This window comes from Rosa rugosa, chromosome 1 (genome assembly GCF_958449725.1).
Source record: "Rosa rugosa chromosome 1, drRosRugo1.1, whole genome shotgun sequence".
Taxonomy (NCBI): Eukaryota; Viridiplantae; Streptophyta; class Magnoliopsida; order Rosales; family Rosaceae; genus Rosa; species Rosa rugosa.
In genome coordinates, this window is record NC_084820.1 from 64,275,442 (window position 1) to 64,406,442 (window position 131,001).

General features: G+C 38.4%; 8 protein-coding genes, 2 long non-coding RNA genes and 1 pseudogene across 16 annotated transcripts; 8 read left to right on the forward strand and 3 right to left on the reverse strand.

Moving 5' to 3' along the window:
* Positions 1 to 13,351: 13,351 nt before the first annotated feature.
* Positions 13,352 to 16,265, forward strand: LOC133726107 (G-type lectin S-receptor-like serine/threonine-protein kinase At2g19130). The gene has a single exon (XM_062153584.1). The coding sequence runs from the start codon at positions 13,579 to 13,581 to the stop codon at positions 16,105 to 16,107; it is 2,529 nt and encodes an 842-aa protein (XP_062009568.1). The 5' UTR covers positions 13,352 to 13,578; the 3' UTR covers positions 16,108 to 16,265.
* A 996-nt stretch (positions 16,266 to 17,261) lies between these two features.
* LOC133726108 (uncharacterized) lies at positions 17,262 to 22,007 on the forward strand. The gene is made up of 5 exons (XM_062153585.1): positions 17,262 to 17,419; positions 17,695 to 20,213; positions 20,710 to 20,811; positions 20,896 to 21,061; positions 21,491 to 22,007. The coding sequence occupies exons 2-5, from the start codon at positions 17,737 to 17,739 to the stop codon at positions 21,707 to 21,709; spliced, it is 2,964 nt and encodes a 987-aa protein (XP_062009569.1). The 5' UTR covers positions 17,262 to 17,419; positions 17,695 to 17,736; the 3' UTR covers positions 21,710 to 22,007.
* A 955-nt stretch (positions 22,008 to 22,962) lies between these two features.
* On the reverse strand, positions 22,963 to 24,305 carry LOC133744605 (uncharacterized). The gene is made up of 2 exons (XM_062172688.1): positions 23,744 to 24,305; positions 22,963 to 23,655 (listed from the first exon to the last, which is right to left on the reverse strand). Exons 1-2 carry the CDS (start codon positions 24,077 to 24,079, stop codon positions 23,122 to 23,124), a joined length of 870 nt encoding a protein of 289 aa, XP_062028672.1. The 5' UTR covers positions 24,080 to 24,305; the 3' UTR covers positions 22,963 to 23,121.
* An 18,830-nt stretch (positions 24,306 to 43,135) lies between these two features.
* LOC133744611 (transcription factor MYB15-like) lies at positions 43,136 to 44,033 on the forward strand (annotated as a pseudogene).
* Positions 44,034 to 54,982: 10,949 nt separating this feature from the next.
* On the forward strand, positions 54,983 to 57,878 carry LOC133744617 (uncharacterized). Its single transcript, XR_009863426.1, has 3 exons — positions 54,983 to 55,918; positions 56,595 to 56,670; positions 57,596 to 57,878. It is a non-coding gene; the product is annotated as an uncharacterized LOC133744617 (long non-coding RNA).
* A 1,064-nt stretch (positions 57,879 to 58,942) lies between these two features.
* On the forward strand, positions 58,943 to 68,261 carry LOC133726109 (origin of replication complex subunit 5-like). Of its 6 annotated transcripts, none has more exons than XM_062153586.1 (9): positions 58,943 to 59,093; positions 60,115 to 60,227; positions 62,257 to 62,413; positions 64,050 to 64,175; positions 64,529 to 65,373; positions 65,459 to 65,875; positions 66,353 to 66,668; positions 66,779 to 66,903; positions 67,936 to 68,261. In XM_062153586.1, the coding sequence occupies exons 2-8, from the start codon at positions 60,133 to 60,135 to the stop codon at positions 66,827 to 66,829; spliced, it is 2,007 nt and encodes a 668-aa protein (XP_062009570.1). In that variant the 5' UTR covers positions 58,943 to 59,093; positions 60,115 to 60,132; the 3' UTR covers positions 66,830 to 66,903; positions 67,936 to 68,261. The 6 variants fall into 6 exon arrangements, with proteins under 6 accessions (XP_062009570.1, XP_062009573.1, XP_062009572.1 ...); XM_062153589.1 differs by lacking the exon at positions 67,936 to 68,261 and adding an exon at positions 67,066 to 67,868; XM_062153588.1 differs by lacking the exon at positions 58,943 to 59,093 and adding an exon at positions 59,130 to 59,163.
* Positions 68,262 to 92,736: 24,475 nt separating this feature from the next.
* On the forward strand, positions 92,737 to 93,840 carry LOC133726111 (transcription factor MYB14-like). Its single transcript, XM_062153593.1, has 2 exons — positions 92,737 to 92,997; positions 93,123 to 93,840. The coding sequence occupies exons 1-2, from the start codon at positions 92,865 to 92,867 to the stop codon at positions 93,809 to 93,811; spliced, it is 822 nt and encodes a 273-aa protein (XP_062009577.1). The 5' UTR covers positions 92,737 to 92,864; the 3' UTR covers positions 93,812 to 93,840.
* Positions 93,841 to 97,836: 3,996 nt separating this feature from the next.
* On the forward strand, positions 97,837 to 99,228 carry LOC133744628 (transcription factor WER-like). Its single transcript, XM_062172703.1, has 3 exons — positions 97,837 to 98,083; positions 98,174 to 98,303; positions 98,483 to 99,228. Exons 1-3 carry the CDS (start codon positions 97,951 to 97,953, stop codon positions 99,087 to 99,089), a joined length of 870 nt encoding a protein of 289 aa, XP_062028687.1. The 5' UTR covers positions 97,837 to 97,950; the 3' UTR covers positions 99,090 to 99,228.
* A 7,945-nt stretch (positions 99,229 to 107,173) lies between these two features.
* LOC133744635 (uncharacterized) lies at positions 107,174 to 107,795 on the forward strand. Its single transcript, XM_062172711.1, has one exon. The coding sequence runs from the start codon at positions 107,383 to 107,385 to the stop codon at positions 107,704 to 107,706; it is 324 nt and encodes a 107-aa protein (XP_062028695.1). The 5' UTR covers positions 107,174 to 107,382; the 3' UTR covers positions 107,707 to 107,795.
* Positions 107,796 to 108,571: 776 nt separating this feature from the next.
* LOC133744644 (uncharacterized) lies at positions 108,572 to 109,150 on the reverse strand. 2 transcript variants are annotated; one of them, XR_009863429.1, is made up of 3 exons: positions 109,026 to 109,150; positions 108,768 to 108,931; positions 108,572 to 108,677 (listed from the first exon to the last, which is right to left on the reverse strand). It is a non-coding gene; the product is annotated as an uncharacterized LOC133744644 (long non-coding RNA). The 2 variants fall into 2 exon arrangements; XR_009863428.1 differs by having other exon boundaries at positions 108,768 to 109,084.
* A 14,094-nt stretch (positions 109,151 to 123,244) lies between these two features.
* LOC133744649 (putative cyclin-D6-1) lies at positions 123,245 to 125,443 on the reverse strand. Its single transcript, XM_062172721.1, has 6 exons — positions 125,114 to 125,443; positions 124,944 to 125,024; positions 124,686 to 124,781; positions 124,395 to 124,596; positions 124,156 to 124,286; positions 123,245 to 124,063 (listed from the first exon to the last, which is right to left on the reverse strand). Exons 1-6 carry the CDS (start codon positions 125,288 to 125,290, stop codon positions 123,782 to 123,784), a joined length of 969 nt encoding a protein of 322 aa, XP_062028705.1. The 5' UTR covers positions 125,291 to 125,443; the 3' UTR covers positions 123,245 to 123,781.
* Between the last annotated feature and the right edge of the window lie 5,558 nt (positions 125,444 to 131,001).

Consider the following 131,001-nt stretch of genomic DNA (forward strand, 5'->3'; position numbering starts at 1 on the left):
TTTGTTTCTTGAAGCATCTTGACATACACAATCTCACATTGCTCACTAAGAAAACTTGGAAAGGGTAAGGCTAGTGTTTAAGCTAGAAGGTAAGACATTTGTGGTGCAAAAAAATGAACGGCTAACAAAAGGCACAAATGGGCAATCTAAGGATATTCATCTCTTTAGGACAAGAGCTTGTTTGGCCATGGTGGAATTCCTATTGTCTCAATCATTTCCGCGATGTATTCATGCTTGACAAAAGTTTTGAGAGATATAAAGCAAGTTCTAGAGATACAATTCACAAAAGATTGATCACACATGAAGAATAAAGTGCTAAGAGCTATTAGATGCACTTTCGTTAGGCTCAAAACTCACATTTGTGGTGCAAATAGTTCTCACAAATCTCATCATGCCAACCATATCTCAATGCATCAACTTGACAATCAAAGGTACCAATGGAGTTAAACATAAGTCTCATAACCTTTATTTGAAAAATTGAGTTCACAAGACATAGACATGCTTTCTAGCCCTTTGCAAATCAAGTTCAAGTTTCATCATAGGAGTTGGAAGGAACTAAACACAAACAAAACACACAAAAACTAGAAACAACTAAAAGCTAAAAACAAATTATTATTATTATTTTTTTTTAACAATTTGAATTTATTGAATTTAAACTAGACCTTCCCCCCACACTTGAACTTAACATTGTCCGCAATGTTAAAAAGTGTTTTCTTGAAAGCTTTGCAATGAAAGAGTCAAGCATGGTAAGAAGGAGCATGCGAACTATCACAAAAACAAAGAAGTGACCGGAATTTAAACACAATGAAGTACATAAAGCAAGAAAAAGGTTTAGGAATGCTCCCCCTTGTAGACCATGAAGTTCATTCAATTCACCAACAATCACCAACATGCAAGGCTTTAAGCCCTTGCCTTCCAAGCTAAACTTTAATGGTGTCATTTCTTCAAGAATGGTTCCAAGGGTTTTCCTCCTCCTTCACTTGCATTATGAGCTTGGCTACCTCCAAGTAGGGCTTTGCTTTAAGGACATCTTGCCGGTCCGTTGATTCTTCATTCACTCAAGGGGGCTTCTTGAGACAACCATCTCCCTTGTTTACCTTCTTTGAACTTCCAAGGCAAGCTCCCATGTCAACAAGTGCTCCCTTGAGCAATCCTCCAATTTGTTTCTTCTTCTTGATGGGGGTGAGGAGTGACTCAAAGCCTTGTGAATATGGTAAGACCGGAAGAGGTGCCCAAACTTCTTTCTTATTTTTCCCATCTCCCCTTACTCTTGCCTCTCCATAGTAACCCAAAAAGTAGCATTCATTCATGTCATCCAGAATTTGAAGGGGAGGAAAGATTTGGAACTTGATTTTGTCTCCAAGTACCTTCATACTCATGGTGCCTTTCTTCACATTAATCTTGACACCGGCAGTGGCCATGAAAGCTCTTCCAAAGATAATAGGAAGCTCATTGTCAACCATGGGGGCTTCCTCCATGTCTAGGACTATAAAATCCACCGGTATCACAAACCTTGCAACATTGACAAGCACATTCTCCAAGATTCCTCTAGGATACCTCACGCTTCTATCCGCCAATTGGAGAGTGATTGAAGTTGGTTTCAAAGCTCCTTCAAGACCAAGCTTCTTTAAAGCTGAATAGGGCATTAAATTGATACTTGCCCCAAGATCCATCAAGCAATTGTCAAAAGTAGTTTCTCCAATCTTGCTTGGAATAGTGAAGCTTCCCGGATCTTTGAGCTTTGGTGGAAGCTTTCTTTGAATGATAGCACTCACTTCTTCACAAAGATACTTGCTCATGTTCTTTGAACTTTTTCTTCTTCATGCACATATCCTTCAAGAACTTAGCATAAGATGGGATTGTCTTCACGGCTTCAAGGAGTGGAATGTTTATATGAACCTTCTTGAACAAATCAATCATCTCCCTCAATTGGCTCTCTTTCTTGAGTTTTTTCTCTTGTTGCCATATAGCTTGAGGGTAAGGGAGAGACACTTCTTCTTCTTGCACAATCTTCAAAGGAGGGTTGAAGGTGATACCTCTTTTGAATGGCCTTTCAATTAGAGTAGAATGAGAGGCTTCATTATCATAAGTTCCAACCTTGGCATTGAAATTGTCCTTCAAGGCTTCTTCTTGCTTCTCATCGGCATAAGCATTCTTCTTATCATTCAAAGCTTCTTCTTCACCATCATTGAACCCTAAGATGACTTCTCCATGTGACAACTCTCTTGCTTTCCCCTTTGATCTTCTTTCAAAACCGGGTGGCTCCCTTGGAGTTACATCTTCCTCATTGGTAGGCATGTACACATTGTTCTCCACTTGCCTTCCACTTCTTAAAGTGGTAATAGCTTTGGCTTCATGCCTTGGGTTATTCTCCACTTGGCTTGGAAACACACCTTGCTTCCTTTGACTCAACTCACTAGCTAGTTGCCCCATTTGTACCTCAAGCTTGCTCACACTTTGTTGAATGACATTGATCTTCTCATCTTGCTTTGCTTGATTATTCACAAAGGCCATCATCATTTCTTCAAGGGTAGGTGTCTTTCTTGCTTCTTGAATTGGCACTTGGGGTTGTTGTAGAGGTAGAGGTTGTTGAGGTGGTGCTTGATAAGGTGGTCTAGGGGCATGATAAGAATTGTTTGCTCCGTGATTGTTGAAGTGTGAGCTACTTGCACCTTGATATCCACCTCCTTGCCTTTGGTAACCTTGACCTTGTTCACGGTTTTGATTCCCACCCCAACCAAAATTAGGGTGATTCCTCCACCCGGGATTATAAGTGTTGCTATAAGGATCATTCTTTGGCTTTGTTTGGTAGCCAAGAAGATTGCATTGATCTATCAATTCCGGATACATGTCGCTTTGTGAACACTCCGTTGTGCTATGATACACACTTTCGCAAATCAAGCAAGCTTGTTCCATGGCTTTGACTCCCAAACTAGGCTCCCGAATTTGGCTTGGTGATGCCATTTGATTGAGGGGTCTTCCTTGTGCTTGTAGAATCATGTCAAGCTTCTTTTGCATATCTCCTTCTATCCGCTTCAACTCTTGTTGCATTTGAACACTTGAAATGTCAACATTATACATGCCTCTTCTTTGCTCTTGCTCCCTCATAGGTACTTGTGCACTCTTCATCATCATTGGCTTTCTATCCAAGGCACTATCATAGAGTTGAGAAGATTCACTCATTTCATCTAGGATCTTCACCGCTTCATCTTTGGTCTTGTTCATGAAACATCCCCCACAAGCATTGTCAACTCTCCTCCTTGTATCTTGTGAAAGCCCAGTGTAGAAGGCACTTAGAACCGCTACCTTAGAGAGGCCATGATTGGGAACACCACCTTCTATATCCTTGAATCTCTCCCATGTCTCATAGAATGACTCATTTGGTAGCTCTCGGAAGTTCATCAACTCATTCCTCAATGAATTAGACTTGTGAGGAGGGAAATAGAATTTGAGGAATACCCTTTGCATGTCTTCCCAAGTGTGGATACAACTTGGGGGTAACTTGTACAACCATTTCTTGGCTTTGTCCTTCAATGAAAAGGGATTGGATTTTACACCAATCCCCGGCAACGGCGCCAAAAACTTGTTAGCATTGAAGCCACCCTCAAGTGCAAGAGGTACAAGTTATAGAATAGGGGATTAAGTAAGGATGTCGAACCCACGAGGATTGGTAAATCCTTTCCTAGCTAGGGAAAACCTAAGGAAAAACTAGAAGAATATGCAAATGTACAATCACAAACAAAGGCTCACAAGTGAACCAAAGTTCATGGTGAGTATGTGCAAGATGGTGTGTAGAGATTTGATTTTGATTTTGAGATTGGTTTCTATTCAAATTGAAACAATGAAAGCAAGTAATATAAACTAAGCTAAACTAAACAAGTTGTTATCAAATGGATGGGAGTTAGGGCATCGGGTTTCACCTTTTGCCTCCCTTGCAAGCACTAAAGCAATTGAATATGAATGATGCAAAGTTAATTGTCCAACTACCCTCTTAGCATCCGGATAGGACTACTAAGGCTTAAACTCCTTTCATTTTATTAACTCTAACCGGATAAGTCTAGAGCTAACTACCTAGAGACAAATTCAATTACCGGATAGGTCTCAATCCTTTGCCCCTAAATGCATAAAGCTTAGAGTTTAGATAACCAAGCAAGCAAACCAATCCTATCTCTAGGTGGTTTTAGCTCACTACCCTCACATGCACACATGGTGTGCTTTCATGCTCCCTTTTTGCCTAAAGGTAATCAATCTCTAGGAAAAACTTCATGTCATGGCAAACACATAACTCAAATTGATTAGGTCTAAGTAATGCATTCAACTATTGACTTAGCATGTGAGAATGACAACATGAATTTGCATCAATTTGTAAACAAAAGCATCAATACAAGCAAGTTTGGCTAGGGCTTTCAACCCTAGCCCCAACTAGTTCACTACTCACACATAGCTAGATACACAAGCTTCAACATTCTATTAAACATCAAATAAATAAAGAGATAGAGAGTAAAGGGTGACTATTGATGATGCCGGAAGAGGTGGTGGAGATGGGTCTCCAAGAACATGATGTGGTGGTAGTCACCTCCTTCTCCTTGCTCCAAGCTCTTGATATTGGTAAGAATTGTGAAATTTGGAATCTCTAAGGTGAGTTGTGGTGTTGGGTGGTGGAGGAAATGGAGGTTGTAGTGGTGGGAAATGGAGGTTTTAGAGGTGGAGATGGTGGTTTTAGTGGTGGAAATGGTGGTGTCTTCTCTCTTGAGAAAATGGATATTGGATAGGATGAATATGATTGAATGGAGTCAAGAATGCTGAAGAATTGGTCTCTTGCCTCTCTTTGATCAGCTATGTGTGTCCTCTATGGTCCCAAAGTGTGCAAGAGATGCTCTTACACCATTGTCCCCCAAATGGTCCCAAATTGGCAAGGTGACAAAAGGACAAGGTGAAGGGAGATATTTGAATTTCAAGTGATGGGAGATTCTCATCACCATGGTCCTCCTTTGCTGGAGAAAAGACCCTCCATGAGTGGCGGCTCGCCGGAAAAGTCGGCGGAAAAGTTTGCCGGAAAAATCGCCGGAAAAGTCGATTTGCAATTTTCTTCCAATCTCCGTGTCTTCTTCTCCTAGCTTCAAATCTCCGCATTTCAAGCCTCAAATAGTCATTTTATTCTCGATGCAAGGTTTCCTACAAATAAAAGGAAATGGATTAAAAAGGTCAAAATAGCATGGAAGACAAATCAATTTTCATAATTATGGGGCACAATTGCATAAGTTATTTGTGACTCAACAAGCGGCAGAATCCTCAGAGTGGCTTTCCACACTTTCATGCTCCGAGGAGTTGTCATCGGAGATCGTTATTAGATTGGTAGGACCTTGCAGATGCTCTGTAGATGTGGGAGACGGAAGAGGCGCCACGGGGTTAGTTGATGCTTGAACTAGCGAGAGAGTTGGCTTTTCTGCAGCAGCTGAGGATCTAGCCTCGCTCAGGCGAGAGGGATCAGTGGTCCTCTGACGGACCTGTCAAAAGATACATAATGAAGATCGTGCCCAGATTCTAAAATATAAATAAAATAAAATAGGGCCAGAGCTTACCAGCCGCATTGACAGAGGCTCGTCATCCTCAAAGTCCTCTTCAGCAATTTGGGAGCGACCGCGTTTGCAAGTATGAGCAGCAATTACCTGCACAGAAGAGGAATCACAACTCAGAAAATAGAAGGGGTATGGAAAGCCAAATGTGCAAAGTCAGAATTAGTCTGGGGCAGTTTACCTCAACAAGGCTCACATCGTCATCATCAGAGGACTCCCCTTCAAGAGGCTCCTCGGCTACTGCCTTCTGTTTCCCGGCCTGAGTAGAGGCTGCCCTGCTCCGGTTGGTACGCTAGAAATAAAACAAATGTACTTAGCAATAAGGATTGATACTCAAGCCAAGGAAAAGAAATGGTGAGGGAAGTTGGAAACTTACTGATGCCCATTGTTCACGAATCTGTATTCCCGGTTGTGCTTGCCGCGAGGGCCTTTGTGGCTGCGGGGGCGAAACAGGTTAATGTTGCGGAGGAGCAGGAACAGGAGGCGGAGCCTCGCCAACATAATATTGTTCAAGGATGTCGCTGTCCACGGCAAAAGGATGTTCCAAGTCGCGGAAAAGGATGGCGAAAAGGTCACAGTTATTCATGCCCCAACAGTTCACTGACACTTCTTTCCACCAATCAGCATAGTCATCATCGACATTCTTAAGGGGGTATAGCGCTCTGACCCAAGGGGGAATCACTATCAAAGTAAACTGACTCTGAAAGGGGGCAGACTCAGGCGGAGCTAATCTCCGCCAAGAGGTGTAGTAATTGGCAGAATCAACCAGAGGCCGGCCAGGGTACCAACTGGGCCAACCCAAATTGACGAGCAAAGTGATTGGGTGCATAAAGTTCGTAACTTAGTTCATCCGTGGCCAATTGAATGTCGGAGCAAGAAATAGTGCGGCGAAACATCATCATAGCCTCTTCACGATGACCCGGGCGAGGAAGAAACCCATTTGCCAATATCGCGGGGAATCTTCTATTTACCACCAACTTCACATCCGGCATCTCATCCAGAAGATACAAAAACAAGAAACACTCGGAAAATGCCGGAGATTCATACCTTCCCTCGCGGCAGAGCCACCGGCCCAACAGAACGTCATTTGGAGGCACTGCTGGCACGTTTGGTCGGCGAAAATGTGGGAAATAAGTCTGGAGCCAGAAATCCAGAATCCAGAAGGGGCCTGAGGATTGGACTTCGAATGGATGCATAGCGACTTGATAAAGGGCTCGATAAAGCGAACCCAGAACCGGTTGACCAAGGCCAACGACTGTGCCATTATAAAGAGCAGTGGCCAAAGAGGACCAAGTGCCAGTTGGTTTACCAGCAGAAGTACAAAAAATAAACTTACAGAGCCACCACTCGAGGAAGGCAATTCCCCCGGTTTCGTCATGATGTCCGCGGTAATAATTTCGCCAAGACGGGTAAGATCTGCTATGAATACTACGACCAGTCTGAGTCATCTGCAGCGGGAATTTCTCGTCATCAAATTTGCCTTGAACATACGGTGCCGCATGGATGGGTAGGCTCGTGATAGCGAGAATATCCAATAAGGAAATACTCATCTGCCCAAAGCGGAAATCAAAAGTGTTGCTGGCGGTGTTCCAGAAGCAAAAGGCCGCGGCGAGAGGAGCGCGATTAAGGCCGCCGGGAATTTGAAGACATAAGTCAATAGCATCCGCAATGCCTACTGCGCGCCAGCGGGCCAAATCTCAGGCACGAACCTCATTGTACCAGGCTACATCAGGAGGTTGGATTGAGAGCCAGAAACCAATTTTGACTCTATGATGTTTCTGGCCCCAACCTCCAAGATCGGCAGGAGACCGCCGAAGAGCCACTATGGGACGGCGGATGGGAAACCCATAATAGGCCATAGCATCATCTGGCAAACGATCGCGAGGTGTGGGACCCAGACTCGCTTGACTATCACCGCCACCAAAGCCCATCAGTCGACTTCTCTCCTCTCCGGTCTGACTTCTACATCGAACACTCATGTTAGTCCGCCAGGTGAATGCGGCTTTCTCAGTGATTTCATCTGCCTGATCGATAACGAATGGTTTCTTGGATGCCATTTCTAGGTTGTGAGGAACACTTCTCCATTACACCTTGATTTATAGCTCAGATCTTTTTGAGATTAATTTATTAGCTGGGCCAGTGAGTGGCCCTAGTTGATAATTAATGAATCATTATTCCATCTTGAGAATTGCATTTAAGGCGACAGTGAAGATATTCCACCTTTTCCTACCACCGCAGGGCCAGCTTAGTGGCTTGATGTTTTTTAAATAAAACATGATTAAAACCGATGCGGTTTTAGATGCTAAAGCTGCAGCAAATATGGTGGTTTCACTTGGTCACACGTCATGATGTCGATAACCAGGATCCAATCATCCTCTTCGGCATAAGACTCGCGAATGATTAAATGACAGCAAACAGTTTGCTATTCTGCATCTTATTTCGCCAAGTACTATAGGCCTTGATCTAGCCAGGAAAGCGGCTCCAACACCTACATTTGAGAAAATCAACAGAGAGCCAGCGAACAAGGCAGATACTTGTTGCTATACACATGGCGAAACTACCACCAAGGAAGAGAAGGATCCTCATTCACGATCAAAAGCAGTCTCCTTCGCATGGGGGGCACGCTAAAGTTCTGATCTCCTACAACCTGCCCAAGTTTCGCCAGATCCATGGGGGGCAATAAAGTTGGCAAAGGAAGCGTCAGTTCATGAGAAAGGCAATTCAGTAGTGGCATTCAAGCTTTATGGCCTATTTAGAGGCCTATATGGAAACAGTCAAGCCAATACAAGTGGCTTTGGAGCAACAACATTATAAGAGTAGTGTTGATTCGAGACCCCTTCAGTCAAGACGAAGACCTTTGACTTCGAGGTCTGGGGGGCAATGTTTGGACCCAAAATGAGCATTTTGGCCTGACAAGACACGTCTTGGAGAAATTGAGCCAATGTCAGTGGCTCAAGCTATATATTGTCGACAAGTTCGAAATATATATTTAGAGGCTAAAGCAAGCCTACTATGGAAGCATGGAAGCATGAAAAGTCAACTTTAGCACATTTTCCTACTTCGGCTAGGAGAAACCGAGCTAAACAAGGAAGGAGGGGCGGCAGACTAACCAAAAGAAATTGAAATGAGCTAAAACTTTCTAAATTAAATCTAGAAATCCCAAGGATCATTTCTTATGAAGAGTGACAGAGCTAGTTTTGAGTGGAAGACCTTCAAACAATCAGTCCAATTTTCTACAGAAGCAAAACTGGAAAACTGGACCTGTAAGAGGTCCAGCAGCATTTCCAGCCCAACCGCATGGAATAAAGCTCTGAAAATTTGTTAGGATGATCTACACTCATAGTGGAAGATTTTTTATGAAGAAGTCGAAGGCTCATTCTGAAGTCTTGTTGGAGAAATAATTGAAGGAATAAAGGGGCAGAAACTGACCTAAAACCAGCTCAATATTCACATGTTTATGTTTCCTACCCACATGAAGAAAGCTAGATGCTTTTCTTTTTTTCCTTGGATATATTTTTCTACTACAATCTCTTTAATAGATCATCATCACTTTCATGTTTCTGCACCTTCATGCTTTGCTTTCATTTCATCATTTCTCTATCTTTTCCATATTTTACAAATCACTTTCATACTCCACTTTCATTATTTTTTTTCCACTCATCATTTCACTCTTCTTTTTCTTCCCTATATAAACACCTTCTCCTCTCATTCTAAGATACACATTCACAACATCAAAACATCTCTAAGATGATCTAAGTTCTCTCTAGAGCAACCTCTCTAAGAGCAACTCCTCTCCTTCTCTTTCTCTTACCGGTGATCACACTCCTAGTCCTAGTCTTCTCAGAAGCCGACTTTCAGTTCCACCAAACCCTCTGCCAACGTACTTCGGTCCTAGTCTCCTCGGGAGCCGACGGTAGTGCCGCAACCACAACGGTTACAGAACCAGCCAAGCAAGGGTAACGCCCTAGCAACCCAGCCAAGCTAAAGTCACGCTTTAGCAAGTTCTCCTCACTTCCCAGTGGTTCTCGCTCTGCTCGATCTACAACATCGAGTATCGATTGTAATTTTCAAGAAGCTCAGCAAAAGTCCTCGCCACGAGGCACAAAGAATCCCGCGACGAGGTTGGTGTTTGGCTCCAATTTTGCTGCAGCTGGTCAACAGTCTCTTTTCTTGCGCGGGCGTGCCAGCACCGTTAGGGTGCGGTCGTCGGGGATGTCCCTTGACCTGACTTCTTTCAAGCGATTGTAGACGAGGAGAGCACCAACCTCGTCGTGGGATTCTTTGTGCCTCGTGGTGAGGACTTTGCTGAAGTTTCTTCTTGTTCACAAGTCGATACTCAATATTGCAGATTGAGCAGAGCGAAATCACCGGGAAGTATTGAGATCTTGCTAAAGCGTGACTTTAGTGGTTCTCGCTCTGCTCGATCTACAACATCGAGTATCGATTGTGATTTTCAAGAAGCTCAGCAAAAGTCCTCGCCACGAGGCACAAAGAATCCCGCGACGAGGTTGGTGCTCTCCTCGTCTACAATCGCTCGACAGAAGTCAGGTCAAGGGACACCCCCGACGACCGCACCCGACGGTGCTGGCACGCCCGCGCAAGAAAAGAGACTGTTGACCAGCTGCAACAAAATTGGAGCCAAACAGTAGTAAGAGAACTACTGTGATACATAGAAACAGACCACCTATATTCGAACTAACCGCTCACTTATTTAAAAGCGAGCCTATAAACTATGGAGAATAGCAAGACATAGTAAATAGGCCCTTACCACAATTACCTATATCTTTTCCTTGCCCTTAGAACTAGGGCTAAGAGGATTGTACACACCAATTTTCGAACCAGGCCCAATCCCAAACCCAAATCCCAGTTTCTTGATTGATGAGCCCTAGCCCATTGTGAGGCTTCGTCGGCATAGCCAAATTCGCCGGCGTTGTGCCATTGCACTTCCCGAGCGGGATCAAGTTTTCCAAGCCAACAAAGAAAAAAAAGAGGCCAAAGAATCCAGCCTGACCCTGCAGTAGTCTCCATCAACCTCCGCCACGGATCCCCTTATGGTGCGCAAATCGAAGAAACCATTTACGCAGGCAAGTCAAACCCACCCACTGCTCAATGAGTGATCGATGGCCTGTGAGGGTGGAACGCCAGGAGCCCAAAAAAGCATTCTAATTTACTATGGGCACCCCGAAAAGAGTTACCCATGCTCTTAGCCAGGATGCCGGATCGACAACTACCTGCATCTCAACCATCTTTATCGCTGCACCAGGTTCAACGCCACCGCCACCATGGATCGCCTTCATGCCATCATAACTACTGCTATTAAGAGCCGGCCTAATCACCGTAATTCCCTTCCAAATTGCAGGAAACATATCCAACCCGGGTATAATCCAATTCTGACTCAGGACGCCGCCAAAGATCAGCAGCGACCAGGCAAATTGATGGTGGCCACCATCCCGAGGTAGACCAGATGCTCCACCATGTCCAGTACCAACAGTAGTAGATCGAGGCTGTTGGGATTGAAGTGGAAAAGAAATTGATGATGAGGATTGGATAATGGGGACGACCGGATGCACGCGTCTTGATATGTCAACAGGGCCGGAGCTGCTGTGATCGATGCCGCAACAAGGTTGCAGCGTTAGGGTAAGCGCAATGAGGAGCGCCGTTAGAGAGAGAATAGGGTTTTCCATCCTCTTATAAACTCTCGGCTGCTTTACGATGCATGTGTTGAATCTATGCTTATTGACTTATAGATAGTTAGAATTGTATCATTACGCGAGCATTTCTAGTTAAAGATGAAGTCGATCTACTGAATCCGAAAACACGCCAAATAATAGTCAAACACCAGAAATTGTATCACTGTTTGTACCTATTTTTGGAAAATCGGACCATAAATATTTGGCCGGATGAGGAAATAATGGTATTTTTATTGATGGTATCTCAATAAAATTTAATTTTATGAGATTTTGTTAGGTACTAAATATTGGAGAAGAAATTGGAAGGAAAAGAGATAATGGTGATAATTATTTCTTAGAATAATTAATCCGAGATTTTATTGAATTTAAAGGCATTGAAGACAATATTGCATATTTAAAAAGAAGTCGAGCATAATGGAGCCCCAAGAAGGAAGTAATAATAGTGTGATTAAAAGCAATATTGAGCATATCTTGATTTTGGTCATTAACACTGATATATATCATTTAATTTAATTGTTCTTTCTTCATAAATCTTATGTTTGTAATTGTATAAATATGACTCTCCTAGCTCTTTGTAAAAGGTCCCCGACCAACACAACTTAATTTCAATACATCAAATTTTCTACAATATAGTCATCAAAAAAAAAAATTCTCTACAATATCTTTTCATTCTTGCTCTAGCCTAGTTAAATTTTTATTGCTTTCTTTACATTATGCACTATATCTTTCCTGCAATTTACTTTTCAGTCTCTTTAAATTTTCTGTAATTTAAATTCTCGCATTTAGATTATTGCTCTTTTACTTTCCGCATGCACTTTATTTCTCTCAAACTTATGTCAAAAAAAATTAAAAAAACAAAGTTGGTGGAAAATGCCGAAAGTCTTTGCAACAAAGGCAAGAGAACCCAGTGACCGAAACAGTTCCTTCCTCGGCCCACAGTCACTATAAAGAAGTCAGATCAAGCACAAATCATATCAAAATCTTGCTTGACCAATCACCTACGAGTTGGCACACCTGCGCATAAGGACAATTGAACCATAAGTCCCTCGGCCTCTAATTTAGGCTGAGACAATTTTGAGGCAAACAATCACTACGCAAACATGACCAACTACAGATGAAGTCTACTAAATCTGAAAACATCCCAAATTTTGGTCAAACCACCAAGAACTTTAAAGCATTTAGAAGCCTTATGAAATATAAAAACAAAAACAAACTGGGTCCTAAAAGTAAGAAAAAAAAATCCAAAATAACTTAAATGAAGTAATTCTTTTTTCTTTTTTTTTTAAATATGAAGTAATTCCTTTAATAATATTGAGTTTTGTATATAAAAAAAAAATCTGTATCATTATTTAACTTAACTAGTACAGTGGTACACACTCATCACACTACAAAACCAAGAACCGGAGCCTCCTAAACTTCAGAACCCCCAAAACCCCAGAAAACCCACCAAACCGAAAAAACCCCAAGGCACACAATTCTTGGTTCTTCAAGCTCTCCCCCACTGCGCACGCTTTGCAATCTTGCTCAGGTACCTCTCTGCAATTATTTACCTCACGTTTTTGCAATGCAATCGATAATGGTTTCAATATTCATTATAAACACCAAATGAAGGGCTCAGATTGCTTCCGTGTGATTCCATTGATGATTATTGGTGAACCGCCATCTTCAAGTTGCAAAGACCTCTTCATTAGGATTGTGAAAGATTCTGGTCCAGAAGAAAGGGATACCAATTACCTAATCCTGTCATTCAACAACAAAAATCAGCATGAAAAAGCCAAAAATCCAAGAAAGTGTATAGCCTATCCGATACGGCGGAATTCTAAGGAAAAATCTGGTTGTGGGTCCAATTTCCAGATTTTTGCTCATATGTTAGATTCATATTTACCCTTTTACCATATAATAGGATTTGACTTGGTCATTTGCGGCGACAAAGCTTCTAGTGCTTCAAAATTATTCACATACCACATTGCTGTGTGTTCCAATAATGTTCGTTGGTTCATATTCCATGGTTGACCCCATGCAATCAGAAAAATTTACTTGCATAAAGAATGAAGCTTGGTGTTTTTTTGTTGCATGAAAAGAGTGGAGGTTTATAGTGGGATTTGAGAAAACAGGAAAAGATCATCTTTGACTTTTAGCCGTAGAGGACTTGGGACCTGTACAGCTGCCAAGTCGTCCACTCTTGCAAATGACCAAAACGTGGGGTAGAAATTTTCTAGTCCTGTCTCTCTTCATTCATTGACTCATTAAATTTGAGTTCTGGGACCAAATACCAGTATATCTACCTTGTCTGCAAATATTTCTCTGCAGCCATGGAGTCCAAAACAAACCCAAAATTCTTGCTTTCCTTGCTTTTCTTAAGCCTATGCCTCGAGTCCCATATCTGCTATGGAGCTGACACCATCACAGCAAACCAGTCTCTCTCTGGTGACAGAACCATTGTTTCAGCTGGTGAGAAATTTGAACTGGGTTTCTTCAAGGCAGGTAATACTTCAAACTACTACATAGGCATGTGGTACTACAAGAAATTAGTGTCTTTGCAAACCATAGTCTGGGTGGCCAATAGGGAGAATCCAGTCTCTGATAGATTTTCTTCAGAGTTGAGAATTTCAGATGGTAATCTGGTGCTGTTTAATGAGTCCAAAACCCATATTTGGTCCACAAATGTCAGTTCAAGTTCAGTTTCTTCTATACATGTAGTTCTTTCAGATAATGGAAACCTTGTGCTAAGAGCTGGGTCTGATTCATCTTTGCCTTTATGGCAAAGTTTTGATTATCCAGCTCATACTTGGCTACCAGGAGCTAGAATTGGGTTCAACACTGTTACAAACCAAACCCAAGTCCTGACTTCATGGAAGAATTCTGATGATCCTGCACCGGGTCTTTTCTCTCTTGAGCTTGACCCGAATGGAAGCGATGCATATTTCATACTGTGGAATAGGTCTATTCGGTATTGGACTAGTGGAGCTTGGGATCCAAACAATCGTATTTTCAGTTTGGTTCCTGAGATGAGGCTTAACTATATCTACAACTTCAGCTATGTTAAAAACAAAAATGAGAGCTACTTCACCTATTCTGTTTATGATCCTAGCACCACATCTCGATTCATAATGGATGTATCGGGTCAGATTAAGCAAGTGTCCTGGTTGAAAACTGGGGGGTGGAACTTGTTTTGGTCTCAACCAAGGAAACAATGTGAGGTTTATGCTTATTGTGGGGCATTTGGCAGTTGCAATGAGATTTCTCGGCCATTCTGTAATTGTTTGAATGGTTTTGAGCCGAAATCGAAGGTGGACTGGGATTTGCAGGATTATTCTGGTGGCTGCAAAAGACGGACTACGCTGAATTGTGGGAATGGTACCAATGGTACTACTGATAATGGAAAGAAACTGAAGAAAGACCGTTTTCGAGAACTGACTAGCATGTCATTGCCTGTGGGTGGTCAATCTGTGGAGTTTGGGAGTACTTCTTCGCAATGTGAATCTTTTTGCTTCAATAATTGCAGTTGCACTGCTTATGCATATGTCAACAATAATTGTTCAATTTGGTCTGGAGAGCTCTTGAGTCTGCAACAACTCACAGCAGATGACGGTAATGGAAAAACTTTGAACCTCAGACTTGCAGCTTCCGAGTTTAAGGATCCGAAAAGTAAAAAGGGATTGATTATCGGTGTTACAGTAGGCTCAGCTGTTGGGATAGCAGTTCTTTTAGGCCTTATTGTGGTTGCGGTGTTGAGAAACAGAAATAGAGTGATTGGAAAATCAGTGGAGGGTTCATTGGTGGCATTTGAGTATAGAGATCTTCAAGAAGTAACAAAGAACTTCTCGGAGAAATTGGGGGGAGGAGGTTTTGGTTCTGTCTTCAAGGGCACAATGCCTGATTCATCAGTCATAGCAGTGAAGAAGCTCGAAAGTGTTAGCCAAGGAGAGAAGCAATTCAGAACAGAAGTCAGCACAATTGGGACAATCCAACATGTCAATCTCGTTCGGCTTCGTGGGTTCTGCTCTGAAGGTGCCAAGAGGTTGTTGGTCTATGATTACATGCCTAATGGATCTCTGGATGCTCACCTTTTCAATCAGCCAAGCGATGTTTTGGAGTGGAATACAAGATACCAAATTGCTCTGGGGACAGCAAGAGGGTTGGCTTATCTTCATGAGAAATGTAGAGATTGTATCATACATTGCGACATAAAGCCAGAAAACATTCTCCTAGATACTGAACTTTGTCCCAAAGTTGCTGACTTTGGCCTGGCAAAGCTTGTTGGAAGAGAGTTCAGCCGAGTCCTGACCACAATGAGAGGCACACGAGGCTATCTTGCACCAGAGTGGATTTCAGGAGTGGCAGTCACAGCAAAAGCTGATGTTTTCAGCTACGGAATGATGCTCTTTGAAATTGTATCAGGAAGACGAAACTCTGAGCCATCTGAAGACGGCAAAGTTAGATTCTTCCCAACTTGGGCTGCTGGCGTGGTCACGAGTAACGAAGAAGGCGATGTGCTGAGCCTATTGGACCCGAAATTAGGGAGAAATGGTGATGCGGAAGAGATCATGAGGGTTCTTAGAGTTGCTTGCTGGTGTGTCCAAGATGATGAGGCTCATAGACCATCAATGGGTCAAGTGGTGCAGATTCTCGAGGGGGTTTTGGATGTGAACATGCCCTGGATTCCAAGATCACTCCAACTCTTTGGAGATAGCCAGCACATAGTTTTCTTCACAGAGTCATCTTCAAGCCAGAGCTCACATGCACCGAGCAATAACATATCAACAGCTTCATCTCAGACCAAGAGCGCTGCATCTTCAACTGTCTCCAAGAGATCTGAAGATCATCAAACGAGCACATAATGGCCTTTTCCTCTTGGTCATTTGGTTTGATCCGCAAGTAATTGTCGGATATATGTAATTGTATTATTGTTTAGTTATTAGTATGATATTTCAACCAAAAATAAAGTTATTGTATGATATTGTAGTTTTATTTTTACTTATTATTATTATTATTATTATTTTTTTTTTTTTTTTTTTTTAAGAATATGATATTGTAGTATTCTTTTGAGCGTTTAACATGATATTGTATTATTGCTTGGCTCTAAATCAAAGTTTCCAATATAGTTGTGGTGTCCATGTCTGTCTGATTTAGTATACGACTATATACCATTTTATAAATTATACTAGCATTTTTCCACACATGCTCTGCATGTGCAAGTTATTCATTTTTTTTTTTTCAGAAAATAAAAAAGAAAAAGTTGGTTATTGCAGAGAAAAGAAAATGGAAGAGAGAAAAGTGGGTTGTGGATATTTTTTTTTCAAATTTTTTTAATAAAAATACATTTTGTAAATGTCTTAATTATCCTTGTGATTTAATTAATTCTCAAAGTTTATTAATCTTCTAGGGTCAATTTTGTCAAAATTTTAGATTTTGGCTAACAAAGTCTCTTCTCTTAATAATAGTATAGATATATCCAGGTTTTTATTTTATTTCAATTAAAAGATTGGTTTATTATTATTACTATTTATTTATTTCTAAGTCTACACTCTTTTTGACTTTGTTTGTGCATTTAAAACTCTGGATTGCTCTACAATGCATAAATATTATTACACTATTGAAATTATGCTTGTTGACTTATAGATAGTTAGTAATTGTATCATTATGCGAGCATGACTAGTTAGAGATGAAGTCTATTGAATTCCCGAAAACATGTCAAATAATGATCAAACCACAAGATATTGTATCACTACACAAACATGACCAGTTAGAAATGAAGTCTATTGAATCCAAGCACATCCCAAATGATGGTCAAACCACCAAGAACCTAAAGGCATTTGGAAGCCTTTTTTTTTTTTTTTCTGAGAATGCATTTAGAAAAAATAAAGTGGGTCCTAAAAGGAAAAAAAAAATCAAAAATAACTTTAATGAAGTAATTCTTCAATAATATTGAGTTTTGTATAAATTAAAATCTCTATAATTACTTGACTTAATTAGAAAGTTAGAGCAAAACGTTCAACCACGTGGCAAACACACATCGCCTCATGAACACTAGTACAGTGCTACACGCTCATCACACTATAAAACCAAGAAGCGGAGCCCTCTGAACCCCCAGAAACCCAAAACCCCAAGGCACTTAATTCTTGGTTCTTCAAGCTCTGCAATCTTGCTCAGGTACCTCTCTGCCATTATTTACTTCATGTTTTTGCAATGCACTCGATAATGGTTTCATTTCACTCCTCTTAGCTTCAGTTCTTGATGCATTTCTGCCTTTGTATGAACTTTACCCTAAGATAGATTTGGGTTTTTCTTGAAATTAAGAGAGACTTTCTAGTTGGGTATGCTAGGGTTTCTTTAGACGAGATTGAATTGCTTGTATGCTAGGTTCTTGAGCTGGTTTCTTGAGAATTACATGAACCCACATTGTTCTTTTCTTTTGTTTTCTCTAGGTGTTTGGGTAGATTTGTGTGAAGGATACGAAGGAACAGAAAATGAGCCAAAGAACTGGGAATTCTGAACCCAATTTTTTGTCTTTAACCGCTAAGTTTTGTGATGGAAATATGAACACTAAGTGGGTAGAAAAGTTATCTCAGAACAGTGCTAGTGTAGCCTCTCCATCTGTGTCATATGGGTACTGGAATTCTGAACCCAATCCTTTATCTTTAAGCACTGGTTTTTGTGATGGAGATTTTGCTGAGAGAAGCAAGAAGTGGGTGGGAAAGTCATCTAAGAGCAGTGCTAGTGTAGCCTCTCCACCTGCATCACATGAGCATCGGAATTCTGAACCCGATCCTCTGTCTTTGAGCTCCGGCGTACCTGTTGGAAGTATTGCTGAGAAAAAGAAGAAGGTGATGATGATGAAGAAGAAGAGGGTTGGAAAGTCATCTCAGAGCAGTGGTGGTGTTGTAGCCTCTCCATCTGTATCACATGGGAATGAGGTTTCCGAAGATTCAACGGTTCACATTTCCAAGAAACTTTCGTCTCCTGATCGTACCCAGAACAGCTTATCAGTTGGAATGCAGAGTTCTGATTACTGTTCAAAGATAAGCAAACAAGGGTCTGATGAATTAAGCAGTACTAGTGTTGTTGAGGATGTTGTAGTTCAGTGTAACAAACAGGTTGAACTTGAAGATTCCAAGAATCGAAGCCACACAGGTTGCACTTACAATGGAAAAGAAAATAGGCATTTTGGTTGGAACAGGAGGCAGTACAATGCCAGGGAAGGACATGTGAATTGGGGGAAGAAACCAAGTTACAGAAATGGTGTGAAAGATGTTAACCCGGCAGAGAATCGTTTTGCGGCTGAGCGTAGCTCATTAGCTAATGATGGTATCTTACCTTCTCCATTGATTTCATCTGGATACAACAATGGAAAAGAAAATAGGCATAATGGTTGGAACAGGAAGCAGTACAATGCTAGGGAAGGACATGTGAATTGGGGGAAGAAACCAAGTTACAGAAATGGTGTGAAAGATGTCAACCTGGCAGAGAATCGCTTTTGGTCTGAGCGGAATTCATTAGCCAATGATGCCATCTCACCTACTCCATCGAATTCCTCTGGACACAAAAATGCTGCTTATAGATATAGAAAAAGGGATGCCCCTCCAAGACTATTGAATGAGTCATCACAGGGGGCTGCTTCTCCACAGAGGTTGAATGGGACACTTTTTGTTTCAGTAAAAAGTCAAACGGAAGGCTTGGAAAGTGACTCTGAAAAATTAGTAGGAAGATCACCTAATTCAATTAAGCCTGTGAATTGCAATATGAAAAAAGGACCCCGCAATTATGAAGCAGTCTTCTCTGAGTTGCACAGTAAGTGTAAACAATTGTCAATGGGTTGTTTTGATATGCACGATTACAAGAGAGATGCTGCAGGAACAAATGGCAAGCAGATTGCAAGTCATGGTGATCGACACTATTTAACCTCACCTTCCATGTATTCTAAAATGTCTACTCAGGGAGTGATGAATGGTATTCAACAACACAAATTCAGGAAGATACCAAGCATGGAACATGAGTTTGGTAAGTTGGTACATGTATCCTTGGACGGTATACCATGCTTTCATACTGATCACAAACTTGAGAAAGATACTGCTGGAGCAGATATTATGGAGCGGACAGCTGTTGGTACAAAAGAGTTCAGGCCAGTGGACAGAATTTCATCTGCCAGTATCTCCAATGAGTTCAATCTCTTACCAGATTTAAGCAGGGAGTTAAATAATAGCCATCTGGCGGGAAACACAATATCCTGCAATCAACTGATTTCTTATGATGATCCAAAGGTTTATCAGTCTGCTGCTGAAATAGGTCAAAAAATAGAAAGAAAAGGTTATGATGCAAAGAATAGAGGACCAAAGGACCCTGACCAATTTCTAATTGGTTCAAATATGGGAATGAAAGCTCTAAATGCTGCTTACCAAATGCAATTAGCATCTGAAACTGTTCAGCTCGCAATGGGTTCTCCACTTGCAGAGTTTGAAACATTCATCCACTGCGCTGTTCCTGTTATTCCTTCTTCGTCTGTACATAAAGAATATTCTGTTTCCTTGGGTACTCAGCCATCTCACAGTTTACTATCCAAGCACCAGATACCAAATGTATCACTTCACAGTGTTTGGAACTGGTATGAGATACCAGGGAATTACGGGTTGGATGTCAAGGTAGTTTGTCCTAAAACCCTCACTGGCCTTCCAAATGATTCAATGTCATTCCAAGCCTATTTTGTTCCCTCCCTTTCTGCTATTCAATTGTTTGGACCACACATCCCTGGTTGCAAAAGATCATTTTCCAATTCTTCAGAAGCAGTACATCTCAACCATATTCGGGTTGGTTCATTTGATGTTGCCCTACATGATGGAAGTTGCGTTCAAAGTCTGGATTGTTCACCTGTCTTCTCCTCTGATGCTGAGCTCATATTTGAGTTTTTTGAGGTTGAGCTGCCACACCACCGGAGGCCTTTTTACAACAAGTATGTCCTTGCAACTCTTTATGATAAGATATGTTGCTTATTTTAGTTATGTCACACAAAATAAGGTCATAGATAGAGGGAGATTTATACAGCAATGTACTAAGATTGATTGTTTCGGAAAAGAAAAGGAAAAAAGAAGTTCGCTATTGTCACATCTAAATAGATATTTAAGTGGGATTCACTGTACCTTAAATAAAATAAAACAACCGTGCAGTAGGTTGATGCATATATGAAATAATAAAGAACAGGGAAAAATAAAAAATTATGTTTCTTAGGCAGTGAAAATTGACATGATAGATTATAATTGGCTCTAGATCAGAAGCTTGACAATGAAGTTTGAACAAAAGAACTCCAAATGGTTTTAACTTGGCTTTGTGTCCTGATTTAGTTTCATATTTTGTACTTCTAAATTTTCTCCGCTTCTTTAAGTTGCTTGAACTATTGTTTTACCTACAATGGCGCTTTTAAGATATATCTGATGTCTAATTGAATGCAGAATTCTGGAGCTAATTGGTGCTGGAACTTCTAATCCTCAAGTATTTGGTGACCCATCAAAGCTCACTAGTCTGAATTTGCCTGATTTACATCCTGCATCTTGGTGAGAATCAATTTTACTTCTCATATTTCTGGTTTGAAAACTAATTTTATTATAGTTTCAGAAAGTTCATCTATGTGCTTTCAGGTTTTCGGTGGCTTGGTATCCTATATATCAAATTCCAGAAGGGCACCTACGCGCATCATTCTTGACTTACCATTCACTTGGACATTTTGTTCAGAGACCTGGTTCAACTGTTGCTCCAGGTTGCATTTTCTTCCCTGTGTTAGGCTTGCAAAGCTACAATTCTCAGGTAAGACATTGGTATTCTCTATAATTTTTTAACATTGTGTATAACTATGCTTTGTTACAGTTTGGAAGTTACTGGCATCTCTATATATGTATGGCTATCTGGACAAGGATATCAATAGCTTTGGCGTATTAGTGAATATTTCAATGCTTATGATCAGATAGGAGCAAGGTTTTACAATGAGGCTAGCTTATTAGTTACAATGTACATAACTAATCATACGTAGATATAAATAGTGTTTGGGGACTTCTGGCTTAGCCCCCAAGTATGTTATATTTCAGAGCTTCTGTGCTTTTATTGCCAGCATCAAGTGGATATTTAAAACTCAACTAGTCTGATACTTTGAAGAATGACTGTGTGTTGAGAGTCTAGCTTGGAATCTAATTGGGTACTGCCACAAGTCACAATAACAATGTTCTCTTATTCTTGTAGGATGAATGTTGGTTTGAACCCAAAATACCTTCTTCAGAAGAACCGACATCTTTTGACACCACAGGAATTCTCATAAAAAGGCTCAGGACGTTGGACGAAAATGCTTTACATTTCGCTAGAGGCTGGGTTTACAAGGATAAAGTCATGGTGCAGAACAGACATCCAGATTACGAGTTCTTCACTTCCCGAAAACACGTTACAAATAGTTATGTACGATGACTCATGAAGATCTGTAATGAATAAATAGAAGAGGAATACTGTAGTTTCTGTACTTGTCTTAGTGTTGTTGTTCCATGTAAAATTGTGTAGTTGATGAAGCTGATTCGAGTCATGTTACAAAAAGAAGTATATCATCTTTGTTTCAAAAAGAGAGGGTAAGTGACTAAGTGCCACGGGAGGAGACTTATCTCCGTGGCCTTCTTTTTGTAGATCTTTAACTAAATGTGAAGATACATGTGAAATCCAAATCCTGCAAAGGAAGTGTTTGATGCCTTTTATTTCATTAATGAATTGTGCCCCTCTTTAATCTTTATGGTTGGTGCAGTTGTTCTTATATCCTGTGATCTCTCTGTGACTTAGATTGAGGGGATTGATTTGGGTTTAGAAACTGCCAGACAGCATTAAGTGTTTGGATGCAAAAAGGAACAAGGGTCTTTTCTATTGTATGAATGGCATAAATGGCCTATCCCTTTTCTCCAGCTTTTGCACTAAACATTGTAAAGCACACTCCATCCATTTAGGCTTGAAGACCAGATAAACATATATAAAAACCATTCACCAAAAAAAAAAAAAAAATATATATATATATATATATAAAACCCTGCCTTGCCCCACTCGATCAATTATAAAAAAAACACTGAAGGAAAAGAGTAAAAGATATTTTTTTCAAAGTGATTTTATTTTATTTTTTTTTTTTAAATTCTCAACAACCTGCACCCAAAAAAGTTTATGCAATGCATTTCTCATTTCTCCATGCTCACAAGTTACACAAAATTTACAGAACCACACAGCACAAAACAAGGAATCATTCAAACACATTTATGATCCTTTTTTAGTTTAATTTGGTTTAGTTATTACAAGCTTTCACGGTTTCACCAGGTAATGTTTACTTCAACCACCACCCATCTGATGCTCATTAAGACACTTAAAGTTCCAAATCCATCCTATCTTTATAGGTTTTGGTAGCCTAGGGAAGAATGCTTGCCTCTCTTCAATGCTATTAAATTAAATTAGTGATCTTTCTGCACACACGGTTTGGTTCTAGTCCAGCTTTGGCTATAAGTCTATTCTAGAGAGATGCCTAAATATGTAACTACACAGAGAGAAACAATGTAGATAAAACAAGGATCCCACATTGATATTATCCCAAGGCAGAAAAGCAGAGTTACAAACATTGGGTTTTAATTCCAGTTTTTGTATCTTGAATCATATACTTTTATGTTAGGTGAACCATATAAAACACAGAGGGGATACAAACAAAACAAAGGAAGTAAAATGTAAATAATACAGAATGTTCCTGGTTTTTTTCCTCCCATATCCACAAGAAAGTTCTGTCCTTTTGCCCTTAAGACTTAAATTTTCCAAGCAAAGGTTACACGAAACAGAGCACTTCCAATTTCCACGTCAAAAATTTAATGCTCTCTCTGACTACTGTGGAAATGGTGGTTTCTTTCAATCAACCCTTCCATTATGACCCTCCTCTTCTGATCCCTGGACTCCGCCTCCGACCACTTTCTAACGTTTTCCGGACGCCGGCGATAACTAGTTGGGCAACTCCATGTGAAAAAGTAGAGCCAAAGTGATGTGAAGAGAATAGCAAACACCCTCCCCCATAAAACAGTGATTGCGAGGCTGATAAGAAGTAAATACATTCCGGAATTGAGCTCACAGGAACCCTTTTCGTTCTTCTTGGGTTTCGTAACAGAGTCTTTTTTTTTTTTTTTTGAAAGTATCGTAACAGAGTCTTCTTGATTCTTCGTGCTCTGTTTTGCCGAGTCCGGATTCGAACTACAATTGACTTTGACTTCATGAGAATTAGTTTCTGTAGGTGTGATCATCAATTCATCAGTCTCCAAACTCAGAGACTTTCCTCTGTTCATCGAATAGCTCCGTTTCGATCCGAACGAGTCTTGCCGGACAACTCTGCCGTCTCGAACCTTCTTGGCCTGTAAATACGCAACAGTAAAAATTCTTAAATTGTTGTCAAAACTCAAAAGACAAAAGAATAAATTTATCCAAAGACTAATTGCTAACCAGAATCGTTTCGAAGACCACGGCTTTGATGACCCGGGAAAACGTCCGATTGTGACGAGACCGAGGCATCTTGGAGCTCTGAGAACTGATCATGGAGCACTCTCTATCCAAAGACATGGTTTTGGTTAACGGGGCTTGGACTTTCACCTCCTCCTCCTCCTCCTCCTCCTTCACCTCCACCACCTTGGTCTTTTCGACCTTGGTGTTCTCGATCGGCTTAGTTCTACTTCTGCGCGTAGGACGATCAACGACGACACCTTTAGACTCGACCACCATTTCCATGTCGACCACGGGTCGGAAGCAAAGCAGAAACTTGCTTCTGGAACCGTTTTTCATTATGGTGTTTACCAAAAGAGAAGAAGAAACGGGTGGGGTGTTAATAATTATGGGGGTTTTGAAGGTTACAAAGATATGGATGTGGTAAAAGAATAATGGTGGGGTTCGGTTAAAACGAGGAGGAAAGAGAGCAACAGAGACAAAGAGGATTCAGGTGACGGTTTAAGGCCGGCATGGGGGAGTGTCTCGTTTGATTAACTAGACAACAAGTGCACTTTGGTTGGTACTTGGGGTTTGGCCACTTGGGAGTTTTAAACGAGGGAAGAGGTATTTTATGTTTATCTTGTTCTCTCTCTCTTGCCCTATGTCTCTCTGCCGTTTTTCTTTTTTCCTCTCCTTTTATACTATGAAATACCACATAAAATCATAAATTTAGATGGATCATGGATCTAGGTATGATTTGAATCCAATAATTTATTAAATTACGAATCAAGTACAAGTTTGAGCTGATCCGATATAGAATTTGAGTTTAGGTCAGTAATATATGAATTCAACTCATTCAATACGAATTCAACATATTCACATGTTACTTAAAAAATTCATTAAATTGTTTGATAAAAGAGTTATAGAATTGTTTGATAAGTAAATAATAAATAATATTTTCAAATAGACTCTGATCTCTGAGTAAAATTTAGGGAAAAGTATAATAGTGTCCCTCATCGTTTAACTAGGAAGGTTGTTTTATGTCAACTCTTTGTTATCGTTTTGAGCATGCGCCTTTTTGGCTAACATTCGAATTGTATGTAATTGGGATAAATTACTCTTGTTTACTTGCTTTCATTGGACGAGATTTTTAATAATGTAATTCCCTACAAATCTCTTGATAATTGTTTCAGTAAGTTCTCTTTCTCAATAAAAAAAAAATAAATAAATAAATAACAACAACAACAACAAACGAGACAAACTCTTAATTCACAAGAGTACCTAGTGAATGAAAACTATTGAGCCTTCAATTGTTGGCCATCAAAATTTACGCAAATCCATGTCCCCTATGTATTCTGCAGTTTTATAAATGATCAAGGCTTAAAGACAGTCGTACTAGCACTCTTAAAAATAAAAAATAAAAAATTACGCAACTTCATATATTTCAAGAATATTTGTTAGAAAGAAAAAAAGAAAATAAACTAGAAAACGCTCTGCTAGGGTTTTCTCCCTAGCCGCGTTTTAGCAGCACCGCCGTTGGGGGTGAGCAGCGGTGTTTGACACCGAGATTGGTCGTGCACGGCGCTGAGATTACGGCCTCGAGTCCAAGGCGAGGTCAGTGGTTTTGTGGAGAGACAGACGAGATCTGAACACGAGTTGCGATTGGTTCAACCAATTGTAGCACAGAAGCGGATCAAAAGGTGGTGTTTTCTCCCGGCTTGGACCAGGCTCGCTTCGCCGATCTTTGCTGGGAGTAGATTTCAGGCCAGCTGCGTTGGGAACTAAAGTAAGGGGTGCACGGCTTGGGTAGTCAACGGTCTCTGCTCGGAGTTTCTGCCGGATCTGATGGTGCGGTGGACCGAGCGACCACCGGAGGGGCGGAACACGGCAACAGCAGCCTGGCCAATACGGGCTAGGGTTGTTGTCCTTGTTGCTCGAGTTTGGGCCTGGGCTCTTGGGCTTGGGTCTAACCTTGGGTTGATGGGCTCCATGCTGTGGGCCAGTAGGGAGGGTGTCTTGCCACCCTCATTTGTCACTTAGTGCTGGAGATGGGCCTGGCCTGAGATGTGGACTTTCTTGGGCTTTCAGGTCGACTTATGGTCCAGGACCAATCATTTCGGATCATAACTTCTGCTGGAGTTGGTAATTATCTGGAACAAGATTGGCGTTCAAGCGGCTTATGGATAAGGAGTTGCTCCTATTTGTTGGCTAGGAAGTGGCTTTCTATTGGTACCACAATTGCGTGATTGGCTAATGGGAGGTTAGAATATGATTTTGCGCTAGAAGACTTTGGAGTTTCTTTGTCTATAAGTTCGCTAATTATAGCGAGCTTATCAGTGACTTGTAATGAGTTTGCTTTGCTTAGATTAAGGTTCCGGATTTTCTTGCCGGCTATCTCTTGGTAAGTGCAGCTAGACTCTAGCCATTGGCTGAATGTCGGGCTATTGATTCTAATGATATCAATTTCTATTCAAAAAAAAAAAAAAAAGATATTTGTTAGAAGAAGTTCAGGCATGGATAAGAAATAGTGAAATAGTCAAAGTCAATATTAAAACAAGATCATTGGCAAATTGCTTCAAACAAACTACAATTAAATTAAAAAAGCAATATTAAAAAAAAAATATATATATATATATATATATATATATATATATATATATATATATATATATATATAACTTCATTCAAAATCCTAAACACTGAGAGCATTTGTATTACGTACGTATGATCTGTAATCTTAATTTGTCCATGGGCGAAATGACCAAGACTATAATTCTCCACTCTCTTAGTCACCCTAAATTTGATGTTTCCTCAAATTTTTCTCCAAGTGAAGTTGAAGACTTAAAGCCAATTGATCATCAAATTTGGAAAACCTCTAAAGGCCCCCACTCTAGCTAGCTGTAAGTTTCAAACAAAAGATATCTATTTTTACTATTAAATATATGTTTTTTTAGATCAAAATGTGATTTTTTCTTTCTTTCTTTTAAATGGCATATCTACGTCCATTTCATGTTCTTAATTGCTTAGGTTTATTCGTCCAACTTGTTTCTTCTGAAAAAAAACATTAAACACATGGTTCGAGTTTGGGAGATAGTGGGATTCATTAGCCGTCCATTACATTTGATTGGACAATCTGTTCCTACATAAGCACATTAGCTGAAGCAAATAACATGAAGTTTGACAAGTAACAAGTTTGCATTAATAATTAATGACCATGCCATTCAGAAACCCGATAAACTTTGCCTTTGTTTCTACGTGGAATGAAATCAACTGTACCCAATATTAGCTGAAGCAAATTAATTTGAATTTGACAAGTTTGCATTAGTAATTAATGATCATGCCATTCAGCAACTTGATAAACCTTTATCATTAACTTTGCCTTCTAGTAAGCAAACTACCAATCTGACTAGGCTTGTAGCATGACGCAAAAATAGACCATAATCCAAATTTCAATCACAAATTAATAATTCATTTCATATTACTTCTGCATATATTGACAATCAAAATGGAAAGGTTAAGTATATATAGCAAGCTAGCTACTACATATATGTATATATGTATATTTATATCAAACGCGTCATTCATGCATGTCTTATATTTTGACAAGTTCTTGTATCAGTATAGGTATATAGATGCAAACATATATGGTTCATTTACATGTTCAATTGTTCTATTAGCATTTTTCTTCTTCTTCAAGTGGCTCTTTCTTTACCCTTTGTGATAAGTAGTACCATTTTCATTTTATTTCTTGCACTAGTGATTACAGAGTAGAGATATATTGCAATTTTCTAATTTTTTAAAATTTGACTTCTCCCCTTTTATTCTCTAATAGAGAGGGGGGAAAAACAGTCCCATTAATTAATCAGTTTCTTCTTTCCATATATGAGTTTTCTTAGTTCCATTGGTTAACTTTGATTTCTTGATACTTCAAATCTATATAAAGACATCCCTAGCTATATCGATCATGAACTGATGAAGAAGTCTTGATGTGAATATATACTGACTAAGTGTGTGTGTGTGTGTGTGATAAAAATTGGTCTGGAAGTTTCACAATAGATCAAAGCACGGCCAACAGAAATTTGAAATTACTTTCCACCGCTATCTTGGATATTCAGCACTTAATTAAATCTTAACGTGAATCATCATTTGAACGTGATTTCATCAATAGGAACAAGATGCTCGATCGTCATAATAATATGAAAGAAATACTGAGTTCCAAAGATGCAAATATCAAGTTTCCTTGTCTTGCAAACTCATGACAGAGAATTCTACATTGCGGCACATTGCATAACAGGATTATGTACGTATATTATTTTCCTCTGTAACACTGACAATCATCAGTGTTTACATAATGCTTTTCTAGTGTGACTCGATCTTGTCCACATGATGGCACAAGGTGAAAGTTGACGAGCAATAACTTGGAAGGTTCGAAAATCAGGAACTCCTCGAGTCTCGATTTCTACAGACAGGGTTTGATTGCCTTCAAGGTCGTTTGAGACGGAAACTTGAAACATTGTTAGATGTTTATGATTCCAATAGCTACCATCCCGGCTAGTAGCCACCAACAATATCCAGCCACCATCATATTTACCTAAGCAATTCACCCCATTAAGAATCTAAGATATTAGGTCAGGAAGATAAATCTCATTTATCATGAAGCACCTGATACGACTCGCGGTTGGGGATTCCATTCGAATCCAACTTATATAGAACTACCTTAGTTACGTTATAACTATAAGCCGTCACGCTAATTAATAATCCCTCAAATTCTGTGAAAGTCTTGAACCTCTTTATAACACCATCATGTATATTCTTCGCATCCTCCCCTTCCTCTTCACTAGTGTCAAAAATGTATGAACCACCCGGCCTACCAAAACTAACAGTAACAAATTTGGTAATGCTGATGAAGAGCTTGTAGCCGCAAAAGAACTGGCCTCAGACTCAGGGGATGAGGAAGGTCTTTGCAGGATTGGTTCACCGGATCAAAACCCCTAAAAAGGGGTAGTTCAAGTACATAGATTTTCTCCTCAATGCTGAACACTGTTAGGTCAGAACCAAAATCAATCTTGGGTGGAACCAATCTAAAAATCGGACCCTCGCAGAGACGGAAGGAAGGACTCGCAGCTGGCCTGCTGGATCAAAGGAATATACAATATTCAAGTTGGGTTCAAACGATGATCCGATGTACCACCCCACATGTTAACTTTGGAACCAAACAATTACTGGTTTCATTGCCATGGGAATTGTATTTCGAGGATAACCTGGATAATAATCATGGATGAGTTCACACTTTGGCTCGTTGGAAGAGCCCTTTAGGCAGAATTCCCTAATATTCAGGCGGCATAGTCGATTGCGCATATTCAAGTACAGAAACCAGTTCTTGTTGTTGGGCTGCTTTGGAGAGACGGAGGTACGTAGTTGCTTACTGATATCAAGACGGCATAGTCGATCCCATGTATTTTTTTATTTTTATTTTTTGGCAATGGGTATTTGCTTCGGCCCAGCCCAACTGATCAAAACGCCCATCTTCCAAACATATGTAAGCATTTTACTTCTTTTTTGTCAGAGTCAGACCATTCAGGATTTGTATGGAATTTCAATATCTTATGGAGACCAATGTCCAAATCCAAGCTCTGTTTACATTGGTTCAACCGAGGCTAAGCTGGAGAAGGGTTGTTTCATGTTTATTTTGTTTTCTCGTTGTTGCTCATTTTATATGGGAACAAAGTGAAGGTCAAGGATTAAAATTTGTTTGGCACATGTGATGAATAGATGGATGAGGATAATTTAAAAAAAAAAAAAAAACATTCGAGTGTTTTTTGGTTTGGTTAAAATGACAACCTCAACAATACGCTAGAAATGATATCAACTTGGTCCAAATTATTGCTGAAATTAATTCCAAGTCTTTGTGTGTAAGTTAAGGTCAATTCATCAGTAATTTTGATATTATTTAAATTTAATAATTTTCACGATTTTTTTTCTTAAGATTCTTGTCTCCTAGGAAGTCAATAATACAGAGGTACAATCATATAGAACGGATCTAATTCAAGTAAGATCGTTTTTGTTTTTAAATTTCAGTATAAGGTTCATGATTATTATGAATATGAACCTCTTGCGGTGTTTTTTCCCAAACAGATATACTATTCTGAATTGGCTTGTAGCAAGTCAGTAAGGCCCAAAACTACCGGAATAGCTGACTCATTATGATTTTCTTGGGCTTGATTTGAACATCCTAATTTATTTAGAGAAGAAAAAAAATACAAGCTGTGGAGTGCCATAAACTTTAAAGAACAAGAATAAAAAGGAAAAAAAAAGGCACAAATATTCCTCAGTTACCCAAAATGACAAGAAACCAATCCAAAGCATTGTCCACTCTACTTTAAACATAGTTAGCAGAGTGGACAATGCTTCAGTCTTCACTTGTGCTCCTTGCATGCATGAATTCGTAAAACTTGAATACTTGCCGACGAACAACTACTGTAATGATGAAAATCGTAAAGCTCTTGAGCCTCAATATATGTAGAGAGGACCGGGATATCATCAAGATCGTTTGAGATGGAAATATGAAGTACCATCACATTTGTACCGTAATGGCTAGAACACACCAGCCACAAATGACCACCATCACATTTACCCAAGAAAATGTCGTCATCTCGCACTTCTAAATTATTACAGAAAAGTATCTCATCATTAAGCTCATGTAGCACCTGATACGCCTCAGGATCAATAATCTCATTTGAATTCAACTTAAAAGTAACAACCTTATCTACTTCGAAATAATCAGATATAACGCTAATTAAAAATCCTTCAAATTCTATGAAAGCAATGAAGCTCTAATCATCATCATCGAAAATGTTCTTTGCATCCTCCCATTTCTCTTCACAAGTGTCAAAAATTATGAACTACCGGGCCTACTAGGAAAAGTATCAGAATTCCTAGTGCTAATAAAGAGGTTGTGTCCCCAAAAGAAGTGGTCATACACTTAGGGATCAGTATTAGGTAAATAAGGTGGATCGGGAAGATCTTTTCAGGATTGCCGGATTAAAAACCCTAAAAAGAGATACATGATCTTGAAGTACCTCCCGGAATGTTCTTTGGCCAGAACATAAACTCTATTCTTTAGGAAGAACACAATAAGATTGAGTTGCATAGGTGTGTGGGATCTTGGGTTCAATCAATCTGGGAATCCGACCCTGGTAAAGTTGAATGGATGGACCATTTGGGTCGGTGAGATCAAAGGAATATACATCCAAGTTGGGAGGTCAGAACAAAGTAGGATGATTATAAACACCAGCGCACCAATCATATAAACGTCGGAACCAACAATTAGATGTTTCATTCTGGTGGGAATTGTTGGAGGATAGACTGAAAAATAATCGAACACAACTTCACAGTTAGTGACCTTGGAAGATATTTCCTTTCCCATAATGCCATAATATTTAGACGGTAAGTTGATAAAGTAATCTGAGGTTCACATCCAAAACCAATTGGCAATGGATAAAGTGCCCCAAACCCTTATAAACCCATAAGCAAAGTTATATTTTTCTAATGTGGGAGTTATATTTTATCACATTTTCAACACGGCCCCACACGTATGGCGATTTCTCAAGCCATACACGTGGACAAATTATATTGGGTAACGGTGAGCACGTGTGGCCATCACTAAAACCAAACACGTGGGTAACCTGGCTCTGATACCATGATAAAGTAATCTGGGATTTCACATCCAAAACCAATTAGCAATAGATGAAATGACCCAAACCGTTAAAAACTCATAAGCAAAGTAATATTTTTCCAATGTGCGAGTTATATTTTATCACATTCTCAACATAAGCGATCGGTCAAATTCAAGTACAAAAAGCAGTCCTTCTCGGATTGTTCTCTTTCTTTAGAGTCGTGCTTTGGAGAGACATGGGTACATAATTGCTTGCTAAGATTAAAACGGCATAGTCGATCGACTTGATCGAACCTCTTCAGCACCGTTTTCCACATGATCTCTTTCTCTCTTAACTCAAGCTTCACTCAAATTATGTGTTGTGTGTGTGTATTTTTTTTTTGTTTTTTTTTTATTGGAGATGAATCAAATGATGTGTTTGAAAATGAAGTAGAAGGCAAAGAGAAGAGGGCGGCAGAGTCTGGCTTCTAGTTACACCTCGTACATGATATTCTAGGGCAAGGGGACTCCAATGTAATAACAAAACCTGACTTCAGCCCAAAATTGATCAGACCAAAATGGACTAATTTTCTGATTGTTTTTCGACGATATTTCAGCATATTCGTCCAGCCCAAGATTGATCAGCAATTCAGCAGCATAGCTTGTTTTCTGGTTTACAATCCGGCTTTTGTGTTATTTTATTGGTCAAGTACTTGTTCATACTGATTCTTTTTTCTTTTATTAGGGGTTCTAACAACAGAACATGAAACATACATTAGAGACTAAAAGCCCTAAACAATTTTGCTGCATTTTTGCAAATAAATTAAATGGATCAAAGTTTTTTTTTTTTTCCTGCACTATTTGGACCCCCTAGGTTGCCATAGTCTTCCTAAAAAACATGCTGCATAGATGCGGGAGGAGATCAGCTATTCCATAAATCCATCCAAAACACTAAAGCCGTTCTCCAAAGTTTGTCGGCTTTTGTCCATCACTATTGTTTAATAACCACACCGGGGAATGAATCTGTAAGTTCAGTTCCCTCCAAGAACTAAAACTATCAGGGTTCAACTACTGGGTTCAACTTAATATTCATGTAAATTTGTAATTGAAACGGGTACCTTCTGGATTCCTACACAAAATAGAGATCATTGTAGGAAAAGCTCAAATGTTTTACCGTGGGTTGGATCGACCCATATCGGAGTCGACCAAACTGAAAAAATGAAAGTTGAAGAAACAAAATTGCCACATGGGTCAAAGAGGAAAATGGAGACCAAAATACTTGGGCTCTAAAATAAAGAATGACTTGGGTTTGAGCTAACTCCAGCAGCATTGACAGTTCAAAAGAATAAGAACAGTTCTTTTTTTTTTTTTTGGTAAATTAGAATAAGAACAGTTGGTATCTTCTTCCCCACAAATGCGCCTAATATCATTATTCAAACGCAAAAGCGTGTGTAGCTTAGATCGATCACTGAACTCCTATTAAAAAACACCAGCTATTGATGAGTTTAGTCTGATCGTCTGCAGAATTTCTAATTCATCTGGAAAAAAAATAACATAAAAACTTGAATTTTATGAGACTTAGTCCTCTAAATAATATTAGCAATATTAGGGTTGACGTTACTTGCAATAGTTCCAAAATAAACAATAGCTCGATGCATATAATAAATCGAAGATGCAGGAAAGAGAGAGAGGTCTCTGCCTCACAGAGTCTCAGGTGAGTTATAACTATACGAACTATCATCCACAGAAAACCCTAAATAATAGTTAGATTCCCTTACGTCTAATAGTGTCTAGTTTATCATGTAGATAACTATGTGAATTATTGTTAAGCTGTGTATAATAGTTTAGGTGTAAAGCGTGTATAGGGCAGTGACGTTGGAGGATAAGTGGGAACTGGGAGGGGGACCAAGTTGAGAACGTGATTGAAACCTGAAAATATGATCGATCGGGAAAAGAAAGCTATCAGAGAGCAATAGCAATAATGTTCGGCATAGACTCATAGAGCGCATGAGCATCTTGACTTTGACGTCAAAGTCAACAACACTTTCGATATTCTTCCCCCGTTCCCCGAATAGCATGCCAGCTACAGTTTACATACATAAAGAAAAAGAAAGTAAACGAGAGAATATACGAGTATTTGTGCTACAAGCAGAGTAAGTTAACAGAGAGCAGAATGGAATTCAAGCCTCAATAATTTGCCAAATATATACAATGAATCCTATTACCTGCTAAGATTCCTCTCTCCATAGAAGAAAAGGATAATGAAGATAGAAGACCAGACTTGTTTGTTTAGATTTCGTTGAGCAATCAAGCAACTTTGCCACTTAATTTCATGCTTTCATATGTCACGAAGAACGGATAGATGACTGTTTCAAAGTAGTGTCTTAATATATTTTTTCTTTTCTTTAGGATGAGATTTTCTTACACCAAGTAATCAAATCCAATAAATGAGGTATCATCGTCGGTAAAAAAAAACCCTCTTAGGTTTGTTAGAAACAAACACCAAAATTGTGAAACCGTGAGGAATCAAGGACGCTTCAATCATGGGGTTACCCTATAAGAATCTCATAGAAATACATATTTCCTAATCAAATATAGAAAATGATGAAATGAAACTCTTATCATATTAGAAAGTTATGATACATTAATGGTCAGTACGTACTTAAACTTTTCAATACTGGCTAGTAACTTCTGAAAGTAGTAAACTAAATTCATACAATTTTAAAATAGATTTCTAGCAGTGATTAGATATCTAGCTATCATTGCAAAAAGTTAACCTATTAACTAGTTTGTAATTGATACATTGATGTGCTAGAACAATTTTCATTATCTCTAATTACTCATTTTCTTTTTCTTTTTCCTTTTTAATCAAAAACCTTATAATTGGTCCTTTGACCAACCACACTGCTGTACAGTCCTTTTAATAAGTGGGACGCATGACCAGTGTGATCTTCAACTTCGGTGTATTCGATCCTCCCGGTGGAGGGACGATGGGGTCACATGCTCCCATGAGCTTCTTGAACTCTCACATATTATTGGCCCGACGTTCCCCATGAATGTCTTGCTTATAGGGCAACATCTACATCTACTTTAAACATTTGCGAACGGTTCTGCACTTCTGCTCCAGTTAATCATGTTTTTACTAATTATGAAAATGTCGTTTTGGGTTGAGTCATTCAAAGTAGAACATAAACTAAACAACTTCGAAAAAAGGGAGTGAAATTCACACTCTCCATTTTACAATTCACACTCCATATTTCCTCTTTTAGTATTTTTACATCATAATTTTATAATCAACACTACAGAAAGACAAAACTTATGATACTTAAAAAAAGAAAACATATAGTGTAAATTGTAAAATGAGGAGTGTGAATTTCATTCCCCTAAAGAAAATAAACTTTTATCCATCAACCATCATCACGTAACTCCAATACTTCTTCCATCGTTATTCAGTCCTGCAAACCTTAATCGCGGCTTCCCATATCACCTTGAACTATCAGTCTATCACCACCATGATTTTAGGAATTAATTTATGTATCTTGACCCCAAATAAAAAATTTCTGGATCCTTTATTCTTATCATCGACTATTTCAACTATGAGTAAAGATTTTTTTTAAGAGACTTTTGAGTAAAGATCCTTTTTTTTGAAATAGAAGTTGATATCATTAGATCAACAGCAAAAAGGCTGTAGTCTACCAAAACTTACATAATAAATCCGGCAAGAAAATCCGGAGAACCTACCTAAGCTAAAGCACACTATTAAGGATCACTGGGACGCTCACATTTAAGCGAGCCTATACAAGAATGAAAAAACCTCGCCTCCTACGGAAAGGATTTATTCAACTAGCCCTCACTTGCCAATCACGCAATTGTGGTACAAGCAAAAAAACTAGAAACGTCATAGAAGACTCATAGAAGTTTATCCAACCTCACACAGGCTCAATACCCTAATACATTAGGGCCTAGCTTGCCTCGACCTGGGTCCAAGCCCGTAGGCCCCAGCCCAAATCGAATCTTGTCCAACAGGAAGGTTTTCCTGCCCCATCAGCCTAAGCCCATAAAATTGAGCCCACATATTTGAGCCCAACAACCCAAGCTGGACCCCAGGCCCAAGGGCCCAAGTCCAAACCCGAGCTAAGAGGGCAGAAACCCTAGGCCACTGCAGCCGTGCCGCCTCCGCCGCCGTAAGGCCCTCCGGCGGCCAGCCCATCCTCTGCTGCATCAGAACTTCGAGCAGAACCCCCGGTGGCCTTCCTCGCCTAGCGGTGCAACCTAAAGCTAAAACCACCAGCCAAATCAAATCACTGCAGAGATCACAGACCCACACTCTGCAATCCGAGCACCTGCACAGTAGTCGGCGACTCGTTGATGCCTCCGGTGACACAAAGATGTAGCTCTGCCAAATTCGAGCACCTGACAACAGCCGAAACCAGGGAGATCGAAGTCGTCCGCAAGCCACCGTCTCCACGCCGACACCGTAGGACGCTCACGGGCTTGATCGAACCCAGAAAAAACACGGTCAGAGAGGCCTCCAATTCAGAAACCTCTCGCCGCAACCCACGATCGACGCTGAGGATCCGCTCCACGCCGCCGCCTAACCTCACCGCTCCACGGACGCCGCCTTGCCTGAAGAAAGAACGTCACCGCCAGTCGAAACCTAGGTTTCGAAACCAAAGTCGCTCCGAGAAGCTCGGAGACGCTTTCTTGGCTTTCTTGAGACAGACAAACACGTAATTCCTTTTGAGTAAAGATCCTTAATTGAAGAAGACCGGACAATAATATGAGGACATAAAACAAAAGTTGTGATATTGATAAATCAATTAAATGATATTTAGTTTGTTAGAGATTCTCTTATTTTTTTGAATTCATCATACAAGAAAGAAATTTTGGAAGACGTCTGAATTATGTTGGAAATTTATAGAGAAATATTGCTTGCATTCCTTAGAAGCAATAATGCACTCGTCTCTTGCTTAGATATACTTTTTCAATATTCTCATATACAATATGTAAATTTACCAAATTGTGGCTTATCTGACATTATCCTATAAAAATTTAAAGTGTAGTAATCAGTTAACCACTGCATGACCTTTCAATATCAAAACTTGAAAACGTTTGAAAAAAAATTAAGGGAGAGGTAGGCGGAGCCAGGAATTCAAAACTAGCGGGGCCAAACAAATATGACTGAAAAGGATTTTGCGTTCATGTTGTATTTTTCATTTAAAAGAAGCATCAATTATAAATTGTTTTATGATCTCATATCCAATTAATATTTTATTTAAATATTTTTCCAATCATATAAGGACTAATCTACACCAAACATGCATTGAAAATTTAATAAAATTTGATAAAAGTAAAGTAAAGTAAATTAAATTGATATTTTTTTACTTTATTGAGACTGAATTTCATCAGGAGCGAGGTAGCAAGTCACCTCGTTCACATTAGCGAATTAGTAAAACACCTACCCAGTCAGTTTTTGGATCGACGTTAACGAGGGTATTCCAACAAATTTAGACTATTCCTCCGCTACAAGAGCATAAACCCGAAGACCCTCAAACCTGTTGGCCACAAATTGGTGGGGGTGGGGACTCAAAAGTTAAATTGAGGGTTTTATGCTAGGTCGCTTGACCAGCCTTACCACATGCACCATGTAATTTTGAGATTGAATTTAAGTAGAGTATCAAAAAATAAGTTTTCTTAATTAATTGGATCGATATAAATTAAACACCAGGAGAGAGGGGGGGGGGGGGGGTTGGGCACAAAGCACAATTTCTTTGTTTCCAAAGCAGCTAACGATGGAGATTGGGTTTGTGGTTTTTCTTCCAATCTTGGTGTAGGAGAAATATTTGTACCTGAACTATAGGTATTGTGTATTGCTCTGAAAATGGCTTTAGGACGAAATGATACCCATATGATGGTTGAGTCTGATCCTTCTCTTGTGATACCCATCCCCTCTATGGCATCATCACAATTTGCAAAATTCTTTGGTTGAGGAATTGGAATTGCACGATAATGCATATGTATCGAGAATGTAACATGTCTACAGATAATTTAGTACAGTTTGGACATACTATGGGACAACACTTTTTTAAGGAACCGCCTGACTGTATCAAGGGAAGACTCCAAAAAGATAAAGATGGTCCATGAGATCGAGACTTGTTCTTGCTTAATTAGTTTTTCGAGCTTTTAGCCCTCTTAAAAAAAAAAAAAAACAGTTGACGCATAAATTACACTCCTCTGTTTCTGGCAGTACGTCCTTGGTGGCTCCGCCACTGGGGCAAAGAAGTTTCAACCGAGGTGCATAGACAAATATTCTCAATATATGGTCGTAGTCCACAGATCCATTGTATGAAAGCCTTGTATGAAATAAGTAAAAACGAGGACCTCCAAATACTGGAGACCAATTCGTAGTGAAATTAAAGAAGGGACCCAGAGAACCAGGTTTTCCATTGCATTTTCTGCTGTTGCTTTTAGGTCTTTTTTTTTTTTTTTTTTTTTTGGAGAAGAAGGAAGGAATTGCATTTATAAGCGATTTAGATAGGTACAACAAATATAAGTACATCAGATTCACTATTGTGGTTAATCCTCTACCCTAAAATTGGAAAGCAGGAAACAAAAGCGCGATCTTAACTAAATATGCGTTGCCTGAATACATTTCCTAGGGGATAATATGTACATATAACTGTAGAGAAGAAGCGAAACAAAATGTCCTCGCTTCTTAGTCTCACTACACCTTCACCAACACAACAGATGCACATCAAATAAGCAATGACCACCGTTCGAACAGCGAACATTGAAATGTTATTCGGTGATGTAAGGACATTCCGAGTGCGGGTTTTACCGAGAGGCACTACCATGTCGAAATACTGCGGCGACGATGAGGTTGAGCACGTGCAGCTTGCTTAATATTTTTGTGTTCATGTCTGATAGCAGATAAGAAGAATAGGCACGTCAAACAGATTTGCATATGAGAGATGAATGGGTACAAACAAAGGAGGTGGGGATAGAGGTGAAGTAGTAGAAGGTACCATGTGTTTTCAAAAGGGATAATTGTGATCAGGCCTTAATAGGAGATTGAGGCCGATAAGGATGAATAGGAATTGTGATTGGGTTATTGGAATTAAAGGATAAAAATTACTGATAGAAGGATAGGATGATCAGGAAAACCAACTTCTGTCAACTGCCTCTTTTAAAATTTGAAATTTGGGGTAGTTAAAAATCATCCTAACCGTCTGCAACTGTTGGGAAGAGCCAACCGCCTCCGGTGGCCTAACCACCTCATCTTGCCTAACCACCATCTTGTTCAACGCCTGCCCACCAGTGATACCGGAATCCGGCAGCATAGAGGATGATGCTGATGCAGATACAACCGGCAACCTGTTACTTCGACTACTCTCTCATAAGTCACAAAAAACAACAAATGGGAAGTCCTGTTTCTTGAGCGGACGCTGCCAACGGTTCACCATAACTCCGATCACCAACAACTCTTGGCACGTCGGTTTAAGACATTGAGTCTCCTTCAATTCCTCATGAGCGAAGAAAACCTCCAGAAGCAAAATTGTCAGCATGATTCACACCAGAAATATCGCCTGAAACATCGAACAGTAGCCACCTGATGCTTGTATTTTCGACCAGACTTCTAGAGGCCATGCCGAAACTGCACCCCTCAGAGAACAAAACAAAACTTTGAACAAAACTTCACACAACACAGCACTTGTCTAGGATAATATAGACACTGTCTCCCATTTGGAAGATGAGAGAGAACTTGGGCCGTGGGAGGGGGGAGAACTTGGGGGATGAAGCTTGCACCATATTAACCGACATGCAGCGAATAACTGCTGTTGTTAATGACAAGCTTCCAAAGAAATTGACTTCAATTTCGTTTGGGTAAGGCGATGAATCACGTCCACAATTTCCTGCATAGTGAGAAAAGATCAAAAGAAATAATTATGGCATATATAAAGGAATTAAATTGATATAAAATTGATATTGATTCTTCACAGACTTCACTGACCAACTTGCTTGTTTAAGCTATAATTAACGGAAAGCTGCTTGTGATCAATCAAACTCCCATCAACAATTTCTGCATCATCAGCAAACCTTGATTCCTTACGCAGCTCTCGCGTCGTCATATATACGTGTTTATACATTACATGTTCCAATTATAAATATGTATCTTAACAAAGCCTTCGAGATTGTTCAATAGCTACCCTTTGACTTTAATTAGCTCTCAGTTATAAGAAAAAAAAATAGCCAGTTGAATTAGGTAGACAGCGATTTCATCCTCCATAATGTGTTAAAAGAACAAAAGAAACACACAAATAGAGACAATAACCTTTTGCAAAATTAGTATGAAAAAACAAAAATACCATTTGTACAATTCTCATGAAAGTGGTGATTATCTTGATTCAAGGCTCAACTAGTATTGTTCAAGTAAAAAGCATATGCACTCAATAATACTCTGTAAAATGTTAATCACAACATTTCTTTTTAGAAAGCAAAGAATTCCTCTTAAGATTCTAAAAGCTTATTGTAAATGTACAAATCGCTTATTGACCAAGTCGACTAGGAGCTGGCCATTGATAAGTTCATAATTTCATATATTTTTATACCCTTAAAGGTAGGATTCTAGACTTAGAACTTGTCATATTTGAGTTATTTACTTTGTCTTTGTGTTTTGTAGGTTAAATTAGAGAAAAGAATGATTTGGAGCTTAAAGTCAAACGCAGGATTGAAAGGGTGCTTGCTATCTTGAGTGTCCAAAATTGTCTCTGTTGTGCGTCAACTTTGAGGATTAAACTGTACCTTCTCACAAGGAATTAGCAGGCGAGCCATATACCATTGGAAAGATACGGATGTTAGCTTTCTGAGGAATTTTACGGAAGTAGAATCGCATTCTTCTGGAGGAAGTTATGATGATTTAAGTGAACCTAGTTCGGGAAAGCAGATTCTGACGGATCTTGCATATATTTTCGGAATCAGACTTGTGAGGCCCAAGTCCGTTGTTCTTAGCACTCGAATGGAACAAGACTGAACGTATCTGACATATTTGGAGTAATTTCTTGCGTTGACTATAATAACCTTGTGTTTCTTTGGAGAGAAGAAATCTATTCCAAGTTGGACTAGAAGACTTAAGAAGCCCAAGTCAAGTAGGAATTAAAAAAGAGACATACAAGGCAGAAAAAGAGGACGTCTAGAGACAAGAGGCGGCCTGGAGAGCAGATTGAGACGCAACAAGAGCAAGAGGAGTCACCTCCATCTTTATTCCTCCTTCACTATGTTTTTCTTAGTTATTTTTATCATTTCTTTTTGCTAAATTTCTAAGCTAGGGCTGAGATGCAGCCCCTAGTATGACTATTCTACTTGTTTAGTTGGTTGCTATTGAATTTCTGGATTTCTATGTTAAACTCTTAATCACCGTTTCAATAGAACTTTTATTCAAAATCTTTACTCTGGATCAATAAGACCTAGGTTTTGTTTATGAGTTATTTGGTTGGAGAACATGATGCTTGATCAATGAGTAGACGTTTTCTAGGGTGCCAAAAGATAATTCAATCTTGTGATTAAAGAGTTGTGAATTGAGAATACAAGTGCTTGATCATAGTCGATATTCTTGTTTGCATGATTTCCTAGTTCTTTTGTGCTTAATGGAGTTGAACATGTTTGCTTGAACTTGATCATTAAGTGAAGTAAATTATAGTTTGGCTACTTGAGTTCTATATGAGATCAATAAGTTAGAATTCATAAGTTAGAAGAACTTTGGCATATGTCCGGGATCAATAAGGCTTATGTACGGGAATCATTAGCATGGAATCTAGGGAATTCAATGGTTGTCAGCTAGCAATAGAGTAGAAGTACTAGGTGGTGGATTCAAAGTCTTAGCATTCAACTCTCATATTTTTCAACCTTCTAAAAAACCCTTCTCTCAATTCTTTTGTTTATATTCTTAGATGTTTAGTTATAATTTCAATCATCACAATCTTCCCAAATGTTTGTTTATTTTTGTGTTCAATTGGTTATTTGAGTTAGAATCAATTCGAGTTTCAATCCTTATTAGAACGATCTCGTGCTTGCACTAACTATACTACAATCGATTCGTGCGCTTGCGAGTAATTATTTAAAACACAACAGTCATAAAAGCATTTTCAATAATAAATTTGTAAAGCCACAGTGCGACATCAAAAACACTTTTCATTATCTCATATAGCATCTTATTTCTAAAAATAAAAACAAAATTTGGACTTAAAACATTATCTAATATTGTTGAGATAAATAACACTAACGAATTCTTATATTATTTCTTAAAACACCAAACAAGAAATCACATTATGTTTAGAATGGTATCCCGAAAAACCTTGGGAGCAGATGTGACAATTAATATACATGCATTCGAGTTATCAAGAGTGCTGAAATAGTTAGCTGATTTTGTCAGATCGGCTAGATTGGCCTAGATGCTTCACCCTCACATATGAACAACGGAGCTGCCGGGGAGCAAGGTCCTTCACCGCTGACAATATCTTGTCGTGCTTGTCGAAATATACAAAGTAACGTTAAGGTTTAATGTTGCTTTACCGGCGCCTAAATCCTAAGCCACATATTTTGCGGCGCCCTTTCTCGATCAGCCTTCAAAAGCACCATGTTATATTCGCAGGATGCTAGACATACATGTAGAAAGAGGTTCGTTTGACCTTGTGGGGCCAAAGTACTGTAACAGTGTAACACATGAATCATGGCTAGCTAGGTGGCTAGCTGCCTCGTCAATCGTCAAACCACATGGTGAATTGGTGATGGATGATGCTGTCTGTTGTGGGCTGAGTGCGTGGAATCTGCTAGCCTCGAATCGATGGGCGCGGGTTTCCTTGAAGCTGGCTATATTATACTCGTGTTAAAATATTAATCTTTTTGTTACTTTTGATCGTTAAGGTATCTAACTCGCTTAAACGAATTCCTACTAGAAAAACATGTCCTTTCACACAGATGTATTATGTGTAAATACATTGAAATGCATACGGAAATCTGTGTGTATAGGTAGTTTCACATAATACAGTCACGGATTCACAATTTGTACGTGTTGCGAGCGTTGCTAAATCACTTTCACACGGAAAGCTTGTCTGTGTGAGCTATATTAGGTGGTCCCATATGAATCAATTATATTAATTTTCAAATTTACAAACATTTAATCATTAATTTGCAATTTCCAGGTTACTATAATTCATCAATTTATTGAATTATTCAAATATTTTGATATTTATTTTTAGGTCCTCCATTTATTTTCATCAATTTAATGCAATTTCCAGGTTACTATAATTCATCAACTGTGTGTTGAATTTCATTTAATTGGGGGCTGCCCTAGTTCCTACCATATAGGGATATGACGAAATGTTGAGCGACGGCAGCAGACCACCCTAAGCATGAGCTGGGTCAGCCGGTGCATAAAACCCTGGTGACTTTCATTGAATCTACTTTTATTCGTGGAGAAGGGACCCATGCATCTTGAAGCATAGTATAAGCCTTCTTGGTTTTGTTTCAGTGCAAATAGACTAATTAATCTGACAGTGACCCCATAAGAAAAATAATCCATGCAGTGTAATGTCTTAATAATTTATGTTTGTGAAACACGTTTTTGGGAATGATATAAATAAGTGAGGGGTTCAACTTCAGCCAGGAGTACCTCTACAAGTACAACTCGGAGCTCAGAGTTGAGAGATCAAGAGAGACACAGAGAAATTTAAGAGGATTCGATCATCGATCACTAAGAAGAAGAAAAATAGAGAAAGATGGTGAGAACTCCTTGCTGATGAAAGGGGAATGAAGAAAGGTACATGGACTCCGGAGGAAGATAGGAAGCTCATCGCTTATGTTACTAGGTATGGCTGCTGGAATTGGCGCCAACTCCCCAAGTTTGCTGGTGAGTATTTAGTTATGGACATAACCATAACTAGATCACTAATTAAGTCCATAAGCTTGTAGTTAGAGATGAGAATCGAATTGGGTTTCTGTTGCTAATCAATTTTTATTTCCTTCTTGAATTAGGGCTTTCAAGGTGTGGGAAGAGTTGCAGGCTGAGGTGGCTGAATTACTTGAGGCCGAACATCAAGAGAGGAAACTACACCACTGAAGAAGAGGAAATAATAATCAGGCTTCACGAAAAACTGGGGAACAAATGGTCTGCGATTGCGGCACAGCTTCAGGGAAGAACTGACAATGAGGTTAAGAATCACTGGCACACAAACCTCAAGAAACGTTTAATGATGAACAAGCACAAGGCGTCCTCAGTTTCAATCACACACGATGATCATCATGAAGAAGTAGTACCGAAATCATCGGATCAGCCAAAGACTACTGCTACTGCTGATTTCGCAAATGCAGAAACTACTGTTGATCAAATTCCCCAAATTGATTATTTTGATTACCCAGAACTGTGGTCGCCACAGCCATCATCGAGTGAGGTCTCGTCCATGACCACCGATACTGCGGTTGCGATTACTGCCGCAGATGGTTTGGTTGTAGAGGAAAATGCTACTTCAGCTGCCATGGAAACAATTTATGGAGATTTCGGATATAATTTCTGGACAGAGCCATTTCTGGCTGATAATTCCTACAACCCAACTGGTTTTTATACACCCTAGATGGAGCCTGAGTTTCTGTATCCATCATTTGATGGAGCAATATGATTAAAGATTTCAATTTTATATGTGCTTTTGAAGTATTAAGATGGAAACGCCTAATTCATCAAAAAATAATAAAAATACAAATACCTTAGTATTTAGTTCTGATGATAAATAACAGTTTTGTTTTAATGTGTTCTCTTCTAAACCTTCAATATCAAGGTACTATATGGACCGATTGGAGATATCTACGATATCTTCTCCCATCTTTCTTTTCTATATGCATGCTTTGTGATGTTTTCTATATTAAGTCCAAATCTACTCTCCCTTTTTTTGCCTCATTATTAATGAGATTCGAACTTTTTTAGTGATATGTATGCTATGGGTGTTTTAGATTCTTTCTCCTTGTTCAAGCCTTCGTCTTGCTAAGTATCTCTAACATGGTAGATTTTGCTTTTATGCACAAATTATTGAGTTTTTTTCCTCACGTTAACAATGAAATTTCTCTCATATCAGAACTATATTATGTTATAGTTAAAAGCTATGTCATATATATGCTATATAGAAAACAAAATTAGAGGCATAATTTAGTCCTAATTTTGATGAGTCATATGATTCAGATAATTAACTCATCTAAATTTTTATTTATGTTAGGATTCAATGATATTAGGGCGCCGCGATAATGTTGGATACAATAAAATCAAGAAAAATATTACTCAATTAGATACTAGTTGGTCTATAGTCTCTAAACTTCCAAATGCCACAAGCATTTGATGAGTTTGGATGATACTTGTTGCACAGTTGCAGCATCATGCTAAACTTTTTCAAGTCAGGATTTATGTAACTACCTACTTTAGACGGTCATTTACACATCAATATGTTATTTTCTAAAAATACAGTCTAATTTGAGTTGAGTTGAGTCGGAAGAAAAACAAATTAAAAAGATTAGGAAGCTTCTATATATAGGATCCTCTCCTTCTAATGATTTGCAGTTAATAGTAACAAAAATTCTCGCTGCTTCCCATCTGGGATTGTACTTCTAATAATATATAGCGACACTAGAAGTAAAAGAAACCACTCAAATGACGACCAAAAACCTTCAAGAGATGAGTTTATTGACCTAAAAATTTTTCAAAAATACTAACCTTGCTGCAGTAGATATTCCTCTTAAGTCCCAAGTCTTAATAAAATCTCAGTAGCGTACAGTCGCTATCAGGATAGATGGTATCTTGACCAAGCTGCTATAAATTCAGTGTACAACCATCCTAATTGATCGATGATTCAATTAGGAATAACATATCCATACGCGTGAATTATGTACGCATGTGATTCACTCTATAATTAGCACTACTTTAGTCTGCAAACTTACTCCCCCATATATGGGCTTCCTGGAAACCCTTGTAAATGATCTGAACCTTGTCCTGGAGCGGGTTTTAGGAAACGTGTGTGTGTGTGTATCTAGAGCGAGACCTCGCTCTGAAATTAAAATGCGCTTTTAGAGTTTAGGGTCACTTTTCGGTCGCATATCCACATCTCGACCGTTCAGTTTTTAGGTACTAATGTATAGATCATCTCTGCAAAATTTCAGCCAAATTGATGGTCGTTAAGGCAATGATAACTGCCTTAAAGCTTGTTCGGTTCAAGTTGGACAGATTTAGTTCGTCAATTGGTTTAAGCGAGTTAGGTACATTAAAGATCATCAATTTGGCTGAAATTTTGTAGAGATGATTTATACATTAATACCTAAAAACTGAAAGGTCGAGATGTGGATATGAGATCGATAAAGAGAGAGGATTCAGTTGTGACTTCATACTGTTTGCTTGTGACTTCATTCTGTTTCTCCCCAAAGAACTTTATTCAACTTCTGCTTAATCGCAAACGTGTTGATCGAGATAGAAAATGACGTAGATAAATATATGATTGATCAATGTCAGATGAATCCTTGAGCTACGTAAGTAGCCACCAAATTGTGTTTAATTGGTATTGTAGGTGTTAAGGATAATTGTTAGTAAAATAGTAAAGATTTAGTATAGTTTTATTTGTTAGTTAGGAGACTCTTTTACAGCTGTACTACATCTCTAGCTACAGGTATAAATAGCTGCAACAACTCCTATTTCTGTAACACGTTGCAAAAATACTTAATACCAGTTTGTTGCTTCTTCAATTCTCTCTACGTCTCTGTTTCTTATGCTAAAGCTAGCATGGCATCAAGAGCCAGGTTCGATCGGGATCGAAATTTTTCGCCGGCGACCTAGATTTCCTTCAAGAAATTCATCCTCTCTATTTTCTGTTCTGCTTATGATTCAAGCATCAATTGTAAGATTCAAGCTATTCAGATAAGTTCATCGTTCATTTTCGTAGATCAAGTTATGAAATTTCATCAAGATTGTTGACATTTGCTGTTGATTTCTTACATCGGAGCCTTGAAATTGTGTTCTATGCACTCTATTACTGATTGAAAAAGGTTATTCCTGGAGATTTGTTAAAAGATTGAAGAAAAGTGAAAGCCCTAGATTTGTTGAAGAAACTCATACTTTGATTCTACTACTTGTTGAACAATCTAATACTAGTTCGTGTTCACTACATGAATTCCTTACAAGTTTATTGCTGGAATCGATTATATTTAAGGAACTTTGATTGAAGACCAGAACTTCCTTGAATTTTTGGGATAATTTTCTTTGGTTCTGCATATGGGTATTTCTGTATGAGAGGAGTATATGCTCATTTTGGGCTCCTATTTAAGAATGCTACTCAGTTATTACAAGTTTTCTGCCAATTATTGAAGTTTGTTGAGGTGTTCTCTCTACCCTCAATTCGTGGCTGTATTGGTGTCTTGATAAGATTGGGTTCTTATATTGCTCCGGGTTCTTCTGACTTCAAAATCAAGATATGAACCATTTGAGATAAGTTGGGTTTTGCATTCAATGATTTCATACAAAGATAAGGAGGGCTTCTGTACTTCTTGTTAACAATTGGTCTTGGTTATCAGTTTTGTGAAGAAATTTCAGTAGCTTTCATATTATTGTTACTCCAGGTTTTGGAGTAGGTTGTCTGCTGGTTATTCAAGATAGGAATTCCTGTTTTCCCTGCTTTTCTACATTAAAGGAATCATATTTTCAGACTTTGCCACCTTGAATCATGCATCAGAACAATGAGCTACAACTTTCTTTACTCTCCAACTTCAGCAATGTAATCACAATTCGCTTGGATGACACTAATTACGTAACTTGGAGATTTATGCTCGAGTCAATGTTGGTAGGGTGTGCTCTAATAGGATACATTGATGGGTCTATTCCCTGTCCTCCACAATACAAAACTACAAAAGAGGGTTGTATTAGCGCAGAGCTTACACAAGACTTTAAGGATTGGAGGAAGAATGACTCTGCTTTGATCACTTTACTAGCTGCTACTTTGTCATCTGATGCACTTTCATTCATTGTTGGGAGTAAAACATCAAAAGAAGTGTGGTTTTCACTTGAGCAGAGATATGGTAAACTTTCGAAATATAAAGCTTTTGAGCTCAAGACCTCGATGCAGAAAATTCAAAAAGGTAATGATAGTATTGACAAGTATATGCAACGTTTTAAAACTGTGAGGGATCAACTTTCAGTAGCTGGAGTTTCTATTCCTGATGAAGATATAGTTATTTGGATTTTGAATGGATTGCCTTCTGAGTTTGCTACCATGAAAACTATAATAAGGATCAAAACACAAAAATCCCATGTTTCAATGGAAGAATTAAGATCTCTCTTGTTAATTGCTGAAGATGAGAATAATCAATCTGTGAAGTCCATTTCTCTGTCTTTGGAGGCTGCTATGGCTGCATTTGATGATAATTCTAGAGGTACTTTACCTTCTTATTCTTTGAATAATAATTTACCTAATTCTGAAATGGTTAGCTCATCTACTACACCTGCTGCTACTCTTACAAGCAATTCTTCAAAACCTGTTACTCAATTTGGTTGTGTGCCTCAACCGACTGTTATATCTACCACACCTGGTGTTGCTTCTCCTACTGGATGCACTATGAAATACATGCCTAATTATGAGTATATGATGAGTGTTGCTCCTGCTGCATTAAATGGCTGCATCATTTATCCTTCTCCTTCACCATATATGTTCAATGTCCAACCTCAAGATGTTGGTTATTCTCCTTATAATAATGGTTTGGTTCAATCACAAGTCAATACATGATTCATTCAACCGAATGGTAGTATTCAACATAATGGAGGATTTATTGAACCACATGGTACTTTTTCATGTCAAAATGGTGACTTTCAGACCAATGATGGCTTTATGCAGCAACCTCCTGATAATTCTTGGAAAATCATTGCTTCTTGTGGTCAAGATAAGAATAATGGTGTCTATGGACAGAGAAATAAGTCCAGTTCTGATGGTGGGAGAATTGATCCATTTGTGCACAATAATAAAGTTTCTCAAGCAAGATCCAGTGACTCTCAAAGTGTGTGTTCTGGCAAAATTTGTCAAATATGTAAACGATTTGGACACATTGCTGGAACTTGTCCTCAAAGATCTGCTCCTCGGCAAGTTATTGCCTCTGGATCTTATATGCAGTGTCAGATTTGCATGAAGTCAGGTCACAGTGCCGCTGAATGCTTGTACAGGCATAACTATACTTTTCAGCCACCGAATTATGTCTCAGATGCTAGTCAAAGTCTTCCCTTGCATATTAACAATGCAATTCCAACTCCCTCTGATCTCTCCAAATGGCAACAAGAACTGCTCAAGGAAATTGAAGCTTTTCCGATACAAGGCACTTGGTGGCTCTTATCTACTCCTTTGGATCGAACTACACTACATTGTAGGCAGGCAGCTTATCCAGCTATGTCAATCACTGCCATTCATTAATCCTGGTTGAAACCAATATCATGAGTTACTGTATTGCTGAAGTCTTTGGCTCTTTGTTGATGCAATCTGATGGTACCTTCTCTCCCATCAGCTTGAGGGAGGGTGTTAAGGATAATTGTTAGTAAAATAGTAAAGATTTAGTATAGTTTTATTTGTTAGTTAGGAGACTCTTTTACAGCTGTACTACATCTCTAGCTACAGGTATAAATAGCTGCAACAACTCCTATTTCTGTAACACGTTGCAAAAATACTTAATACCAGTTTGTTGCTTCTTCAATTCTCTCTACGTCTCTGTTTCTTATGCTAAAGCTAGCAGTAGGGTCCCGAAAATCTATGTCTATTAAAAGATTGAGTTAAGGTACTCTGTACATCAAAAAGAAAGTCAAATAAAGCTACGGAGGTGGCCACAATACCCCGCATGAAGGTGGCTCTCATATGTAGGGTTAAATAACACTCCTTTTGGAAAACGGATTCTGTGTATCGACAGTGCATTTACACTGATGAATATTTTAATATAAATAAATAATTTCAGCCATTCATATGTGGGATCGGTCATCTATGTAATCTAAACCGTCTGTACAAGCAAACTTTTCATGAACAGACGTTAACTTTGAGAGATTGAATATACAAAAAAAAAAAAGTAAACAAGTCAAGGAGGTAAAATTCATTAACCGGGTATATGTAGTTTGTTCATTTATTAAAGGGTTAAACGACGATAAGTTCTGAAATTAAACCAACAGAGGTAGGGAGTAGAACAGTATTGAATTTGGTCGACGGCAATCTCGTGGCCCGGAGGCATTGACTCTAAATTATACTTCGATCTGGTGAGTGGTCTTGGGACATGGCTGTTGATCTGGGCAAAGATAATGAAGGAGGTGTGGACATGTGGAACGCGAGAATCGGAGTTCGTATGAGAAAGTTATGGTCATTGGAAGGAATTTCCATTTTGGTATAAATAGAAGTTTCCCAAGTTGGAAACTTACTATTTTCATTATTTCCATTTCCGGAAAACTCACTTCCTCTCTCTTCTCTCTCGGCTGCACCTTCAGAAACAAAATAATCTGACTGACCCGACCCGGACCCGGCCGACCCGACCCGGCTTTTCCGGCGAACTGCGGCAGTCTCCGGCGACAAAACTTTCCAGATAGGATCGTCTCCTCCGTCTGGTCGTCCCTTTGGTGTCCTCTAGCGCCGATTCTCCTCCACGGCGGCGCTGCAAGGCGGCGCAGTTGAGTGTTTTCGGACCCGATCAGTTCTCCGATCTCCGACGTCGGCGGGGCTTCAAGTTGAGCTTGGGGAGCTCAGAGCAGCCTCCTTGATCGATCCTTGGTGGTTGTTTGGATCGATTCACGTAAAACTTGGTTCAACTCAGATTGGATTACTGTTCACGGCTTGTGAGGTAGTTTTCGACCCTTTATACTTGTTTTCTGACTTCGAGCTAGTTATGAAAGTTCACAATCATGCTTAGATGAAGAACTTTGATGTTGGTAGTTTTGTGAAATATTGAGTTTTGGCCGGCGGCGGTGCGCCACTGCCTGTGGCGGCGTTCCGGCCATGTATGGGGCTATTTCTGGTATTATATGTTTTCTACTCGTCGATACGAGTGTTTTGATATATAATACGCATATTTTGGAGTTCGTATGAAATTGTTATGATTTTTACGATTTCATACCGGTTGATTTATTCGATCCGTGAGGATTCGAGCGTCCGATCGACTTGTGGTTTGGTCATATCGATCGTGGACGTATTCCGGAGACTTTGGGAGGTCTCGGATGTGGTTTTGCCTCGATTGGCGCCACTTTGGGGGATTTTAGTTCAAAACAGGGGTTTCAGACTTAAATCGGTTGTGAATTGTTACTGAGTGGAAACCGTATGTGATTAGGTACTTGACGAAGTATTTTGGACGGTTGTTTTGGGGATTGGCTACTTTGTTCTTGGTTGAAGACGCAGCGGGAGTTTCGAGGTGAGTAATCTCACAAGGTTCATTAATGAACGGAATACCTTTATTTTGAGAGTTATTTAGTAACTGCAAACTATAGTTGGTATTAGTAGGCATTCCTGAGTGGATGACTACGTATATATATATTTACGTGAAATATATATGTTTTGGTGGTTTGTGGATTGAGGAAAACAATAGGCATGAATGATGCGTTTTAATGTTTTGGATTGTGGCTTTTGGAAAACAAATGATTTGGAATTGTTGATTCGATTTGTTTTGAAAAGCGTTGAGATTTGTGTATGAAACCAATATGCATGAAATGATGCTTTTTATTGTTTTGTGGCTTTTCGGAAAACAATGATTATGGAAATGTTGATTTCGATTGTTTTCCAAAGCGTTGAGATTTGTGTAATGATTTTGAGTCCAGTGCGACTGCTTAATGATTTGCTCTAAGGGACTGTGCGGCCCGAGGAACGAAGGTCTATGACCTTGGGCAGAATATCAGGTAATCACATCTTTGGCCGGACGAGTGGTTACGTTTCAGTTAGAGCTCTAGTCTGTCTGCCATATAGGTAATTCATGGGGTAACGGGAATTGGTTATTGATAACTCATGACATTACATGTTTTTAGGGAACAAGGTGTGAGTTGCTTCCTTATTAACGGTTTTTAAGGGGGACAAGGTGCAAGTTGTTTTCCTTAATAACGATTTGATAGAAATCAAGGTGTGAGTTGCTTTCTATGGTACGATTTGGTACGATTGATAGAATTCAAGGTGTGAGTTGTTTTCTATGTTATTTTTGATAGAAATCAAGGTGTGAGTTGCTTTCTATGGTACGATTTGGTACGATTGATAGAATTCAAGGTGTGAGTTGTTTTCTATGTTATTTTTGATAGAAATCAAGGTGTGAGTTGCTTTCTATGGTACGATTTGGTACAATTGATAGAATTCAAGGTGTGAGTTGTTTTCTATGTTATATTTGATAGAAACCAAGGAGTGTGTTGTTTTCTATGTTTCATTTTAAAAGAAACCAATGTGTAAGTTGCTTTCTTTTATTTCGATTTGAATGAGAATTAAAGTGTGAGTTGTTCTCCTTTATTTCGTGTTTTAAGGGATCAAAGCGTGATTTGGTTTCTTGATTGAAACGTGCGGGGTTCATCCCATGATTTTGGTGTGAGTTGTTTTGAGTTACTCATACGGGCTAGCAAAAGCTTACCGGGTTTGTTGTGTGACAACCCGGTGCACTATTCAAACGGTGTAGGGGTTAATCTTACAGGTCAGGGTAATCGTGGTTGAAGCTGAGGTAGCTTGTTGGCAGCAGAACAAGTAGGAAGCAAATTTGGTTGGCTTTGCCATTGTCATGACTTCCGCTGTGTAGTAAACTCTGAGGAGCTTTTACGTTTTATCTTGTTGTTGACAATTTAATTCGTAAGCTTATGTAATATATGACTCTGTGGGCGGGTCAATATTGACTTAGTGGGTTCAAGACATCAATACGTATGTAGTTTAAAGGGAAAAAGTTTCCAGGTGCTTGATATTGATGGTTGAACGATCACGCATATGTAATTATGAGATTATATATTGATTTTTATTTGTGTGAAAAATCAGGGGCGTGACAAGACCCAATTTAAAAAAGAAAAAGAAAAAAAGAAGCAAAATTCAATCATACCTAGATGTCTGGAATTAATTCTCCGTCCCTCTCTTTTTGGCCAAGTCGAGAAGAACAACTATCGTCTCCGTCTCTAATATTCTTACTTGAAATCGGTCCAATCAATCATTGAGGTCTCAGACTCAAGCACAGGTAAAACCCCTAAAAATTCAAAACCCCAATCAGCTCAAAACCAAGGCAAACAAAAAAAACCCAAACGTAGGCTTGAAAAAAAAAAACCAAAAGAAACTTTGCTCCGCGTTTTTCGGAGAACCGAGAGAGAACAGTTTCATTTTCTCGTAAAGTCGAACCGTCTGTGTTCCGATGTTCCGTCCGGCAGCACGTCTTCGGGGCGCTGTCGTTGGACGGGTAGGTAGAGTATCTCAGTCCGCCAGCGAAGGTCAGGAGAGGAGTATAGCCCGAGGGGAGAACATTCGTTGGGGGAGGTCTCACTGTCTGCAAACGCCGAGATCGAAGGAAAGTCGGCAACCGCCGTCCTGGGCCTTACCCAGAAAGGCTCATCGCTTTTCGCCAAGGATGTGGAAGCCTGGGCGGGTACGAGATGCTCAATCGATGGGGCGATCCGGATCCGGCTACGTTCCTTCAGCAATGGCAGTCCAACTTGGACGTCCCTTATACAACAAAGCGCTGCAATTTTACTGTGTTTCGACGACCATACTTGGACGTCTATGTGGTTCGACGGCGGCGAGGGTTAAAGGTGGCGTGGTACGGCCAATGGCTTCGGCGGCGGTTGGATGATATGGTGGTTCTGTAGTTACGATGCCGCAATTCCGACGAAGAATCATTGAAAGTCAAGGTTGGCACGGGTCGTGGGCCTGGCCAGACTTGTGGGCCTGTCTTCTGTCCTTGGGCTTCTGCTGGTGGGCTGATAGTATGTTTTCTTTATGTTTAATAATTTGTATTAAGTTTAGGTGTATTTTATTACCGATAAATTCCTGCCAACTATTGGCAAGGTTATGTGGACGATGTCTAGGTTTGCATACTCAGTATGCCTTGTCTGCCCTAGCGAGGCGGCGGATCATGCATTGGTTGCAACCTCCTGGTGGCGGGATGAAACGACGTGTCGTCGGTTTTGTTTCCAATCGGCAGCATGTTGGGAAAGCTACTAATTTATTGGTATTATGGCACTTCTTTAACTTTCCGATATGCCACCGTCATTGTAAAGCACATAGAGTAGTCGGTATGACGCTATTAGGTGCATGTTTGAATACATTGTTGTTGTAGAGGCTGCTGGTATTATTCAGGAGCAAGGTTCTAAAAAACGCTAGGCGCTAGTCGGGCGGTGACCCGAGGCCTAGCGCCCAGGGGCCTAGGCGGGGAGTAGGCGGTTTTTATTTTTATAACATATAATTATATAAATAAAAATATAAAATATAGATAATGTTTGAAAATAAAAAGAATGGCATGGACCAAGACATTGCTCATTAACAAGTTCGGGCTGGGCCTCCACCTAGTTTATTTGTTGACATTTTTCTCCCTAAAAGAAAAAAAGTTTAATAAAATAAAATAAAAAAATCCCACCTTGAGTCTTCGGCTTAATTCCAACCTCCCACCAAACCAATTAACTACTTCTGTTCTCTCTCTCTTCCAGTTCTCTGTATATCTCTCTCTCTCTTCCATTCTCTGCTTCAAAACCCAAGGCAAGGCACCACAAATCTGAGACCTCCATGATCTCCACCAACCTCAACGTAATTTCCAATCTTTAACATGTAAGCTACTAGCCTACTACTCTCTTTCTCTGTTTCGTTGCCCAGAAAATGTGTTGAAGAAAATTGGGGATTATAGTAAAGATTGAAGCTTTTGCTTTTCTTGAACCAAAGTGCAGAATCCCATGTTTTCTCTGCACCCAAATTGATGATTTTGATTTTGAATTGTGATATGTGTGCTTAGAAAATGGGTTTTTCAGTTCTGGGTTATCGGCGAACTAAGAATTCGTCGATTTGACGAATGAGGGTAGTAAAAAAAAATATTCAAGCCGCCCAGCGCCCAGCCGGCTCCGCCCAGGCCGCCTAACCTCCGCCTAGCTCGCCTAGGCGGGCGCCTAAGAGGCCAGCGCCTAATACCTTCGCCCAGGCCAAAATCGGGACGGTACGCCAGCGCCCAGCGCCTAGGCGCCGTCCAGGCGGCCGCCTAGGCCGTTTTTTAGAACCCTGTTCCGGAGTTTCTCTTGATCTATATTGTAATGAGGGGTTTAGGCTTCATGTCCCCCCTATGTATTCATCAGTTTCATTAATAAAGGCCTGAGGGCAGCCGCACAGCCCTTATTCAAAAAAAAAAAAAAAAACCAACCAAAATCAAAGCACATAAAAAAAAAAAAAAAACAATAACAGAAAAGAGTGAAAGTTGAGGTGGTGTGGGGGTTCCAAACATCCGATTTTCACCCTTGCCAAACCCACAAAAAGAACGAATTTGGTATTATCGTCCTCTTCTCCTTTCTACTCCAGCTTCAATAGTTGATATTGTGGTGAGCATTGTGGTCTCTCTGCCTCTGTACTGAAACACCAAAGTGACGGTACCGAAGATGTAATACCCCGAAAAATCCAAATTAATTTCCGTGGATTTTTAGAAATGATTTCACAATAGTGGGAGCGAGTACGAGGCTCGGAGAAGTTGTGGAATTAGTTCGAACGATTAATTTTCGAAAAAGAACGTTATTTAGGGGCTCGCGAAAGTTGACTTTTTATACGTTCAAAATTTGGGAAAATTTCCTTCATGAAAGTCATAGAGCTCGTCGATACGAACTCGTGCATATGTAGAACGCGAAAATCGGAGTTCATGTGAATTAGTTATGGATTTTTGAAGATATTTCCATTTTGGTATAAATACATTTCTATTTCCGGAAATTGCAAACAAGGACAGAATTTCCAGAATTCCAGAAATCCCTCCCCAGTTCTCTCCCGAGCCCAGCCGCGCCTCCTCCTTTCGCCTCCATCGTTCTCCCAACTCCGGCCACCTTTGGCCGAGTTCTTGGAGGGCTTTTACTCGCCTTGGTCTATACATGAAGTCTGGGCAACCAATCGAACTTGAAACGAGCTGGAGAAGAAGAATCGAGACCGAGAAGTGGGACTGCCAACAACAAAATCGCTCTTCCCCCACCGTTTTCTGGGCTCTCCTTTGGCCGGCCATATCTCCCTTCACAGACCTCTAATCGACTTGCTTCCAAAAGCAAATTTGTTCGCCCTGAAGTCCTTTAAAACTTTCAAGAAGACATCGATGGGAAATAACCATCGTGGTGGTCTCTGCAAGTCGAAGAACATGGTGCAGCCGAGTTGGAAATCGCCTCACTTCGCCACTATTGTTCTCCCTCCTCCGGTCACCTTTTTCCGTTTTTCTTGAAGGGATTCTGCACTCCTGAGGATGTAGATCATTTATCCTAAGGTGGGTTGCATCAAATCGAGCTGTGGTGATCGAATTCGCACGATTTGGAAACTAGGGTTCATCCGATCTGAAAATGTTGTGAGGTAAAATTCGACTCTTTTGGCTTATAATCTGACTTTGGTGTAGTTATGAAAAGTGAAATTGGAGTTGAGATGAAGGACTTTGATGTTGGGAGTTTTGTCTAATTTTGACTTTGGATGGGTGGCGGTGCCGCCACTGTGATGGTGGTTTCCGGCGACCTCCGGCCACCCCAAGGACAGTTTCTGTCCATTTTTGTGTTCTACGTGTCGACACGATCGTTTGCATATATAATTCATAATTTTTGGATATCGTATGATTAAGTTATGAATTTTTAAGTTTCGATCGATTTCGATCGTTAGATTTGTGATATGTGAAGTTAGGACCGTCAGATGGACTTGTAGTTTTAATATGATGATCTTATGACTGTCCCAGTGACTTTGTGTGGTCATGGGCGAAGATCCGACCGTTGGATCTTCGTATAAATGCAAAACAGTGATTAGGGAGGCGATTCGTGAGAATCCGTCCGTCGGATTTTCGTATAAATTTGTGAAGATGTTAGTAAGGACGATTCAGGAAGATCTGACCGTTGGATCTTCGTGATGATTTTTGGGGGGTGATCCTAAAGGCGATCCGTGAGGATCCGACCGTTGGATCATCATTTAATTTCGATCCGACCGTTGGATTGTCGTTTGAGTATGTTTTTGAGCTATTGGCTAAGTTAAGGTCATGTGTGATTAGGTGATTGACGGTCTCCCTTGGGTGAACGATTTCGGTGTGTATTGTGTTGAATTGAAGACGCAGCGGGAATATCGAGGTGAGTAAATCGCACATGGTTCATTCACAAACCGAAATTCGGTGATTTTATTTAATTGAGAAATTGTGGAAATTGTTTTACGAAAATAAATATTTGTTTTAAATTATATGGACTTGATCGACTACGGTCCATAGGTAAGTAAAATGTATTTAAACTATAAAAATGAATTTCTAGATTTTATTGCATGTGAACTATAGTTGGTATTAGTGGTCACTCTTGTGTGGGTGACTACGTATATATATATTTACGTGGAATATATATTGGATGGTGTGATTTACTGAGTTATATTTTGAGCATTACCCTTGGAATATGTGATTTATCTTAGATGTTGTGTTGTCTATGATAATGGGTAATTGAGTAAAGTGCGATAGTTGAGTCGTTGAGATGAATTAAATGAGGAGTCGAGTGAATTGAGAAAAGCAGTCATTCGTAAGGTGAACCTTGGCCCAGGTGACACTTTACGATACAGTTAGAGCTCTAGTCTGTCTGCCGTCATACTGCTTGGGGGATAAACGAGTTATCATATGCCCTTGGGTATGACATGACATACTGAATGGGGTGATTAATATAATTAATCATAAGCCTGTAAGTATGATATACTGAATGGGGTGATTAATATAATTAATCATAAGCCTGTAAGTATAATATACTGCATGGGATGATTTATATAAATAAATCATAAGCCTGTGAGTATATATTGAGTAAGAAGTTGTTTATTATTGAGTAGTCATGATGAGATGTGAGTTGATTGATGCTTGAAGTGATGTTGTACACTTCAATTCTTATGCAAAACAAAATTAAAATGTGCTTGAGTTGATTTTGTTACTTTAAATCGTGCAATCCTTTCATTTACTCATACGAGCTTTGCAAAAAGCTTACCGGGTTTGTATTGTTGCAATCCCGGTACACTATTCAAACGGTGTAGCGGGTAATCCTGCAGGTCAGGAGAATCAGGACGGTGATCGTGCGGGTTAGAGAATTTGTTTTAGTTTTACAGCAATTGTAATTGTGAGGTGAGTTATGCTCATTTGAGCCTTACAATATAATTTGGTGAGAGTGTGCTGTAATAAACAAATTTGAGATTTGGTTTATGTAATATCGAGCGATGTGAGGTGTGGTTGTTTTGAGAAAAAAATTCAGGTTGTATTTATGTGAGTTGTATTAATTCATGTTTCGGATTTTTAATTGTATTTAAAATTCGGGGCGTGACAGAAGAGGAGCGTTGTTATTCATATATCAATGTAGTGTAGTGTTCACCTGGTCAGTTGCTGACCAAAGAATTTATGCTCAATAACCCTTAGATTTACATCCAAGGGTGGCAATATATCAATGACAGGGCCGTAAGTAAAGAAAAACAAAAATAAGGCAAAATTGTAACTTCCACCCTGGCCTAAGGGCATCTCCAACGAGTGGAGTCATAAGCCATTTTGGCTTTGGCTTTTGTGGGGAGCATCTCCAACCATTGAGCATGTGGAGCCATTTTGACGATTGAGCCAAAAGCTGAGTCAAAATGACTCAACTTTGTAGAACGAAAGCCATTTCTGGGAGGGAAGAGAAATGGTGGGCCCCGGCTGCATGTGCTATTAATTGCAGCTGAAGAAGATGACGCGCCAGAGGGAGAAGACAGAAGGGACTCGCGGATGACGACAAAATAACGGCCCAGCAGTGGCTGACGCGCGAGACACGCGCTGGAGATGCAGCCGGCACATGGGGCCCGGTTGTGCAGAACGGGCGGAAGTCTTCCAATTGTAAGAAATCGAACGGCCCAGATTTGACTTCATTAATTCTATTTAAAATGAAAGGCCCAGATTAAATCTTTCTAAACATAAAAAAGTTAATATATATATATATTGAATATCTAATCTGACGGTTCAAAAAATTGTATGGATTAAAATCAACGGTTAATAATAAAGTAAATGTGTTTTAAACCCAACAAAATTTGAAAAAATAAAAGAAAATTTTCTAAAAAATCAGAAAAATGTTGTTTGCCCGTTGGAACAGTAACTTTAACAAATTCTATAAATACCAACATGGTTAATTAATTCTCTAAAATGATTAATTTATTAAATGACTTTGGTTTTTGACTATACATGGTTGGAGATGGAAAAATTGAATGAATAGTGATGACACTAGAGGAGTCAAATTTTGCATATGGCTTTGGTGGTTGGAGATGCTCTAATGAACAATATGAACAGTGCTACCAACTAACTTTGAAGCGTGTGGGGGGGATGAAGGAGTTGGATAGAGCCGTCCGATTGTTTGATAGTCTGATCTGGCGGCTGACATTAGATGACCGGTAGTACCGGTCGTTTTAGGGTTTAGCGTTAGACAGTGCGAGGAAGACGATCAGAGAGAGAGAGAGAGATGCAAATGCTCTAACATGGATCCCAACGAGACCGCACAGAAGCTTCTTCCCCTTCAGGGTACCCCTCCAATTTTGCTTTGCTTTTGATTCTTTCGATTTCTTTTCCGTGATTTGATGCGATTCCTGCGGTAAAGTTGTTGTCTTTGCTACTGGGTCGTCTTCGTTTGGGGTTGTTTGAATTGATTTTTGATTATGGGAAGTGGGAATTCGGTTGGGTTTTTGATTTGCTATCATGGGCAGTCGTCAGTATGCCAATAGTCAGATAATTTTTTGTGTTAATTGGAAAGATTTGATTTTGTATTAAGCCCTGTGGTGACTTTTGGGTCCAGGAGTAATTACAATCCTTGTTGTCCAGATACTATGCTTAGCTTTGGTCCAAAATATTTGAGCTACCTACTTTATGAAATATTGTTGCATTTGGCACAGTGCATTGTTCGGTACCGTAGAAAAATGAAAATGGAACATCTTTGTTAGCACCTGTTTAAGCACAATGCAAAGCCTATAGTAACACCGTATACCAGTAAAGCAAGAGATTGTTGTGCTTTACTGTGATAATCGACGAAACTTTATCGAATTATATTAGGAGTATGGATGTAGACATCAGTGTTGGCGGGTGTCTTTTGGTTGTTGCTGACTTTTGTTAGTGTAGGAAGCTGTTAGACACTGAACACCATCTCTCGCTCTCTCTCTCTCTCTCTCTCTCGTAACAAATTTTTCAATGTAAAGCTTAATTGATGTTCTTTTGACTCGTTTTTGTTGCAGTTTGCTGCTATGCTTTTCTTATTATGTTTGTAGTTTCTTCTTTGTTGTACTTTCCAGTTCTTTTCCCCTTGTATTGCTCTGCTCGCTTTGAGTCTTTAAACAAAGTATTATTCAGACCAAAAATGTAAAGCTTAAACATCTTGGCAATCAAAGGAAGAATACAGAATAATAATTAATTTTTAGTGAAGGATGTGCTCAAGATTGTTATTGACATTTGATTGCTACTGTAGGTAAAAACTGTTTTCATATGTCAATGTTTATTGTTTAAGAATTATAATGAGAAATTGAATAATTTAAAGCCATGTTCTTGTGAGCAGCTAGAATTGTGGGGAGACATGGAGTCAGAGACTATGGTCTGTACCACAGATCAATGTGTTGAACAAGAGCCACAGTACACACATATTGACCAGAATGAATTCTCACAGAGAAGGTAACTCAACCTTCTTTCTCTTCTCTTTGTAAATTAGTACTTGCTTTATGATTTGGTGTAATTTATAGCTTGGCATGATATTCTTGCAATTGAGTTTATGGAATGGGAAGAACTATGGTTCATGACTTGTCTATTGCTCTGCTGGGCTTCTCAATTTGATCTTGCTCAAAAATCTTTGGGGGTCTGTTTAGTGGTGTCATACACAAGGTGTAAATGACTTGATGTTTTACATTTCATTTTAGTTTGAGTTTACAATATGAGGCAAGTTTCAGGTTTTGTAGAGAGAAATATACCTTCTTACCATGTTCAGTGTTGGATGAGTGTGCAAGCAATGTCCAGCCACCATTTGAACTATTTTACATGGATCTTACTCGCCTATAACTATTAATGGAACTGATGCATCTTAGACTCTTAGTATACAAGTAGTTTTTTACTGGATGCACAGCCTATTGCATTCAGTTTGCAACATGTGTCTTGGAAAATGTAAGGTGGCTTGAAGTTTGGATAATGCTCTTTATTGAATTGAAAACTGAGATCTAGGAACTAGATCTTTGGCATGAGATTGGGGTTTATAGTTTTTTTTTTTTTTTTGGGAAAATTACTGGTCCCCCCTTTAACTTTTGGTGCGTCGACAGTTCAGTCCCTATTATTTCAATTTTAACAGATAACTCCCCAAACATTCAAATTTCACACAATTTGATCCAAAATTACCATTTTACCCCTCACTTATTTTTTTTTGTTTTGTTTTTATTCTTCTCTCTCTCTCTTTTATACATATGTATATCTGTGTGTGTGTGTGTGTATTTTTTATTCTTCTCTCTTTATATATATATATATATATATATAAAGAGAGAAGAATAAAAAATACACACACACACACACAGATATATATATGTGTGTGTGTGTGTGAGTATATATGTATGTATATGTGTGTATATTTTTATTCTTCTCTCTCTCTTTTTATATATATTTATATGTATATATGTGTGTGTGTACATATACATATGCAGATATATATATATATATATATATATATATATATATCTGCATATGTATATATGTAGATATATATATATATATGTATGTATATGTATGTATACATATATATCTAATGTGTTTATGTATTTGGTAAGTCTATACACTATGTTTATGTTTCATATTATAAAAAAAATTCACAACTTTTATATATCTAATGTGTGTGTATATATCTATATATATATATATATATATATATATATATATATATATGTATGTATGTATATGTATATGTATATGTAGATATATAAATATATGTATAATTTTATACATATGTGTGTGTGTGTGTGTCTATATATATATATATATATATATATATATATATGTATGTATGTATATGTATATACATATGTATAAAATTATACATATATTTATATATCTCAATATACATATACATATACATATACATACATACATATATATATATATATATATATATATATATATATATGTATGTATGTATATGTATATACATATGTATAAAATTATACATATATTTATATATCTACATATACATATACATATACATACATACATATATATATATATATATATATATATATATATATATATATATATATATATATATATATATATATGTATGTATGTATGTATGTATATGTATATATGTGTGTGTGTATATATTAGATATATAAAAAAGAAGTGAGGGGTAAAATGGTCATTTTGGACCAAATTGTGTGAAATTTGAATGTGTGGGGAGTTATCTGTTAAAATTGGAATAGCAGGGACTGAACTGTCGAATCCTAAAAAGTTAAAGGGGGGACCAGTAATTTCCCCTTTTTTTTTTGTAATTCTTGAAAATGATATCCCTCATCTTCCCATGGTTAAGTTAGTATTTTTATCTTTAATCTGCTCTTGGAAATGTTGTTTATGGATTCCATCTTGGCCATGGACAGAACAATATTACCTTCTGATGCAATATCTGTCCTTTACAAGTATGACATGATTTTGGTTCCCTTCCCAATGTTTGCAGGCACAACAAGCAGGAGGAGGAGGAGATTCTCATATGTGAATGCAAGTATGATGAAAAGGATCTTGAAAGTGCATGTGGAGAAAGGTGCTTGAATGTGTTGACCAGCACAGAATGCACTCCTGGATATTGCCCTTGTGGTGTCTATTGTAAGAATCAGGTAAGCTCTCTCGATATTCACTATCATGATTTTCGTTAGGTATGTTGAGTCTGAGTTTCTTCCATCTGAAAATTTCAGTTATTTACAAAAAAAAAAAAAAAAAAAAGATGCCGTCACTCTTCTAGGTGTGTGTGTGTGTATTATATGTTTGCATGCACATGAGAGTTATCCATGCTTGCTTTTGTTGTTGGTTAAGGATTGGGTAAATTAGAAAATTGTGACTTTAGGGTTTCTAGATTGTTTATGGTTAGGGGGGGGGGGGGGAGGTTGGTAGCTAGATGTAGTGGTGGGAAATTACTGTTTTTTAGGGTGTGGTAAGTACTGGAACAAGAGTAGTGAAAGTAAGCTATTTTGGAGTTGTAAAGAGAGTGGGTCACGTAAAGAATTGAGACTGAATCTCTGAGAAGAGGAGTTAGGCATCCTTCTTAGTAGTTTCAACAAATTATCCCTTGTAAACTAATACAGAAATGGATCATTGATTTGATGTTATACATTCTTGGCTCATCCTTCTACCAAAACAAAGACCGCCGCTTTGCCTCCGTTTCTTTGATCCTCAGGCGGACTCGCCGATCATGTAATCCTCACCCTCAACCTCTCTGTTTTCCCAATCACCCATTTCAAACTAATCTTTACTTCATCTTCTCAAAAAGAAAAAGAAAAAAAATGAAAAGAGCTAATCTTTACTTCTGATTTTGTAGTGGATTCCAATTTGAACCAAATGATGTACAGAGCTTTTTGTGAAGTGTTCAAATGTATCAATTTCTTTATCTGAGTAATGGGCATTTCCATATATTTGATTTCTCTATGTTTCTGAATAATTATTCCTTTGATTGTTTTTGGGATTTGGGTTTTTAAATCAAAAGGATAAGTTTCAGCTGGAAGAAAAGAAAGAGAGGATTTTTTTTTCCTGATCTCGAAATAGAATTGTGGGAAGGCAAGGGGAGAGAGTAAGTTTTCAGAAGTGAATGGCTTTCTTTTGGTATTGGTTTTCTGTGGTTTTGTTCTCTTTGTTCTATTAATTGATGAAAAAGCGAAGTGAGATTGTGGTTATTAAGCTGAGTAGTGGGCAAATGTAAATGCTATCTATTTGTTTCTGGAACTTGGTTTTTATTTAACTTTCGATCAGAGAAGATTAATTGGATGCTCAAACCAGTTGTTCATAGTTGAAATTGGTTGGTTTATACTTGGGTTTCTACATGTTCTTAAATCCTTCGGGATTGGATTTGACTTGTGTTTGAATCAATGTGTTTTTGTCTTTACGTTGAAGTACGTTTTACCTTTTCTAATTAATTCTGATAGAATTCTTTCCGAATTTCATGCTTCTTTGTTATCTTCTGTTTTTTGCTTTTGCTCCTGTTATTCAATTCGACTATATTTCATGTTCTGATAATTTTTCAGTACGCCTTGGATGTCGTTTCCTTGATTTCTATCATTGTTGCAAGTTCTAATGTGCAATTTCCTTGCAACATTGTTTTTGATAAGTTGACTGCTTTCGAGTTTTAATGCTTCTTGGTGATGTATCCACTTTTCAGTGTTGCGTTGTTGGCTTGCATTGTGATTCCTTAGGTACTAGTTTTATCTTGAAAGTTTCTCTCAGCTTATTCTCATTTATTAGTCTAATGTTTCTTTTGGCCAGAATTCAGACATGGTTAAGGAAGAAAGGCCACAAATTACAAGGAGAGCAACCAGATCCTCTGCTTTGGCTAAAAGTGTAGTTGAAGAAACAGATACAAGCAGTCAGCACCCAAATGATGCTTCTGCGGTATTCTAATGCATTCATTTCCTTGTCTAATTAATTTTCTTTTCCAGATATTTGAGTTCTATGTCATCAGAGATAAGTAGATTTCCTTGTCTTTATATGATCTCACTGAGGGGGCTTCAGCTTTTGTTTCAGTTCCGTTCTTTCGAATATTGTTTCCATATTTTTTTTATCATGTTTGCAAGTTTTCTCATGCAATATCATTGCAACTTTGTCTTTTATAAGTTGATTTTATTCGAAGTTCAATGATTCTTGGTCTTGTTTGTACTTTTACTGTTCCCGTGGCTTGCATTGTGTTTCCCGGTCATTGTCTTAAGATTATTCTCATTTATTATCTTAATGTTTCTTTTGGCTAGAGTTCAGACATTATTAAAGAAGAAAGCCCACAAATTACAAGGAGAACAACCCGATCCTCCGTTTTGGCCAAATGTTCAAACAATGTAGTTGAAGAAACAGACGCAAATAGTCAGCAGCAACCGACTTTAGATGACCTTGTGATTGGAGAAGAAGGAGAGTCCTTCAGCTTCGATGATCTGGTGTCTAGTTTTCCTGGTAGAGAAAGTCAGATCAAAGAGCTTGTGCACCTTTTGGGTCCGCAGAACTCTCCCATGCTTCCTATATTTATATATGGAGGCTCTTCCACTGGAAAAACCAGTATTGTTCTACAAACATTTAGGCATCTTAAACGACCTTTTGTTTACTCAAGCTGCCTTACCTGTTATAATCCTCGAATCTTGTTTGAATCCATATTAAATCAATTGTTCCTTCACCGAAAGAAAGCAGAAAATGGTTATTCTAGTGCAAAGCGCTGTGAAAGGCCATCTGATTTTGTGAATTTTCTTCGCGAAGCCTTGGTTAGCATTGTTGGTAATCCTCAGGGACAAAAGTCAGGATTGAGTAGCAAAAGGTCAGGAAAGGCTAATGGAAATATGATCTACTTCATTTTTGACAATTTGGAGCGTGTCAAAGGGTGGGATAAAGGTTCTACTGTGTTACCTTTGTTGTTTAATCTCTATGACACTCTGAAAATGCCCGAGGTCGGTCTTATCTTCATCAGCAATACCTCACCGGATACATACGACTCAAATATGGGTTATGTTGAGCCTAACCCTCTATATCTTCCTGATTATACAGATGATGATCTTGGTCAAATCTTAATGAGACACCAAGCAAACAAAAAGCTTTATACCTCTTTTCTCAGGTAAGAATGTTAGCTTTTTCCTTTTTCGCTACTCTCATCTTTTGCTTTATATATTATCTGATGTTGAATCTCTTTTTCTTTCTAGTGTTGTACTAAGGCCTTTCAGTAGAATTACCAGACTAGTGGATGAATTGTCTAGTGCATTTTCAGTATTATTCAGAAAATATTGTGAACCTATTACTGATCTTGGGGTTGTTCCCAATGAAGAAATGAAGAGAAAGTTGTTTAGTCAATTTCATCCCCATATTGCTCCTGCACTGAATGAGATATTTAAGGTTTCAACTCAGCCTTCCACTGAAGTTGAAGCTAGGGAGAGAAAGCCAAAGGTTAGCACAAGGAAATCCGGAGGTTATGAAGTTGTTGACCAGTTAGATTTTCACATGTCTACCTCTGCCAAGTATCTTCTAATTTCAGCATTCCTTGCTTCAAGAAATCCAGCTACCCTTGATGCATCATTGTTCGATTCTACTGGAGGTTCTAATAATCGAAAACGAAAGAGGAAGTAAGTGTATTTCCAAAGTACCAGTATTAATATAGTTTATCTGGCTGTAGTTGTAAACTTTCAGTCTGTGACCTGCTACTGAGATAGGATACTAAAATCTAGCTATCATTACAATATTTACCCCTGTAATCTTTTCAATACAAGCTGACCAAACTAAGCTAAAATATGTGCTTTTAAGAATGAAAATTAAGCATATCCACCCGCCTTCCACTGTTATAATGTATACCACAGTATGGTTAACAGATGCACTAGTTTTTCTTTCCATTAGGTTGTGTGCAAAGAATCTTTTGTAAAAATTTCTGGCATAAGTTACCATGAGTAAAAATGCTTAAGATTCTTTTTTCATTGTCTTAAAAAAAAAAAAAAAAAAAAAAATCTTAGCAAGTTCTGATTAAGCCAATACCAGTTTAATATCGTCATGATTTTCTTTCACTTGTAAGCACTGATTTCTTTTAAATAATGCTTCTTCACTATCAGGGTCTCTGAGAAGTCAATGGAACAGAAGGAAACTGCAGAACAGGAATTACTCATGAAGGGCCCCGGAACATTCCCAATGGAGAGGTTACTAGCCATATTCCAGTGTATTACATCTGTGGCGGAAGATCCACTTGATGATGAGGAACAAGCGCAGGATGGGCTAGGGATTCAAGATGGACATTGTGGGCTCATGTCTGATGTCCTCTTACAATTGACTAGTCTCTGTGGTGCAAATTTTATTGTCAAAGGAGGAAGCTGCCCACTCGAGGGCTCAACTCGCTATCGTTCTACAGTTAGTGAAGATATGGCCCTGCAGGTACCTTTTGTGCCTCTCATATAGAAGTTAAAAAGTTTGTATGGTGTAAGATTGTGAGATAATGAACTCCTTTTGATTCGTCCAACATCTTGCATATACTTGGATTGCAGGTAGCAAGGAGCATTAAGTTTCCTCTCTCAAAGTACTTGTACAGAAGATGATTGCTTAAGGGCAATGGTATCTGCAACATTGTCGTCAACTTACTTTCAAGGATGAAATAGAAGGGTCAGATTGTGTAAGTGATACATCATTTTAGGCTTAATACTTTTATTTTCTATTATAAATTTAAAAACAGAACAAGGATATTTATGCGACTGCCACTTCACTACTTTGAATAATGAACCTAGAGCATTACTTAAGGATATGATCATAACCCAAAGACTGCTTAGGTTTTCAGGTCAGTTTTGCTACTACCAGGAAATAGCTGAGGAAGCAACAATAATATGAAAGATGTGATGGGGAAATTGGGGGTAGATACCACAACTTCAATGTGGGAGGACTTTTTAATTTCTGGGCCATAAATTCCATCTTAAATGCCATCTTTAGAGAAATGCCGCGTTGGTGCTTTATTTCAATGAGTCCAATTGGAAGTGTTGACAAACTAGAAACAGTTGGAATGAGAGTTCGAGACATACTTTCTAGGGTCCAGAGTCTTATCCTTAGTGGTCCTTCATGGGAGGTGGATCTACAAATTTTTCTTTGGCCATCAGTCTCTAGTGGGAGACCTAATCTGAAATGTGGCTTATGAACACTTCACAAAAACTATGAGAGCTGTAGACAAGAATCTCAAGTACTTGGAATTTGTTATCAGAAACACAAAGATATATTGATTTTGATGCTTGAACAGCATTATAGTCTTCCTAGCTTGACTTTCCCTTATAGCTTTCTAAGCCACCATATCTAATATGATGCTGGACCTAATTATTTTCTTCTTTTGTTCAACTACTTTATTTAATTCATTAGGAGTGTCTGTAGCTTTCTAATTTATGAACAAATGGGGAAGTTTTGGTTTCTTCTGGAATGTTTCAATCCAAGCCATTAATTGGAAATTACCAATAGGTTACTTTACCTGTTTGGATAGAAGACACATAAGCATGCAATTAGTTCACCCAGGAAAAGAAGTTTGTCAGAAGCAGATGGGTTTTGACTGAGATGATTCTTTAGATTTTTTTTTTCTTTTTTTCATCTGGTGAGATGATTCTTTAGATTTTGTATTATGAGTATTGTAATAGAAAGCACAAACTTATTTGCAGTGTTTGTTTTTTAGGGAAAGCCTTGAAGGAGCTTAATCATATGATTCAGCACCAAATTACTCTATGGGAGTCGGGGCTGAGAAGAGAAGGGACTGTTTTTGACCACAGAACTATTCAATATGTTCTTGCAATTTTAGAGACCAGAGTATGAAATGGGAGGAAAACATCAGTCCATTATTTTTCTCATGCAATGTGCTCAATGAGAAGATGAGAAAAAACTAAAATAAGATGTAGTTTAATTCCTTAAGCACAAAACTGTCGGTGTGTATAAATTTTGGATATAGGCATGCATGGTCAAAAGTTTTCTTGATTTCTTATTACAAATTCATTCTCGTTGTCATCTTCTGTGTCTTATAGCAAAGTGAGTGTTCATCTACCTTCATTTACTCTACACAGAAATTTTGTTTTAAAATAGTTCTAGTGTAGGATATGTTTTTTTTTTTTTGAACAAGGAGATCAATTAAGCTAGGGCTGGATTCGGTAAGAAACCGACCAACAATTCCGTCAACCGGCTACCGACCGATTTTGGTCGGTTTACTAAATCTGTAACCGAAGCCGAACCGCCGCCGTCGGTTACCGACAGATCGGAATACCGAAAATTCGGCTTGAATTTCGGTTACAACCGGAGATTATGGATCTGGAAATCGATGATGATGCTGATGGAGATGAAGAAGATCTGATTATGCTAATTTGATGATTTGATGACGGAAGATCTGGAAACCAAAGTGGATCACTAATAGCTATTCGTGGATTGATATTCATTTCCTGCTTCATGTCCATTCATGCATTCATGGTGTCCCAATCAATGAATCATACCCTTCACTCCTCCGGTCTACTATGCCTTCATGGTCCCATCACAAAGTTACAATCTTTGTAAAAGAATTCTGAGAAAACAAAACCCAATCATTAAATTACTTTAATTGTTGAACCACCCAATCGTTCTTATCAACAATTTGAAAGAAAACCCAGATAAATCTAGAGCTAAAAACTGAGACAAACCTTTACAAAGTTGAGCTAAAATGTGGGGCTCTTCATTATGTTCTTCTACGCGAAATCCCAAAGAACTAGAGCCAAATTGGGTTACAGAATCTTCTAAACATTAAGACTAAGGCTGAGAAACTATTAGAAGATGTATATGAGAATTGGGAACCCCTTTTCGGGTGTGGATTTCATGAATATATAGGGGCATGAATCTGGGATTGGTGATTTTGAGGAAGGAGGCGCGAGAGAGGAGATTGGAAACGAAGATGAGGTCCAATTGGGAAATGCCGAATCCCTATCTCACTTATTGGTTTTGTCCTAATCTGATAGTAAGAAGTAAGATGGAATAAATATAAAATTTGTATATAATATAGTAAGAGCTATTCGTGCTCAGGTGGTTGGGGGCCGAGATTGTGTGTGAGAGGTGTAAGGTTCGATCCTTATTTCTTCCCCATTTTTGTGTATATTTGGTATATATCCGGATGTACGGTCGGTACGGTATACCGACGGTATGCGAATATTCATACCGTAGCCGAGCCGAGTATACATATTCGGTACGGCTCAGCCGAGCCGAAGTGGCGGTAAACCGGTTTTTCGGCCCATTCCGGTTCGGGCCGGTTCGAAAGTCGGTTGGTCCGGTTGCTTCGGCCCAAATTGCCAGCCCTAAATTAAGCTGTCCCAAAGCTAGCCAAAAAGGCTGAAATTAGAAACAACTAAAAAGTCTGATGGACAGGCCCAGCCAGACACTAAAACAAACAGGAAACTTAATTTCCAACTAGGCTCAGAAAAGTCAGTGTAAGGAAATTAACTCTTGTAAAACAACTAATGCATAGGCCCAAAGAACGAGCCCAATCCAAAATAGAAAACCTAGCTACTGCAGACCACCTCGCGCCGCCGACCACGCAGAGTCGCGGATGTGTCACTGGAAGCAGAACACCAAGTTGTTCCATGCTAAATAACCGATGCCAACCAAAACCCAGAACACAAACCTTAAGAAAACCAACAACCCAGGGAAGAAGATCCCTCAAGACAACCTTACACTGTCCACCATTGAGACCCAAACCAAGAAAGAGTCGTGACTGCCGAAAGAGGACCGAGAACCAGAACCATGGAGAATGAGGGGTGATGAACCCATGCGTGAGCACCCATACTCAGTGTAGGATATGTTAAACATTAAGTTCTCCAAATACATGTACAAGATAAGAATGTGGCATGCATACGAAGGAAGTGACAAATTTAACAATTTCTTTAGCGTCAAAACTGAACTGGTGACTTGATCTATTACGGTGGTGAAAGATATCATTAAACCAATAGCTAATTAGAGAAAATTAACAAATACACATTAACAAGTTTAAATGTTCCTAGATGTAGTCGGCGGGCAACCCGTGGCATGTCTTGCTAGATTTGTTGTTCATGATGGTAGTATCTCTTTTTGTATTGATGTAGGGCGTCCATCGCTCATGACTAATCTTGCTCAAAATATGTTCTTCTCTAAAAGAAGCCTAAATGACTTATGGTTATTGCTATACAAATAATTCGGTATTAATGTGATAAACTTATTGTGATTGTTTTTCTCAAATACATCTCTAAGTTATTTATGTTCGTTGATAGGGTTGTTTGGACTCAAAATGAACATTTTGGCCTGACAAGGCGTGTCTTGGAGAAATTGAGCCAATGTCAGTGGCTCAAGCTATATATTGTCGACAAGCTCGAAATATATATTTAGAGGCTAAATAAAGCCTACTATGGAAGTATGACAAGTCAACTTTAGCATATTTTCCTACTTCGGCTAGGAAAAAACCGAGCTAGACAAGGAAGGAGGGGTGGCAGACTAACCAAATGAAATCGAAATGTGCTGAAACTTTCCAGATCCATTCTAGACAGCCCAAGGATCATTTCTTATGAAGAGTGCCAGAGATGTTTTTGAGTGGAAGGCCTTCAAACAATCAGTCCAATCTTTTGCAGAAGCAAAACTGGAAAACTGGACCTGTAAGAGGTCCAGCAGCGTTTTCGGCCCAACCACTATACCAAAAATTCTGAAATTTTGCCAAGGTGATCTACACTCATAATGGAACATTTTTTATGAAGAGGTCATAGTGAAATTCGGAATGCTTGTTGGAGAAATAATTGAAGGAATAAAGGGGCAGAAACTGACCTAAAACCAGCTCAATATTCACATGTTCATGTTTCCTACCCACATGAAGAAAGCTAGATGCTTTTCTTCTTTTCCTTGGATATATTTTTCAAGACAATCTCTTTAATAGATCATCATCACTTCCATGTTGTTGCACCTTCATGCATTGCTTTCATTTCATCATTTCTCTATCTTTTCCATATTTTACAAATCACTTTCATATTCCACTTTCATTATTTTTCTTCCACTCATCATTTCACTCTTCTTTTTCTTCCCTATATAAACACCTTCTCTTCTCATTCTAAAACACACATTCACATTCAACAACAACATCTCTAAGATGATCTAAGTTCTCTCTAAGAGCAACTCCTCTCCTTCTCTTTCTCTTACCGGTGATCACACTCCTAGTCCTAGTCTTCTCATAAGCCGACTTTCAGTGCCACCAAACCCTCTGTCAACGTGCTTCGGTCCTAGTCTCCTCGGGAGCCGACGGTAGTGCCGCGACCACAACGGTTACAGAACCAGCCAAGCAAGGGTAACGCCCTAGCAACCCAGCCAAGCTAAATTCACGCTTTAGCAAGTTCTCCTCACTTCCCGGTGGTTCTCGCTCTGCTCGATCTACAACATCGAGTATCGATTTGGTGATTTTCAAGAAGCTCAGCAAAAGTCCTCACCACGAGGCACAAAGAATCCCACGACGAGGTTGGTGCTCTCCTCGTCCACAATTGCTTGAAAGAAGTCAGGTCAAGGGACATCCCCGACGACCGCACCCGAACGGTGCTGGCACGCCCGCGCAGAAAAGAGACTGTTGACCAGCTGCAGCAAAATTGGAGCCAAACATTTTGGCACGCCCAGTGGGACAACATCAGAGTCTTTTCTCTTGAAGCACATTCAACCACCGGGCTTCAAAACAAACATTTTGGCACGCCCAGTGGGACAAGGTTAGAATTTTTTTTTTTATTCACCATCATTGGGATGCCAGAGGAAAATCTTTACCAAAAGAAATTCCTGAAATCATGCCTGTCTTCGTGCGCATACCTGTCCCGGAGAATGCGAGCATAGAGGAGCGACTTGCTATCTTTCAACAGAACACTGCTTCGTATTATGCGAATTTGAAAAAGGTCCTGGCGGCGCAGCAGAAGAGGATGGATGAACTTTTCCAATCAGCCCAACAAGAGTCGTGGCAGACTTGGGAGCAGCTGGCCGACGTGACCCAACCAGCCCAAGAAAACCACCAGCAGCCGATGAATGTCGTTGCGACCCAGCACAAACAGACCTTATCGGAGTTCGCGACCTTGCGCAAAGAAGGTTCCAGCTTGGCTACTCAAGTCAATTCGCATCAAGGCGAATTGGAACTTCAAGAACCTGCTCGCGAAGAGGTCGTTTCTGAGACTAACTTGCCTATAGGTGGCAATCAACCTAAGGGTCTCACTGGTGAGTCACAGCCTTACACAGAGGTTGTGCATGGAAAAGGTCATCAACAAGATTGTTCTTCTGACAATACAATTGTCTCTGAACAAATAGCTGATTTCTCCACTGATCAAGCCAAATACGTGGCTACTGATCAGATGCATGGGGGGCAAGATATGGCCCATGATCATCCCTTTGATCAAAAGAAGCAAGTTCATGATCATTTTAATTGTGACTCTGCTACTGGACGTCTTGGTGAAGGTGATCAAAATCAGAGCCAACTTAATTATCAATTAAGTTGTTGTCTACAGAAGCCAATTTGTGGCTTTATTAATCAATTCAACTTGAAGTTCTTCATATATTCTTCAAGGCCAAGCGGTGGCTTTGATATATGTGGAGGGCACATCTACAACCCACGTTGCATGAATGGCCAGAACAATTATTCTAGTGGCCAAGTTGTCCTTCGCAACTGTAAATTTGAGTATCATCAATACAAGTTAACTCTTGTTTACAATTATCCAGCAAGTGAAGCTCTTGATATGGAGAATTCAGACCAGCAAGTGGTCGTCTATAATGGCCAATCTGTGGCTAATCCTGAAGACACCATGTTCTATGACATGGTAGTTGGCAACAAAGCCGATCTTGGAACATCTTCATCGCCAAAGGTGCAATTGAAGATCATGTTTCGCCAACCAACAAAGATACTTGGGGGGCAAGATTACTCCTCCTACGAGCCAAATTTTTCCCAAGTTTTTGATGAGAAGTATCTTTTTTCTTTTCCTACAAGCTCTCATAGGAGGGATTTTTACCCTACAAATTTTGATACATCGGAGCTTGGAATGAAGCATAGATGGCCTCCCCCGTGGTCTTCTAGAGGTTAGCCAAACATAGTGTTGCTAGCTTCTTTCTTTCTTTGCTTTTATTTTTTTTGTTAATTTTTCGTTTTTATTTTTATTTTCATTAAAAAAAAAAAAAAAGTTGAATTTGGTAAAGGGGTTGTGAATCATAACGGAATAGGTGAAGTCTCTTTTGTTAATATTGGCCTAAACTCCTTATTGGTGCCTAGTTCAGGTCCCTTAAGGTTAAGGGCGGCTTTTATTAACACTTGTTGAACTGTCTTCACACTTATGACCTTTCTCATCTTAGTAAGTATAGCCTATGTGAAATGGTGTCTAGAAAGGGGACAACGTTCATGACAGGTTCTTGAATCCAGAAGTGCGTGCAAATGGGCCTAAACCACTATGTGGGAGTAGCTCATGCCAAAATGGATTCTGCCTCTCTTGTTCGCCCTCCCCCACCTGGCCATTTCAGTAAGGTTGCCCAAAGGATTTGAAAGAAAATTTGTGTCTAGGCGACTATACTTGGGCCGCATGTCTAAACCTTGATTCACATTGTCTTATTGAATTCAACTACTTATAAAAAAAAAAAAAAAAAAAAAAAAAAAAAAAAAATCATTAATACAACTCTTAAGGGGCAATTCTAAGTGTTCCTACACTCGCAAAGCTACTAAGCCGAGTCAGCGGCTCCAGAAACTTTTTCCAGCTTTGCCCTCGCAGGAAAGGCTGAGCTCAAGGGAAATGTGAGAGCCACCACCGTGACCGCCACCTCCATCGGAAGTAGTCTTCAAGTTACCAAAGATGTCCTCACCATGCATTGGGAACAGAGGAAGGGTTTCAATCTCCATGTTCATAGATCCATAACCACCATAGTTCCCCTTCTGCCCGTTAAAAGCAATCACACCAGCTGAAGAAGCAGAAGCAGATGCAGAAGATTCGAAGTTAATATACTTATCCTCAGGTTTCCAATTGGTACCATTGTCATCACCAACAAGCCCTGATCTTTGCATGGGCACATGAACATCCGAAGTGGACCTCTTCTTCCGCTTCTCCCGAGCCCTTTGGTTCACGAACCAAAAATAAACGTTCTTGAACTCGATCTGGCCGTACCATTTCAGCTGGAGACAGATCCTCTGAATCTGCTCTAAAGTTGGGGACCTAACTCCCTTATTGTAGAAAAGCTCCTTAAGGATTCTTATCTGATCTGTAGTGGGATTCCACCTGTTCCGCCTACAAAGCATGTTAGCACTACTCTCGGCTGCTTTGTTACTTCCTCCATCCTCGGTTGGTTGCTGGGTTTGTGGTTCCATTGGTGAAGGATTGAGAGAATGCGAGAATTGAAGAATGGTGGTGACAAGTAATATTGGAGTTGATGAAATGGTTTTGGGATTGGAGATTGTGGAGGAAGATATAGGCATGCAAATATCCACCCTTGGATGGACGGTTGAAAAGAAGAGTCAAACCGATGTCAGTAAAGAGTGATTAGTGCCTTAAATCTCGAAAAAGAATGGAATAATAGCATGTGGGGAAACCGAACGGTTTTCAAGGAGGTAACTGTTCTTTTCACGAGATTATTTTTCACGACTGTTGTTTTTCAACGAGTGATTAGTGCCTTAAATCTTGGAAAAGAAGGAGTTATTGGCGCTAAGAGTTTTGAGTTGGGAGCCAGCAAGTGGATCCAAAAGATACATATTTTCTCAAAACCCTCGCCGCGAGGCTCTTTTTGATGCGGAGCATATTTAAAAGTTCGTATTATTTTCAATATACAACTATGGGGGCCTATATTTGGGGCTTTGCGAGACACGTTGACACAGCTTCTCACGGATATTTGAATATCAGGATAAGAAAATATTATTGTATTCATAAAGTGGCTTTGCGGCCAAAAGCAGTACATTCATTACAAAGCCAAAAGTGGCTAGAATACAAAACATGAATCTTCGGATTATCTTCTAAATCTTTTCTCAAGTGGAAGCAGCTATGGAATCCAACGCCGGGTTGAGCCGCGCCATTATCTCAAGGAGGGGCAGAGAGTGAAGGAACCAAATATCAGCTTGAGTCTCTGCACCCCCTCTAGCCTTGGTAACCACCATTAGCTGGACGTGAAGTACAGGAACAGCCATTCTGTAGCTTGAACACATTCCTTCAAAGAGTCCATCCCTTCTCATCCCTCCAAGATTCTATCAAGAAGAGAAAGGGGGAGAAGGAGGTGAGAACCAAATCTCCTTCCATCTGGAGGGCACAACACGGGCCAGGTCCAGAAGAAAGGAAACAGAGGAGGAAAGATGAACCTCAATTTGGCTTCCCTCCTCTCCCCGTTTCGCTCCGCGTATGGGATTTTCTCAAAAAATGATCTTACATGACCGGAGATCCCACACTCGGAGCCCCCTCGCGTTTCTAAACCAATCTGAAGCCTGGCATTGTTGTTACAGACTCCCAGAAGGACGAAACAAGGGTTTGCCTAAGATTACGCCATGAGGCCTAACCCAGGTTTAAGATTACGCCATAAAGCCTAAAATTTAGAGGCTAAAGGTCATTTCATGAGGGGAAGATTTGTGAAGAAGGAGAAAAAGAAGCAAGGACTGAAAGGCCATTTCTTGAATATTTCAGAAAAATTGTTGTGAGTATTCCCTTCCCAAAATACAACTATTTATAGGGAATTCAGGCAAATCCCCACCCTTGAATGAAGTTCTATTTCAAAACCGATGTCAATAAATCGAGATTAGTGATTCCAAATCTCGAGAAAAAAGGGATTAGCAGCTTGTGAGGAGCGGTTTTTGAGGAGTTAGCTATTATTAGAGGATTAATAGCATGTGGGGAAACCGAACGGTTTTCGAGGAGGTAACTTTTCTTTTCACAAGATTATTTTTTCACGACTGTTGTTTTTCAACGAGTGATTAATGCCTTAAATCTCGGAAAAGAAGGGATTAACAGTATGTGAGGAGACCGAACAGTTTTCGAGGGGGCCTACAGAGATTGGCCCATGAAGCTCAATTTCAAGCAAAGTTCCTCCACGCGGAGATTCGCCGCAATAGCACTAGCTTCGGCCTGAGTGGCCCGTTCTCTGAGATGGGCCAGGTTGCGGCCCATTTCTTCAGAAGCAGCCAGAGGTTCATCGAGTTGGGCTTCTTCTGTAGCAATCGCGTTTTCAACAAAGGCTAAACCTGTATGGAGGTCCTCGATCCGAAGTTTGAAGTTGGACCTTTGGATTTGTAGTTCCCGCAGGCGGTTGGTTCGCTCATTTAAAATACCGCGAGAGATGTCCATTTCTCGAGAGAGGCTATTCAAAGCCTCTCGAGTGTCGTGAGCCTGGGCGTTCGCGGCCGGTTGACGTTGGCGGGCCTCACCAAGTTCATTCAGCAGATCGTCAATGGCACTAAATTGCTGCAGGGTCAATGCCTTCTCCTGGCAAAGATACCTTAGGGCTTCCAAGACTCGCGAGAGGATGTCAGTCTCCAATACCTGAGGACCCAGATGTTCGTGAAGCACCATCTTAGCCTCATCCACAGCAGAAGGAGGAGTTACCTCTAACACCCTCATCAATCTCTCGAATCTGGTAGGAGGCGGCGGAGGCGCCACAGGATCACGAACCACCAATGCAAAAGGGTGGACAACTTCCTCAGTTTCTTCATCTTCAATAGGTTGGTCTGTCCCTTCAGCCGCGGGAGAATCTGGAAACTCAACTCGCGGCTCACCATGGGCAAGTGGAGCAGATTCAAGCACAGGGCCCTCGGCTTCGACGGTTGTCTCATTTATTCGCAAGACTTGGGGGGCACCACCACCGTCAGTATCATTTTTCATCTCTTGGGCGACTGTCCTACCGATAGGACCCTCAGCGTTTGTAGCCACCTCCTCGGTACAAACAGAATCCTGGTTAGATTCAGAAATGTCAGAGAGTGGGGTTGGATCAAAAGGGAAATGGAAAGCATTGGCCAACAGTGGCTTACCTCTCGAGTTGTCGGGTCAATATCTGGTACGTGGTCACCAAGAGGAAGAGGCCTCACTTCATTCACCTCTTGGACCTTTAGTGCCGCGAGAATCTCTGTCGTCATCAGTTCCTCATAAGCGGCAGAATCCTCAGAGTGGCTTTCCACACTTTCATGCTCCTAGGAGTCGTCATCGGAGATCGTTATTAGAATGGTAGGACCTTGCAGATGCTCTGTAGATGTGGGAGACGGAAGAGGCGCCACGGGGTTAGTTGATGCTTGAACTAGCGAGAGAGTTGGCTTTTCTGCAGTGGATGAGGGTCCAGCCTCGCTCAGGCGAGAGGGATTAGTGGTCCTTTGACGGACCTGTCAAAAGATACATAGTGAAGATCCTGCCCAGATTCTAAAATTTAAAAAGGATAAGACGGGGTCGGAGTTTACCAATCGCATTCCCAGAGGTTAGTCATCTTCAAAACTCTCTTCGACGAATTGAGCTCAATCGCGTTTGCAAGCAAAGACAGCAGTGGCCTGTACGAGAAAAGATTCATAACTCAAAAAGGGGGGAAGCACCAAATATACAAGTTTGGGATCATTCTTAACTAAATTACCTCAGCGGGATCTTCATCATGCGAAGACTCTCCCTCAGAAGTCTCCTCTGCTATTGCCTTTTGTTTCCCCGCCTGAACAGAGGCTATCCTGCTCCAGGTAGTTTGCTGCAAAACACACTCAGGAATAAGAGCGGGAAAATCAACACAAGGAAAAAGAATGGTGAAGAAAGACAAAAACTTACTGTTGCCCTAGGCTCGTGGATTTGTATCCCTGGACGCAATAAGCGAGAAGGTAGAATAGGTCGCGGGGGTTGTGCTGCAGGGTTGGAGAAGCGCTCAAGAATCTTGTTGTCCTCCGGACCAGGACTACTCATGCCACGAAAGATCAGGACGAAGAGTTCGTCATGTGGCAGGTCCCAACAGTTCACGGACACTTCTTTCCACCAATCAACATAATCATCGTCGACATCGTTGAGGGGGTACAGCGCTCTGACCCAAGGGGGAATCACTATCAAAGTAAACTGACTCTGAAAGGGGGCAGACCCAGGTGGGGCTAATCTCCGCCAAGAGGTGTAGTAATTGGCAGAATCAACCAGAGGCCAGGGTACCAACTGGGCCAACCCAAATTGGCGAGCAAAATGGTTAGGGGCATAGAGCTCATAACTTACGCGTTCAGTGGCAAGACGAATATCCAAGCAGGAGATGGCGCGACGAAAGGCCAGGAAGGCTCTTTCGCTATGATCCCGTCCACGGGGCAGAAAGCCATCATCAAGGGGAGGAGGGAATCGCCTAGAAAGGACTATTTTTGGGTCCGGCATCTCTCCCAGCAAGTACAAGTAAATAAAACACTCGGAGTAGGGTGGAGCTCGATACCTTACGTTGCGGCAAAGCCAGTTCCCCAAAAGGGAATCAACTGGAGGTTCCTTTGGAATATCACCGCGACGGAAGAGAGGGAAATAAATCTGCAGCCAAAAGGCAAGGATCCAGAAGGGGCCACTAATTTCGGTATCAAATGGGCGCATTACGGCTCTATAAAGGGAGCGATATAACGCACCCAATACAGGTTGCCCAAGGCCAACGCAAATACCATTGTAGAGAGCAGTGGCCAGAGAATTCCAAGGTCCAGTAGGTTTGTTGGAAGAAGTGCAAAAGATAAATTTGCAAAGCCAGAATTCCAGGAATGCGATACCTCCTGTATGGTCACGCCGGGTGTAGTAATATTCGCGCCAGGATGGGTAGGATCTGCTGTGATGCCCTCGACCAGCCATATCCATTCTCAAAGAAAATTGAGTGCCATCAAACTGACCATGCACATAGGGGTCAAAGTCAATGGGCAACCCCGTGATGGTAAGAACATCCAGCAGAGTTATGCTCATCTGCCCAAACCGGAAATCGAATGTATTGCTGGAGGTGTTCCAGAAGCAAAGAGCGGCAGCTAGCGGTGCAGGGCTAGTATTATTGGGAAGACAGAAGCATAGATCGATGGTTTGGGTGATACCCACCGCATCCCATCGGGCCAAATCTCTCGCTCGGTTCTCCTGATACCAAATATTTTCCTCGGGAGCGACGGTAGGCCAGTAGCCCACTTTCCTCCTTGGTCCCCAACTGCTAAAATCACCAGGCACCTGCCGAAGAGCCGCTACGGGACGGCGGATGGGAAGCCCATAATAGGCCATAGCATCATCTGGCAAACGATCGCGAGGTGTGGGACCCAGACTCGCTTGACTATCACCGCCACCAAAGCCCATCAGTCGACTTCTCTCCTCTCCGTTCTGACTTCTACATCGAACACTCATGTTAGTTCGCCAGGCGAATGCGGCTTTCTCAGTGATTTCATCTGCCTGATCGATAACGAATGGTTTCTTGGATGCCATTTCTAGGTCGCAAGGAATACTTCTCCAATACGCTTTGATTTATAGCTCAAATATGTTTGGAGATTAATTTATTAGCTGGGCCAGTGAGTGGCCCTAGTTGATAATTAATGAGTCATTATTCCATCTTGAGAATCGCATCTAAGGCGACAGTGAAGATACTTCTCCAATACGCTTTGATTTATAGCTCAAATATGTTTGGAGATTAATTTATTAGCTGGGCCAGTGAGTGGCCCTAGTTGATAATTAATGAGTCATTATTCCATCTTGAGAATCGCATCTAAGGCGACAGTGAAGATACTTCTCCAATACGCTTTGATTTATAGCTCAAATATGTTTGGAGATTAATTTATTAGCTGGGCCAGTGAGTGGCCCTAGTTGATAATTAATGAGTCATTATTCCATCTTGAGAATCGCATCTAAGGCGACAGTGAAGATATTCCACCTTTTCCTATTACCGCAGGGCCAGCATAGTGGCCTGATGTTTTTTAAAACATGATTAAAACCGATGCGGTTTTAGATGCTAAAGTTGCAGCAAAATATGGTGGTTTCAATTGATCACACGTCATGATGACGATAGCCATGATCCAATCATCCTCTTTGGCATAAGACTCGCGAAGGATTAAATGAAAGCAAACAGTTTGCTATTTTGCATCTTATTTCGCCAAGTACTATAGGCCTTGATCTAGCCAGGAAAGCGGCTCCAACACCTACATTTGAAAAAATCAACAGAGAGCCAGCAAACAAGGCAGATACTTGTTGCTATACACATGGCGAAGCTACCACCAAGGAAGAGAAGGATCCTCATTCGCGATCAAAAGCAGTCTCCTTCGCATGGGGGGCACGCAAAAGTTTTGATTGCCTACAACCTGCCCAAGTTTCGCTAGATCCATGGGGGGCAATAAAGTTGGTAAAGGAAGCGTCAGTTCATGACAAAGGCAATTCAATAGTGGCATTCAAGCTTTATGGCCTATTTAGAGGCCTATATGGAAACAGTCAAGCCAATACAAGTGGCTTTGGAGCAACAACATTATAAGAGGAGTGCTGATTCAAGACCTCTTTAGTCAAGACGAGGACCTTTGACTTCGAGGTCTGGGGGGCAATGTTTGGACCCAAAATGAACATTTTGGCCTGACAAGGCGTGTCTTGGAGAAATTGAGCCAATGTCAGTGGCTCAAGCTATATATTGTCGACAAGCTCGAAATATATATTTAGAGGCTAAATAAAGCCTACTATGGAAGTATGACAAGTCAACTTTAGCATATTTTCCTACTTCGGCTAGGAAAAAACCGAGCTAGACAATGAAGGAGGGGTGGCAGACTAACCAAATGAAATCGAAATGTGCTGAAACTTTCCAGATCCATTCTAGACAGCCCAATGATCATTTATTATGAAGAGTGCCAGAGATGTTTTTGAGTGGAAGGCCTTCAAACAATCAGTCCAATCTTTTGCAGAAGCAAAACTGGAAAACTGGACCTGTAAGAGGTCCAGCAGCGTTTTCGGCCCAACCACTATACCAAAAATTCTGAAATTTTTCCAGGGTGATCTACACTCATAATGGAACATTTTTTATGAAGAGGTCATAGTGAAATTCGGAATGCTTGTTGGAGAAATAATTGAAGGAATAAAGGGGCAGAAACTGACCTAAAACCAGCTCAATATTCACATGTTCATGTTTCCTACCCACATGAAGAAAGCTAGATGCTTTTCTTCTTTTCCTTGGATATATTTTTCAAGACAATCTCTTTAATAGATCATCATCACTTCCATGTTGTTGCACCTTCATGCCTTGCTTTCATTTCATCATTTCTCTATCTTTTCCATATTTTACAAATCACTTTCATATTCCACTTTCATTATTTTTCTTCCACTCATCATTTCACTCTTCTTTTTCTTCCCTATATAAACACATTCTCTTCTCATTCTAAAACACACATTCAACAACAACATCTTTAAGATGATCTAAGTTCTCTCTAAGAGCAACTCCTCTCCTTCTCTTTCTCTTACCGGTGATCACACTCCTAGTCCTAGTCTTCTCATAAGCCGACTTTCAGTGCCACCAAACCCTCTGTCAACGTGCTTCGGTCCTAGTCTCCTCGGGAGCCGACGGTAGTGCCGCGACCACAACGGTTACAGAACCAGCCAAGCAAGGGTAACGCCCTAGCAACCCAGCCAAGCTAAAGTCACGCTTTAGCAAGATCTCAATACTTCCCGGTGATTTCGCTCTGCTCAATCTGCAATATTGAGTATCGACTTGTGAACAAGAAGAAACTTCAGCAAAGTCCTCACCACGAGGCACAAAGAATCCCACGACGAGGTTGGTGCTCACCTCGTCTACAATCGCTTGAAAAGAAGTCAGGTCAAGGGACATCCCCGACGACCGCACCCGAACGGTGCTGGCACGCCCGCGCAAGAAAAGAGACTGTTGACCAGCAGCAGCAAAACTGGAGCCAAACAAGGGTATTTATATGCATTTTCTTCTCCAAGTAAAATGGTTCTTTCTTGAATATAGTAGCATCTAGAATTGAACGAGTAGGTATAACCAGAGGTTGTATGATGCTTCATGTTTGGACCATTTTAGTACGTACTTAAGTTCAAGTCCCCCATTCAACATCTTACAAGTTTATACATATGTAGTAAGACATCTCTATTGATACATTAATCTACCGATATATTAGTTGCAGGCTACCAGATGTTATAATAAACCAATTTCTCATAGTAGTTATGAAATGTTGGTTTACTACTCTAAGAAGTTGATCTACTACCGTAATGGTCTTGTCTACCATCGCGATATATTCACATACAGGAGACTCTTCCATCTAGCAGACTATAGATTCAAGATTAATAAAACCTCCAAGTGATAAATCTAGCTGAGATGATCAATGTCATTACAAAGATTATGATTACTCATCTTAGACCATTATTGGTTAAATGCATTTCTAATAATCAAGGAGCTTTTGCTCCTAGAAAGTTTATTCATGATAACATTCTCATAGGGCATGAGTTATTTTCTTCTTTTAAAAAGAAAAGAGGTAAGATGGGATCAATGGCTATCAAAATTGACTTGGAAAAGGCTTATGACTTTCTTAACTGGGATTATTTAGTTGCCTGCTTACAAGCTTTTGATTTTTATAATAATTGGATCAATCTTATAACAAACTGTTTACACACTATTTCTTTTTCCATTCTTCTTAATGGTTATCCTCAAGGCTCTTTTCGGCCTAATCAGGGTATTAGACAAGGAGACCCTCTTTCGCCATACTTATTTATTATTGCTATGGAACCCTTTATTAGGAAACTCAATGATCTTACTACTAAGTTTAAAACACATGTTGGCCTTTTAACTTCTACTCATGGTTTCAACGTTTCTAATCTCATGTTTGCAGATAATTGTCTTATTTTTGCAAAAGCTTCTCATTCTCCAACAAAAAATATTTTGCATACCTTAAACCTCTTTTCTGAAGCATCAGGACAGCAAATCAATTATCATAAATCTACAATTTATTTTTCCAATAATATTTCTGCATCTATTAAAAGGGATATTGCTTGTTGTTTAGGTATCCAACATAAATCTTCTAGATATTTAGGACTTTAGAACATAGTTTGCTGGAAAGATCCTCTTAACTTTCATGATCTTACTGTTAAAATTCAGAAAAAGCTTACAGGTTGGAAAGCACATACTCTCTCTAGAGGAGGTAAGTTAACCTTGCTTAAATCTAATCTTTCTGTGATGCCTAATCACATTCTTTCTTGCTGTAAGTGTCCTCGTACTCTGTCTGATAGAATTAATAAAGAGTTTAAGAAGTTCTTCTGGGGTAAGTCACATGGTCTTGTTGACTGGAATCAAGTTTGTCTTTCTAAATCTCAAGATGGACTAGGGGTGAGATTACCTAGTCATTTTAATAAAGCTACTGTAGCCAAGTTAGGATGGAAAATCTTAACTCAACCTCATAATTGGTGGGTTCAGCTAGTTACTAGAAAGTATTTGAAGCACCATCATTTTTTAACAGTGCAGAAAAAAGCCTCAAATTCTTTAGCATGGAAAGGTATTTTAGATGCTAGAGACTTGCTCTCTCAGGGCATTAGATGGATATTGGGGAATGGTCAGACTATCTTATTTTGGTTGTTTAATTGGATGCTCCCTTTTCCTTTATTTTTAATTTTGCCAGAAGATCAACGATCTCATCTAGATTGGAATCTTACAGTAGAACATTTTATTATTCATAACACTTGGGATATTAACGCACTTCAGAATTTGCTTCCTCAGGATGTTGATCAAATGATTTTAACAATTCCTATACCTATTCATCCTACATATGATACTTTTGTTTGGGGACCTTCATCTTTAGGGGAGTTTTCAATTAAGTCTGCCTCTTGGATTCAGACTCAGGTTGTTCCTTGCCATTCCAGATCTTCAGTCTTAACAAAGATGTGGAAGCTAAACATTTCACCTAAATTTAAAATTTTTGCTTGGACCTTACTTAGGAATGCTCTAAAAAAATCGAGATAAACTTTCTTGCTATAATTATAATATTTCCCCACAATGTCCATTTTGTTTGAATGGTTCAGAGTCCATTGATCATCTCTTCATTCAATGTCTTTTGCTACTCAAGTTTGGTCTTCTGCTCCATCTCCTACTCCTTTGTCTTGGAATATCTCATTTTTGTCTTAAATTGAGCATATTAGTAACAGACCATCTGTTGCTGAGCTTCTTGCTTCAATTTTCTATACTGCTTGGGCTATTTGGAACTCTAGAAATAAACAAATATTTAAGCATCTTCAAGTTTCTCCTGTTTCTTGTGTGTTTCAAGCATTTTTGCTAAAGTCATAGCTACCTTCAGGCTAATCCTAGAATCTCTCTTCCAAAGGTTTCAAAATATTTTCATATCAAATGGCAGCCTCCTAATGTTAATCAAGTCAAGCTGAACTTTGATGGTTTTGTACGAAATGGTTTGGCTACTATTGGATTTGTTATCCGCAATGAGGACACTAATCCTTTGTTTGCAGCTAATAGGCAGATAGGAAATGCTAATGTCCTTGTGGCGGAGGCTACGGCCTTACGGGATGGTTTACACACTGCTCTTCTGCACCAGCATCCCAATGTAATAATGGAAGGGGATTCCAAGCTCCTAATTGACTGTATTCAAGGCAGATGCCAGATTCCTTGCAGGATTCGAACTCTGATTGATGACATTAAGTCCTTGACTCTTCACTTTCAGTCGGTTCTTTTCCGACACATATCTCGTTAGGCCAATTTCGTAGCAGATCAGTTAGCTTTGACAGCTCATTCTTGTAATAATCCTAGCCTTCTGTCTGGTTCTTTTGTTTACCCCTTTCGGTGTCCCCAGCGTTCCAGTTGGATCAACTGGAGTTGGATCAACTGGGAGGGGGTGTTTGTAGAGGTTTTATTTTTTAGTTGTTGTACTTTTTTCTGTCATAAAAAAAAAAAAAAAAATCTAGGAAAAGCTCAAATGTTTAAACGTGGGTTGGATCGACCCATCCGTCTCATATTGCATTTGGAGTCGGACCAAACTGAAAAAATGAAAATTGAAGGAACAAAATTGCCACATGGGTCAAAAAGGAAAATGAAGACCAAAATACTTGGGTTCTAAAATAAGAATGACTTCGTTTCCAAAAAAAAAAAAAAAAGAATGACTTGGGTTTGAGCTAACTCCAGTAGCGCGCATTGACTCTTGTTCACAAGAATACAACTGTTCTCTGTATCTTTCTCTCACACAAATGCGCCTAATATCATTATTCAAACACATAACCGTGTGTAGCATAGATCGATCGCTGAACTCCTATTAAAAAACACCAGCTATTGAGTCAAATCTGATCGTCTGCAGAGTTTCTAATTCCTCAGGAAAAAAAATAACATAAAAACTTGAATGTTATGAGACTTGGTCCTCTAAATAATATTAGCAATATATTAGGGTTGACGCTGCTTGCAGTAGTTCGAAAATAAACAATAGCTCGATACATATATTAAATCGAAGATACAGGAAAGAGAGAGGTCTCTGCTTCTCAGAGTCTCAGGTGAGTTACGTAAACTAAACGAACTATCACCCACAGAAAACCCTAAATAATAGTTAGATTCCCTTACGTCTAATAGCGTCTAGTTGATCATGTAGATAATTATGTAAATTATTGTTAAGCTGTGTAAAATAGTTTAGGTGTAAAGCGTGTACAGGGCAGTGATGTTGAGGATCAGTGGGAAGGGGACCAAGTGAGAACGTGAAACCAGAAAATATGATCGATCAGAAAGCAATAGCAATAATGACTATTTACGGGATTGATAGAGCATATGAGCATCTTGACTTTGACGTCAAAGTCAACAACACTTTTGGTTTTAATTTCTTCCCCGAATAACATGCCAAGCTACAGTTTACATAAAAAGTAAACGAGAGAATATACGAGTCTTTGTGCCAAAAACAGAGATCGAGTAGGTTGACAGAGACCAGAATGCGTGGAAGCCAAGCCTCACAATTTGCCAAATATATACAAATGAATCGTATTACCTGCTAAGATTCTTTCTTCTCCATTTAGAAGAAAAGGATAATGAAGACGGAAGACCGTACCAAGCATCAAGCAACTTTGCCACTTAATTTCAAGCATTCATATGTCACAAAGAACGGATAGATGACTGTTTCCAAGTCGTGTTATAATATATATATATCCTTTCTTTTCTTTAGGATGAAATTTTCTTCTACAACAAATCTAATCCAATAAAATGAGGTATCATCGTAGGTAAGAAAACCCTCTAGGTTTGTTAGAAACAAACACCAAAATTGTGAAACCGTGATGAATCAAGAATGCTTCAATCATGGCGTTAACCTATAAGAATCTCATATAATACATAACGTTAATCAAATATAAAAAAGGATGAAATGAAACTCTTATCATATTGGAAAGCTACGACACATTAATGGTCAATACTTAAACTTTCTTATACCGGCTAGTAACTTTTAAAAGTTGTAAACAAACTTCATGCAATTGTAAAATAGATTTCTAGCCGTGTTGAGATATCTAGCTATCATGATGAAAAGTTTTGTCTACCATTGCAAAAAGTTAACCTATGGGTATGTAATTAATACATTGATCATTTTTTTTTTTGAATAAATTAATACATTGATCATTGATGTGCTAGAATCATTTTCATAATCTCTAATTACGTACTCTTTTTCTTTTTAATCAAAAACCTTATAATTGGTCCTTTGACCAACCACACTGCTGTACAGTCCTTTTAATAAGTGGGGCGCATGACCAGTGTGATCTTCAACTTCGGTGTATTTGATCCTCCTGGTGGAGGGACGACGTACACCATGAATGTCTTGCTTATAGGGCAACATCTACTTTAAACATTTGCGAACGGTTCGGCACTTCTGCTCCAGTTAATCATGTTTTTACTAATTATAGAAATGTCGTTTTGGGTAGAGTCATTCAAAGTAGAACATAAACTAAACAACGTTAAAAGAAGGGGAGTGAAATTCACACTCTCTATTTTACAATTCACACTCCATGATTCATTTTTTAGTATCTTAACATTATAATTTTATAATCCACACTACAAAAAGACAAAACTTATGATACTTAAAAAGAAAACATAGAATGTGAATTGTAAAATGAGGAGTGTGAATTTCATTCCCTGAAGGAAATAAACTTTTATCCATCAACCATCATCATGTAACTCCAATACTTCCTCCATCATTATTCAGTCCTGCAAACCTTAATGGCAGCTTCCCACATCACCTCGGACTATCAGTCTATCACCACCATGATTTTGGGAATTAATTTGTGTATCTTGACCCCAAATGAAAAATTTATGGATCCTTTATTCTTATCATCGACTATTTCAACTCTGAGTAAGGATTTTTTTTTAAGAGACTTTTGAGTAAGGATCCTTTTTTTTTTTTTTTGAATCAATCCATCAATGATTGTATTACTAAACTCAAGCCAGAATGACCATTACATACCCCTCCGCTACCACACAGGGATAGGCAAGAGGTTGTGGAGGTAACACATGGTACATAGAACTAGACCATTTATTAGACATTCGGTGCTCACTTATTAAAGCAAGTCTATTATCTATGATGACACTAGGACATAGATATAGGCACATTTCAACATAAAACTAAATTTTTCCTTTGCCCTTGGTATTAGGGCTAGGAGGTTTCTTCGAGTACAAGACACTCAGAACTTCTTCAACAGTAAACTTCTTTGCGGTTGATGCTTTGATGGATTTTTGTTCTTGGCTCTAAGAGGTCTGCCCCTCTTCTTCTTACTACTCTGTTCCTTCTGTGCATCATCATTTGGCATGGCCGCAATTGGCCTCATCACTTTTGAGGAACCAACATTCCTCCCGGGGTTTCAATGAGACCTAAGGACTTAGCAGTAAGCTTTGATGGGAATTCAGGCATTTTGATCTTCTTTGCATCATTATCACTTACATGTGTGCCCTGCATATTCTCAAGAAACTTAAGTTTCTTTGGAGAAGTGAAAGGAGATGAAGGTCTGCCTCTTTTTTCATTATGCTTGCCTGTCTCGATGGGGACTAAGGCCAGAGCTTGGTCCTCATGTTCGTCCTCACTCTGCATACTCGGCCGTAGATGTGACTGCTTGATGACAATAGGTTTACGGCCTTTCGAACTTTCCGGGTTACCAAACAGGTTTCTGGCTACTGGGAGGACCTGCACTTGGGTACCGTGAAATTTAAATAGGCCATTTGTGAACAGTGGCTCCTTAAAGCCAGGGAAAGAGCTCACCAGATTCAGGTGCGTGGGAGAAGCTGCAATCGGTTTAGTCTTTGAAGGAGTAGTTACCAAGCAGGTTCCGGCTTCATGGAAAATAAGATTACATTTCCGACATCTTCCAATTAGGTTTTCATAAAAGAAGGTAATATCCTCTATCACCCCTGGCGCTAGCTTGATAGTTTTCTTGAGGAAGAAGGGTTTGGTGATATCATGGGCTACATGAACACGAATCGTACCTGTTGCATCAAATAACTTACGATCAAATTCCAGAAATTTGCCAGCAATCGCGGCGACATTGATGATGGTTTCCTTGACCTCACACGCAGGAGGGATGTTGGTGATCTTCACCCAGAAATACAACGTGTTCAGAGTGATTGAGTGGAGCGAGGAGAGCCCATCATAGTCTTGCAGTATGATTGGAGCCCTGTTAAAGTACAAGGGACTGCCCTTAAGAACCTTGTTCTTGTCCTTCCTGAGATCGAAAGCTAGCACAAAGCAGTTTTGGGATCTTGCTTGAACCTTGAAGCCTTGTTCTAGCACCCAAATGCGGCGGAGATGCCGCTAGAGATCGGCTCCACCAAAAGGTTTCGCCGTTAGAGGCCTGGCGAGCAGATAGGCCTGAGAACCACGCCTCACGTTGGCTCCAGCCATGTGAGAGAGGTCGACAACATCGCCTCCGGCTAGGGCCAGGGACGTTGCAAAACTGGCAGTGACATCATCGATGACAGACATGATGATTGAGCGGAAAAGGAGATGGGATCGGAATACAGCAGTGGCTGTTTAGGGTTTGGGTGGAGAGCGGCACAGGACGCCTTAGGAACAATAATACGAGGACATAAAACAAAAGTTGTGATATTGATAAATCAATTAAATTATATTTAGTTTGTTGGAGATTCTCTTATTTTTCTGAATTCATCATACAAGAAACAAACTTTGGAAGACATCTGAATATATTATGTTGGAAATTTATAGAAAAATATTGCTTGCATTCCTCAAAAGCAATTATGCACTCGCAAGCATTTGAATGAAGCTTGACTCCGCTTCCCTCAAAAAACAAAAAATAAAAATAAAAAAAATTATGCACTCGTCTCTTGCTTCTCAAAAAAAAAAGATATACTTTTTCAATCTCATATACATTATGTAATTTACCAAATTGTGGCTTATCTGACATTATCCTATAACTATTAAAGTGCAGCAATCAGTTAATCACCTTTCAATATCAAAATTTTAAAACATTTGAAAAAAATTTCAGGGAGACGTAGGCAGAGCCAGGAATTCAAAACTAGCGGGGCCAAACAAATATGACTGAAAGGACTTTGTGTTCGTTTTGTATTTTTCATTTAAAATGAAGTATCAATTTTAAATTTTTTTATGTTCACATATCCAATTAATTTTTTATTTAAATATTTTTCCAATCATATAAGGATTAATCTATACCAAACATTGAAATTATAATAATAAAAGTAAAGTAAATAATTGAGGAAATTGATTTTTTTTTTCTTTATTGAGACTGAATTTGATAAGGGGTGAGGTAGCAAGTCACCTCGGTCACATTAACGAATTAGTAACACACCTACCCAGTCAATATTTGGATCGACGTCCACGAGGGTATTCCAACAAATTTAGACTAATCCTCCGCCACAAGCGCAAGAACTCGAAGACCCTCAAACCTGCTGGCCACAAATTGGTGGGAGTTGGGACTCGAAGGCTGAATATGAGGGTTTCATGCTGGGCCGCTTGACCAGCCTTACCACATGCACCATGTAATTTTGAGATTGAATTTAAGTAGAGTATCAAAAAATAAGTTTTCTTAATTAATTGGATCAATACACCGGGAGGGGGGGACAAAGCACAAGTTTCTTTGTTTCCAAAGCAGTTAACGATGGAGATTGGGTTTGTGGTTTTTCTGCCAATCTTGGTGTAGGAGAAATATTTGTAGCTGAACTATGGGTATTGTGTATTGATTTGAAAATGGCTTTAGGACGAAATGTTACCCATATTATGGTTGAGTCTGATTCTTCTCTTGCAGTTAATCTAGTTAAAAGGGAGTGGGATGATACCCATCCCCTCTATGGCATCATCACAATTTGCAAAATTCTTTGGTTGAGGAATTGGAATTGCACGATAATGCATATCTATCGAGAATGTAACATGTTTACAAATAATTTAGCACAATTTGGACATACTTTAGAACAACACTTTTTTAAAGAACTGCCTGATTGTATCAAGGGAAGACTCCAAGAAGATAAAGATAGTCTAATGAGACCGAGACCGAGACTTGTTCTTGCTTAATTAGTTTTTCAAGCTTTTAGCCCTCCTTGTAACCAAATAAAAAACACAAACAAACAAACATTTGACCCATAAATTACACTCCTTTGTTTCTCGCAGTCCCTTGGCTCCGCCACTGGGGCAAAGAAGTTTCAACCGAGGGTGCATGGACAAATATTCTCAATATATGGTCGTAGTCCACAGATCAATTGTATGAAAGCCTTGTATGAAACAAGTAAAAACGAGGACCTCCAAATACTGGAGACCAAAACGAGTGAGGAATTCGTAGTGAAATTAAAGAGGGGACCCAGAGAACCAGGTTTTCCATTTCATTTTCTGCTGTTGGCTTTTGGGTCTTGAAAAAGATAAATTGACATTGATTTTCTGCTGTTGGCTCTTGGGTCTTGAAAGAGATAAATTGATATTGATTCTTCATTGACCAGACAAACGTGATTCAAACCATGTGAGACCAAAATCCAATTCACACGTGCTCTTCTGTATATGTGAACCCTCGGACCAACTCGCTTGTTTAAGCTATAATTAACGGAAAGCTACTTGTGATTAATCAAACTCCCATCAACAGTTTCTGCATCATCAGCAAACCTTGATTCCGTACGCAGCTCTCGCGTCGTCATATATACCTGTTTATACATTACATGTTCCAATTATAAATATGTATCTTAACAAAGCCTTCGAGATTGTTCAATAACTACCCTTTGACTTTAATTAGCTCTCAGTTATAAGAAAACAAATTAGCGAGTTGAACTAGGTAGACACTAGACAACGATTTCATCCTCCATAATGTGTTAAAAGAACAAAAGAAACATACAAATAGAGACAATAACCTTTTGGAAAATTAGTATGAAAAAAACAAAAATACCATTTGCACAATTCTCATGAAAGTTGTGATTATCCTGATTCAAGGCTCATCTAGTATTGTTCAAGTAAAAAGCATATGCACTCAATAATACTCGGAATAATGTTAATCACAACCATTTCTTTTTAGAAATCAAAGAATTTCTATTAAGATTCTAAAAGCTTATTGTAAAAGTACAAATTGCTTCTTGACCAAGACACCAAGTCGATCAGGAGCTGGTCATAAAAGTATTTTCAATAATAAACTTGTCAAGCGACACTAAAGACACTTTTCATTATCTCATATAACATCTTATTTCTAAAAAAAAAAAAAAAAGAGTTTGAACTTGAAACCTTATTTAATATTATTGGCTTAAAAAGTTTTTTTTTAAAAAAAACACATTATGTGACAATTAATATGCATGTGACAGTTAATCATATTATTTAAAAGTTAGTTGGTTAGCTGATTTGGTCAGCGAGATGCTTCACCATCACATATGAACAACGAAGCTGCCGGGGAGCAAAGTCCTTCACCGCTGACAATATATATCTTGTCGAAATGTCGAAATGTACAAGTAACGTTAAGGTTTATGTTGCTTTACCCCTAAGCCACATATTTTGCGGCACCCTTTCTCAGTCAGCCTTGAAAACAAAAGCATCATGTTATATCCGCAAGATGCAAGACTCTACAAGTCTACATGTAGAAAAGGTCCGTTGACCTTGTGGAGCCAAAGCTAGTACAGTAACAGTGTAACTCATGAATCATGGCTAGGTGGCTAGCTACCTCGTCATGAAGGTATTGGGGCACATAAACAAATCACATGGTGATGATGCTGTCTGCATGTTGTGGGATAAGTACGTGGAAGCTGCTAGCATCGAATCGATGGGTGTGTGGGTTTCCTTGAAGCTGGGCAGCTGGCTATATTATACTCGTGTTAATTAATATTAATCTTTTTGTTACTTTACTACTAAATAGACTGACTAGTCAGTCAAGTCAGTACGATCATCCACAAGAGTTCACATAAAACCCTGGTGACTTTCATTGAATCTTCTTTTATTCGTGGAGAAGAGGGACCCATGCCTCTTGAAGCATATTATAGGCCTTCTTGGTTTTGTTTCAGTGCCAGTAAACTAATCTGACAGTGACCCCAAAAGAAAAATAATCCATGCAGTGTAATATCTTAATAATTTATGTTTGTGAAACACGTTTTTGGGAATCATATAAATAAGTGAGGGGTTCAACTTCAGCCAGAAGTACCTCTACAAGTACAACTCGGAGCTCAGAGTTGAGAGAGCAAGAGAGACACAGAGAAATTTAAGAGGGTTCGTTCATCGATCAGTACTAAGAAGAAGAAAAATAGAGAAAGATGGTGAGAACTCCTTGCTGTGATGAAAGGGGAATGAAGAAAGGTACATGGACTCCGGAGGAAGATAGGAAGCTCATAGCTTATGTTACTAGGTATGGCTGCTGGAATTGGCGCCAACTCCCCAAGTTTGCTGGTGAGTATTTAGTTATAGACATAATCATATCTAGATCACTAATTGAGTCCATAAACTTGTAATTAGAGATGAGAATCGAATTGGGTTTCTGTTGCTAATCAATTTTCATTTCCTTCTTGAATTAGGGCTTTCAAGGTGTGGGAAGAGTTGCAGGCTGAGGTGGCTGAATTACTTGAGGCCGAACATCAAGAGAGGAAACTACACCAGTGAAGAAGAGGAAATAATAATCAGACTTCACGAAAAGCTGGGGAACAAATGGTCTGCGATTGCGGCACAGCTTCAGGGAAGAACTGACAATGAGGTTAAGAATCACTGGCACACAAACCTCAAGAAACGCTTAATGATGAACAAGCACAAGGCCTCCTCAGTTTCAATCACACGCGATGATCATCATGAAGAAGTAGTACCCAAATCATCGGATCAGCCAAAGACTACTGCTCCTGCTGATTTCGCAAATGCAGAAACTACTGATCCTGCTGATTTCGCAAATGCAGAAACTACTGTTGATCAAATTCCCCCAATTGATTATCTTGATTACCCAGAACTGTGGTCGCCACAGCCTTCATCGAGTGAGGTCTCGTCCATGACCAGCGATACTGCGGTTGCAATTACTGCCGCAGATGGTTTGGTTGTGGAGGACAATGCTACTTCAGCTGCCATGGGAACAATTTATGGAGATTTCGGCGATAATTTCTGGACAGAACCATTTCTGGCTGATAATTCCTACAACCCAAGTGGTTTTTATACACCCTTGATGGAGCCTGAATTTCTGTATCCATCATTTGATGGAGATTTCTTGTACGGAGCAACATGATTAGGGGTTTACTAAAGATTTCAATTTTATATGTGCTTTTGAAGTATTAAGATGGAAACGCCCAAGTCATCAAAAGAATAATAAAATTGGAAATCGTTTAGTATTTAGTTCTGATCGATAAATAACAGTTTTGTTTTGATATGTTCTCTTCTAAACATTCAATATCAAGGTATTTATATGGATCGATTGTAGATATCTTCGATGTCTTCTCCCACCTTTCTTTTCTAAATGCATGCTTGTGATGTTTTCTATGTTAAGTCCAAATCTATTCTCCCTGTTTTGTGCCTCTTCATATATAATTTGCATATGATCCGTCTTTATTAACGAGATACGTACTTGTGTTAGTGATTTGTATGCTATGGGTGTTTTAGATTCTTTCTCCTTATTCAAGCCTTTGTCTTGCTAAGTATCTCTAACATGGTAGATTTTGCTTTTATGCACATCTTATCGAGTTTTTTCCTCACATTAACAATGAAATTTCTCTCAAATCGGAAACAATTAGACACAGCATTTCTTATGTTATAGTTAAGAGCTATGTCATATATATGCGCTATATAGAAAACAAAATTAGAGGCATAATTTAGTCCTTGTTTTGATGAGTCATATGATTCAAATAATTAACTCATCTAAATTTTTATTTATTTTAGGATTCAATGATATTAGGGCGATAATGTTGGATCCAATAAAATCAAGAAAAATATTTCTCAATTAGATATTAGTTGGTCTGTTGTCTCTAAACTTCCAAATGCTACAAGCATTTGATGAATTTGGATGATACTTGTTGCATAGTTGCAGCATCATGCTAAACTTTTTCAAGTCAGGATTTATGTAACTACCGACTTTAATTAGACGGTCATTTACACATCAATATGCTATTTTCGAAAAATACAGGCTAATTTGAGTTGAGTTGAGTTGAGTCGGAAGAATAACAAATTAAAAAGATTAAGAAGTTCCTATTCTAATGATTTGCAGTTAATAGTAACAAAATTCTCGGTGCTTCCCATCTGGGAATGTACTTTTAATAATATATATTTGACCCTAGAAGAAAAAAAAAAAAAAAAAAAACCACACAATTGACGACTAAAAACCTTCCAGAGATGAGTTTATTGACCTAAAAAATTTTCAAAAAATACTAACCTTGCTGACGTAGATATCCCTCTCAAGTCCCAAGTCTTAATAAAAATCTCCATGGCATACGTATAGTCAGTATCAGCCATCCTAATTGATCGATGATTCAATTTATATAGTAATAGTAATGAAACGACGATGAATAACATATCCATACGCGTGAATTTTATACGCATGTGTTTCACACTATAATTAGCACTACTTTAGTCTGCAAACTTACTCGCCCAGCCCATATATGGGGTTCCTGGAAACCCTTGTAAATGATCTAAACCTTGTCCTGGAGCGGGTTTTAGGAAACGTGGGTTTATATATATATATATATATATATATATCAAGAACAGTGTGGGGTCAGTTGAATAAGTTAAAACTCTGTTATATAATATGATGGTGTTATAGAACACACAACTTGGCTAATAATGATGGCCAGTAGAATTATGTGTCTGTCTGCTTGTGACTCTGTTCTGTTTCTCCCCAAAGAACTTTATTCAACTTCTGCTTGCTTAATCGTAAACGCGTTGAGATAGAAAATGACATTGATAAATATATGATAGATCAATGTCAGCGAACTGAATTCATGTGCCCAAAGTTTAATAAGTTTGTAATTAGCAAAAGGAACTACGTAAGTAGCCACCAAATTGTGTTTAATTAGTATTGTAGGGTCCCGAAAATCTATATCTATTAAAAGATTGAGTTGAGGTACTTTGTATATAAAAAACAAAGTCATGTAGACTACGGAGGTGGCCACAATACCCGGCATGAGGGTGGCTCTCATATTTTTTATCTTCGGGTTGTAGGGGTTAAATATAGCCCTCATTTTGCTGCTCATACAATTTTTTTTTTTTTTTTCTTTCATCTTTTTTTAGGCATGTGCAGTTGTACATAGTTACACATTTAACCAAAATATGTCTCTTAAGAGAAGAGCCAAGAGGAAACTAGCATTCCAAAAGAGTGCCCCCAGTATTTGTTATAAACACACAGACACCTAGCTAAAATAAGATATAAACTTTATCCCTCAAGATTAAACAAACATACCGGGGGGAAAAGCTAGGCTAAAAAAGCAATCGGAAACCTAAAAGTAATTAACCTTTATTATGGTGTGCGTTAGTGCGTACCAAAAGAAATTATTGAGGGGCAAGTCTCACCTGACTATTTAAACCAGCAAAAAAACAAAAAAAAAAGAACAGAACTGGGAAGGATCTCCGCCACCTTATTTATTTCCCAAAAAGTGCAAAAGTAATGACATTGCATACGTGAAGACATGTTCTATGGTTAGTAAACTATATCACTATCAAATTACTCAAACTATACAGACAATAACTTTAAGATCAATGTGATCTCAATTTCCTTTATAGACCTCATACTTAGCTTCCCTAAGCATACCTAATCCAATGTTCAAATCAAAGACCCTTAACCTTTCAGTCAATTAACGTTTTCCATCATTGTTTATTTTTGTCTCACCATATTAAAGTCCAGTTTGCCATAGCTTATGCTTTGCAAAAAACTACTTGACTTGTAAGTTAACTAGCAAAATGTGTTTGGTAAAATTAAATTATTTCAAAAGTTACATCATCAAGCCGTTACTTATAGAAGTTTGTACAAACTAGCTTTGATAAGCTAAAAACTACAACTGCTTACGGTTAAAGCTAATCTATCGCAAACCGAGCTTAATAGTTTCAGTCTCATTGGTTACAAACTGTTTGTTATTTGCAGTATTATCATATTGGGCCTTGGAAAGTTGTTAATTAGGTGAACTGGGCCAACGATGAACATTGCTTCTACACACCTTCAAAGAAGTTTCCGTTGACCGGCTTTTAACTCCACGTGGTCTTAAACCCATATAAGTATAATCGGAATCCTAAATCGGTGTGAAACCGTCTAATAAAATTGTTCTTATCTCCTTCGATCTTTATCTCTTCTGTTGAAAGAAAACTTAATTAATTGATTGACAACAAGTGCGAAGTGGGACCCTTACAACAATTTGCTGGATATCTCAATTATTATTTTTTTTGGTCCAACAAGCGATGACATCACAGCTTCTACGTCATCTGATTTCGAGTTTACGCCGTCAGTTCATCCGTCATCACTACATGTGCACTCAGCTTCATCAAATCAATCTCTAACACATGGTTAAATTAAATTAATTAAGATTGAATATTTAATTAATTGATAAGTAAGTCTGTCCAAATTAAACATTGCATGGGATTCGGCATCAATTAACTAACACTTTATTTTAGTGTGATTATGCTCTCTCCATGTGAAACTACGTCCTTACGACAGCAACGTGTTTTCATATTTGGGTTTTGAAGGGTGCATTTTAATTATTTTTCTAATTGTGTGGTCAGTAAACTAATTATTTTTCAATTTAATCAAGATTCAATTATGACAAATGAAAATGATTTATAACAAAATGTGAATCATCAGAAGAGCTACATAGCCTATTGTTATGTCCCTATTGATTAGGAGTGATATGATGATGATATATCAGCAAAGATAGAAAGTCAGAAATGATGATCATTTACGTTCAAATTCATTAAAATCCTGATCAGTGTGCAATGCAATGATCTATTTTAGTTACTGTCACAAAACGTAAACTCCCAATCCCATGAGCCAAAATCAATGTTTTCTTATAGCAATACATGACCTGCATGATATCAAATTTCATGTGAACCTTTATATCTAAAGTCACGTTTCTCACTCTAGCTAAATCCTTTATTAAAGACATTTTGATTGTACCTTCTGGGGCCTTCATTGTTAAAAATATGTTAAATGTATAGTTAAAAGGTCCATCTTTGATTAGTTGTTTGTTGTTTCTTTCTTAATAGTAAAAGGTAATGCAATTCAATCATCAACTTGGACAAATGGGTGCATCAACATCCTCGATCGCGTATATTAATACCCATGATCTCACTGGAAAGATTGGCCCCTCTTCAAGCCAGGCTAGCTGGTACTCTAATTTTGAGTGTTCTTGATGAGCGGATGACGTAGAGAGATATAGAGAAGGATCGAGAAAGATGGTGAGAGCTCCGTTCTATGACAAAAGTGGAGTAAAGAAAGGGGCATGGAGTGCTGAAGAAGACGATAAGTTGAGAACTTATATCCAAAGATATGGCCATTGGAACTGGCGTCAACTACCGAAATTTGCTGGTATGTACAAACTTACACAAACCAAATTAATATCTTTCATGAATTTTCATAGAACATGTTCTTATTCATATAATTATGAGTGAATCGAAGGTATACAAAGGTGCGGGAAAAGTTGCAGACTAAGATGGAAGAACTACCTTCAACCAGGTGTAAAACATGGAGATTACACTGAAGAAGAAGAGGCTTTAATCATCAAACTACATGAACAACTTGGGAATAAGTATGTAAGGGAGAATTAATATTCAAAATTATGATGAGTTTCAAAGCACACTTCATATAGGAAAATCATCATTCATATATATGATTATAAGCAAAATTAAGTAATGCAATTCCCTTGAGTACTCATGTGAAGTGTGTCTAAAGCTTAATTATATATTAACTAAATTCATGTGTATGCAGATGGTCGATGATTGCTGCAAAATTACCAGGAAGAACTGACAATGAAATAAAAAACCATTGGCACACCCACATGAAGAAGAAGAAGCGCACATCTGGTCAAGTTGTACTTCTAAAAGATCATCAGCAGTCTTCTGATGATCACGAGTACTCATCAAGCAATTCAGAATATCAATTAGGGGCTCACGAAAGTGCTACTCATAATTGTAATGATGCTAATTCTCTACAACTACTTCATCCCCAAATTTTGGAGAGCTCCCCTGTAGTATCCCGTGAGTCAACGTTTTCCAGTAGTACTAGTTCAGCAAAGTATTTCTCCTCCTCCTCCTCCTCCTCATCCTCAAGCTCCCCTAATAATCATGAAGCACGAGGTTCTACCGTGATCATGAACTATCTTGGTGATCAAGATATTGTCATGGTTTCATCATCAGAAACAATGATATTGGATCAAGAATACAGTGCTGGTGATTTTTGGACCAAACCGTTTCTACAGGACAATACCTGTATCGAAAGTGACACTATATCATCTTCGTCATCGTATTTATTGTCCTATGATGAAGGCATGGATTTGTTCTACCAGGTCATGCCAACACCGCAAGAGGGTAGTTGAAGATGTAATATTCATAAATGGTTAGCAATTAATTAGCTAATCATGCATGATATTGTAGTGTGTAATGTGGGTTTATGCATGATATATAATCGATCGAGTGGTGGTTCTTGTAATAAAACTTTCCCAAGTTGTCAAGTAATTCCCAATGTATCAGAAACTTCGCCTAATCCTCTATTTTAATTTTTTTAAAAATGTATCAGAAACTTAATTTAATGTATATACGTGTGTTAATCATGCAATCAACTGAGTTCTAGCTTGCCACGCTTAAAAACTTATGTAGGCATTTTTAAGGATTAAATCTTTGGGTTAGTATAAGAAAATGTAAGTGCAATACGTAAATATAGGAATAAGCCAATTAGAATTGGAATTTTATGATATTTTATGAGCAATTAGGAACAACTCCTTTTGTTTTCTTGGCCGGTTAGCAACTAGCCAATTAGATAGAATAGCTAATAGTCAGCAAAATATACGAAACGCCGGTATAGTATGACATCTGAATGTGAATTTGAGTGACCATAAAATGACAGGGCAAGCACATTAGTGTAAACTCTAGAAACTTAATTGCATGACCACATTACTGATTAGTTGCCTGAAATAAAAAAATATAAAAAAATTAGTTGAGTAAAATAACGAGCAGGCTAGGTTTTTATTTTTTTTATAAGGTTTCTTTCATTGCTTGGTGTAGCATTCTTTGTCATCTGGAATTTTGTAATTCTTAGATGAAAGTGTTTCAACTTAAACCATCAGTAAAAAGGATATGTTCGCAATATTTACTAGCTATTAGTTTAACAGCATTTTTATGAGAATTAAAGATCAATTCTCCCTATCCCAATATGTCCACAGCAATGCAAGTAATAGTAACATGTCAAAGGAAGTATTGGTCATTCAGAAGCTAAAAAGAGTCAAATTTCGACCAACTGAAAGATTCGCTCTTTTGAAACATGCAAGATTATGTGACGCTATGTTATATTCTAATTGTAACTACTTTAGCCGACATAAAAAGTTTATTTTTCTTTGTAAACCAAATTAATCAATACTAAAGTTAAGTCTTTGTTGATGATCATGAACTCGAATCATTATTCCAACCAAAAATTCGAGTCCAAATTCTGAGTTCTCATTGCTGATGTTCTAAGGTATCAATCGTATTATATTGACTTGTGGAATTGACCCACGTCAATCTAATAAGATCAGCATTTGATCAAGCTAGCTTTCTTTGGCATCAAGAAAAATACCATATATATATGTTTCTCTTTAACCATCATCAACCGTAGTCGCTAAGCCAAGGACAGAAAACGTTTCCCTATTAAACATAAAGATAGGTCGTGATATGATTCAAATTTGTTCACTACCAATACTTGAGTTTGGGTTTTAGGCTCTGGGCATATTGCCTTAATTCATTTTTCTTGCTTCTTTGTTTGGGGCATCCTTTGAACTTTTTGATGATATATGTGTGGCAGGCTTAGTTTATTGCTAGTATTGATGTACACCAACTAATTGCGGTCTTAAGAGGATATCCTAGTTTTATTGGTTGGGTCATGGAACATCAAATAGGTCAAGGTGTTTAGTTTTGACGCGGGCGGAAGTAACGGGGTTTACAAGCGATAAACCCTAAAAGACATAATTCCGGAATCCACCAGAGAAAGAGAGAAAAATCTCAATTTTGATTGATAATATGATAAAAGATAGTTCTGCAGCCGTTTAAGGTTGCTTATATATGGGAAAAGAAACCCTAGGGCGACTAACAATGAAACCCTAAAGCCCACGGATTAAAACAAAACAAATCCAAAATAAACTAGAAAACCTAAAATAAAAACTAACCTAAAAATATTAAATCACGAATCGGATAATTAAGACGTTACATTTTGGCCTAAATCTGATAGGGCTCACTAAAGTGAGTCTTGAAGATCTCGTCGTTCCCATTCTGGAAAGGTATCATACGTTTCAAACGGACATTCTGGCCAAAAGTTAGTCAAATCTGATTCAAAATCAAAACCTGACTTTTCGCACGAGAAACCCGAAAAGTCCAAAACCAAATCTTCTTGAATATTCCAGCGGCTAGTAACCTGATTACGTGTGAGTTACCTATTTTCCAATCACGCTTCTTGATTCTACACCGCTTCTTTACTTTTATGGTTTTTTGGCTAAACTGGGTCCATTCTCGTCCTACGTCATTCTCCTCCACTATGAAAGAACTCGCCCTCGAGTTCCTCTTGAATAAAGGATAGGAATAGGTAGACAAAAGACCTGAGAAAAAATTAGACAATTGGATATGTGGATTATTGGCTGGATCTTCTGCATATTCTGATGACACAATCATGAACCCAACACCATAGATGAGTCTATTATAGGCAACCTTAGTAGATTCTTCACAGCTCTCAAGGTTGTACTCTTGAATAACATCTGGCTCTGAATGATTTATTTTAGGCTCCAAGACTTCATCAGTATAAATAACCATGTCTTCATGAGCAATTTCATCTTTAACCTCTTCTTGGTCTTCACCCATGAATTCTTGTGGAGCTTCTTCCATTAGAAATTCTTCTGGCTTTTCTTCAATTAAACTATTAATCTCAACAAGCAAAGAAAACTTAGACTCTAACTTCTTCTCGAAAGCCTTAGGAGGATAATTCTTGATGTTCTTCCTTCCAGGCTTGATTTTAATTTTGTGCGACTCCCACCTAAATAAATATGTGTCATCTTTGCAATAACCACCTTTGACGCTTTCATGCCATGACCTTCCAAAAAGCACATTAGTGTCATCCATATCAATCACATGACAAGTAATCTCTTCTTTATAAAATTTTCCCATAGAGACAGGAACTTTACAAACCTCTGTTACTTGTGCATATTCATCCTCTCCAAATGGAATCCAGTATGGATCACTCAGCTTCACTGTCGGCAATTGAAAATAATCCACAATTTTGTTTGCTACAAAATTCTCTCGTAGACCACTGTCAATTATTACAGAGCATACCTTGTCTTTGATGACACATGTAGTTCGGAAGTCGTCGTAATCTGGCGTTGTGAATATCCAATGTTCCATGTTTCTTCTTTCTTCTTTTTTTTTTTTTTTGATTGATGAGGTTGTCCTAGGGCAAATCCCTTGGTATGTTCCTCTTCAACGAAACTTTCTTTGATAGATACTCTACGACCAGCGTCGTTGAGGTTGGTGGTAGTGAACTTCTCCCTTGGATCGTCGTCTGCTAAGAAGCGGGCGATACCCGCTCTGATACCAACTGACGCAGACGGATTTGATCGGATTGATAAATTAGGTTTACCAGCAATAAACCTAGCAAAAGAGTTCTGGAGTCCACCAGAGATAAAAGAGAATAATCTCAATTTATTGATAAAAGATGAAAAGATGCGTTCTGCAGCCACATACGGCTGCTTAAATAAGAGAAATAAAACCCTAGGGCAACTAACATTGAACCCTAAAGCCCATGGGTAAAAACAAAACAAACTAGAAAACCTAAAATAAAAAGAATGCAAAACTAGCCTAAAATATTAAATCCCGAATCGGATAATTAAAACGACATATTTTGGCCTAAATCCGTTAGGGCTCACTAAAGTGAGTCTTGAAGATCTCGTCGTTCCCATTCTGGAAAGGTATCATGCGTCTCAAACGGACATTCTGGCCAAAAGTTAGTCAAATCTGATTCAAAATCAAAACCTGACTTTTCGCACGAGAAACCCGAAAAGTCCAAAACCAATTTTTCTTGAATATTCCAGCAGCTAATAACCTCCTTACATGTGAGTTACCTATTTTCCAATCACTTTTCTTGATTCTATGCCGCTTCTTTACTTTTATGGTTTTCTGATTGAATCGGGTCCATTCTCGTCCTACATCAAGTTTTTAATTATCTTAATACTCACTTTGAATGGAATTTACTTGCTAGGACTATGTACTCCGTTTTTGGCTAAGTATGCATAGCAGTTTATTGTTGCGGGAACTTAATTCTGGTGTATGTATTTTCGTAATGGTGGCTCAATGAAGCTGTATGAATATATGAATATTCATTTTCTTAGAAAAAAGCTTAGTAAGAAAATAATTCAATAGCTGTTGTTTGGACCCAAAATAAGCATTTTGGCCTGACAAGGCGTGTCTTGGAGAAATTGAGCCAATGTCAGTGGCTCAAGCTATATATTTTCGACAAGCTCGAAATATATATTTAGAGGCTAAATAAAGTCTACTATGGAAGCATGGAAGCATGAAAAGTTAACTTTAGCACATTTTCCTACTTCGGCTAGGAGAAACCGAGCTAAACAATGAAGGAGGGGCGGCAGACTAACCAAATGAAATCTAAATGAGCTAAAACTTTCCAGATCCATTCTAGACAGCCCAAGGATCATTTCTTATGAAGAGTGCCAGAGATTTTTTTGAGTGCAAGGCCTTCAAACAATCAGTCCAATTTTCTACAGAAGCAAAACTGGAAAACTGCACCTGTAAGAGGTCCAGAAGCATTTCCAGCCCAACCTCATGGAATAAAGCTCTGAAAATTTGTCAGGATGATCTACACTCATAGTGGAACATTTTTTATGAAGAAGTCGAAAGCTCATTCTGAAGTCTTGTTGGAGAAATAATTGAAGGAATAAAGGGGCAGAAACTGACCTAAAACCAGCTCAATATTCACATGTTCATGTTTCCTACCCACATGAAGAAAGCTAGATGCTTTTCTTCTTTTCCTTGGATATATTTTTCAAGACAATCTCTTTAATAGATCATCATCACTTCCATGTTTTTGCACCTTCATGCCTTGCTTTCATTTCATCATTTCTCTATCTTTTCCATATTTTACAAATCACTTTCATACTCCACTTTCATTATTTTTCTTCCACTCATCATTTCACTCTTCTTTTTCTTCCCTATATAAACACCTTCTCTTCTCATTCTAAGACACACATTCACATTCAACAACAACATCTCTAAGATGATCTAAGTTCTCTCTAGAGCAAACCTCTCTAAGAGCAACTCCTCTCCCTCTCTTTCTCTTTCTCTTAGCGGTGATCACACTCCTAGTCCTAGTCTTCTCAGAAGCCGAATTTCAGTGCCACCAAACCCTCTGTCAACGTGCTTCGGTCCTAGTCTCTTCGGGAGCCGACGGTAGTGCCGCGACCACAACGGTTACAGAACCAGCGAAGCAAGGGTAACGCCCTAGCAACCCAGCCAAGCTAAAGTCACGCTTTAGCAAGATCTCAACATTTCCCGGTGATGTCGCTCTGCTCGATCTACAACATTGAGTATCGATTGTGTTAACAAGAAGAAACTTCAGCAAAGTCCTCACCACGAGGCAGAAAGAATCCCACGACGAGGTTGGTGCTCTCCTCGTCCACAATTGCTTAAAGAAGTCAGGTCAAGGGACACCCCCGACGACCGCACCCGAACGGTGCTGGCACGCCCGCGCAGAAAAGAGACTGTTGACCAGCTGCAGCAAAACTGGAGCCAAACAGCTGTATAGAAGTGTGACACACATACATGTATCAATGGAATTTTGTGCATATGTAGAATAGAATAAAAATTGTGTTTAAAAATAAAATTGCTAATCCATAAGTTGTAAAGAGCCTCTCTTACAAAACAAAAAGTTTATACTCGTTTAATACAGAGCTCACCGAATTATGCGCCGCGAACTTACTTTCTTGTCATAACTTTAACACTCAAAAAAAGAAGTCACTTTTTTTTTTAATTAATAGTATTTATAGCAAGCTTTTGACGCAAATGTAGACTCAATTATAATACCGGATGCAATGCTTTTCTATGGTTGATCGAGTTTAGCGTGAATTAAGGAAGCTATGAGAAAGATATAGATGAGAAAGAGTGATAATAATCAACTACCTTCTAGACAAGCAAAATTTCTATGATTTGTGGGAAAAATTTTCAGGAAAGAGTATGTCTTAAGGATCCGTTAATACCTTAATGTATGCACGGTATTGATATTTCAGACAATGATACCAAGCAAATCTTTAAACACAGGTCCATATCTTTAAGTCTAAAGTTACATGAATAATTGATCCGACATACTTAAAATATATAGCAAGCATGCTTCACGGCACAATATGATATTGTCCTTGATCAGCTTATCCTATAGTTTACCTCCATCACTAAATTTGGAAGTTTATTCGAAATGACTCAATGCTTTTAGCTGTAAAACACCACCTTATGTTCTGTTATTTATCTGAAATTATATTTGACAAATTGAATTGTTACATCACACTGATGCATATATATATATATATATATATGACATCGATCGATCATGTATAGCTATATAGAGACTCGTAAAAGAACGTTAGACAACTTTTTAAGTGCAAGTCATCAGAAAGGAAGACCATAATTATCGAAAAGCTTATTTGGATGAACTTTGAAGCAGCTTCGGAGAAATCACTACTACATGCATATGCGTCGCTGCTCACTGTGTGGATCAAATCTTCAATAAAGGTAACGCAGCCGTTGTCTTGACTCTTGACTGGCGGGATTGACGACCCACGTCAATATGCGTTTCTGATTAACCACCACCGTCAAGGTCATCATACAACACATAAAAGTTGGCTTCAACTTTTCGCCTACGTTGGGATGGACTATTTTGATGATAATGTGATATACCCATAGAATAAATAGATATATATTATTATTATTATTTTGAATAATGAGGTTTGGAACCGAGTCAAACTGGAGATATATATTATTATTAAGAGAAGATGAATCGTTAATCTAATCATGTATCTCATTATGTCAATGAGATTTGAATATGTGACATTCACAATGTCAGTTATTTCATACAATTAACAAGTCATAGCTCACTAAGACACTAACAAATAATAAATACAGTTAAAAAGAACAACAAAATGAATTTACGCCACATTTTTATTCACACCTTTATTTAAATGGAACGATTCATTGTTGGAGAAATAAATTATACTAACGTTTATCCGTTCACATAATAATTTTGTAACTAAAGTTTTAGTGCAACTTCGAGAAAAATTTCAAGACCAAAAGAATAAATCTATCAACATTTGATGTTGAGAATAAACGAGAGAGAATGGCCCATCATAAAAACAAATATTTGCTTCAAAGACCAGCTCCATTTTTCACATCGAATGGTTGCTATATATCCACTTTGTACGTTTGGATTCTTAGACATCTAATTCACCTAGGTTCTTAATATTAATTTGGCTTTGGTTCATGCCGATTAGCTTATGTTTTCATGATTTTGGGAATACATGCCTTAACATAGTATTGGGACACAGAGTCACACACTTGGGAATTGGTAAACTTGTCATCTTTCCTATATGTGTGATGTGTCTGCTCCCGCTGATCGAATATGGACCAGTATTGAATACTAAAAAGGACTAAACTTCACTGGGAATGCAAAACTGAACCACCCCTTCAGTGTTAGATACAATGCTGGACCATCACTGCTCATCTGGGTCAGGCAAAGAACCAAGACCCAGTAGTATTCCTGGCCTTCATCTGAAGTACAATCCCAAAAGCTAACCCAACTTGATTACGTACATCACCACTCCCGGATATGCAAAATGTAACCCCAACAATTAAAACACCAACATAAGTAGAAATATCACTGTTGAACTTATAATAGAGTTCCATTATACTTATTAAATCAGTGTCAAAAGCATGGTCACAAGCAACGTAAATTATTGAGTGGAGCGACAATGTTACATGACAATCATTCCAACTATTAGAATATTTAGATTGTATATACTATCATGATATATGTGTAGCACAATTCTTGGCTACGCCGGGCGTAGTGTACGCCTTAAACAATCGTAACGGGAGGGCAAAAATGTCATTTCCAATTACATAAACGACAAACGAGATGGAAGTGGGTAAAAATACGGCGACCCCTTTATCAAATCAAGAATGATGAACCCAAGAAGCAACCCGACATGGCCCGTTAGTTTCTCCCTCTTCCGGCAGCTTCCAAAGGTCTTCTCGGTGGCAAATGGTTCAGATTGACAGTGGAAAGAAGACCTCGACACCCGGGAGGAGGAGATTCGGATTTCGCAAGCTTTGAGTTTTTTTTTTTTTTTTCCGGCGAATGTTCTGCAAATTCCGGCGACACTGGTCGAAATCGATGTTGTATGAGGTATGAAAAACAATCATCTCGTCGTGCTCGATGTCTTTCTATAATTGGTTTGAAAATTTGGTTAAGTTTGGAAGAATGGGTATTTGGAGTGTTTTCGGCCACTGCTGAAATTGGTTTTCACGGCGACTATCTGGGCTTCCCTTTGTTGAATTCCGACCCTTGTTCATATTAAAAATGGTTGGAGCTAGGTGTCGAGAATGGTCATAGGGAAGTCTCCAGTTATCAGCAGGAATTATCTTGATCTGTTATGGTTCCAAGATTCAGTTACAGAGAAGAAGAAGAAGATGAAGAACAGTGGAAACGGGAAGAGTCACAAAGGAAATGTGAGAGAGGATCAGGTGAAGAAGGACAGGAAATCAGGATCGGACATGAATGAATCGCCCAAGAAAGGTGGCCATGGCAGCAAGTTCACCTGGGCTGATGATCTGGGCTACTCTACAGCCGACATGGGTTTTCAGAAGGAAGTCATCGACGCCAAGGATCCAAACTTTGAAGACACAGTCGAGATCCCAAGCGTCTGATGATTATCATGGTATTGATCCGTGATCTTGATGTCATATAGTTTTCAGTTTCTATGAAAGAGAAGACGATGATCCTTATGTAAAACCAGAGAAATAGAGAATGGGTTTGTGTTGAAAAGTACTCGATCAGTATCGTCTACGTACTCTGTCGTTTTGGAAGATTTGTTTTACCATAACGGAATCAATTTTTACTGATAACGGCAATTAAGCTGACAAGTCTTCTATTTCAAACTTTGTGGACAGAAATAAGCCACGTGTGTAGGACCCACAAGGGCGTACCACACGCCCGGCGTAGCCCAGACGCACCCATATGTGTAAACCAAATACAATCTCATCTCAGTACACGACTAGAAAAAGTACCCATCACACACGGATGAGAATCTGTGTGAAATCATAGTATTCCACACGGAAATCCATGTGAATACGTCAGTTCACACGGTACAGCGACAGATTATATATTTGTACGTATTACTGGCGTTGCTAATACTATTACACACGGAATTATTTGTCTATGTGAATATATTTGGTGGATCCCACTGAAATCACAAATCCTCCACGGACGTCCCATCACCAAAAAAATCCATGTGCACATTTTATTGAATTTTATTAATTATTTAAATATTTACATATTTAATTTAGTTATTGGTTCCTCAATTTATTTGTTCCCTGAATTCCCAATACCATCAAATCCCCGTTTGAATTCCAGATCTGCTGTTTGTGGACTCGCCATGGAACATATATAGTAAGACTCCTCTGTTGAACATTGTAAGCATCTTGAGGACCAACCAATCTTGTAGGGGATTTCCTCAACTGAAGCCCAAACTTGATTGAAAGTCAATTCAAAACTTCATCAAAAACCAGAACATGCTTCAATAAAGGAAAGAATAGGGATTTCCTTGTTGGATCCATTAGCCCAGCTCCAAGAAACCCAATTTATGATTCGACTTCGTGGGAAAGAACAGGTACTTTTCCTAAGAATCAATTGTAAAGAATAAGCCCAGAAAGAAGAAGAAGAAGCAAAAGTAATTTACAGAAAACTAAAGGAAATAGCAAAGCAATACATATCCACTGAACTAAAGATCTGGACAACAAGTCCTCCATTATGCCTCCCAGTACTTGTTCGCAGAATTTCTTCTCTGATACTGCGAGTTCGAAGTGTTGGATCCAAAGGGTTATGGCTTAAGGTGGAAGACATGTTGTGATTCGAATCGAAATTGAAAAAAAACTGGAATAGAAGTAGGTCGAAACATCCTATTAGAATCAGCATGATTAGGATCTATAAGAAATGGTAAAGAAAGAAAATTCAAACCATGTCTTACCTGAGGAAGAGCTAGATCTGTGAGAGAACTCTCCAAGAGAGAGACCTGAGAGAGAGAGAGAGAAGTATTTATGGGATAATTAAGAGAATATTGGAATTTAACCTATTCAAAAAAAAATTACACACGGATATCAGTCAATCTGTGTGAAATAAAATGTTAAATAACATGTTGTATATAAATACGTTTATTAAATTTTAAATAGTTAAGTTGTTTTTATTTTATTTTGAAATAAGATTTACATGAATTTTTTTGTGTATCAACTATAATTCACACGGATTTCCGTGTGAATATCTGACACAAATATAATATTTTTTAAAGCAAAATAAATTTTCACACAGATGTATGTGTATCACTATAATTCATACGGATGTTTGTGTGAATTTCACATGGAAATCTGTGCGAATTTTGATTCCACTTTTACTTTTCATTTCACACGGAAGACTGTGAATATAGATTTGCACACAAAAATCTGTGTGTTTGCAGTGTTTCACATACAAAATCTTCTCTGTGTGAATATTTGTGTGAAACAAATCTCTGTGGAATGACTAGTTTTTCTAGTAGTGGTATATCTGATTGGTAAATTGGACGTGCCCAAACCACAGTAACAGTCACTGTTACTGAAGACCCATTCCCTGAACAAAAGTATAAATGGCCATTAGTTATAGGTATAATAAGAGAGGAAACACCCCACCTTCGCAGTCCGGCTAGCTAGCAAAAAGTACGTGGCCATGGTGATGCCTTAATGATATCTAGCTTCTTCTCTTTCTGATGATGTTATTAGCAAGCCTCATTACCATTCTGAGGAGACAGCGAGCCACCCTCACATAAATGAAGTTTGGAAGCTTATCATTGCGATAAAATGGTACCCTATAATTATAAGAAAAAAAAAGTTTCTTCATCTATTTCTCTCTCGTTTCCATGTGACTTTCTGCCGCAGGGAATTCACAGATTTAACTGCACTGTACACATTAATATTGCAGATCGAAGAAACTAAAACCCCGAATTGAAAAAACAAGTGAATGAAAAAGGAGATCAGGAAGCTTCTCATCCCCCCCCCCCCCCCCCACGCTTCTGCAGGTGCTACGTCGACGTCTGTTATTTATTTCCTGTGTGCTTTTGGTCGGCAAAAGGAATTGGTGAACCGGGCACCTTTTAATTCTTTGGTCCTCCAAGAATATGATCTTTCATAGTTCTCAGCAAACCTTGTAACCAGGCAATTTTACGTGTTGTTCACCCTGTATCATGGTTAGGGTTATATATCATTGATATCCTGTTTAACTGAGGGTCATCTGAATTAAATCATTGTAGTCTCATAGAGGGACAACACTGGACAACTACACTTATCCAGAAAATTTATCAAGCTCTTTCTCTCTTCTTTCTGATCCTAATCTGTATTTTTTAAGCCTAACACGTACTTGATCTCAATTGCATACTTGGTTTTATAACCGATCTAGTTCTTTCCAATATGTATTTCTTCTCTTCTAGCTTTTCTCTAAACTCTATTTCTTCTCTTTGAAATAAGAAAAGATTACAACTTCGTATGATGCGAGCTTGAATCTTTCAAACTCAATTTTGCGAGGAAATCAAGTTGCCCAAAATAGACTTACATACCGAAAGGAAAGTACTACGTGCCACTCCAAATACTAACTTGTTTACATACCAAGTGACATAATTGGACATATCACATTTACCATGTTATTTTCTTTTTTCGATTTCATTTATCAATTGGAATTTAAGATTTAACTATTGGATTTCAAGTTGTCACCAATTTTGCAGGAAGTTTATGTTTATACTTAACGTCCTCCTTTTGTATTCGGCAATTTCATTAATAGAAGCTTGAGGGCAACCGCACCAGCCATTCTTAAAAAAAAAAAAAAAAACTCTAAGCATATATTTAAAGGGAAAATTCTCATACACCCCAAATCTAGCAATATACTTCTCATACACCCCACCAACTTATTTTTATTCTCACTCACACAAAACTTTCCACTTTTTCTCCCTACTTTTCAAAACCACTTACTATTCATCTCACTAATACCCCTCTCCATCATCCTTTTCTTTTATCTTATTTATTTATTATTTTTTGATAAAGCGTGGTGAGCCCATCTTGAATTTTTTTGTCTAAACTATAATTACAGATCAGACTTCATCCTCTATATTCAAAGGAAGGCAGTTAAAGTTTACTATTCATAATTCCGATCATCGATAGACTTGAGTTAATTGCTATCTGTAATATTACTAGCAAAGAACTGACTGAATAAAAAGAAAAGTTGAGAAAATTAAAAGATTATAGATCAAGGCTTAAAAGAGAAACTCCCGACTACTGGGATATCATCTTTATAGTTCAGAAATATAGAGCTGAGCAGAATATTGAAAATCTCTTATATACTCTTAAAGAGGAACAAAAACCTCTTGACTATTTGAGCATTGGTTAGATCCGCAAATCACTGGTATCAGAGCTTGCAAAGAGCTCAAAAGGGGAATCCCCAATGGGGACAATGTCTGAATTAATATTAGAGAAGTTGAATTCTCTACTTATATCTTCTGATGAGAAACATCAGAACCTGCAAAAAGAATTGTCTAGATGTCAAGATCATCTAGAAAAACTACCTGCTATAATCTACCAATTAGAAAAATTGGAAAACAAAATAGATTATATCAAGGAACTTCCAAAAACGGAAGAAGAAAAGCTAACAAATGTTAGTAGAAAAATCAATGAACAGCAAAAAACGCTGGATTCTATGAAAAATATACTGAAGGACAAGAAAGTGCCTACAGTAAAAACAAAGAAAGCTAATGGATTCAAACCATTAGAAAGACCAGAGAAGAATCCTGTTCCAAACACGATTTTTCTGGAACCATCTACTAGTCATACTAGTATTCGGTATGAAAACCCGAAAGAAACCAGAGATGTCAAAATGATGAGCAAGATCTTCGGGAAAAAGAAAGGAGTACAACTCCTAAATGCTGAAGAGTTCGAATTCAACGAAATTGAACAAGAGGTAAAAAACGCCTCAATTCCGAAGTTAGATTTTAAACAAATCTACAAAAGGGGAAAGTTTGACCTGATGGATAACCATCATTTCAAATTATTGGAATTTACAACCCCTTCTACAACAGGAGAAACAGATCTACTAATGATCACTCCTGCAGAAGTTGCCAGAGCAAGAACAAAAAATTATCAATTTATGCATATTGGAGCAGTCCAAGTAGGCATAAAACTTCTTGCCCGAAAAGGTATAAACTGCTCAGTTCTATGTGTCCTACAAGACAATAGACTAACAGATTTTCAAGCTAGTCTGTTGGGAACACTTGAAGCATCTTTATGCAATCAAGTGGCTTATTTCAACTGCTTCCCAAATTTCTCAACCAGCTTGAAAGATGCAGCTCACTGTCTAAGACTGAGGGTCAAGACAGATGGCATATCAATGAAAAAAGATATGCAAGAATTGGCTATAATATACAGGATATACTATAAACTGATGAGTACCACAGTAGAACCAAAGACAAGGATATCAAATATCCCAGGTCTTACTACTGGATTCCTCACCAGTCAGAAGAATCATTCACAACAGATTCACAAGGTTACTTGGAACGAAGTAACTTTTCTTATTAAATGGAAACTATCTGGTCCGAAAAAACCAGCAGAAAATGTCAAAGCGGCAATTTATGAAAGCAGAAAGACTGGAGATATCAGTCTAAAGTTCGACGATCACAGGAAAAGTGACGCCTGTCCTGAGAATGTCAGGATAAACAAAAATCTTCTTAGAAGAAGCTACAGCACTAGAGAAGCTAGTGTTAGTGGTACCAAATTCTCTGTTGAAGAACCAACAGAATCTATCACTGAGGAAGAATTAGAAGCTGATCTGAACAGACCAGTAAATATGCTTAGAGCACAAAAGCTTTATGATCTCTATGATGAAGCAGAATCCTGCGAAAATCCTGAACGATTAGAAAAACTAATCGAAGAAATGAAAATTTTCAAACCAGGAAAGGAAAGAAAACCCCTTCCCTATCAGGATATTGAAATGGAAGAAGGAGAAAGCTCCAAAACTTTCATCATAAGAGAAAAGGGAAAAATAAAACTCCCTATACAGAAAGCCCCAACGGGAAAAAATGGATAAAGAAATTCTCAAAGATTTGTCCCAGAGGACAAAATACCCAGAGTACCAATTTCCTCTCATGGTATCTGGCTAAATCTAGACAAAGCTCTAGACAAGAGAAAAACTCTTGACCAATGGGTTGATAGCCTGATGATGGCTTCTGCTCTAACCCTTGGAAAGTTTGAAGCACCAGATCTTCAGGTGTACTACGAAACTACTCTCACCGGAGTAGCAAAAAAGTATTACTTCTCTTTTAAAGAGACTGCCAGAGGAAAAGACTGGCTAGAAGAAATCAAAACCTCGAGATCTCCTTATGATTTTGCAGTACCCCTGTACGATCAGTTTTGTGGAGACCTTTCAAATCTGAGTGAAAAAGCTAAAGAAATTGCCAAATCAAATATCTATGCTCTCAAAATTTGTGACATGAGATATTTTGAAGAATACTTAAATGAATTTCAAGAATATTACTGTACGATCAGTGAACTAGAGAATACTGATCTAGTCAACCTGTTGCACAGGAAACTCCCTGAACCATGGAGAACAGATGTGCGAGAAAGCATAGCAGAAAAATTAATTGAAATATTTTCAGTTGGAGGAATTTCCGACAAAATCAGGCAATTACTAAAAGAACAATGCAAAGCCAATCTTAGAGCAAACATGGCTAAGAAACAACTCAAAGGAGTTGAAAATTTCAGTTATGGAATACTGGATATGCCAACCAACTAGGGATGTCATGAATCCAAGTTCCACAGAAAAAGAAAAGAAAAATATTACTCGAAAAGATTTAGAAAGAGTAATAAGAAAAGAGATTGGAAATTCAAAAAGAGTTCCAACTTCAAGAAACAACAGGATGAAGATCCTAAAAAGAAATTCTTTAAGAAAAAGAAGAATCACCAAGGCAACCATCAGAATAAACAGCCGAACAATAAAGCTTGTAGATGCTGGTTATGTAAAGTTGAAGGGCACTATGCCAACGAATGCCCGAAAAAGGGTAAAAGATCTACTAAAACTCTCTTTGAAGAATATGAGCCTATAGTAGAAACAATAAATATGAAGGGCTACGAAATAGCCTATTCTGATGATGAAGAAGATGATAGGTCAGTTTACTTTGCCTGGTCTGAAGAAGAAGAATCATCTGACTCTGAAACAGATTCTGAAGTAGAGTACTTAGAATCTAGACAGATGAATGTTCTTAAAGTCAAAAACTGGGAAGAAAGTAAGACAGAAGCAATAATGTCTTCTTATCAGGTGAACCCTGGTACATTTGTTTGTGACTACTGCCTATGTCATGAAAATAATGGACTTCCTATGTTTTGTGAAGAGTCAAAAAAGACTTATCACAAAGAATACTTCATAGCTGAAGCAAGAAGAAAAACCAAGCATGGCCTTATCAGCCAATTGGTTGAACAAGAATATGAAGAATATTTCTCTGAACAAAAAGAGAAAGAAATAGAATCTTTGTTCCAAGAAATCATGGAACCATCTTACTCAAAAATAAAGGAAGAAAAAATCGATGAAAATATAGAACTGGTTGAACCACCAGCAATTGTTCCAGAAGAATGCAAACCATTCATACCACAGGAACAAGCTCAGGAAAATGAGCTTCAACAATCGAAAGTCGTCTCTACTAGTAGATACAGCAACTACATAGAGATTGGACTAAAATTCCCTGATCACAAGAAATATCATCTACATGCATTTGTAGATAATGGATCAGGATTCACTGTTGCAAAGAGATTTGCAATTCCAGAAGAACTCTGGAAAGAAGATAAGAAAAGAACAGCTACTGGTGTCACGTTTGACGGAAGTCACCTTACAATGAACAAAGTAGCAAAAAATGTTCATATCACCATTGGTGGAGGAACATTTATCATCCACAACGTTTGGAAATCTGAAGGCCAAGGATCAGATTTCTTGTTGGGAAATGATTTTATTCTCCAACAGAGATTCATCCAGGATGAAGAAGCAATAGGCTTCAGAAAAGGAGAACGGGTGTTTTGGGCAGACCGACTTACACAGGCAAAGAGTGTAGTAGGTCCAAATTTCACTACTCAGTATCAGAGATCGCAACAGAATAGTGGTGATCTTACCCCCTACAAGCCCAAATTCGAGCCCATACTCCAAATCAAACAACAAGAAGAATTACATGTTGAAGAATCTTCTGAAGAAGAAGAAGAAAAAACTAGTGAAGATGAAGAATCTAGTTTCATCCATGAGCATAACCTCAAGCATTTTCAGAATAAGCTTGAGTCCCAAAAAATTCATACTCTTGATAAAATCAAGAAAGTACTCGAGCAGAATATCGATGTAGATCCCCAGAAATTTTGGGAAAAAGACCCAGTGGTCTGTGAATTAAGATTACATGACATGAATGCTATCTGTCATGTCAAAGTCATTCCTCAGTACAAAGAGGAAGATAAAAAAGAATTCAGAAAAGATATTGAAGATCTCCTGAACAAGAGATTAATTCAACCTTCCACTAGCCCTCATCATGCTCCAGCCTTCTACGTGAGAAATCATGCAGAACATCTCAGAGGAAAAGCTAGAATGCTAATTGACTACAGAGATGTCAATAAGAAGACCGTGAAAGACGGTTATCAAATTGCTCAAGTAAGAGTACTAATCAACCAGCTCAGATGAGCTAAAGTCTTTTCAAAATTCGATGCAAAGTCGGGTTTTTGGCAAGTCAAGATGCATCCTGAGAGTGTGACTCTCACTGCATTTGGAACACCACAAGGTCATTACGAATGGCTAGTAATGTCTTTTGGTCTAAAACAAGCCCCCTCAATCTTCCAAAGAAAGATGGACAACATCTTCAAACAGGTGGCTGAATTCTGTGTCGTCTATATTGATGACATCCTGGTCTTCTCCAAAAACAGAGAAGAACACATGAAACACCTCTACGAGGTTGTAAAGCTGATAATCCAGCATAGAATTACCCTAGGAGAAAACAAAATCTTTTTATCTTGGATGAAGTTGATTTCCTAGGAATAAACATCAAGAATGGAGTAATAAAACTCCAACCTCACATCCTTGAGAAAATCTGGAAATTCCCAGATAAAATTCCTGATGCTAAGAGTCTAGAGATATTCTTAGGAGTTATCAATTATGGGAGAGATTTCATTCCCAAAATCTCAGGACTAACAGCAATGTTATATCCTAAAACAAGTTCCAAGAGAAAATGGAACTTCACAGAAGATGATGAAAAAATTGTGAAGCAGATAAAAAATCTCTGCAAGAATCTCCCTCCTCTACAACAACCAGAGGAAAATGATGAAATTATCCTCCAAACAAATGCGAGTGATAACTACTGGTCCGGTGTAGTCCTGGCAAAAACGCCTGGAACTAACATTGAAAAGATCTGCAAATTTTGTAGCGGCAAGTTCAGCCCTGCATAACTAAATTATCCCACAGGGGAAAAAGAAATTTTGGCTGTCAAGAAAACACTTTTAAATTCTCCAGCTTTTCTTGGAAAACTCTTTACTGTTCGCACCGATTGTGGTAGAGTAAAGAATTTCAAAAATTTTAAACTTGATAAGCTGCTGATAGAGGAAGATTAGCAAACTGGAAATTATTTCTTAACCAATTTGATTATAATGTTAAATTGATTGCAGGAAACAAGAATTATCTTCCAGACGCATTAACTAGAGAAATGGCAAAGTTCAGCCGAAAAGATGACGACGAAGGTCGCAATCCCAGAAGCAGAAGAATTGGGAAAGAACATGAAACTGCTGAGGATCCCAAAGAAAAAATCCTCAAAAGCTTTCTGATAAGTCCAAAGGGACTAGCCCCAACTGATCAATCCCAGGGTAAAAGATTGGCTAGCCCGTCTCAAACGGCAGACGGTAAAGGCTCATCAAGACCATTGACGGCTGTTGCTTTGCCAAAAAGCAAACCAACTCCAATTGGAGTTATAAATGTTTTTAATTACGAATTAAGAACCTTTGCTGATCATGTGTTTAGAACTGGCAGGAGACTAGCGTACCACCAGAAGGCAATCCTAGATAACCTCTTATTTTCCTTTTAGGAAAGAAACAGTGGTATAATGTTCCCAGCTCTGTTCGCATTAGCTGAAGAACTCCATGAGAATGCTAGACCACAGCATGAAGAAATTCCTATACAGCAGAGTGCTGTTCGAAGTGAAAAAATTCACTATCTGGAAGATCCAGAAAGTGCTAAAATTCCTATCTTAGCACTAAAAGAATCAGATTGGTTTGAATTCCATGATCTGATAGGAAGTCACAATTCTGAGGCATGTATTCCTCCAACCCTCTTCATTGTCGCAGGACCTTATGTTGGGAGATACAGAGTTAATGTTCATAGTGAACATCCTCAAGAACACAAGGTTTGGCTTGTTGAAAATGTCTTTGTCCATAATCTATGGACCAAAACGAATGATGATCTCAAAGGCCTGCCCCCCATCATCGTCAACTCAATTAAAAATGTCAGAAAAAATGACTGTACTCTTCGACTGAAGTTCAGATCTACTCCACCAGAATGGATTCACAAAACAAATGGTGAAGTTGAATACATTTCTCCTTATCATTATGTGAGAATTATTCAAAAAAGATATCTTCAGCCCGCCTGTGTTGGATATAATGGCCAGCCAAATTCAAGTATTCCATGGATGAAGGCCATGTCTCTCGAATACATCAAGAAGATCATCCAAGAAGATACAAGAAATACGTTCCTGGCAGCAGGAGAAAAAACAATTATCACTGCTTATGATCATCCTGAAGCAATCAGCAGTGACCTCTTCATATCTCTCACAAGGAAAGAGATAGACTCGACACTGGCATGCTTACAGTGGGTTGAAAAGCTTGAAAATGACAACCACTACAAGATGTATGTAGATACAGATGTCGAGGAAAATGCAACTACTGCCAGAATGGCCAGGATGGACAGCAACTCCTTTGTCCTCGGCCACAACTCAGAAACAGGCGAGAACATGTGAAGCAGCAGGTGTAGAAAGCACCGAAAAGTACTTTTGGACTCTTCCCAAAAGCTGCTTTTGCTTTTCAAAAAAGAACAAGGTGAAAAACATTTCACCTAAAGGAATCTGCTTTTCGCCAACCGACCTCCATTATCAGGAGCACTCACGAAAGCAGAAATCACGGAGTTGTTCTGTACATTTTTATGTTTTGAATTCCAGTTTGAGTTCCGCTCCCTATATAAGGAGCTTTAGGCTTCATTTGTAAGGCATCGAAAATTCTTCCAAAAAAAAAAAACTTCCACCATCAGATAGAAACTTGAGCAGAAGAGTCTTCTCTCAAGGAAGAAGAATGTCATAGTAATAGTGTGCTCTTCCCTTCCTGTTTAGTGTGAAGCAGTGTGCCTTTATTACAAGTAAGTATCTATAATCATTCTCATGGATAACTAAAGTAGCTTCTTAGCTGTTTTCCTGAGAATGAGGCTCTGGAGTTTTTAAGTCTGTAATTATGTTTGAATAAATATTTTCAGATTGCTCATCCACCTTGTCAGTATTTTAAGTTCGATGTTTTAGTATTCAATCTGTTTCTGCCTTATTCTAGTACTATTTTTAGGCTTAAACTTTCTATTTCTTAGAAAAATTAATTCAGCTTAAGATAGAAACAAGCAGCAGTGATTCCGCCTGTTAAAGTAACCGTTAGGCAGAGGAGCTGTTAGGTGAAAAACTTGGGCATGTTGAATGCTAGTTTTGTTTTTCTCAAAAGTGTGAACAGTTTTTTTTAGAAAAAAGCAAAGATTAAACCCAAAAGTCAGCATATGACATATTAAGCACTAGTTTAGAAAAGACTACCCCTATAGGTCTTTTCCCCTAAGATTTGTGTAAATGGGCACAATACAAACTTGTTGGTGCAAGTGGGCAAAATACATGTGATTTCTGAGTAAACAGGAATTAACCCTTTGATGATGTAGCAAACCACATGCCTTGTCAATCTAAACTTTGAAAATCTCAACATGTCACCTTCGAGTAATAATACAATTAAGGCCTAAAGCTCGCATGTTTGTTATTCTTAACTTTAAAAGAATGAACCTTAAAAATATGTATTAGATATATCTAGTTCTTTAGTTTCGAGTTCTCACCAAAATTCAAGAACTAAACTGCACACACGGAATTTAGAATACATTTTTGGAATTCTTAGCAGTATTCATCAAACTATGTGTAAGCAATCAAGCTTTTGATTTGCAATTTCCATTCAAGGATTTATGGATGTATTATGAACAGTAAGGGAGTAGATTACAAAGGCGTAGGTAAAGTTGAAGCAATCTGTCAACAGCAAAACAACATGCCAACATAATAATAATATATGGAAGGCACGGCATGAATTCATTCAGTCCTGCAGCTAGCTAGACAATATATTTAAATTACGACAAACCACCCACTAAGACCAAACAACTAAAGGTCTAAACACATTCTAATCCTTGCGTATATACAATAAATATTCTCATCGTGTATAAAATAAAAAATTTAGTGTGGCTTTACTTAACAAATCGCTTCTATATTCCACCTACTAAATACCTTTTTTTGTAAATAATTCAGTTCCAAATTCTGTCACACCTAAAGTGTCTACTTAAGTCTACGTTTTTCAATCTAGATGTGACTAATTGTCCAAATATATAGTTGGTTTTGTTTTGTTAGATTGATTATTGGCAACCACATGTGTAGCACATGCATAGGGTTTACTTTTCTTCATGAGCTCAGTATCATGTCTAAAAAATACTAAAATAATTGTCTAAATAAACTTATAACGTAATAAATAAACTCAATGCAATTGTAGACTAGTTTATCAACTTTATATAATGACAATCTTGTCAGTCGTAAACTAACACACACTATAACTTTGTACAACGTACTGTATGAATCAAACCTAGTCTCATTATTGCAGGGATGAGTTAACTAATTAATTAATACTACGTACTCATCAACTTAGTGATTCAGGATTATTCTTTTGATTGTATAGCGTGCATGCTTGGCAAAACGCTATGAGGAAATTATAACTACAGCAAGGGAAAATATCCATAAGAAAAATCTGAATCGCATTTAGGTTTTTGAAGTATAGATGGAAATCACTACTGATCATCTAGCAAGCTAAGCAGATAATTCCAAATCCATGTGTTGTTATATATTAACCCCAGCTGATCTACTGAAAATGCAAAACTCCAGAAATAGTAAAGATTCCTGAAATAGTAAATTAGAGAACCATTATCATCATTTGTTTGAGAGTAAGACTTTAAAGTCTTAGCGTATCGTGGTGACCACAGAAGCAATAATCACATTATTCTGGCAATGCGTGCATGGTCCATAGATCGATCAGAGGATAGAGAGCAGGCCCAGCAGTACTGGTTCTTCTATATTTCATATCTCTGTTATTAGATATATACCACAGTCACCTTTTCCACCCACTTCTCTTCCAAGTCAAAACAGAATTATAAAGAATGAGCACTTCTACAGAATACTGTATTTATATTCTAGTCTTTACAGAATACTGTACATTTATATTTTACGTAATCTAACCGATCGATATGGGTTTGAAATGTTGAATTGTTCAAACATGGTCCTTTTTAGTTTACAGAGAAGCCGGTCCGAAATCGCTGACCAAGTAGGCAACTACTAGTCTACTACAATGTCAGAATTCACCACCAGCTTTCATTTGATTAATCAAATGCAGCAGTAACTCTGTTATTCCACATTGGAGCTCCTATTCATATTGCTTCGCTAATTAATCAATTAATCCTTTCTTTTGAGGAGCAACACATAAATAGCACATAAAATTTCAAAACTTACATAAATGACACTATCATAATTTTATTTGACATGGATATTACGTGAGCATGGCAAAACTTATATTTAGGTTTCAATTGGTGAACACGTAAAACCTTCGGCACCAATTTGAGTATAACATGCAATTATCCATCATTTAGACGTCTTAAGTAACTTGATAGTTATAGTACGTGAGCGTCGCAAAACTTATAATTTGGTTTAATTTGGTGAACACGTAAAACCTTTGGCACCAATTTGAGTATAACATCAATTATCCATAACTTAGACATCTTAAGTAACTTGATAGTTTCAGACTTGGAAAGTTTGAATCTATATATAACCTGCCCTTTGATAGTGTTGGTAATCTATAGAAGCCACCCATCAAACTTTTAGTAAGCAATTGAAGAATTCTTTGTTACGTAGCAATAAAGTGCTCCGTAAAATTGTGATGAAAAATGTTCGTAGAAATGTCTTATAAAAATTGTAAGAGACACAGGTCAAGGTAAAACTCCATCCTTAATTTGATCATAGCACGTCTTGCAAGAAAACAAATTCACCACCAACTACCTCTCGTCATGAGGGTTATGTCCAAGACTCTGATGATGAACGAGTTCATAATTTTCTTATCACTGACGGTGGATTTAGTTTAAAGTCTTCAGCACTTATTATTTAATTCCAGGAATTAACTAACTCGTAATCACTAATTGAATAAGAACTGGTGGGGTGAAGGTTTGTCGGACCAAGTACGTCCATAAAAACATGATTAGATCGCTCAAAACTAGATTTTACATTTTGTCCCTTCGAATAAACAAGATTTTGGTTTAAACTAGTGTTTAATTTCGCATCCAGCATTCACATGCATTTTTGATTAATCCAAATTTGTATTGAAGGTGAAGTATGCAATTTTATATTCTTTTTTATTTTAAAAGACCAATAAAGACAGCTTCCCTTTTGGTCTTTCTTTGTTTTCTTCTTCCTTTGGGTCTAATGCAGAATTATGCTCCCAATTCCCGACTTAAATCAACTCTAGGAAAAGACTTATATAGATCTCTCACAGTACAACTGGCCAGAAACAAAACATCCCATAGTACAAAAATGGCATTTACCTATTGGAAACTTCTGTTTGATAAAAGGCAGGGCCGGAGCAATTAAGACTGCACATACAGTACTGCACTATATTATTGAACTCAAAACATTTTGTGGTTTTTTTTTTTTTCCCTTTCCTGATGAGACTCTTTCATATGATGCGACAATGCAATATGATACGACAATGCGAGTCTTATAGACTTGTATATGTTGGCAATATCATAATCTCACTTCACTCAAGCAGACTGAGAGATGAGTTGAAATTGGATTAACATCGGTGTTTTTTGAGTGAAGATAATTTCTCAATGTTTTTATAGTTTTGCACGTGACCTTATTACTGAAAAATTATGTATCGATGAGTTCAGGCTTAGTTCTAATAATTTCTAGATTTGGCCTTCTATGTTGGATTTACATGTTTTTAGTTTAACGTCATATAACTCATTTGCTCGTCGGTCTTATGACTAGTAAATTGTCTAATGGGAAGTTTACGTTTACATATTTCGTCAACTACCCTCAACTAACCGAAATCACACGATATATGCACTTGATTTATACTTTTGCATCCGTGAGGGTTTCAACTTTGATGTTTAAATTTACAGCTCTCCTATTTACCCTTAGGTTACTGAACATTGGTCAGTTTGGTCTATGAGATCATATTAGTAGTAATTACCGTTAATTTATCTTGTATCCAATTATTTGTTGGGTGGTGGTGAGTTATTTATATTCTCCTCGAGTCCTTGGTATATTGGATTATATCTCCCCACTGGTCCCATTTTGCTCTGTGTGAAGTTGCCATCATCTTCCAGTGTACAGAAGCACAGAGATCTCCCAAATTTGGTCCAGATATCTTCGATTAGGAAATCTCAACAGTAGAGGGACCATTCATCACCCTCAACTCGTCATCAAGCTAATAATACACCTTCTTAACTAAGTATATATATGTGCTCTTAATCAATACACCTTCAGAATTTCAAAGCAGAAATTCAAAGACCGAAAAAGAAAACGCAGAATTTCTGTAGCTGTCCCCATTTATTGGTAACTGTTTTAAGCAAAAGCACCCATCAAGTTCCTTTTCAAAAGCCACACTGTGGCACTGCCCCAAGGGGTAAAGGACACATGGGTAGAACAGTAATTTCCAAAACTTTCCCGCGCTGACTACAAGCAACACTGTCATCGACAGTGTAACAGAATTATAGAGGAGGAGAAGTACACTCCCTAGCTATTGAGATTATTGCTTCTTCCTTTTGTGTCATTGAAGCTAGAGACACAAATCCAACTCACTCAAATAAGATTGCAATTCAAAGTTTTTATTAAGTCTTGTCTTTGTTTGGTTCCTAAAGAGAAAACAAAAAGCAGATAGCTTCAAATAATAATAATTGGAAGAAAACAAGAGAACCGGAAAAAAAACCCCAATCCTTTTCATCTCTTCGATCTGTTCACCCTTAGAGAAAATGAAGCCAACAGTGGTAGGTTTGGTTTCATTCAAGCATGTCCGAAGAGAGCCAATTTTGTTGCAAATACATTTTGCATATTTTCATCACACGCTCAAGATATTGAAAAAAGATTTGGAACCATTCTCTTTATAGAGCTTTCTCGACTTTTAACTTCAACCACGAAGGATCAAGGTTGCAACAGTTGAGGACATCGTTCTGTAATTTTTCTGTATAGTGAAACTTCTTCCCCCCCTTGTTTTCTCTCCCATCACTTTTTTTTCTTTTTCTGTTTTTCCTTCTCCATTTCCCCTGTCATTGGAGCAGAGCTTATTAGCTAGTGTCACTCTCACAAGGAGAGGGAGAGATCATTGATGAGCTCTGTCATTAGCTCTAACTAGGCCTGAGTGTTGCTGGATCTGATGAGAAATTAATTTGGACAACTTTGTGGTGATGATCTTTACAATATTCACTAAATTTCCTCCTCTTGATGTCCCTCTCCAATTTTAAAGTGGTAATGCTGGTCACTGTGGTTCTTCCACTGTCTGCAGAGCTTGAAAAAGTATGATCCAACACATTGGCCGGTGTCACTGAGCTAGACACCATCTCCAAGACTGAATCGTACTCATCTACCACACTGTCTTGCATACAATTGTAGCATTGCAGCAAAGTTATCTACCCAAGAAACAAGAAAGTAAATTACTTATAATTAATGTGAACAATCAGTATTGGTTATAACTTATAAAGAAGGGTGCTTAGTTATTTACCTTGTTTACATAGGAACAGTTGGATAGTGCTTTTTTAAAGCAGGGACATTGCATTGGGAATAACTCATGAGAAGCAGAGAGGAGAGCAGAGGCTGCAATTATTGATGGCTTGAACACAAAAAGCTTCATATCTGCAAAACAACCAAATACAAGAAAAGTCATGAACATTTTCATGGTGGAGAAGTGTATGATAAAAATGTGAACTTATGATTCTCATAAGGGTCATAAGGGTTCTATACCATTTTGAGCTTTGAGGATGATCTGGGTGGCTCTGGCTTTGAGAGCTTGCCTCAATGGAGGATCTTCAAGCTTGAACAAAGAAATGAAGAAGAGAATGAAAGAGAAGGGAGTTATGGACCGCATTCTCCATTTTAGAGCTCCCAAAATCAGGAACTCCATTCTCTCTATCGTTCGAGTATCAAAAATGATACCTCCGTCACTCTGTATATACCAAAATTCTCATCAAATTTTACATGTTTCAATGAATGAAGCATTACTGATCGATCTAAAGAAAGCTGTAGTTTTGGTACCTGAAAATCAAGAAGAGAAAAATCTGTTTTCTTCATCTTGGCAGCTAAAGAAACGCAGGAGATTGCAAGGAGCTTGATGATCCAAGGCTTCGGTTGCTGCAAATGTCCCAAGCTCAGTTAGATCTCGTCAAATGACTTAAACCCCAGAAACCATTGTGCAATTGGCATTTTGGGAAGAACCCAATTAGTACAAAATACGATTTTCGTTATCAAACGAGATAAAAAAAAAAAACAGTGCTTCCAATTGTTAATCTATACCAGCTTTCCTTGGCAGGACAAGAACCGATCAAGATAATTGACAGCAAGGTAGGATAAGAAGTTATCAGAGTTACAACAAAGCTGCAGCAAAAACATAATTTCTGGGTCACTAAATTGGTAAATAGGACCAAATTCAAGAATTCATGTCTCTGTTCTTACAAGAATTGTACCTGTGAGATTGAAGCCATGGCTTCCCTTCGAACAGAGATGTCAAAGTCTCCAGCTTGAAGGGTTTGGAAGTAATCCTCAGATGGCATGTGATCGGATTCAATGGAGAACAGAGAAGTGACCGAGTCAGAGTGGATATCATGGGAAATTGTTAGTGGGTTTTCAAGGTCGAACTCCATGGATTTTAGTCACCCAAGTTTTTCAGGACATTTTTGGGAAGGAAGAGCAAAGCAGTGAGATAGAAAGGCAGAGAATTTGGTGTTTTTTCTTTTCTTTGTTAAAAGAAAAGGGGCGTAGGTGTGTAGTGAAGTGAGTGTGGGTGAAGACTTGGACTTGACAGAGCTGTAAGCTCTGTCTCTCTTATAGTGTTTTGCAAAAATGCATTGCCAGATTGGGAAAGAAAATTCGTTTGAGGGCTATGATCAGATACTTATGAGCTCAGTGTGAAGATTGGGTACCTCGAACAAGATTGGTCGGTTTAAAGGTTGGGTTTTTTTTTTTTTTCTGATTGGCTTTGACTTCTGTTATTTCAGCCAATCCGCCTCATCCACCCAAGTCTAAACATTTTTAAATATTTATTTTTTAGAGAATAAGAAATTTTAATGAATTAATTCACATTTCATTTCATAATCTAACAAGAAAAAGACACCGACAAAAGCAACTTACAAAGCCTTTTAAAGCCTTGTCGCGCGAGGTATGTTCTTAATATATATGATTTTAGCTAGTTTCGTGTATGATTAAGCACTTGATCGATCTTATTACTTTTAAACGAGAACAATACATGCATGATAAAGTATCATGTGCAATGTGTTGGAGAGTAATTCATACCTCTAACAATTTGATAGTTTCTTTGACCATCAAAGTTTATGTGCAACTAAATTTCTCATTGAGTTATTTGCCAATAAGATGCATGCAAATGCATGTGAAAGTCAACTTCAAAAATTTCCAGTTTCCAATTAAATACTTTTTACACAAGGACATGGAAATGCATGATGAACGTCTCTAAGTTGCTCATAACAAAAAGGACTGTACTTTGATCAATTTCAATTTGTGATTATCTTACGTAATGGGTTTATATCTTGAAAGAAGCTGGAAATAACACTTGCATGTTTTTCGCATATTTTATAGCTTTTCTTAAAAATATCAACTTCATATTGATTATTTGATAGACAGAGAGGCAACTTGGAAGAAGAAAGAATATGTACAAAATTTTGCATTAACCTCATCGAAGTAATCCCTAGAAGTGAAGAAACCATGGAAACTAGTTGACGGCAAAATCATATCCTTTAGCCCTCAAATTCAAGCAGCACACCTCTCGATGATCAGTAAACTCATAAAAACTCAGAAAATTATTCGACTAGTGTGTAAGGACAAGCTTGAAAGTTGCTGCTTCACACCAAACAAAGTAACAACTCCCAGTGAAAGTCGATCGACTTTGACAAGTAGTAGTTTTCTGTTAATTTCATTCCATATAAGAAAAAGAAGAAAATGGCCCCAAACAGAAACAATATATATAATTCAGTCTTTTCATGTCCATGGCAGGGTGACAGCTTGAGCATATGTCGCATATTGAATGAGTCTACCTCCTTTCTTACAAGCAGAAGAGACTAATGAAACGACAAGTCGATCTTTAAGATGAGATAGTCCATACTGCAGACATATCAATGGAGAAAAATCAATATGATAAATTGATAATGCAAACTGTGTAATACAATATAATCACAATGAGGTGTAATGGTATACAGGTCAATGCATGAGATTAATATGCCACAGGTACGTGGAATTTAAAACTAAAGTTTCATACCATATATAGACTATGACTAAATAAAAAGATCAAAATGAAGTTTACATTTTAATTCTGTATTGTATATGGACTTGGCTCAAAATTCATACTTGAGGTTGTTACTTTGCATGACTCTATATATATATATATATATATATATATATATATATATATAGACTATTATTCTAGACCACATGTATGAACAAAATTTAAATCTTAATCTTTTTTTTAGCTAAAAGATCGTGGATAGGAGAGGAAAAAACCTCCCTATCACACCATTTTATTAATCAAAGAAGAAGGGCGAAGGAGGGGGACCAAAATCAAAACCTCCTAAAAAAAAAACAAACAACAGACTAACTAAAACGAAATTGAGGCAGACCTCTAATGTCACTATTACAATACGACACGATAAAAGGTGGAGGATCATCCCACCACACCAAATTAGAACAAGACGTACCATGATTTGCCAACGCATCAGCTATTTTATTTCCTTCCCGAAAAATATGAGAAGCTCGAAAGTTCATCTGAGAGATTTTGTATAAGCAATTCAACTAACGAACTCGAAGAGACCAAGGGATAAGGGAAGGTGTACGGATATAATCAAGTACTAGAGATGAATCAACCTCCAACCAAATATGTTTCCAATCTCGAACCCAAGCAAGCTCAATGGCTTTTATGACAGCCATTATCTCCGCTGCAATCGAACTAAGAATCTCAAGATTTGAGGCAAAAGCTCCAAGAAATGTACCTTTATCATTCCGGTAAATAGCACCATAACCACCAACTCCGTCTTCATATTTCCATGATCCATCAGAATTAATTTTCACCCAACCAATAGAGGGTGGGAACCAATTAACTTCAACTACTCTAGGAGCACGACGAGGTCGACATGGGGCTCCAAAACACTTCAATATTCGTAGCTCTTAGACAGTATTATGCATGGGACCTGTTGAAAGATGGCTAGTTGCTCTTATATGCCCAGTAATAAGCCGATAAACAGCTTGAACTGAGAAGCGACGACCATCAAATCTGGTTTTGTTTCTCACATGCCAAACAAACCACAAAATGGAGGTGAAGCAAATTAGCCATAATTCCTTTAATTGAGGACTTCTCCCATCCTGCAGACCAAAATCCAAAAGCTCCAAAATAGAGAAAGGAATCAAACCCAACTCAAAAAGTGAGGCAAAGTGATTCCAAATTGCCGTAGTAAATGAGCAAGAGAGGAAGGTATGATTCAAAGTCTCTGAGCACACACCACAAAGATCACATTTGGAAACCCAAGCCACACCCTGACGTTGAAGTAAATCATCAGAAATAATTCTTCCCCTTAACACCTTCCAAGCAAGTAAAGACATTCTTGACAAAATATACTTAGCCCATAATCTCTTGCCCCATACCATTGAAGGAGTAGGATGACGTAAAAAAAATATAGGTTTTCTTTGCTGTTAACTCACCTGAATCAGAATAAGTCCATATAAGTTTGTCATTGGTTGAAGGATCTAATGCAATGGGAACTTGATTAATCACATCACATAATGCTGGAAAATGAATTTGCAGCAACGGAGGAAGAACCCATGAGCCATTGTTTTGCAACGACGTGTGACGCCCATGAACAAAATTTAAATCTTAATCTTATATAGGCTGATTAATTGGGTTACTCGATTCAATTTTATTTTCAGTATTTTTCATAATTTTGAGTGTCGAATGTATAAAAAAAGAAGAAGGATTGAGTCCTCACTTTTCACTTTTTTTTTTCATTTTTAGGTGGGATCTCAGCTCCTTATTTTAGAATATCATCATCTTATCTAGTTGTGACTATTGCATTTACACAATTTTTTTTTTCTGTTGTAAGTTCTCTTGTTTTTGAGGTAGTTGATTGTATAAGAAGATGTAGAGACTGTCTTCTTTCATTTCGCTTTGTTCTTTTTTTAAGGGTTGAATTGTATATTTATCCTCATTGTTTGATAGATCCATACATTTGATCTATATGTTACTAAAAATTCTACTCCATTTCGATATGCGATGTTTCAAGTTTTTCAAAAGACTTAACTCCAATAAAAGTAAACTAATATGATTAAAAAATCAAGAACATCCTATGCTCAAAAACATAAAAGATTTGTATGCGTGGGTTGATAACGCATGGCATGACATGTCATTATCATTGTGGTAAGTATTATGTTATATGATATATGTGTATTAGGAACTAGTATGCTACTAATTTCCTCATATGTTGGTAATTGACTTTTTAAATTGGCCAGTAATACTCAAATAATGAGTGACATTCGCAGCTAGCTAGCTAGCTTAATTATGCAGAAAAATATTAATGCAAAGGTCCTATTCATGCAACCACATATATATTAGCCAAAATAAGTATGATTAATTAGGCCAGCCTTAATCAGGGTAAGTGAAACTGACTGAGGCTAATAATTTATATATGCACTTGCATATGATATGATCGATATGATAACATATGATATGATCGATATGACAAACATAGCAGACCCCTTATAGGACCGTATTTTCATCATTAAGAACTTTCTAAATCAAAGCCTGCTGGTTTTTATATACGAGTTTATGTCCCCTGTACGTAGCAGTAGCTAGCCGATCGAAATCGTGGTCCCTTAGATAATTCTCTTATCTGTTCTTCAACGCCATTGATCAAACCGAAACCCTAATCAGAACGCAGCTGCCATAATAATTAAGTGAGGAATATCAGTCTCGCTCAAAAAGCAAAACATTCATATCAAACTGAAAAAAAAGGCCCAAAATGTACCAACTCTTTTGAAATTATTCACCAATCCCATTAATTCTTTGACCTAAATATCGTTACCTAAACTTCCTTTCACTATCTACCCCCATCGATCGATCATCTTTATATAACTTAAAGTCATTAACAGACAAAATGCCAGTTAATTAATTAATTTACCCCAATATTGTACCATATCCTGACTGTATATTTTTCATATACATAGCTGTTATTCATCGACTTTTTAGACGACTTTGGGTTAAAGAAAGAAGATATGAAAATATAATAAGACCGAATAATGTAGTCCTAGCTATATAATTTGAAGAAGAAAAATATGCGCGTACTGATCTGAGTATAACGGGAGAGAAAAAATGTTGAATTGGAGAAAAGAGGTCCTCCCCTAGCTGGTTGATCATAATTAGACCGTAATGCAAAATAATAGATTATTATTTTGCCTATGATCAATTATAAACTTAGCAGTGTCCTTTCAAACTTTCGTTTCAGTAAAGTGTGATGGGAAATTTGATGACCCTTTGATTATTATTTCAAATTAATTATTTGGTTGGACCAATAAGTACAATACATGAGCCTATCACAAGGTGTAATAGATGTACAAAATATTATTTCGATGTATATGTATCTTCATTGGCTTTTAATGCTTGTAGTAAACTATTGATGAAGTTGTGTCGTGTTGCTTTTACGACAGTATAATAATTTTTTGTTTCTAATTGAAGATTTATATGTTTCGTTCAATGTGGGAGGTCGTTACTCTACTTGGAACATAATGCTTACAATGAAGTTAAATGTGTGATCTCGCCCTACTTCATGTTCCTAATGATTGTTGTTCTTTAATTTGATTTTTGGTCATTATGTTTTTGTTAGAGGCTAGAAGTTTTGGCTTTCATGTGTTCCCTCTCCTCTCTCTTTGTACCTTTTTAATTACTTCACTTCATTAACTTTCTAAGATCCAAACTCTTAGACTAAGCTGCCTTATTACTAAAAAAAAAAAAACCTATAAGGTAGAATTAGTACAGCTGTAAAGGTTTGAGGTTATGTACGTACATGTAATAAGTTAACTTTTTAAAAAAAAAAAAAACAAATAAGGGATTAGGCGATATTAGTTCATCGGAAACAGACGATGTAGGGAGCAAGTCTCACCCTCAATCCCAAAGGAGAAGAGTCTGCCACACTCTGGGAACCCACCGCCCGTCCCCCTATTCATATTTTATTAATAAAACAAAAAAAGAAAAAATACAAAAAGAGGGGGGGGACATAAACCTTACCCCATAAAACCAGAGAAGTAAATAAAACACAACTCTAATCAAGCATTACGTTGATAAGGAATGCCCATATCATCCCTA

Coding starts and splice junctions, on each gene's coding strand:
- LOC133726108 (XM_062153585.1), top strand. CDS start 17,737: ATGAGCCAAAGAACTGGGAATTCTGAACCCAATTTTTTGTCTTTAACC. Junction 20,214..20,709: donor CGGAGGCCTTTTTACAACAA/GTATGTCCTTGC, acceptor AATTGAATGCAG/AATTCTGGAGCTAATTGGTG. Junction 20,812..20,895: donor GATTTACATCCTGCATCTTG/GTGAGAATCAAT, acceptor ATGTGCTTTCAG/GTTTTCGGTGGCTTGGTATC.
- LOC133744605 (XM_062172688.1), bottom strand. CDS start 24,079: ATGAAAAACGGTTCCAGAAGCAAGTTTCTGCTTTGCTTCCGACCCGTG. Junction 23,656..23,743: donor TGGTCTTCGAAACGATTCTG/GTTAGCAATTAG, acceptor GCGTATTTACAG/GCCAAGAAGGTTCGAGACGG.
- LOC133744635 (XM_062172711.1), top strand. CDS start 107,383: ATGGTCATAGGGAAGTCTCCAGTTATCAGCAGGAATTATCTTGATCTG.
- LOC133726111 (XM_062153593.1), top strand. CDS start 92,865: ATGGTGAGAACTCCTTGCTGTGATGAAAGGGGAATGAAGAAAGGTACA. Junction 92,998..93,122: donor CCAACTCCCCAAGTTTGCTG/GTGAGTATTTAG, acceptor TTCTTGAATTAG/GGCTTTCAAGGTGTGGGAAG.
- LOC133744628 (XM_062172703.1), top strand. CDS start 97,951: ATGGTGAGAGCTCCGTTCTATGACAAAAGTGGAGTAAAGAAAGGGGCA. Junction 98,084..98,173: donor TCAACTACCGAAATTTGCTG/GTATGTACAAAC, acceptor AGTGAATCGAAG/GTATACAAAGGTGCGGGAAA. Junction 98,304..98,482: donor CATGAACAACTTGGGAATAA/GTATGTAAGGGA, acceptor ATGTGTATGCAG/ATGGTCGATGATTGCTGCAA.
- LOC133726109 (XM_062153586.1), top strand. CDS start 60,133: ATGGAGTCAGAGACTATGGTCTGTACCACAGATCAATGTGTTGAACAA. Junction 60,228..62,256: donor AATGAATTCTCACAGAGAAG/GTAACTCAACCT, acceptor CAATGTTTGCAG/GCACAACAAGCAGGAGGAGG. Junction 64,176..64,528: donor ACCCAAATGATGCTTCTGCG/GTATTCTAATGC, acceptor TCTTTTGGCTAG/AGTTCAGACATTATTAAAGA.
- LOC133744649 (XM_062172721.1), bottom strand. CDS start 125,290: ATGGAGTTCGACCTTGAAAACCCACTAACAATTTCCCATGATATCCAC. Junction 124,287..124,394: donor CATCCTCAAAGCTCAAAATG/GTATAGAACCCT, acceptor GTTGTTTTGCAG/ATATGAAGCTTTTTGTGTTC. Junction 124,064..124,155: donor ACTGTTCCTATGTAAACAAG/GTAAATAACTAA, acceptor TTTCTTGGGTAG/ATAACTTTGCTGCAATGCTA.
- LOC133726107 (XM_062153584.1), top strand. CDS start 13,579: ATGGAGTCCAAAACAAACCCAAAATTCTTGCTTTCCTTGCTTTTCTTA.